Source organism: Eumetopias jubatus, unplaced genomic scaffold (assembly GCF_037043125.1).
Source record: "Eumetopias jubatus isolate StellerSeaLion01/CBP00866 unplaced genomic scaffold, mEumJub1_p1.0 scaffold_10, whole genome shotgun sequence".
In the NCBI taxonomy this organism is placed as follows: Eukaryota; Metazoa; Chordata; class Mammalia; order Carnivora; family Otariidae; genus Eumetopias; species Eumetopias jubatus.
The window spans coordinates 43152802-43296980 of record NW_028274816.1 but is presented as its reverse complement, the minus strand read 5'-3'; the positions used below and the strand labels follow the sequence as shown (position 1 = coordinate 43296980).

The 144179-nt window shown below is 39.4% G+C and overlaps 1 protein-coding gene across 1 annotated transcript; it reads right to left on the bottom strand.

Annotated features, from left to right (window-relative positions):
• Positions 1–37701: 37701 nt before the first annotated feature.
• Positions 37702–126936, bottom strand: URI1 (URI1 prefoldin like chaperone). The gene is made up of 11 exons (XM_028123691.2): positions 126510–126936; positions 91459–91493; positions 79161–79239; positions 77692–77827; positions 49625–49716; positions 49373–49430; positions 47386–47554; positions 45663–46002; positions 43421–43563; positions 42384–42633; positions 37702–39694 (listed from the first exon to the last, which is right to left on the bottom strand). The coding sequence occupies exons 1-11, from the start codon at positions 126624–126626 to the stop codon at positions 39512–39514; spliced, it is 1602 nt and encodes a 533-aa protein (XP_027979492.2). The 5' UTR covers positions 126627–126936; the 3' UTR covers positions 37702–39511.
• Between the last annotated feature and the right edge of the window lie 17243 nt (positions 126937–144179).

Sequence of the window (144179 nt, the reverse complement as noted above, 5' to 3'; positions counted from 1 at the left end):
ACTGCTGAGGCCTGCTCACCCCCAGGAGGGACCCCAAGCTTCCAGCTGTCCCTGGGTCCTCCAAAGCCACCTCCTCTGCCCGAGCTGAGCGCTGCCCTCAGGGCTCCTGCCCCCAGCTGGAGTGCAGAGCCCTCACCTGACCAGACCGCCGGCACATGTAGGCCCCACAAGAAATACCAGACAACGTTGCCCCAGGACAGGTTGGGGGTCGGGGGTTAGGATATGTCCTGTGTACACAGCCCGGCCCTTGGCACCATTCTGGGCAAACAGAAGGAGTCTAATGAATGCTTACTGCTGTATTTCTGGCAGAGGCAACCACAGTACTCAGCCACTTACCCACCATCTCCTCTTAGGGTACCACCAATGTGCCCGGCAGCGTGCCCGGCGCCGGGAACACGCAGGTGCGTGCTCAGAGTACAGGACTGTCCCCCCGGGGGGAGCTCACGGGGCATAATCTGCACTCCTGGTGACCCAGCTGCGCTGGGAGTGTGAGCACAGCACAGCTGCCATGGCAAAGGACACTGAGCAAGGGGCTCCGCGACAGTGAAGTGCGTGGGGTGCGGGCTGGTATGCCTCTGAGCGCCTCTGCCTTAGCCTCTGGGGCTTTGCCGGCAAACTTCGGTGCGCCTTGGCTCACCACACGTCACCCAGTGTCTGTCTTCGTCTTTACGGGGAGTTCTCCGGGGCCCACACGTCCCCTTTGTATGAGGACACCAGTCATACTGGATCAGAGGCTCCCCGGCTCCCACGTGACCTCAGCCAAACTAGCTCCCTCTGTCCCAAGCCTGTTTCCAAACGTTTCCACATTCTGGGGTGCTGGGGGGTAGGGCTCCAACATAGGAATTTGGACACAAGTCAGCCCTTAACCCTATAGGAGTCTATAGAAGGGGGCTTGACTCGGTGAGGTGCCGGGGTGGCCTCTCGCAGGAAGGGGTTCAGAACTTGGCCCTGCAGGGCAGAAGCCAGAAGCAGTAGGGGCAGGGAGAGGAGGCAGGCCAGAAAAGTGAAAGAAGCTGGTAACAAACACGAGGGGCCCTGGGGGTGCAATGAGGGGTCGGCAGAAAAGGCAGGGCCCCGAGGGCAAAGGGCACGTTGCAGGTGGTTTCTACTGTAGGAGCTCTCCCCCCCACCCCACTCTGGGTTCTCCTCCCTTCTGTTGCCCGCTTGCCTGGTCTGCCGGGGGGACCCAGCTTGCATGCACCCCCAGGAGCTCTGAGCCTGCAGGTTCCCCCCCCTCCCGGGACAACCCCGAGGCTGGCTCTCTGCCTCTGGGGCGGTGGGGGGATACAGCACTAGAGCGCTCAGGGGGCCCTGGGGCAGGCAGGGCGCCGCCAGACCTCTGCCCTGTCCTCTGGGAGCCCTGCCCGGGCCCTCCCGTGCTGCCTACCTCACAGCGGGCCAACATTTTTATCCATTCCCTGAAATTAAACTTCCCCATTTTTCATTATCAAATTCCGAGCTAGTGTCATCTCCCCCATGCCGGCACTCGTTTACAGCGCCGAGATTAATATTAGGTGTTTGTAAAAGGCGAATATTAGCTTCTCCCTTATATCTGTCAGAATTAATAACTTCCCCATCACAGATAACTCCGGGTCAATATTAGATTCGCAGATGAGGCTGGAAATAAAATGTATGGAAATATAACGTCTCATTTGTACGTATTCAAAAGAGGCCCTTTCATTACTGAAATCCGGCGACAACTGTTCAAAGGTCAGAGGACTTTGTGGCCTGGAAACACCCACCATCTGGCCTGAGCAGTCGCAAGTGAGGACAAATTGGTGCCCCACCACGGGGAGCCCGGGAGGGTGCAGGGGAGGCTCTGCCAGGGACTTTATAGGGCAGAGAGGGATGGAGAGCTTACCCGCCACCGTCCCAAGCTCACACTGGGACCGAAGCCAGGGCCTGGCGTGGGCACGTCGCCAGTGGCCGCCGTCCATATGCCCTCCCCTCCTCTGTGCCAAACCGGGGGCACGAGTTCCCCTCCCTTCCCTCCAGCAGCCGGGTACTGGGTATGCAGGCAACAAGGGGTTAACAGGCAGCGCTGTGGAAGGACCCACCTTCTCCCAGAAAAGCCCTGCCACCCCCAGCCTCGCCCACCGCCCACCAAGTTGGGGGGAGGCAGAAGCAGGCCTCCGAGACAGGCAGGCCAGCTCCCCATTTGGCAATCGCTCATAAATCATAATTGACAAGCAGAATTTTTCCCTTGAGCAGCAAGGGTGCTTTATTTAGTTGTTTCTATTTTATCTGGTTGCAGAAGATGATGGGCCCCCCTCCCCACCACTTTGGCTGTTTCCCATAATAATAAAACCCTCCAGAGGCCAGGGTGAGATCTGACTGCAAGAAGCCCTCCCGCCCTGACAAAGGGCTGTCTTGGGACTCGGCCCAGAAGTGGGAGGTTGGAGGAAACAGTAAGAGTGACAAAGTCGGGGGATGTACCAGCTCCTGGGGAGGAGGTGGGGGCGAGAGGGCCGTGGAGCCCTGCCCCTGCCCCCTCTGCAGCGGGGAGCCCAAAGGCACCTCTCCCCCTCAGCAAGGGGGTCTACATTCCAGGACCCCAAGCACAGACAGAGGAGGCCCGCCCTCAGCCAGAAGGGAGGAGGATGGGGTGCCCGGAACAGCGTACCCCAGGCCAGGCCCAGAGCTCCTACCCCTCTCCTTCACAGCACTGTGCTCAGAGCAAAGACCCAGGAGGGTCTCCACAGTCAACTAGGGGCCAGGCTGGGACTCTACTCTCCTCCAAGGCCTGCCTGGCTCAGGTCCCAGTGGTTAGGGGGGGTCAAGGGGCATGGGTCTCCAGTGCACCCCAGGCCCATGAGACCAGCGCTGGCTTTGGGTTCCAGAGGGCAGAGGCACAACCCTCCCCTCGAGGGGCCCATGAAGAAAGCCCGGGAAATCGGGAAATCCCCCCCCCACCCCCTCGGCCCTCCCGGCTCCCGGCGTGGGGAGGCCTTTCTTTTCGGCGCTAAGAAATCCCTCTCCAGTTCCCATAAATGACTTAAGCTCTTCCCCATTAACAGGCTCCCTCCAGCTGGGCTGGCATTGAGGTCCCAGCTCAGGGGCCTGCGTCTTTGTGAGCAAGGGGCCCCAGCTCTGGGGAGGATGAAGGGGAAAGCCCTTTCTTTCTTTCTTCCTAAGCCCCTCAAACTCACAGTGACCCACAGTTAAATCCCCTTTAACAAGGCTCACTTCCTCACCCAGCCAGTTAAAACTCCAAAAATAAACAAAGCCCAGAGCTGGCTTTTCCTGCAGCTTTGGGGGCTGGACTGGGGAGGAGCGGATGGGCGGCAGCCCTTACCTGATGGGGGGCAGTGTGCTGCCTTCTGAGCTGATGTGCAGGGCCTGTCCCAACTGCCTGAAGCCCTCCGGGGAGGGGTGCCTCTGGGCTGGGTGGTGGCAGCTCCATGCCAGAGCCTGGGGCCACCTGAGCCACACCCCCACCCCCCACCCCCACCCACTCCTGGCCACCGGGCTGTCTGCCTGGGGCTGCCCCTGGGGGACACCCACTCTCGGAACCCAAGTGGGCAGCGAGCCCAGGCCCTCCCTGCCTGACCCGTGGCATGAGCGCGGGCCACCAGCAGACTTGTCCCGCCCCCTGCCGCAGTGGCCTGGCGGGCCTGTGCCCCTCAAGATTGGGGGAGTGGAGCGTTTGGTGGCAGTGGAGCCCAGGAGGGCCCGGCTGAGGTGCTGGGGCTCCAGTGGGGACTGGAAGAACCATACGCCTCAGCAGGACAGACCCCGGGAACCCCTCACTCTCCCCAGAGCCAAACACAGCCCCAGAGCCGCCTCTGTGCCCACTGAGCTGCAGTCATGGCCACCTGGGGCCTTGGGCACCGCTGAGGGAGGAGAGTCCCAGAGGCTCCCCGGGGGCAGGCCTAGGGCCCCGGGCTGGGAGGAGGCATGCCCAGGGCTGTGCTCCCTCTGAAGCCTCTAGGGGACCATCCTCCCTAGCCTCCCCCAGAGCAGCCAACCCTCAGAGGAGCCAAAAAGCCAGAAGACCGCAGGAATGGAGTGGGGCTCCACTCAGGTGCCGTGGCCACTGGGCGAGATCGGCAGGCCTCGGCTGGAGCCGCGTTGGGACACTGGGCCCCGTGTGTCCGCTCCCCTTCCCACAGCCCTCTTGCTCTGCCCTGGGCCTCACAGAGAACAGCCCTGCTAAAAACAAACAAACAAAAAAACCCGACAGCCACATGAGCTCTCTGCTCCACCCTGGGATCTAAGCCCATCCCTCCACCCATCCATCCATCCAACCGTCTGTCCATCCATCCTCCCCAAATATCTACTGAATATTGGCTACATTTAAGACACCACTCTGAACACAGAGGACACAGTAGCCGCCACGACAACCAAAATGCTTGACCCCAGCACACCCGCCACGGGATGAACCCTCTGCACACGCTCCTGGAGAAAACCGGAGGACCGGCCCTGTTTGCTTGGTGGTCAGGGGTGCCTTCTAGGAGGAGGTTATGTTTAGGCCGAGCTGGTGATGCAATGGCCCTAGGAAAGAACCTCAGGCCAGGGGACAAAGCCCAGAGTTGCAAAGTAGGTGGTGTGTTTTAGAAAACACAGGACAGCAAGTAGGACAGTTTATTAAGGGAGAGGCCAGTGTCACTTCCCAAGACTGCTCCCATCCAGCCATACCTACCTCCCACCAGAGACACCCAGGTGGGCTGCCGTGAGCTCTGGCCTGCCCCTGGGCAGCCCCCAAAGGAAAAGTAGCTAGAGTCCTTGGGGGCCATTGAGTGGGGAGGGGAGATCCTGTGTGACTTGGGGTGCAGCCAGCCTCTGGACAGCTCCCAACCCACAAGGACCTGGCTATGGACACCCCTGAGGGTCCCCAACTGGCATGCTGCACCAATTTCCTGAGGATGCAGGAGCAAAATGCCACAGGCTACGTGGCTTGAACAACGGACATGTATCGTCTCATGGACCTGGAGGTCCAAGATCAAGGCGTTGGCCCAGCTTGTCCTTCGGATGGCTTGTTCCCGGCTTCGTCTTCCCCCCTTCCATATCTGTGTCCAGATTTCCCCCTTCTATATGGCCACCAGTCACATTGGATTAAGGCCTCACCCTCTACCAGTGGGGCCTCATCTTAACTAATCACACCTGCAATAACCCCTCTTCCAAATAAGGTCACCGTCTGGGGTACTGGGCGTTAGGACTTTGATTTGGGGTGGAGACATATTCCAACCCACAACACACAGGGGGCGGGGAAGTTTGCCTTATCTGGCTTATCCTTCGGGGAGCCTGGCTTCATTCACTCCTGCCTGAGTATCTGCCAGTGGGTGAGGCCTGGGGCTGGGCAGACCTAGACGCAGGTGGGTGATGGTTATCTCTGTTTCTCCCCTCACTGAACCACAGGTTCCCAGGGGCCAGGGCTGGGTCTCACTGGCCTGCCACTGTGTCTCTGGGGTCTGGCACTGAGGAGGGCCTACTACATGTCTATCAAATGGAGGAAGGTGGAGAACTCAAGTTGTCCACTCTCAGGGCACTCACCCTCCTGCACAGTCACAAGGACATGTCGAGTGGGACATGATTGGGAACCCAGGCCCCCTGCCCTACCCATTCAGCTTGGTCGGGCTTGGGGTCCTTTTTTCCAGCTGGACACATCTCACCAGCCGGCTGACATGTGACAGCCTCTCTTTCCTGGCAGCTGGTGAGATGGAGGGGTTTGCTTGCCACGTAACACAACTCGTATGTGTCCATTCTCCTGGCCAGAGAGTGGTAACAAAACTGCACAACACTTTGGCGGTCCCTCAGCCTCTGGCACCCATTCACCAAGACCCTCAGAAGGTCATATCCTGGTGTGTGAACTCTTGGGAGCGGTGGGTGGAGGGATGGATGGATGGGCGGGTGGATGGATGGATAGTGGCTGGAGGCGGGGAGGCATGGATGGGTAGGGGGAGGGAGGAAGTCAATAAACTCAGCCAGACTCCTCTTCTTGCTTTATCTTTTCACTCCTTTGCTCTGTGAGCAACAGAATGCAGCCTGTGGCTTCACCCAGCATTCCCAGTCTGGCCGTTCCGCGGCCTGTCCCCCCCTCTTGTCCTCCAGGATCCCTCTGCTCCCCACGTTGGACCCACTCTCTTTGCCCCCTACACACTTCCATATCTTATTCACCGCCATCCTGCCATCCTGGGGGACACTAGCACCCCTTGCTCCTCCCCTCTTGGAAATCTCTCTTCTCCCAAGGCCTGATGGAAAGTGAATGGCCTGCAGCACACTCAGGGTGGTGGCTCCAGCCCATGAGTCCTGCTTCTGAGGTCCCTGAGCTGCTGTTTGCTACCCATCTAAAACAGACACAATGCTATCTCCTGGCTCATCCTGCAGAGTGGGAGGGTGCGGTGCACAGTGGCTCTGTTGGTAGCCATCCTTGTGAAAACCCACCGTTGCCCTTGGTGGGAGAGCTGTCATCTAACTCCAAGCTCCACAGTGCTTCTCTGAGTCTTACTATCAGCCACGTGGCTGCACCTGGGCTCCAGGTGAAGGTCTCAGCCAGGAGCCCAGGTTGTGCAAGAGCAAATGTTTGGAAAGATTGAAAATGGGACTCTCCACCCAACTCTGTCCACCTACCAGGACCTAGCTGGTACTCCCACCCCTTAGCTCCTCCTGGAAGCCTGTCCTGACCGCTGCAGATGTCAGCCAACGTGGCCCCATCACCTCCTACCTACCTCCCTGTCCTAGCGCCACTAAGTCATGTCCCTGGGTGAAAGCCCAGTGGCTGGCTCCACCTGCTTCTTCATTTCTATCTCCCAGGCCCAGCCTGGCTCAGGAGGATGTGCAATAATTACGGCTTCAGTAGGACTGATTGCACAAGACTGTAGGGCCTCGGGAAGAGTAAGATTTCCGGGACAAGTGTAAAAACTCAGGCATGACAAATGTGTGACCTGCTTTGGGGAAGCCCCCTCCCCACCCCCAACGCCCAACCGTCTGTCATTCCTCTTCTTCAGGTAGCAGTTCATGCTCTGTGGGTGGGAGGTTCCATGACCCAGGATTAACCAATCAGAGCACCACATCACCCTGGCTGGTGACTGGCTCCGGGAAGGACCCATGTGACTTTTACCAGAGCAATTGTCCTTGGGTTGCTAAGGTGATAGAAGCTGCTGCTGGTGAGAATGAAACCATTCTCACAGAGGAAAGCAGAGTTAAGAATGTTCAGGAAAAACAGAACCGTAGTTTCACTGTTCAGGAGCCTTGATCCAGCCACGCCTGAAGGCAGAACAAACCAATATAGTCCCCTTTTTGGTGAAGGCCCAAAGTTGGATTTGTGTCACTTGCAGCCAGACTCCTGGAACCATAACAGATCCCAGGGCCAGCATCACTCCTGTCCTCTGGGATCTGGGCCCTCCCAAATGGCCATTGGTTTCTTCAATCCCTAGTGCAATAGCCAGTCCCACAGGAAGTCTGGTTGGCCACCTCAACCCCGACACTGCCCTCTCCCCTCCCCCTCCTCCTACTACCCCCATGCTTATCTGGGGTAGGCACGCACTTCCGTGCGGGAGTGTGATTTGTCCCCCACACCTCATGGCCCTCGGCTTCAGAGCCGAGCAGTGGCCATCTCCCTGGCTTAACAGTGTGCTCCTTGCCTCTCGTCCCAGGGCTTCCCTGCCTTCTTGGGATGGCTGCATTTTCAGATCACACATGCTGTGGTCTCTGCGACCTTTTGGGCACATTTACTCCTGGCGTGCTGGCCAAATGACAGGCCCTCCCTCAGAGACACCCGGGTCAATGCCCAATATCGACAGCGCCTGCCCGCCTCCTCCTCGGCGCCAGGCCGCCCCGTCACCCATCTCCCGCGTCCCGCCCCCGCACCCTCTCGGCCCCCAAGGCCCTGGCACGGGCCTGGGGGGTGGGGGCTCCCTGCAGGCCCGCCCGCTGCAGCAGAAGGCCCTCGTCATTTCTGCAGGAACTTTCCTGTCCTCGGAAACCCCTCGTGGAATGCGGCCCACGGAGGACATGACCCCGAGGCCCAGGGGCCCCCCCACCGTCTCTCGGGCACACCCGCCGCCCCCCTGCGAGCGGCCCGGCCCGCGCCCCTGCCAAGGCCCTGCACAGCCGGCCGCCCACCTCCTGGGGGGAGCTCAGCACAATGGGCTTGGCGGCCCTGCAGCTTCCCAGGCGGATGTGATGGCAAATAGCAGGCGCTTGGCATATCTTCGGGATTTCTGAGCATAACAGAAATGTCAGGCGGATTTTAATGAAAGGCTGTGTGCTTCTGGGGACTGACAGGCCAACGCAGAATCCTAATTTTCAGATGGCCTGTTCTCAGGGCTTTCAGTACCAGGGGCCAGAGCTGAGGGGAGCCCCCAAAGCCCCCTGGGGGCGGGGGCCTAGGCCATCCCCCCCATTTGCAGGAGCAGCCGCTCCATAGCCCTTCAGGGATCCGTCCCTGGGTGCTGAGTCCTGATTTAGAAACCAAATTATTTCTCTTCCTCACCCGCAGCAACTGGACACCTGCCTTTTGCCTACACTTTGTGAGCAACGTGTGGTGGAGGGGGTGGCGTCTGTCCCCTCGGCTGACGTCAGGAGGATGGCGGGAGCACAGCCAGCGCCCTGGGCAGGTGCCACGTGGCAGGTGCCATGCTGGCGGGGGTGGGGTAGGGCAGCCTGTAGAGGCTGCACTGTCACCCTTAAAGGGAAACCCCGCTTGCCTGGCCAGCTCCAGGGTGTCAGGGGACCCCAGCCAAGGTGCCGGGGACCAGGAAAGGGCCGGCTACCCTCGGCATGTGCGGTGATTGGCAGGTTCTGGAAAGAGTGCCTCCCCCTTCGATGAGGCCTGCTGGCACCTGGGCCAGGGCAGCCCTCCGTGCCAGTGCGACACTGCTGAGCCAGACAGACAGGACAGGCTGGAGGCACCGGAGCCCACCCGCCATCCAACACCACCCCTCCCTGCCCGTGCACAACCGACTCTCTCAATTTGCCATGCACGTGCCACTTTGTCCTCTGTCTTCTGACGAGCTAGAAGACTGCCCCCCTCACACTCCCCCTGCCAGGAAGGTCCCTGGACCCCGCTCCCCAGAGCTCTAAGTGGGCTTGGAGGAACACGGCCCTTAAACAAGTAAACCACTGAGCTGGACAGTGATCCCCGCCAGAGAGGAAGGACGGGATGGTGTGGGAGGGAGCCGGGGAGGGCCAGGGGCTGGATGACACAGGGGCTCGGCAGGGCTTCTCGGGGGGGGGGGGGTGCCCTCGGTCAGCTGGCACTTGGAGGGGGCCCCAGAGTAGGGGGACCCTGGGCTCTCCCTGCCTTGCAACTGGCTCCTTGTTCAGACCTCCAGGCCTAGGTGGCTCTGTGTCCCTTTTGACACGGAGACATTAATAGGCAGCCCCCGGATGCCTTTGCTTTGGCAAGCACAGTCACTCAAAGAGACACAAGAAGAGATGGGGAGGGCGTCTGGCGGCCCTAGGCAGGCAGGGATCCACGCTGCTGGCCACAGGCCTCCCCACACCCACCTGGGCCGAACTTTTCACAGGCCTGGCTCCGAAGCCCGCAATTCTGTGACTTCTCAATCCCACCCTTTCTCTCCGAGAGGCAGAGCCAAGCTTGGAACCCACAACCAGGAACCCCAGATCTTACCAAGAAACCTGGGCTGGGCGAGGCCCCCACTCCCCTGAGCCAGGGGGCAAGACAGAGCATGGGGTCCAGAGACACCAGCAAGACCCAAGAGGGCTTGGGGTGCCAGCACCCCCATCACCTTCTCCCTTGTGTTCCTGGGTTCGAACACTGCCCCGGCTCTCACTGACCTCACAGAGGAGGTCAGCTCTGTTGGGCCTCCACAGAGGATGGCAGGACTTAGGTAGGGGTGGCGGGAATGAGGTAAGGCCAGTGCAGGGCCTGTGTGGTGGGGTCCCTGCTGTCTGGGTGGGCGAGTGCTGGGCAGGCCTGCGACTTAGGAGACACAGGTAAGGAGCGTGGAGGCCTGAGTGGGCAGAGCCAGTCCTGCTGAGGAGTGGAGGGCACTTGAGAGCTGAGGGAACAGGTGGGGAAAGCGGAAGGGTGAGATCTGAGGGATTCTAGAGGTGACACGGCCGTGACCACTGCAGGGGCAGTTGGGGGGGCGTGGCACAGTTACCGAGTATCACATCATGATCGCTCCCAGCACCCCCCAGCCCCCCTGGTGTCTTTTCTGGGAAGCTTCCAGGTCCTACTCTGCCACCCCTCACCCCAGCCTCCTCCCGGCCACTTGGGCTTCCTCTCAGCTCCTCGAATGCGCTGGGCTCCCTCCCAGGCTGCTCTGCCTGCCAGGATGCCTTTCAGCTCCTGGCTTGGCCAACTCCCTGCCCTTTGCCCCTGGCTCGGATGCTTCTGCAGGAAGCCTTTGCTCAGAGTGAGGTCAGACCCCCTGCTGGCCATTCCAAGGAGTTGGGGGGGGTGGGTCCCTCAGACTCCTTACTATTTATGTGTGCAACCTCTGCCATCTACCCTGCAAGACCATGAATACTTGGAAAGGAGGGGCCGAGGTGGGTCCCTGGACAGAGCCCAGGACTGGCCTGTTGAGGCATTCAGTTAGGGAGCGTGAGGAACAAGTGAGACAGGTGTGTCCCCTCCACGAGGAGGGGAGCACTCGGTGAGCTGGCTGGAGTCTGGCCCTCCTCTGTGTCCCAGGACACAGCACCTGGTTCATCACCTGGCAGACTCTTTGCTTGGCTGACTGATGGAAGGAGGGAGGGAGGGAGGAAGGAAGGATTGGATTAAGTGAGCTCTCTACCAGTGCCCCCTCCACTCTGCAACCTCTGCCCCCAGGGCGGGTCATCAGGGAAGGACCAGGGAGCTGGGCAGGGAGTGGGACCTGGGTGCTCCTCCTGAGCAGCACAGTTCTGAAACCCGCTTTGCTCACGGAGCCCCAAAGAGGAGCAGAGATCAATGCACTGCCCTATTGATAAAACCCCAGCCGTAATGCAGATATTTCTCACATTTTTATTGTGTTCATGTATGTTGATTCACAGTGGTTTTGTCAATAAAAAAACACCGGACAAAGTCTTACAGTAAAACTATCACCAAAAATTATTTATTGCTACGATAACAGCAAATTATATATTGAAGGAGATCTGTGATGGTGGGTTTGGACAGAACACCAGAGAGAGAGATTGGTGGCTTCTGGGGCCAAAGTGAGGGTCCCTCTGAAACCAGCCTTGGTAGGCCTTGTCCCACAGTCACCTGACCACATCCTTCTCAGCACGGGCTCAGCGCCTCACCTCCCAGGAGCACAAGCTGGTGGCCAGTGAGAGCCGGGACAGTGTTCGAACCCAGGAACACAAGGGAGAAGGTGATGGGGGTGCTGGCACCCCAAAGCAGGAGACGTCCGTTTTAACCAGGTGGGCCAGGAAGGTGTCCTCAGAGAGTGACAACTGGGCCACCCCTTGATGATCAGGTGGGTTCCTATGTTCACCTCCATCAGCAGGAGCAAAAGCTTGAAGGCAAAAAAATGAGTACCACGTTCAGAAAACAAGGTGACAGCAGGCGCCTGGCACATTTCAGCATGTGACTGGGAGACCCCGGGGCGACCCTGGGCCCACAGCACCCGACGTGAGCCTCAATTTCCCGGCCGGTGGCGGCCGTCTGCTGATCTAGTCAATCAATGAAAGCGGTTTTGTACATTTCTCCCTTGGAAAATTTACTCCCCGGTTCTGGGTATTTCACGGGCAAAGTATAAATTGTGGAGGTGGCACAAAGTATAAAAGCAAGCTTTTCTTTTAAAATATAAATGTGCCAGAGGTGCAGAGTGCGGAGGGCTGGGGGGACCTTAGATCATTAGTGGCTCCCGCCTGTCTTGCTGACAATAATTGGTGGGCGGGGAGCCGGCCTCGGGCTGGGCGGCGGAGCGGTGGGCGGGCCTGTGCGGCGGGGGTAAATGGCACCCGGGCCAGCCGGAGGCAGGGAGCTAGGCGGGGAGTGGAGGGGAGGGGGCGCCTCCTCTAACAGCCTGGCTTGCTAGTTGGGGCAATTAACAAGGGGGCAGGGATAAAATTTTTTTTTTTTCCTGGAATGTCTGCTTGGGGCCAGGAATTTATACTTACACAGATTGGTTGGGGTGAGTGGGAAAGAATACATTTAAAAAAAAAAAAAATCAGTGGAAGATTTCTGCTCCACACTGGTAGCCCTTTTCCTGCACATCTTTCTCTTTATGCGGTTTTGTCTCAGTGATTTGAGCATGTTCTAATTTTGTCATTCAAGCCATCTGACTTTCACTGCTCTATACAAACAAAACCTAATTTAGTCTGAGATGTTTTAAGTCATAACAATGACGGATGGCCAGGGTTCAGGTGTGGTGGAATATTTAAATACCTAGTCTATATTTTTCTGATATAAAGACAGGCAGCTTTTTGTACTCTGATTAATTATGATTTTGCATTTCAGGAAAAAAAAATAGCTTTTTCTATTCTACATTATTAATTGGTTATTTAATTAGGAATTCTCCAAGCTTCAGATGTTGGGAAGCTAAATCTGTGAGTGGGTTTAAAAAAAGCCGAGCTCCATCCTGTTGCCTTTTTGTATCTTATGAAGGTCACAATAAGACGTGATTGTTTGGCATAACGGCAGTGAATTATGCCACCCAGACAAGCTTTTAACCTATGTGCCTTCACTCTGAGTGAGACACACGGGCATGTGCTCTCTTTAAACCGTTCTCTATTGAAGAGGATTCAATCACCATAATGAATCTGAGGCCAGGCAGCAATCTTCCGCACTGAAAGAATTTCTAAAAGATTGTAGAATTTGTAAAACGAACAGCTCGCAGACTAAATGGCTGTGTGGGTGAATCAATTATTGCAAAGCCCCGAGTAGTCATAATATTTAGTACATATCATAGAGTGTTTCAGGTACAATAAGATATGCTCGTTTTTCCCCGTTCCTGCTGGAAGTGGTCCCGGATGCCTGCAAACAACCCCAGCAGACCGCGGCATCCCGCGAGAGCCGGGTCAGGCCGACCGCGTCCACACACACCCCCAGGTGCGGACACCCGGGGGCGTGGGCTCGGGCGCAGCCGGGCAGAGGCTGGGGTCTGGAGAGCAAGGGGGTGGCCCAAGTGCCCCCCGCATCCCCTCGAGTCCGCCGCACCAGCCCACGGAGATGCTAAGTTGCCAGTTCTCTTTTTTAGAGCCTGTTTTTGAACCGTTTCCTTATTAATACAATAATTATTTTTCCCTGACAGCACCATTTATAACCATCTACTCTGTGTCCAACTAGCCCTGTTTTCATTAATCAATGGACAGGGAGACGACTGTCATCACCTCTCTGGATTATGACTTATCGGTCTCGTGCAGGCTCCTTTCGGGTGGACACGAATCAGGCGAGGACGGAGCCGTTTTTGGCTCCTGGCGGGGAAGCTTCTGCCACAGAGTCCTGGGTCCTGCCTGAAACCCTCTGCTTCAGAGAAGGGCATCCAGGGAATCCACAAGGAAGTCCAGGAAAGCTGGCCCATGGTGCCCTAAGGCATTGCAAGCCACTGTAAGAGGCAGCGCCCACCCGAGCACTATGGGGCAGGCTGCCGGGGTCCAAGGGGAGCTCAGAACACTGCCCGGCATCATCAGGCAAGAGTCCCCAGTTGTTGGAATATGTGAGAAAACCGATGACAAGGCTAAGAATGTGTTAAAGGGGGATAGCCCAGGGATGTGGGCTAGGGCAGGACCCCCTGGGGGCCGCCCTAGAATGAAGCTGGGGGATGGATCCCCCACGTGTGGTCCCCCACGGGCTTCCATTAGCTCAGCAGGGACCACTCTCCTCTCATGGGCCTTGTGTCCTAGAGGGAACATGCAGCACGCATTCCATTGTCACTCGAAGCCCCTCGAAGCCCCAGACGTGGCATTGCTGCCCATCCCCTTGACACGTGCTCCCTGGATGATGCTTGCCACTTCGAAGCCCACAAAGCCACAACTGCAGGGGGTGGAAACCCCTGCTCCACGATGATCTATAGCCCAGCTTTGCCACCAGCTGCACGCTGGTCACAGACACTCTGACGATGTAGGGCTCCCCCTTCTCAGCTGGTAAGCAGACAAGAAGAAAATCTCTCAGATAGTTCTAAACTCCACGCGGGTCTTTCCTCGTGAGTGTCGCCTTTAAGCCCCTTTGCTGATAAAGAACAAAGAAGTTAGCCTTTTTTTTTTTTTTTTTTAACTTATAAAGAAGGCTGCCAGTAGGCTGCAGAGCCAGAACCCAAGCCTGGATCTCAGGAACCCTTTCTTCCTCCCACGGGGCACCTCCTGGCTGGGTACTCCTCCCCTAACAGATCCTCCTTGGATCAGCAGGGCACCCACAGCTCCCCTTCCAAGAAGAGTAGATGCTGTCTTCCCAAATGGACCCAGAGCAGAGCTCCCTCACTAGCTCACTCAAGCATCAGCAAATGGGCCAGACTTTCCATTCTGAAACAGCCTCTCAGGCAAGCTCTCAACGCCTCTTTCTGCTGAGGGACAAGGGGAATAAACAGAACCAGCTTGGAGAGTTACATGGCAAAAAGATCCATGGATAAAGAAGATCAAGTGCCTGGGAAGAAATTGCACAAAATATGTTTATAACCTCTGCAGGAAAAATTACAGGACTTGACTGTGAGCTCTTAGATGTCTCAATTAAATAGAGAAATGTACCATACTCATGGATAAGAAAGTATAACATTGCATAGATGTCACTTCTTCCCATCAGTTGACTCACTATTATTCCATTCCAAGTCCTAACAGGGACTTTAAAGGAAACTTGTTAAGTGATATGGAAGAATAAGAAGCCAGATATAGCCGAGATACCTCTGTAGAGGAAGAGTAGAGAGGAAGGACCGTCCCACTTTACGTCGGCACTCAGTGTGAAGCTATAGTATTCAAAGAGTGTGATAATAGTGTATGGAGAAACAAACCCACCAGAGAAACAGGAAGCCCAGAAACAGAACCTCACACTTAGGGACATGGTATTGGGTGCATGACAAAAATCATGTCAGAACAGCAGAGAGCGAAAGGAACTGTCAAATAGATGAAGTTGTGGGAAAAAGTGATTAGCTGTCTGGAAACAGCAGAAATGGTATATTCTCATGCCATGTTGGAAAAGCAAGTCCAGATGGATTAAAGACCTAAATGTTAAAAACAGAACTTTAAACATCTTAGTAGAAAATATGTCTAAATGTCACTTAGAGCTCACTGTAGGAACAGATTTCCTTTAACAAACATCAGTGACTAGAGAGAAAAAGATTAATACATTTGACCATATTAAAATTAAGAATTTAAAAAAATTAAGAGTTTTATATTTATCAAAAGATAACTTTGAAAGTCAAAAGACATAACTGACAAAAACTTAGTATCACCAATGTATTGAACTATATTATCAACAAGAAGAGCATAAGCAACCCAATGGAAAATAGGCAAGAGACATAAATAGGCATTTCACAAAAGAGTAAATAAATATGGCCAATATGTTTATATTAAGAGAGGATGCCATAGACCAAATGTTTGCGCCCCTCCAAATTGCACACATTGTAACCTAATGCCCCACGTGATGGTATTTGGAAGTGGGGCCCTTGGGAGTTGATGAGGTCAGGAGGGTGGGGCCCATGTGAAGGGGATGGTGCCCTTATGAGAAGACACAGGGGAGAGATGACCTCTGTCTCTCCACCACGGTGAGGATTCACACAGCAAGAAGGCAGCCTTCTGCAGACTAGGAAGAAGGCCCTCGCCAGGAGCCAGATCCACCAGGGGCCAGATCCACCAGCACTGTGGTCTCAGACTTCCCAGCCTCCAGCACTGTGATAAATAAACGTCTGTTGTTTAAGCCCCCCTGCCCAAGCAAAGACAGATTGGCATCATTGGTGATCAGGGACATACAATCCAGATGATAATGAGACACAATTTTATACCTATTTGACTGACAAAGAATAACAGTTTAATAACACCGAGTGTTGGAGAGGATGTGGATCCATAGAAGCTCTTATACACTGGGGCGCCTGGGTGGCTCAGTCGTTAAGCGTCTGCCTTCGGCTCAGGTCATGATCTGAGCGTCCTGGGATCGAGCCCCGCATCAGGCTCAGAGCCTGCTTCTCCTTCTCCCACTCCCCCTGCTTGTGTTCCCTCTCTCGCTGTGTCTTTCTCCGTCAAATAAATAAAACCTTCAAAAAAAAAAAAAAGAAGAAGAAGAAGAAGAAGAAGCTCTTATACATTGTTGGAGAGGCAACCCCTTTAGGAAAACAGCTTGTGATCATCCCCTAACGTTGAATATTCACGGTAATTCTACTCCTAGGTGTGTATCCCAAAGAGAAAGTCCTGCACATGTACAAAAGGAGACACATGAAGAATGTTAGTAGCAGCACTGTTCACCATGTCGAGACCCTGGAAACAACCCAAATGCTCATCAGCAGGAGAGTAGATGCCTGGTGTGTATTTTCACTCGGTGGAACACTAGACATGAGTGAACCATGTTGAGATGCAACAATGTGGGAGAATCTCAGCAATTGAATATTAATTGCAAAAACTAAGTCACCACGCGTGACGTCTAGGATGGCACCCTCTGAAAGTTCAAAACAACAAAATAAAAATATTTGATTTTACAAGTGCAATATAGGAAAGCAAAGGAATGAACAAAGTATTGAGAAGATTGTTATCTTGGGTGAGGGAGGTGGGGATATAGGGGGAATCTTAGATTGTTGTCAAGGTTTTAGTTTGTGTTTTGGATGGGGGGGCTCACGTTATTTAAAATATCACTTAAACAATGACACCATGTATGGGTCCAAGGACGAGTGTGTAGGAACCTAGGATTGTGACAGATCCATTCTAGGTATGCAGGGCCAGTTTTGCAGAAATGTCTATGCTTTGGTGTAGCAATTCCTCATGCAGGCATTGACCCAACAGAAAAGAATCGGTATGTGTGCACAGAGCTTGTGTCCAAAGCTGTTCAGGACCAGATTGTTTCTAATAGCAGAAAACTACAAAGAACATTAATGTCCAACAATAGAGGATTGACTGAATAATCATAAAGTGCCATCATATGATGGGATGCTAAAGAAATTTTGAGAAGTGAGGTGAGACATTGTGCACACATTCACTGTAGGGGAAGAAAACTCAAATGTCCTACGGCAGCACCACTGATACAGCGTGGTGAGATTACAGGTGACTTTTGAGGTGATTCTAAAATGTAAGAGATAATAAAAGAAACAGTAGCGCAGCTGGTGCATGTAGAGGCCTCTTGTGCAGATATCAAAAGCGTTATTGCCTCATACTGGCCAAGGGGACACGTTTATTTATCATTTTAATGTTTATATTTTATATTTTAAAATTTAAAAACTATGTTTGTTGTGGATATTTGGGGAAGAGAGAGAAAAGTATAAATAAATGTCCCAGAATCCCTCTAACATGGACGTTCTTCCTTTTAGTCTTTTTTGTCATCACTCTAAGTTAATTTTATGTAACAGCTTGCTAGGCCATGGTGCCCAGTTATTGGTCAGATGCCAGTCTAGGTGTTGTTTTGAAGGTATTTTTTAGATTAACATTTAAATGAGTAGATTTTGAGTAAAGCAGATTACTCTCCATAGTGTGGGTGAGCCTCGTCCAATCAGTTGAAGGCCTTAAGAGAAAAATCCCGAGATTCCCCCAGGAGGAGGGAATTCTGCCTCCCGACAACCCTCATATTCAAGATGCAATGTCAACTTTTCCCTGGGTCTCCAGATTTGGGGCTGGAGCCAGTTCCTTAAAATAACCCCCCCCTCATTCTCCACACACACACACACACACACACACACACACACACACACACACACACACGTGTGTGTGTGTGTACATACATCCTATTGGTTCTGTTTCTCTAGAGAACCTTGACTAATATATTTGCATTTAGGTCCCTTTTACAAAATAGGGCTTTCATATAACATGGAATACATCACGAGCATTAGCCAACACTGTTTAAAGTCTCTAAAAGCCATTTTAATAGCCACACATATTTTTATAATTCATTCTTATATCAGATTATCAGACACTTGAATTTTGCCAATATTTCACTATTGTATGTAATGTTGCAACTACCGGGCTGGGGTTATAATCTTCACATCTCTGATCAACCTAGTTTTGAAGAGACACTGGATGGGTAGGCAGGGCCCAGGGTTTGAGTTCTAGACCTGGTTTGACCCCCGTGGGCAGGAGCTTCACCTCTCCAGTGGCAGCAGGGTGACCTGTCATTTGGGGGCCTCACCTCACCTCACCTCACCCTGTGTCCCAGCCAGCCGCTGAGGACTAAGCTACTCTGGCTCCCCCCATAGGTGTCTGTTGGCGAGCCCCCCCAATTCCGACCACAATATATATATTAAATTTGTTCCCTCTGTCTCCACTGTTGTAGCGTCTACACAGTCTGCCTGTGACAACAGTCTCCTGGTCTCCCCGCTTCCACGCCCAGCCTCCCACAATCTGAAGGGAGCAGACCCAGTGATTTTCTTTAAACGGGAGTCAGATCCAGTCACTGTCCTGCTCAGAACCCTCAGAACCTTCCCACTGCCCTGAGCATAAGCCGTGTCCTCAGCAATCAACAGGCTGGTGACCCTCCAGACACACCCGTGGCCTCTCTCCACCCCACGCCCTAGCCCCCCAGCCAGGCGTGCCTGCCTCAGGGCCTTGGCACTGGCTGTTCCCTCCTTCCGGCTACTTCCCAAGGCTCCCTCCTACTCATCCTTCAGATCTTGGGGCTGCCGCCCCATCCCGTGGCCTTTCCTGACTCCCGGCCCCACCCAGTTCCTCTCCCGGCCCATTTTACATTGACGTGCTTGGCTTTCTCACTAGACTCAAAGTTCCATGAAGGCAGTGCCCAGACCCATCTTGCTTACTGTTCTGTCCCTGGCACCCACGGCATATAGGGGCTCAAGAAAGACTTTTGACTAAACAAACGTCAGGGACCCAAGCCCGGAGAAGCAGCCTCCTCCTCAGGGCAGGACAGCCACACAGGCGGCCGCCTGCGTCACCGGCACCCCTCTCCATACAGGCTCAGACTGCTGCCCGCGGGAGACTTGACGGGGGAAGGGGAGAACATCAGGGCCTGCGGGGCACTGCCCAGTGACCAGAAGGAGAGGGCTGAGGCTAAACGCATGCTCTGGTTGAATGAGACCCACAGCCCCCGCCAAACTAGATCTGGTTTCCTTCCCCCAGGTGTGTCCCTCTCTCCGTGCCTCCCAGGAGCTGATGCGCTGCAGAGGGCAGGTGTTTATCAGCTGGAGCGGCTCCAGGCCGGGGCAGCCAGAGGTGGGCACGGGCAGAGGCTGCAGGGCCTAGTCTCACCCCGGCAGTCAGTGGGCAGCACTGGGCTAGATTTCTGTTTAGACAGACCAGGAGAAAGGGGGGTGCATGAGTGCTGCGGGTGAGCAGGGTGCACAGCTAGATGCTCTGAGCCTCTCCTTCCCCGGAATCCTCCCTTCTAACCAGGCAACCTGCAGCTCCTCTCCCTGTCCGACGTCGAGCGCTACAAGAAGGTCTACAGACTGAACACTGGGGCCTTGCGGAAAGCTTTTCCCGCTCCAAGTCTCCGGGCCTCCGTTCACTTGAAGGCCTTGTGAATCCCCGGCGCCAGTCCACAGGACGTGGCGATGGGACAGAGAAGGCAAGCTCACTGGATCAAGGAACTAGGACCAAAGCAAGTCTTCAAAGGGCAATGGAAGCCAGAGCAGGTTGACCCTCCCCATCGTCCCCGTGAGCACCACACACAAACCCCTGCCTCCCCAGCCACACAGCCTTCCACGTGTGCTACCTTGCCATCTGCAAGGACATGGCTCGGAAGTCCGGCAACCTGCCCAAGGGTCCACCCGCTAGATAGGCACAGCCAGGGTGGGCGGTGAGACTGGGCTCCCCGGCCCCCCAGGCCCGCCCTCCACCCCACAGGTGCACACTGTCGAGGACCTTCGCGTTCAGCAATCCAAAAAAGTGAAACTCCCCTGAATAGTTCTCAAGCATTCTGACACCACCAAAGGCACAGAGAGATAAACCCGTTCCCCAAAGGCATGGAAATGAAGTTCCCCCCAAAGAACATAAGCCAGATAACCTTTTCTAAGGCGGCTGTCAGTCACCACCTCGGCCCCTTCTCCCTGGGACTTTCTCTGAGTAATATATACACAGTACTGATTTCCTTAAAATTTAGAAGTGGTAGAGGGAACCTGTTTTCTGGAGGAATTCTCAACATGTTCGCACCGCAAGCTTGTGCCATCGGTCCCCTTGGCGCTGGGACCCCGGGCTCCTCACCCCCACACATGCCCGGTACATACGCTTGTTTATACGGAGCTATAGCTCACCCTTGATTGCACAGCAGTGCAGCCTGCTGATGAGGTCTGCTGTTGACATTTCAGCATTAGCTGGCTTTTGTCAATTGTGGCAGCCTAAGAAATTCTATCTTAAGGGCTGCTCTTTATTAAATTTGCAAGATACAAAACTGACTGACAAATAGTCTCTTTTCCCTTTGCAAATGCATAAATATTGGTCAGCAACTCTAGAGTAATTAAAATGTTCTAAATTTAAACAAAAATGTAATTGCCGAAGAGTTTTACAACGACTGGGGGTATCCTCTATTTGGCTTAACACAACATTTTCTTAATATTTTTAACATTTATCAGTGCGCAGATCTTCAGGGGATTAGAATGGGGGGAGAAGGCGGTGGGAAGAACAGTTACGTGAGCCTCCTTGTTCTGTTTTACCAAACTTTGTCACAGAATTTTCTATGCAACTCTTTTATGTGCTGTTGGTGACATAATCCTGTTTTTTTTTACCAGCCATTATATATGATAAATAAAACAATGCTCTGAAAACACTGAGATCTCTCATCAATGTCATTGTGAAAGGGCCCAGATAAATGAGTCCTGGAATCAAAGGCAGATGACATGGCTGACCATGTATCATCTTCTATGTATTGAACGTAGTCTTTGTAAAGATAGAGCGGTAATAAAAAGTGGTATTGTGTGCTCTGAAAGGCTGTGTGGGTCTGTGCATGACTAATCTGTCTTTCTGCATTATTTTATTCAATCTTCTCTGACTTTATGCCTTTGACATTTTTGCTACACTCAGTAAATTTGAGTGAATAGGCAATTTTAAAGAATTTTTATAGGGCTTCAGAGAAGTCATATGCAGACTGTATCTTTGTTCAAATTTAACAGTTTAAATATTTCCTTTGTCTGGGGTGCAGAGTGATCTTTAGACAAAAAAAAAAAAGAATGTTTTAACCTTAAGATTTTAACAATGTTTCCTGAAACAGTTCAATTATTAAAAAAACACAAAACAGTATAACAAGCTTATAATCAAGGAGGTGTCAACTTTTTCTATTTTATTATTTTATAAACATGAGACTGGCCTCTTTCTAAAGATTAAGGCATTCCTTCTTTCTCCAGAAACCAGAGATGCAGAAGATGTAATTTTTAAAAAGGGATTATTTTAAATCTAGAGTTCAGAATGGACTCACTTGAGATCACCCCCTTTTTCTGACTCCCTATTGCAAGGATAGTTGTCTCTCAGTAAATAATGACTTTCGCTGTATGTCTTTAACTCACCATGTAACATGTTATTAGTTCATTATCTAATCTATAACATTAGCTATGCACTTGAGTTTAGTTTACACTACAGAATATGCAATATGAAATAATGATTTCCTTTGCTAAGTTGGGCAGAGGTCCTCGCCTGAAGTATATCAGATCACTACATTTCAGGAAATTCACCCCCTTCCATTGAGGCTGTTAAACCATTCAGAGGAAAACAGATTTCTTCATAAAACTGTTTGGGCGAGCAGGTGCTAGCCTCATAGTTTGGGCTTATAAATACTTTTTAAAAGATTAAACCTTTTAAAGTACACCTAAACTTCAGATGAACCCATCCTGATAGATTTGTATAGCCAATTACATTTTATAGTATCTATACTATCAAAAACATAGTCCACATATATTTTTACGAATCCCTCCATAAGGCCACCTCCAACAGAACGACTAAACATTTATGTTTAGTACAGTTGAAGTGCTTTCAGGAAACTGGACCTCAGGATTCCCTCCTGTGGGAAGTGGGAAATTCTTGCTCTCACGGTCCAGTGCAGGTGAGCCTTAGGGCCCATATCCTGGAGCTGCGGGACAGAGCTGGGTCAGTGGAAGGCAGTCTTCCCCAGACACACGGAAGGCTAAGTGAGGCATAGGGCTGTTCGCTCCGGCCTCTTGCAGGACCCAGCCAGCCCAGGTCCACACTCACTGCTTCTGGACCTGACTGGAGGCTCATACCCTACACAGGAGTGTAGGGCAGGGCAGGCAGTGCTTAGACTCCTCTAAGGGGAAGTGGGACACTGGTGTGCCAGTTGCCAGAGGCAGAGTCATGGCTGAGAGCAGGGGAGGGCTGTAATGGGGACAGAGAATGTTCCTTCACGTTCTCTCTCTCAGAAAGGAGGAGACTGCATGGAGTCTAAGAAGCCCCACAAACACAGGAGCCTGGCCGTGGTCCACATACAATGAAATAATGTCACCAGCAGCTCTGGTGTCCCCCCGCCCCCACAAACCGCATGCCCTCCGCCATGCACACTGAGTAGAAGACAGCTTACATCTCACCAAGGACGCATGGTAATAAATACACAGGTCCGATGTGGGGTCCTGAACACCTCTGTAATCATCTAGCAGAGAATGAGATCTGGATGCATCATGTCTGGGTTTGTGACTTCTGCCTTGTAAATGGATAAATGTTTCACATCTCCATGTAAGACTGAAACATGAATCCCCTATCTTTTTCATGACAGACACAAACAAATACTTTTTATCACTGTAAAGCACTTGATGTAAGTTCATTAAAATGAAAGATTTTAGAGAGCCCCAAAATGTAGGATATGATTTATGTATAGATCCCTGATAACAGATGTGGTTTCTATTATTTTCCTACCACATAAAGAACTAATCCTGCTCCTGCAGGAAGAACGTGTTACCTTCCTCTTTATGAACCATTTTCATAAAACTGAAGAAACAACGAACACATCCATGATTAGGTATGACAGGTTCCCATTGATTTATTTGACTCGAGTCCTAAGCAGAGATCTGGTTCCAGGTCTGTCTCTGCACATTTTTATTAAATAATAAAACTTAAAACTGAAATGACCCACTATTTCCAAAATAGAGAATAAAATGTTCTACAACTCTAGAGATCTTAGCAATGTTATCAAGAAGAATGTGGAATTTGCCTTTTCAGAGCCCTGCTCTTTAAAAGTGAAACGGTGGAGGCAACCCCCTCGCCAGCATGCTTTCCAGCCCAGCCTGAGCTCTCTATGCTTGAGAGCACCTTATGATGCTGTAACTAACCTCAAACCTGGAGCAGCAGGGGGCCAACAAACCTCAGAATACAGCAATGTCATGCTTTACGGGCACTCTCTCAGCAACAGCATGAATGAGGGGGGAAATTGGTTGCCTAGGAAACCCTCTAGTCCTGGTAATTATTACTGTAACTGACTGCACACCCCACCTATAACAGAAATGAATAATAATTTATAACCGCTGACTGGCAGCTTTCTGTCGGTGCCTCTGCTCACCACTGCTACCTACTGGCGTGCAAAATTACTTACATGCAAACACTGGGGTTTGCCACAGAGTGAACCACCACTAGAGAGAACCTTTAGAGAAATCTCCCATCTTCCTCCACCAGTTTCTGAATACAGTTCAAGCAAATTGCTGCTCGATCAATAGAGCAAAAATGAAAAGTGCTTTGTGTTCGTGTATACAATGGGGGTTGAACAATCTAATGGAAGCTGGTCATCTCAATTAAAAGCAATTTCATATTGTGACATAAGCGAGACCAAAAAAAGGTACTTAATAAGGTTAAAGGAAGCTAAATAAAAGCATATATCTTAATGACCCCAGATGTACGACTCACAAGCTATTTAATAGTATAGAATTTGATACTAAGCAAAACTGCTATAAATAAAATCCTATCTGATAGTTTTGATCAATTAAACTACATAATTAACAAAGATGGTCCATTTATCTTAGGTTGTCTAATTTGCAGTACAGTGTTAAAGCACCTCCACTGGAAGACTAGTTTGTTTAGAAATTAGAACGTTCATAGTGATTTACTGGATTTGGTTTAAAAGACACAGCAGGAGTTGGCAAAATTCACATATCATGGGGTTAATGTGGGTTAGAATGTAGCTATTTGTAATACAAAAATATTGCATACCAAATACACACATCTGATTTCTTTTAACCCTGGTTCATCTTTTCACAGAAGTCGTTACTTTCCTAAAATGAACAACAAAAACAGCTTCATGCACCACTCTTAGAACACTGAAATCTGCCATTTTCAATTTCCAAAGCAAGAGAATGCTGGCATGGTGATGAACCAAGCACTGGTGACTGAGAAGGCGTCAAGTGACCAACGGTGTCCTCCGCCCCAATCGGACCCCCGAGGGTGGGTATTTCCGCTGACGCCAACTGGTCCCAGCCCGCAGCTGCCACGCTTTCCACCCCAGGACTCACTCCTTCTGTCTGGTCAATGCATTTCAAAGTCGAGAGTTCTTTCAGTTCAAGAGTTCAGAAGAAGAAAGACAAATCACTGCAGAGGCTGCTGAAGCTAGATTAAATATCACCAAGGTGGAGGGTGTGTGAAAGCGAGAACGGTGAGGCACACAGCTCGACCATGGTGCAGTCAGTCCAGGCTCAACCGTCAGAACCCTCAGATGCTGCAGTGTTCCTGACAGATTCACTGTCACCAGGGAATGTTCCCTAGTGCATCAGATACCACACATCATGGAACTTCCCACCCCGGGCCCTAATTAGCTGACTGCAATGCAACATAAAAAGTAATTTTCCACAAATATTGTACAGTTTTAAAATCAACAGATACATTTTTTTTATGTTTTCTTCCCGATAATCAATTTTAGGTATGGTCACTGATGACTTATCTCCTTGCTTTTCAGGAATCAACGAATTTCCAAAAGTTCCCTAATTCAGACACGTTGCAGTTCCAACACTGACATGGCCTTGGAGAGTTGCTCTCAGTCAAGGCCCCACTAGAGATGCAACAGCCGCACATAAGATACACACGGGTCGTTTAGGATAGAAACACCATAGTGCAGAACACAGAGCTGGGCCCTGCAGAAAGCCCACAGAGATCATACTAGGCCCTCCATTTTTAAATACAGTTACATTTCAACAAGTATTTACAAACTTCACTTTTCTGAAGGTCTGCCTGCTATTCCTTATAGAAAAAATTAAACTTACTGTTTTAGCTTTTGTGGCCACAAATGGATCTAGCCTATATGCTGCTTTCTATCTTAGAATTTCAAAGCCTGCTCTAAAGCAGAAATATTTTGTTTTCATTTTAATTTCCACCAAATTGAACCATTCCCTCCTTGCAAACAGGATTCACCAAATCATCACTGGCATTCCACTTATTTTCAGTTTAGCTTCCAAACCCCAAATGTACAATGGTTAAAACAAAACAAAACAAAACAAAAAAATGCTGGATCCCAAGAGAACAATCTCCAAAAATATATGTTTACTGATTAAAAGGCTCAGGTTCTTATATCTTGAACATAGTGTAAATAAAACCCCTGGGTAGGTTCTAATTTTACTAGCTCTGTCCCCAGTAAGAATATCAGGATTATTTCCATCCTGTAAATCCCATTGAGCACTATCCCACCTAGAGAGTACCTCCTCTGACATGAAGCAGTTGCCAATTTCCTATCTCAAAGAGGACACAGGACTCTCAAGTTTGAATCCTCACTGTGGATCTCTTAGAGCCGTCTTGGTATTGTTCTTTGACCCAGACGCTGACCTGCCTTCCCATGTAAGATAGACCACTTGAAAGCAATGGATCACTTCTTTAAGGGCTTAAAATGGTACTTTACACAGAGAAAATGCTCAAGGATACTATAAACAAATATTCTGTCAGCTTTCCTGCTACAAAATCTCTAGAAATGCTGGATAAAATAAGACAAACATCTTCTCAAATGTAGAACCTGGTTTGCAAGAAAGTAAGAGAAATCACCAGTGGCTTTAAAAAAAGTAAAGATTTAAAAAAAAAAAAAGCTAAAACCATTATCATCAGGTTAGAGCTGTTCTGGAAGCCAACCAAAAGGTTTAGGTTTTAAAATCTCAGGAAACCGGAGGCAAGTCCTTGAGGTAAATGAGGGAAGTCAGTCAGAACCAAGACAGGACCCATGAAGAGCTGGAGCCAAGTAAAAGGACAGATGGGGAGAAATTTTCCCACTAGCGAAAGGACATACCAAAGAAACTTGTTCCTATCCACCTGAGCTCTAGGTGGGGTGGCTTGCGCTGGAGCCCCCCTGGGAATGTGTAACCATAAGTTAGCCCTCCTCCTGATGGGGTTCTGAGGAGCCACAGGCAATGAAACGAACTGAGACACCTGATCAATGGACATCACAGAAAGAGGTCCTACCAAGGACTTTTGATTCTAGTCTTGAAATAAACTGGTACGAATCTGTCCTTCTGCCATAAACAGCTGGGAAACTGCCCAAAATCCATGACACAAGTGTTTTCAGACATGAGAGCAATGTGTAGTACAAGACTGAGACCCCCAAACAAAAGAAACAAAGAGGTGAGTCCTATAATCCCCGTTTTTCTCAAGAGACATTTTTCTGGACCACAGCATGAGGAGGAATCCAAACAAGTAAGACTGAGCTTATAAGAAAGAAGCCAACAACTTCATGAAGCGATCCAGATCAACATCCTGATGTGATGCGAAGAACAAGGCACCTCATCTCTATGATACTCTTCCCCAGATTCTTAACTCCTGGCTAAGCATAAGAAGACAATGGACAAACCCAAACCAAGGAACATCCTATAAAATTACCTGGCCAATATCCTTCAAAACTATTGGTCGTGAAAAACAAGAGACTGAGAAATTGTCACAAATAGGATGAGAACGAAGACATGACAACTAAGCACAATGTGGCATCCTGCCATGGATTCTGGAAAGAAAAATGGCATTGGTGGAAGAAGTGGTAAAATATAAATGAAGTCTGAGTTTAGTTAATACTGTGTTGTGCTAACTTCTTAGTTTTGACAAGTGTACCTTGGTAATGTAATATGGTACCATTAAGGGGAAACAAATTGGGCGAGGGATGTATGACAGCCCTCTCAGTTATCTTTGAAACTTTCCTGTAAATCTAGACTTATCCAAAATAAAAAAAGAATTCTGGCATCAAATAAAAAATTACTAAACATGAGAATAAGCAGCAAACTGGGACCCATGATCAGGGGAAAAACCAGTCAGCAGAGCTGTAGACATGATGTGAAAATGCTAGAAATGACACAATTAGCAGACAAGAACTTTAAAACAGCTATTCAAATATGCTCGATTTAAAGGAAATCATTAAGATAATAAAGAGGGAAATGAAAGATTTATATTTGTTTTTCAAAGATTTTACTTGAGAGAGAGGGAGATAGAGCACGAGCAGAGGGGGAGAAGCAGCAGACTCCCGGCTGAGCAGGGAGCCCGATGTGGGGCTCGATCCCAGGACCCTAGGATCATGACCTGAGCAGAAGGCAGATGTCTGACAGCCACCCAGGTACCCCAAAAGATTTTTATATTAAAAAAAAAGAGCCAAATGGAAATTCTGGAGGTAAAAAAAATATACGGTATCTGAAACAAAAAAATGTACTGGATGTAATCAAGAGCAAATAAGAAGATACTGCAGGAAAAAAAAAATCAGTGAACTTAAAAACCTATCAGTAAAACCTACCCAGAATGAAAACAGAGAGAAGAGGGCTGAACAAAACTGAACAAGCCTAAATGACCTCACGGGGACAATAAATGCTGTATAACATAAATGTGATTGGTATTACAAAATGAGTGTGTGTGTGGGGGGGTAAACAATATTTAAAGAAATGATGGCCAAAATATTTCCAAATTTGAGAAAACAAAACTCTAAATCCACAGATCCAAGATGCTCAACAAACCCCAACAAGACTAAGCACAAAGGAAATCATTCCTATGCACATCATTATTAAATTGCCACAGAAAAAAGATAAACATCACATACAGGGCAACAAAGATATAGAAAACAACAAAATTCAAGACTATAGAAAAATATCTTCAAAGTGCTAAAGGAAAATAACCTATCAAAAGGATTCTCTACCCAGCAAAAATATCTTTCAAAAATGAAGACCAAATAACACTTGGTCAGATAAAAATTGACAGAATGGTCAATTGATCTGTCACACTAAAAGAACTATTAAGGGAGGTTCTGTAGGCTGGAGGAAAAAAAAAAATCAGGTGGAAACAATGTACAGAAAATAATGAAAAGACGAGAAATGGTAAATTCAGAAACAGACATTAAAGATTTTCATACATTAAAAATGGGGGGGAGGGTACGCCTGGGTGGCTCAGTCGGTTAAGCAACTGCCTTCTCCTCAGGACCCTGGGATTGAGCCCTGCGTCAGGCTCCCTGCTCAGCGGGAGTCTGCTTCTCCCTCTCTCTGCCCCTCCCTGCCCCACTGGTGCTCTCTCTCTCAAATAAATAAATAAATAAATCTTTAAAAAAAATTTTTTTAACAGATAATTGAAAGGAAGGGCAAAGTGAGGACCTTTGTTAATACTTTCCCCAAAGAGCAAAGGTAAAATTGGACAAAACTGTCAAAAACAACTATTTCAGAACTCTGAAAACTGACCAAAGGCATAAAACAAGAAACTGAGCCTTGGGTAAGAATGACGTAGTCTATGACATGTTAGCCACCTTCCTTCGCCCAGCTCCTTCTGAACACTGGTTCTAGCAGGGCAGGACAGCTCGTGAAAACCAGAAGCATTTACTTGGTCTGGGAATGACTAGATCTGGAACAATGTGGGAAGTCCTAATGCCCAGAAACTTTGTCAAAACAAATGGGAAAGGCTCACATCACAGCTGACCTGAGGTTGCAACACTGGCTGATGCAACCAAGAGACCAGCAGTCTGGCTGGAAATTTCATAGGAAGATCTAGGGAGTGAGACATCCGTAGGCCTTGACAAGCTCACATTTTGAAAGACTGTGGGCATGTTAGAGTATGTATATACATGCTCATGAGGTACCTGAGAAGGTTCTAGCTGTTTATAGAACCTCTGAGGCCTTGCACATATCACGCACACAAACACATGCACAGATACACACAGAAGAGACACAGGAAAGCTGGAATGAAGTAAGAATAAAAACTGGGGAAGTCTTGTAAACTGCATGAATTTTGAATGCATGCTCCAAACCACACACAGGTGCACTGACAAATGATGGGAGCCTTAATGGCTCAAGATATTTAACTATAACCTCTGACCAATCACTGGCTGGCCACTAAGACATACTGATCCAAGAATGCCAAAAGAAGCTGGGCTTAAAATTAAAGAAAAAAAAATGAAGAGACATCAGGGGCCACATTGTGGAAGAAACAAATTCCACACAATTATTCCAGGCAAAAGGAGATCAGAATCCAGAGGTGTTAAAATGCATTATTTGAAATGTCCAGTTTTAAAAAGGAAAATATGGCCATACACTTGGGGTGGGGGAAGCAGTAAATACTAAGAAATAGTTTAGAACACAAAGAAATTAAAAGGTTATACTAAAAGAAATATTTATTTAACACCAAGAAGAAAATCAAGGAGAAACAGAAGAAAAAAAAAGAGATAAGACATATAAAAAACAAACAGCAAAATGGCAGATGTAAATGATCTATAATTATTAATTCATGTAATCAAAAGGGAGACTATCAGAATAGATTTTTAAAAAGCAAGATTCAACTATATGCTATCTACACAACATGAATGCTAAATTCAAAGACACAAATGGGTTGGACCTAAAAGGAGCACTATGTAAATGTAATCATAATAGAGCCAAAGTGGTCATGAACATAGACTTTAAGATAAAAATATTACTAAGGAAAAAGAGGGGCATTTTGTAATAACAACAGTATTAATTCATCAAGAAGCTATAACAATGACAAACATATATGCACCTAACAACAGAGTCAAAAAATAAATGGAGCTAAAATTACCAAAAATGAAAAGCTATGACAACTCAACAATAGTAGTTTAAGACCTCAATAACCCACTCGCAATAATGGACAGAGCAAGTAGACAGAAAACTAGCAAGAACACAGAAGACAGTGATATTGATGAACATGCCATGATAGAGAATACAGATTCTTCCAAACACACAGGAGAGAGTATCCATTACTCATAAAAAAAAGTCTTCATAGATTTTAAAAGACTAAGGACATAGTAAGTATGTTCTCCAGACAACAGAATTAAAATAGGAATCAATAACAGACAGAAACTTGGGAAAGTCTCAAATATTTGGAAATTAAACAATACATATTTAAATAATCCATGGATCAAACAAGACATCTCAAGAGATAATAGAATATTTTGAACTAAAGGAAAATGAAAACACAACAGATCAAAATTCACTGGATGTGGTTTAAGCAGTGCTTAGAGGTTAATTTATATCTTTAAGTGCCTATATGAGAAAGGAATAATCTCAGATCAATACCTTAAGTTAGCACATTAAAAAAACTAAAAAGGAAGACCAAACTAAGCCCAAGCATGGAGAAAGAAGGAAGTAATAAAGACTGGAGTGGAAATCAATAAAATAGAAAACAAGAGGGAAAAAAAAAAATCAATGAAATACAAAAATGTTTCTTTGAAAAGCTCAAGAAAATTGACAGAGCTCTGGCTAGACTGACCAAAAAATGAGAGAAGACAAAAATCAGCAAAATCAGAAATGAAATCATTACTAATCTTACAGAAACTAAATGGATTGTAAGGAACTACTATGAAGAACTATAGGCCAACAAATCGGACAACTTACATGAAATGGACAAATTCTTAGAAAGCCAAAATTACCATAATGGGCTCAAGAAGAAATACAAAATTCAAATATAACAAGTAAAGAAACTGAGTAGTAATTACAAATATCCCCAAAAAGAAAAGCCCACGCCCAGATGTTTTCACTGGCAAATTCTATCAAACATTTACAGAAAAACATAATACCAATCCCTCATAAACGTATTCAAAGGAGTAAGAATAACTCCCCATCTTGTTCTATGAGACTAGTGTTATCCTGATACAAAAGCCAGACAAAGACATCACAAGAACAGAGCACTACAGACCGGTATTTCTCATGAATATCCCCTACAACATATCTGCAAACCAAATTCAAGAACACATAAAAAGGACTATACACAACATAGAATCATACAATATACAACAAAAGGATTATACAAAGTGGGATTTATCCCAGGAATGCAGGGTTGGCTTAACATCAGAAAAATCAATTGATATAATGTACCATATTAATAAAGAGAAAAATCACAATTATCTCAATAGATACAGGGAAAAAATTGACAAAATCCAGCCCTATTCATGATAGAAAACTCCAACAAACCAGGAATAAAAGGAAATTTCCTTAACCTAATAAAAGGTATCTATGAAAGACTTACAGCAAACATCACACTTAATGGTGAAAGATTGAACACCTTCTTGCTAATATCAGAAATAAGGAAAAGATGTCCATTCTTACCACTTCTATTCAACATTGTACTAGAGGTTCTAGCCAGTGCAATCAGTTAAGAAAAACAAAAGGAATTCAGATGGGAAAAAAAGGAAGTACACTTCTCCTTATTCACAGATAAAATCATCTTTTACATAGCAAATCCTAAGGAATATACACACACACACACACACACACACACACACATCCTTGTGACAGAAACTAATAACTGAGTTCAGGAAAGTTGCAGGATACAAAACAATATACAAAAGTCAACGGCATTTCTACACACTAGAAATGAACAATTTAAAAATGTCATTAAGGAAACAATTCCACTCATAATAGCATCACAAATAATGAAATACTTAGGAATAAGTTTAGAAAGAGTATAAGAGTTGTACACTGAAAACTACTTAACATTACTGAGAGAATTAATGAGGATCCAAATAAATGAAGAAAAGAGTCCATTTCCTGGATTAAGAAGACTCAATAATAACATGGTAATTCTCCCCAAATTCATCTGTAGATTTAATATAATCCCAGTAAAAATCTCAGCAGGCTTTTCTGCGGTAGTGGATAAGATGATCCTAAAATTTACATCGAAATGCAAAGGACTCAGAATAGCCAAAAACATTTTGAAAACAGTAACATTGGAGAACTTAACATTTCCCTATGAGAAAAATTACGAGAAAGCCACAGTAAATAAAGATCATTTGGTACTGACATAAGGATAGACAAATAGATGAAACATAATTGGGAGTACACAAAGAAACAGCTTCATACTTACAATCAACTGATTTTCAAAAAGGAAGCCAAAATAATTCCCTGTAAAAAGAACAATCTTTTCAATAAGTCGTTCTGGGACAACTGGATGGGTATCCAATTGAATTTAAACCCTTGTCTCATATCATAGACAAAAATTAACTCAAAATGATCATAGCCCTTACTTTAAGAGCTAAACCTGTATTAGAAGAAAACACTGGAAAGAAATCATTGTGACTCTGGGTTAGGTAGAGCTCTTCGATAAGACACCAAAAAAAAAAAGAAAAGAAAAGAAAAAAGAAAGGGAGGGAGGAAGGGAGGAAAGAAAGAAAAAGAAGAAAAAAAGGAATAAAAATCCATAAAAGAAAATATTTATCAACTGGATTCTTCAAAACTGAAGACTTTTGTGCTTCAAAAACACGATTAAAAAAAAAAAAATCAAAGACAAGCCAGACTTGAGAAATATTTGCAAATCATATCTGATATTAGACTTGTATTTAGAACACGTAAAGAACTCTTACAACTCAATAATAAGAACCCAATTTAAAAGTGAGCAACAAATTTGAATAGACACTTCAGAGTCTAACAGTACCTGAAAGTACTATGTGAAAGTACTAAACATGAAAGTACTAAACAATGGCTAACAGTACATGAAAGTTTTCAACATCATCGGTCACTACAGAAATGCAAATTTAAATAAATAAATAAATAAAGCTTTATAGCCATTAGAATGGCTAAAGTGAAAAAGACCATACGGTGTTACCAAGGATATGTAGAAACCAGAAACATACACTGATGGTATGTAAAATTATACAGCCACTTTGAAAAACCGCACTCTCTTAAAAAGCTAAACTTAAATTCATCATCCAATCTAGCAACACCACTCCTAGGTATCTATTCAAGAGAAATAACATACGTCTACACAAAAACTTGCAACGTGAATGTTGATAGTAACATTATTCACAATAACCAGAAAAGTGAACAATTCAAGTGTTCGTCCACTAGTGAATGAATCAACAAAATGTGGTATATCCATACAATGGACTACTAGGCAGCAATAAGAAGGAACTACTGATGCATTAATACAACATGGAGGAACCTCAAAAACCTGATGCCAACTGGAAGACAGATGCAAAAGACTAAATACTGTGTGATTCCATTTATATTAACTGTCCAGAAAATGGAAATCCATACAGAGAAAGCAAATTAGTGGTTGCCCAAGACTGCGGATCTAAATAGGGACTGACTGTAAATGGGTACAAAGGATCTTTTTAGTATGATGGAAATGTTCTAAAACTGGGTTGTAGCAATAGTAGCACAACTTGAAATTTAAAACCACCAAACTGCACACTTAAAAAATGGATGTTATGGTATATAAATTATACCTCAATAAAGCTGTTGGGAAAAAAATAGAACCAAAGTACTACAAATGCTAAAGTGATCTTACTGTCTGGGAAGAACAGAGCTATAATAAAAGTGCACATTTTTATAGGAAAGTGTCAAAAAATTAAAATACAGCAAGAATATAATTTCCAAATCAGTAGAGAGAACGGGAAAAAAAAAAGCACTTCATCTGAATAGTAGTAAAGGGCATTGTAGGGAGGTGATAAATAATCAGAGTAAATTGAATGCCCAAAATAGTAGAGTAAGTCCCAATAAGAGTAATTACAGTAACCCTAAACTAAACCTGACAGTTATAAAACATTGTCAGAGTAGGCTAAGAACTGTTTACACTAACACTATAACATCACTACTATGGGCATCTATGTATACACAAAAAGACAAAACACAAAAATATCACACACACAAAATGGAAATGATTATACTAGAAAAATATTTAGCTATATCAATGTTATATGAAATAATTTAAGGCAAAAAAAATTATCATTAAGGACAAGGAGAGTCACTATGAAGCCACTGGATTATGAATATACTAATTCTGTACTTCCATGCACATAATGCCTAAATTCGTATTTAAAAAATGAAGCTTCTCAATGAAACACTGTTACACCGATTAGTTCTCTTCACACTTTTCCTATTCTCTATCTACACATTCCTTTCTTTTACGCATATGGCCAAATAATATCGTTGAAACCACCTCCATTCCAGCAAGTCAAAATGAACTCTCTTAATGTGTGAAGTTTAAGAAACAGAGCAGGTTTCCAATTTGGGTTTTTAAAAAGGTGACCTCACAATTAGTAAGCGAGTATTCGGATATTCTACAGATCACATATTTCCTTATGAGCTACGTGCCCTTGTTTAGAGGGCAAACAATTCACATGTCGGAGAAGGGTGTTAAGAGTGCTGATTATGGAGCAAATCTGCCTGGCTTTAAACCCCAATTCCACCACTTTAACAGCTGTGTGACTTCAAATGTTGCTTAGTCTCTGAGTTAGTCTCCTCATCTCTAAAACAGAGGTGATTAAAAAAAAAAAACAAAAAACACAGTACCTACCTCACTAGGCTGCTATGAGCATTACATGAAATAGTCCATATAAAGTATATGGAAAATGCTTGATACATAGTAAGTGCTCAAAAATATTATTTAATTTTTTACGATTCATCAGGTAAGGGAACTACAAAAACTTTTTATCCTAATGATGTTCCTATAAAATGAAATTAAACTGAGAAAACACTGTAAAATGTAAAAACTCGACAATACTGACCAACAGATTAAGCATATAAACCGTAAGTATCTAGTGTAGTTGAAGATTTCATTTAACAAGCATTCAACTGAAAGCCTATATGCTATCACCGAAAGAACACACAGATAAAGATTAGTATCCTTGAAAAGCTGTTCCTCAGAAGAGAAAAGCAAATCAAATATAATAAGGTATCTGTACTTCTGAAATTTGGAAATACTCCAATGAACAGAAACTTATTATAAATTATATGCAAGACCAATTTCCTCAAAAAAGTAAAAGAAATAAAAAATATAGAAAATGAACATGATCATTATATATACTTAATATTCCTTAATGATTCTGAAACTCCTTTAGGACACTACAGTGTCCCAAAGATATTATCAAAGAATCATCAATGAAATGTAGATACGCAAACGTGTTAAAACTATGTCTTCAACAAGAGAACAAATAACATTCAAAAGAGACCTTATCCTATGTTTAAAAGAAATCACTGAGTAATTGTGCCAATGGCCCAATCAATCCTTCTAGGACTCTTGCCTTGAAGATATAGATACACTGAAGTTACTCATTGCATCATCACTTGTAACTGCAAAATACCAGAAACAGTGCCCATACATAGGGAAGTGCCAAATAAACCATGTTACAGCTACACAAGAGAATACAAGATCTCTTAAAAAAACAAACAAAAGAACAAAAGAAGATCTCTATAAACTGACATACGGTGATTACCAGGGCATACTATTAACTGGGGGGGAAAAAAAGTGCAGTGGAGAAGTTATACCTGTCATCCTCATGCCAGAAAGAAAGGAGTAAGAAAATACATATGGATGTATTTGTGCTAAAGAAATAAAAAAAAAAAAATGAGATGAGAAAATAGGGATTGGTTATACACAGCAGGTAGGTGGGGAAGTGACAGAAAGAAGATGGGACAGGAAACGGGGAGCCAGGAAACAACGGGCTGTGCCACTTCTCCGTTTTTACCTTTTTGCAGAGTTTTAACTGTTAGAAGCACACTGATGTTCAAACACCCTTCACACACCACCAAATTACACCGTTAACACCAACAAGGATGTGGACAACCCAAAATGGAACACAAATAGTAACAAATGAACCTAACTGTATTACAAATACACAATCACAATGAAAGAAATAGGAAAAGAAAAAACACTAACCTAAGCAACTTTGGAAAAGTTTCTTGACCCATACTTAGCTAAAAAAAAAAAAAAGAACATAAAATAGTGCACTATAGTTAATAAATGTGTTTCTCCTGGGGGTAAGGATTAGCACTCTGAAACTACTTTTATGTGTCTAGAAGATTTAAAAAAAAAAGTAGGCAAATACATTGTAGATAATAAGAGCCAGGTTTCTCACTGTTAAAGAAGTCACAAATAAGGAAAAACTGGAACAAACCCTGTGGCGTTTGATTAAAATCAGAAGTGTCAGTATAAACTTGTATGTTTTTTAATATATATAAACAAATATGTAAATGTAAACACATGCATTGGTTAGTATACATAATTTCCACAAGGAAAGGCTTCTAGCAATTGGCACCACAATGGCAATACACACACCCATATGAGAAATGTTGGTTTTTAAACACCTTTCTCCAATAAAAGGAGTAAGGGTTCCTTGGAGAAGTGGCTGATGATTTGAAGACCGGAGCAGGAAAAATACAAGATAAGCCTGTAACATTTTGTGGAGTCAAAATGTTCAAACAAAAATATGGAGATTTGGGAAAGAATTCAGGAACCAACTCAAAGAAGTTCCTAATGGTCAAATATAGAACAATTTGAGCAAACAAAACAATGGTAACTGGATCTTAACCCACAGAATATCCAAGTTTATACTGATATAAATAATAAATTAATAAACAGCAGGAAGGGGAATGGCACAGCTTTTCATTACAAAAGAATTCTAAGAGATAAATGTAAAAAAAATAAAGTACCCAGACATCTTGATGCTAATAAAGCATTAATGCTAATTAATTCTTTTTTTTTTTTTTGCTAATTAATTCTTGACAGGAGCATTGAAATAGCTTCACAGGAGCCCCTCTATCCCATTAGATTACATTAGGGGGGAAGAAGGAGGAAGGATGGGGGACAGGGGAGGGGAGGGAAAAAGGGGGAAGGGAAGGCAGAGCAGTGTTAGGTAGGTAGGTAGAAAGAGCCAAAACAAGAAAATCACCATTAGGCAAATACCACAGTAATAACTGTTGCCAACAAGATCTGCCAATGAATGCAAATATTAGTGGGCTTAAGTTTGAGGAGGAAAAGAAGCATAACTACAAAGGAAAAGATAGTAACTTTATAGTGGAAAAACCTAGCAGACACCACTTTAACAAGGTTAACACTGAAATTTTGGACCTCTTGAAATGACACACTAGAATGCATCTCTGATATGAACCTCTTGATATGATGCATTTCTGTGGTATTCTTGCCAAAAATGCAAAACCTCATTCTAATTATGAGTACATCAAACAAACTCAAATTGAGGAGCATCCTACAAAATATCTGACCAGTACTCTTCAATATGTCAAAATCATAAAAGAAAACAAACTATCAGACTGGAGGAAACTAAGGAGTTACAAAAAATGCAAAATAGGATCCTAGAACAGAAAAACAACACTTAGTGAAAAAGTTGGTGAAATTCAAATAAGATCTGTAGATCAGTTAATAGTACTGTACCAACATAAATTTTCCAGTTTTAATCATTGCATTAGGGTTATACAAGATATTATAATATTAGGGGAAGCTGAATGAAGAGGTATATGCAAACTATACTATTTTTGCAATTTTTCTGTAAGTCTAAAATTTGTTCAACATACAAAAAAAACTTCTGCTATTGTTTTACAATGGTTTAAAAGAGAACACTTATGACCAGCTTCATTTTATCCCATCGAAACATGAATTTAATATGAAAAATAAGGCTATAATGTAAAATTACAATCGAACCTTTGTTGTAAGACTGAAGAAGCCATGAAATGGGGCCACACCACTTCATTTAGTTTTCAGCAGAACATAAGAAAATGTTACCGAACACTTATTCTTTGCTTCTACCACCATCTTATTCTATGAGGGAACATCGTATTTGCAAGTGACATAAACTACATAAACAACAGGCTCAAATTATGAAAAATTATTTAATGACACTACTCTTGAAATTACATGCCTGTAAAGGATATCACAATAGTCCCACAATAAAGTTTGTTTCTGGGGGAATATCTAACAGGGCTCACTTGAATGGCAATTGGGGTCAGGACTCTTCTGTGTGTATGTGATGGTACTCTTGGTTTGGTTTGATTTTTATGGGGGAATGGGCTGAGAGAAAACAGTTTTAACTAAAAATATACGCACAGTTGGTTAAAATTTACTAAAGAACAAATCTACATTTTTAGGCTATCTTTCAAAATCAGTCCTCTGTTCTGACTTATCCATTAACTTGTGGAGATTCAGGCTCATCCCCGTATTATTAAAATACATATTCATAAAATTTTTACAGTTGTGCTGTTCTAGTTACAAATAGCTTCTACTTTTCTAGGACATAATTTCACTTTGTTTAAGCAAGAATTCATTAAAGAAGCTATAAATAACTTTTAAATATTTAGCCATGAATAGAGGGTGGACTGGCATTGATGGCTTATTTTAGTACTAATGCAGAATGCTTTTTAAAAGCTACATTTCAGCATGCATCAAGCTAATGATTAACACTTGAAGTGTAATTTTCAATGTTAGAATAAATTTCTCTTTATTTTAAGGATTTTTGCTAACAGTCAATATGTTATTTCAATTATTTACTAGTAGGAAAGTAGCCTTAGAGAATGAAAATGTTGGAAAATTAAAACATAAAATTTCTTATATAAAAAATCTTGGATTTTTTTTTTTAAGCATCTACACAACCTTTCCTTCTCTCCCAAAATATAATTCCAGTTAAAAGTGAACACACCAAGGAAAAAGAATTGCCTATGGAATTACACGAATTCAAGGAACCACTGTGTGGTGCAGGTAGCATAGATATGAATCAAAGACATTTCTGTATTCAATTCTGAATCATAAACTTCACAACATTTTAGAGACCAAGTTTCATAAAATTTTTACTTGAAAAAAAAAAGGTTTTACAAAATACCATTCTTCTAATCAAAGAAACTTTCCCAGAGGGTACATGTAGCTTTCGGCCTCAGAGATGACAGAATGACCGTCAAAGGGGAGAGTTTTTTTAAATAGCCACCTAGCTGCAAAACCTACAAGAAGTAGATTTTTTTAAAGTGCCTTTAAAATGCTAAAGCAAGTAACATAATTGTTGAATCTATTTGAAATTTTTTAAGTTTCCTTAAAATGGTCCATATGGTATGCACAACTTCACAGCTGGTACAAAACTGCCTGTATTTAGTTCAAAACACAAAAACAATGCATATGAACAGTATTCTTTGAAAAATAATTCTAAATACTGCCAGTGCATCGTAAGAACACTTAGACAACAGTATTGACAGTATTCAGAAAATTAACAAAACAAGCTGAATATTAAAGTATTCAAACATTTACTTTGATTTTGAATACCACTGATAACAGTAAGAGATCTTGCTGCCAAATGAATTCTGGATGCCTATTTCAAACTACACGTAACATATTTTGCGATATAGATTCTAAAGAAATGCAAAACTAGGTTCCAGGATGTAAACTCCCATTGCCTAGGCAGGCCCTAGTTTTTCTGCTGCAATCTGGCAGCTTTGAACTTTGAAACCCTCTTTGTAGTTTCTTCTGATACTTCTGACAGAACTTCTTTTCGTTCTGGAATGGTGGGTAGCACAGGATGAACCAGGGTTGGGTGTGGTGTTAAGGAGGGTGACAGAAATTCTTTTTCTATTACAGTTCCAGAAAAAGCCTAGAAGACAAAAGTCAGATTATGGTAACAAAACGTAAGTAAGATGCCCACAAAATCTTTATCCTGTATTTGCCAATTAGACATTTCTTTTTGTTAAAAGTAAATTCTTAAGATTTTTGGATAAATACACAAAATACAAATTGTTCAAAGAAATCAAGTACTATTAAAATATATCTTAATTACACCACCAAATATAAGTAGATTTTTATAAGAAAGCAAAATGTAAAATGAACGTTTTATCTGGTATCAAACAAAAATGGGTACATAAAATATCCTCAACTTTCACACATTCCATTTATGTCCAGACCATGCTGTGGAAAATAATGTATTGAACTAAAACATGCTATTAGGGTGTCAAACATGAGCTGATGAATGAGCTATCCTATGGAGGCCATGCTGCCCGCTAGCCAATAGCTTACTTTCAGCAGTAGTGACATTTCTTAGGTGGTGTTCATTTATGGCAGTTACTTGAGAATTTTATTGAATCTTGCCTCAATTTTATTTAAGAGATCAGTGTGAACTGAAAAATTAAGTGCTGATACTAGTGGAGACAAGCACCTGCCTCAAAATTTATCATAATTCAATAATGAAAATCAGATGTTCCACCAAAAAAAAATGATTCTTTTAATTTCAACTGGATGTCTGCTGGACTTAATCTGGCCAACTCTGTGTTCAACTGAAAAAAAAGTAATGTGTACAAAATGCTGGAAATATAACCAATGATGTATCTTTACATATCTTTTTATATAAAGATCTTTTTATATAAAGGGGCACCTGGGTGGCTCAGTCAGTTAAGGGTCTGCCTTCAGCTCAGGTCATGATCGAGCCCCGCATCCATCGGGCTCCCTGCTCAGCGGGGAGTCTGCTTCTCCCTCTCCCTCTGCCCCTCCCCCTGCCTTGTGCTCTCTCGCATGCTCTCTCTCAAATAATATTTTAAAATAAATAAATATAAATGAATGACTGACTGAATGAATAAGATCTATAAAACCCAAGGAGTTGATATGGATTTTATTCTCAAAGTTTCTGGTATTTGATTGCCCCTTTCATCTTTTAAAACTCATTACATACAAAGTAAAATCTGACATGTAAACTTTCATGTATATTTTGCTTCCCTTTGTCTACCAAGAGTACAAATTTAGTTAAGACAATGTATCACCTGAATACTTTAGAAAGCCACGCCCCTCCACCTTGCCCCACCAAAGAAACAAAACAAGAATGCCCCTTCCTTCCCACAGTATTTCAAGAACTTGGGTGGAATCCAAGCTCTTAAAAGAAACCCAAAGTCTACTTTCTCAAAACTCCTATTTTATCCTGATGAGCATTGAGCCTTATATAAAAAATGCTTCTGCAAAAAGAAGATATTATTTCAGCATTTAAAGACACTGAAAAGGATATCTTTCAAGTACTTACCATATGCATGAACTATTTGTTTTGGTGTTCAAAAAAAAATGTACAGCTTCTAGAATGCTAATGATAACAGTTCAATACAAAATGCAAAGCTAATAAGAATGAAATAAAACTAAGTTCCAGTCCTGAGCTCTAGCTATACCATGATACATTAAGTCCTTATAAAAACCTAATTTTCAAAAACTTAAAAATAGCAGAAATCTACACCCATTACCTGTTTTTCTAATAGTATGGAAGACTATTAAATGAGATACTTTCCAGGGCAACTGAGATCATTGTACTGGGTGGAGGGGAGGAAAAAAATTTAGGAAAAAAAACAAAAAAATTTAGAAATCATGCCTGGGAATAATGGCAACCATAACATATGACTATTTCAAAGATAGGAATTATTTGGGGATCTCCCAATACCCCTCCCCTCCACACACAATAGTGTGTGCTATGTGGTAGATAAGAATATATCTGTGTGCACTCATTTTTCTGAGGGGAGGATCTCCAGCTTTCATTAAATTGTAAAACGGTTCCATAACCCCCAAGAGTAAATATGTCCCTGGCACAGGCCAAAACACAGGACCTCAGATAATTATCTGCCATATATATTTCTTCTTTAACTCAACTAACGCATATAAAGGAAGTGTATAGTCATCTACTTGAACTATTCTAAAATGACTATGGTTTGGTCTAGTGGTAATTTATTTAAAGTAAGCTGCTAAATGATCTTCTAGCCAAAAATGTAACACATATGCAAACTGAGATACTTTAAAATTCCTACTTCACAAAAATAAAACTTTAAGATTGGTAATATTTTCCCCCTGCAAAAGTTTTCTTGAATTATGTTAACTTTACAAGACCCTCATTTATGTTGCTAGTGACTATTAATGTTTTACAAATTATTAATTATTGAAAAAGAACAAACCTAGAATGAATTAGGTCCCATAATTTTTGAGATTAAATATATGTACAAACTAAAGAAGCTGTAAGATAAACAATTCCATTAACCAGTTGATTAACTTCAATAAATAACAATATAAGATAAAATCATTTAAAGAGTAGAAGACTAATAATTTATAAACCATACCTAGGAGATAGAGCACCTCTAATTTTTAAAAAGGCAGAGGAGAGCCTCTTTTAAAGAAATGTCTTTTCAAATCCAAAAATTATCTCTGTGAAATCAGGAAAGTGAATCATAGGCGCTTCTGAAATGGAGCTACCACCACCTTTTTGATCTCACAAAAACTGAGGAAAGATACTACATGACATAAGAGAGGCAGAGACACACACACACCTCAGGCGTTCCTGATAAGGACAAAAGTTTCTTGGGATGATTTTCCTCTCGTTCCTCTTCCAAAATACTCTCACTAGTGTCACTGCAAGTGGCCTCCTCGCAGCTGACACTCCTCAGGCCTCCCCGCCGGTCGTCCAAGTCCGCAGCACTGCTTTCACTGGTGTCACTGCAAACACTGTTCTCTCTGCTGCGAGACTTCAGGATCGACTTGCGAGGCACGTACTCTCCGTTCACAACATCAACGAAGACTCTACAATATCCGAAAACATACACAGCCACTTGGGTAACTCAAAAACAGAGGATACATTTATAATGATTTAAAAAAAATCTTTTCTAGAAATTAATCTACAACGTTTTTCAAAGTTACATCTAAAATTTTCACAATCAAAATAATTTTTAGCTTCAAATGATGTATTTTATATTCTTAAAAACATGATTTTTTTGGCCTGAGTACTTTTTTTATACCCATGTTCTGGGTGACACCTGATTTGTCAAAATTCCACATAAATTTAGGCCTACTTAGAAGACAATTTAGCAATTTTAACTCTTTTACAAATATGGGTCATGAAAACAGTAGGTATTTTTAAATGGTAACTTTTTCAACAAACAACACAACAAAAAACTGGAACAGCAATGCTTGACTCCTGCTTTGTGAAAAGGTAAACCACATGCCAAGCATCTTCACAGCTATGGCAGAAAGTACTGCTCCAGCCCATTAGAAACACAAACTTATATTTCTAAAGTTAACATACAACATATTTTGACTGCATCGATTGGGAATGTTTTAAAAGCACTGGCAAAGAGGGGGAAAAGGGAAAGACCATGCACTTTTCCAAGTGCTTTGACCTGGGAACCTATGGTAGCTCAGTAGCCCCTGTGAGAGTATTTGAAATACTAAGCAACTCTATCAGAATACCTCACTTTTCAGTGATAGATAGAGCCTTCTGTATTACAGACAACCTCTTCCTATAAATGTTCAGTTACAAAAAGAGGGAAGGGAACAGCACATTGTTCTGCTGCCTGTGAATACCACTCACCTATAAATGTCAGCAGGAGTCCTGATAGTAGGCAGCTCTTGGGCAGAATGACCACCACCAGAGCTGTTCTTTCGTTTACGTTTAGCTTCTTCTTTCTTTTCACTGAATTTTAAAGTGGTATTTTTTCCAGTATTTATTCGGACCTAAAAATTTCACAGCATAAAATAACAACCCTTTTGAGAAATTAAATCAAAGTCAAAACTAAAACAAACTCTGTAAGTAAAGAAGAGTGACAGTTTAAATTTTTTTGACACTCATGAAATGATGTGCATTATCAGGATTAAAAAGTCCTTACCTTAACATACTTTACTACATTAAATTGTATCTTCTTTAATGACCAATTCTAGTCTTCAGTGACTTTATTATTGTATTGAAAGCAAATTACATTTAAACTAAATGATTCATTTATTATAAGCTTTCACATCACCCCATTACTTTGATGTAAATTTTTGCCTTAAATCATGCATTTCAAAACAAAGAGTACAATTAACCAAAAGAAATATTTGGTAAGAATATAAAATTTAGGTCATAAAAGCAATATTAGATAATATTTAACTACTTAGAATATTTTAAATACCTCTAGTTTTTAGAAACTAACTAAGAAAAAGAAACAAACAAAAAAAAATCCTGCAGGATTATCATGTTATTCTTCTATTCCTACTAGGCATTTATACTGCGCTTTCCACATGAATGACTGCTCTTCCTCATAACATTCCTAAAAATACTACTTTTTCTTCCTTTTTTATTGACATGCAAATAAGAAAAAGTTTAAAGCCTGAAATAAGAATCATAAAACAAACTTCTTTTTCTGGTTATTAGGTCAATTTTTTCCAAAGAATTCACAAGATGCTCCCTTTAGCCTGAAGTATTAAAAAATAAATAAATAAATAATTTCACTTCCTATTAGAGCAGGGATAACTTAAGGGACCTAAGAAATATCAAATATGTTTTAAACATGTTTCATTAAATAATAATCACGGATACTTAAGACTGATACCATGGACCCTTAACTCTGCTCTAGGCAATCCCTGAAGAGATACCTTGTGGTACAAAGAGCACTACACTGACACAAAGGACTTTCTGTTTTATTACTAGCCAGCTCTATGGACTTCCAGGCCTTAAGTTTCCTTGAGAAAGATGAATTAGAAAGATAAATTCCCAGCTGCTCCTCAGAGCAGCATTGCAGAGCAAGGGAATGGGTTTAAGGTAGTCTATCCTTCCTCCAATCAGAACCAACCTGTTTTGATCTATTTTAAATACTGGGATTTTACAATAAGTACGAAGGCAATAAAAAGTCTTTTGATACTAAAGAAACGCTTACAAACCCTGTATTAGAAGATCTCTACAAGAGGGCACATTCTGCGTGGAGCACTGGGTGTTATGCACAAACAATGAATCATGGAACACTACATCAAAAACTAATGATGTAATGTATGGTGATTAACATAACAATAAAAATTATTAAAAAGAAGATCTCTACAGTAACCCCCAGGTCTAAAATGCCAAAATTCTAAAGTCATGATTATCCACAGATGTTTATATTTATCAGAAAAGGAGCTACTTTTTACTTCCTCCTAAATTTTTCCACTTTGCTCATGGTGCTCCTATTCATGTTGTGCCCATACAGAAAATAAAAACCAGGCATAATTAAAAATGTAACAAAAGCAGTCACTTTAACATCCTAAGTACACCAAAACACCCACAATATAACTAACTCTCGAATTCATAAGAAAACTCTCTGAATGAAGGACAGGTGGAGTTACAGTGGTTGCTGCTCAAATCTGATCCCTTTCCAGACCCCAAACAATTCAAATTCTATTGTGGCTTCAGAGAACAATGGACCAAAAACAAACTATCTAGATTTTAGACTCCCCCCCTACCCTTTTTCTTTTTAGAAAAATTGGCCAGAATAAGAGGCAAAAGATGGTTTTCTTGTTTGGCACTATCAACAATATTAATCACTGCTGACACTGTTCTTTTTTAAAGAGTATTATCAGGCGCCTGGGTGGCTCAGATGGTTAAGCATCTGCCTTCGGCTCAGGTCATGATCCCAGGGTCCTGGGATCGAGTCCTGCATCGGGCTCCCTGCTCCTTGGGAGCCTGCTTCTCCCTCTGCCTCTCTCCCTCTCTCTCTCTCTCATGAATAAATAAATAAAATATTTTTTAAAAAATAAAGAGTATTATCGATGATACTGAATATTTAAATTATATGCAAAATTAATAAAGTTAAAAGTATACAAACCCTCTTAGGTTCGACAGTATGAGAAAAATATATTGTTGGTATAGAATGATCTCCAACCCCTAAAGCATCATGGTCATTTTCATTTTCATTATCACCACCATCAACATCATCATCATCATCATCATCTTCATTACTGTGGTAAGAATTTGAACCATTCATTGAATGAATGCCATTCATCTGACCACCGAACAGTTCTGAATGTGTAACATCCTTATAACAGCTGCTGGAAGTAACAGAGTCTGTTATTTGATGCATCACATGCACATTTATATTCTGATCTTCCTTTTCTTCTTCAGAAGACGTCGTATCCTCTCCATTTGCAATCATAGTATCAGGCTTACTAGTAAAGAAAAAGAAAATTAACAAGATCAAACAAACACATCAAAATTCTCCACATTCTAATTCTCAGTTCATTTCAATGGGCAGAAATTAAGATTGAATAAGATATATTTTTAACTAGAATTCTAAGTCTATAAAAATGTTTTGAAATAAATTAACAAAAAACCCCTACGCTAATTCTGTATGTTGTAGTTACTCAAACACTAAGTAAAATATAGATGATTTTTTTATCTTTGCAAGAGGACATGGCCACCCACAACACAATATAAATAATACAATCAAGAGATTTGTAAGAAATTCACAGAGAATATGTTTCTCTATTTAAAGACCAGAAATTAAAGTCCCAGAACATGTAACACATTCTTATTTCTACTTCTATATTTGGAATATTTTACAAGCATGTATTATTGTAATTTTAAAAAAAGAATTCATACGTACACACATGAATGTAATTATATGTATACACACATGTACATTTTTCATGCTTCATTTCTGAAGGATTTGAAGACCTTACAAAAATAACAAAACCAAAAAAGCAATAGAACTGAAATAACATCATGCAAAAATAGAAAGAGAATCATGACCAAGAAAATAACAAGATTCAAGATTCAAGACTGATCTAAAAAAATGAAAGAGTTTCAGTTAATCAAAAAGACCTAAGAATTCATAGGTGAAATGGTAGAAAAAAATATATATCCTTTGTGCCTCATGTCCTATTTTTCACAGAAACTAATTACTGCATATGGTACATCATTAAGCAAAATAATATATGAACTTCTGTAGTAACAGATTTCATTGAGCATTCTGACAATTCCAAGTGAGTGCTAATGTGTATTTCAAACAGCAGTTTGGAAAAGTTTTTCATATATATAACTACCTGACCAGATTACAAACTGCCTGCTCAATAAACAGAAAAGTTTGCAAAGGAAAGCAAGAATAAACATTTTACAGTAACAAATCCAGAGCAAGTTTTTCTTTTAACAAGTCATTCAAATATACAGCATTATCCTGACTAGAGTATAAAAATATTTCATTTAAAATGTAATATATAAAACATCCATAATTATTTTAAGTCGACTATATATCTTAGGACTTCATTATATAAAATATGGCTGAAATCTTAAAAAAACAGGAATATTGATTTTAAGTATTTCTGTACACACACATATATGCATGGGCATGTACATGAATGTACAGCCCTAAAAGAAAATATTCTAAAGAAGTTAATATTTATTTTAGAGTGGGAGGATTACTGATATTTTAATATATTATACTTTTCTATATTTTCTTCAATTAACGTATTGTTTTATTAATGAGGAAAGAGATTAACAAGGAAATGTTGTTTAGAAACAAATTCTCTTGGAAAGATAATGTCATTAGGTACCTATCAAGTTCACCCAGCAATTCTTCTTGTCTCTCTAGTTCTTCAAGTCGAGCCCACAGTTCCTTATCAGCAAGCAAATCCTTGGATTTTACATCATTTGCAAAATCTGCTTCAAAAATATCTGAAGTTTTTGGTTTGGAGTGAGGTTTATGAGCAATTCGGTGTTTTGCTATTTAAAAAAAAAGGAAAGACACGGCTATTAATGGCCAACTTTAAAAAGGCATAAATGTAAACTTATGAGACTTTCTTTAGAGGAGAGGGGATGTTGAGACAGAGAGGGATGGTTTTAAAGGTAAGCAAAGGCAACTCTAAGATGTATCTATCTCATAATCTTGCTACTCAAAGTGTGGTCCAAAGACCAGCACCACTGATATCCTTGCAGAACATTTCAGAAGTATTGACACTCAGGGCCACCCCAGATCTGCCAAATCACAACCCTGTGTTTTAACAAGAGCCCAAGAGGATTCATATGCACATTAAAGACCGTGAAGAGCTACCTGAGAGCTTCAAAAATGCAGAAGTAGAAATGGTCACAAGGTACCCTACTTATAACAAAAAAATTCAACACAAATAATACATATCTTCCATTCTTACTCAAAAGAATTTAGTTACTAAAGTAATACATCAAAGCCTTGTCACAGGATACTTTCAACTCTAAGACACTGCCAGGCATGAATACCCTAGGAGGAATCTATAGAGGCTAATCCCTGGGAAGTTGGACTATAATTTTATATATGAACATTTCTACTTTTTAAATTGCTTTATCTTATTTGTAATTCTCATGTGAGGGCAGGAGATAAAGAAAATCTGAACTCAAATCCATTTGCTTTTCATTTGAAAAAAATGGACTTTTTTATAAAGCATATTATAGCTTTGAAGAAGGCAATGGGGAAGAAGTCTAAAATGCTGTTATGAGATATGGTTAACAGATGACCTCCACCGTATATTCAAAAGTAGAACAGCCTCCTAAATCTGAAAATAACAAAATTGTGTTTCATGGCCTATTATTCTCTGTAACTATCACTGATAAAGCAGTATTAGCAAGTTTCATATTTCAGGCCTGTAAAACACAAAAATCTTTCACTGGTCACCACAAACAAAAATTGTAACTTGTCTTTCTGTTCTTTAACTAATGTATGTCTCCTTTATTTCACCTCCTAAAGCCACTTGATACTAATTTTGATGCCCTATTAGTAGAGATAGTATGGCTAGAATATGGCTTCTAAAATTATCCTGTTTCAACCAGTTAAGTTCTCTTCAGAGTTAATTACTTAAAAAAAATGGATTTTAAAAAATCAAAATAATGTTAAAAGTAACAGTTTTCTACAGCAGCAAATTATAAACCATTTATATAATATTTTTAAAAATTTCACTACTGTAACACATTACAACTGACTGGGAAATCACTCACTGCCTTTACTGAAGTAAACCCAAACACATAACCCATCCTTGGCAAGAGAAGGCTATTAGGTGAGCCTGGGAAACCACCTGTGTCCCGAATGCCACTGCAAGCAACATAAAATGAATGGCCGAAAAATGCTTAGATTATCTTTTTCCTTCCAAAAACAACACCTAAAGCTAAACTTTTAAAAGAAGAACTAGCAAAAGATATATTATGACTCAAAGTCAATGATCAAATTAGGGGCAGACCAGTGTATAGAATATACATCTTCTGAACTTGAGATATTTGGATCATTACAACTTTGAAGAAAGCCATGTCATCTCACCACTTAAAATAGATCAACCAGTTATCAAGTTTTTCATCAAAAAGTTATTTCCCTTCTAATGTTTATATTTTAAAATATATTAAAACATATAATGATTTATATCAAAGTTATAAAAACATAATAATCAATGAAACAAATGTTTGTATCTTATGAATTTAAAAGTATCATATAATCCTAAATATCTCACATAAGAGCCCCTGAAAATCAACACAAATGGCAAATATTTAAATAACTAGACATAAAACAATCTTACTGCTTACCTTTAAATTCAAAGTCACTTTTAATTTCTTCTCTTATGTCAACAATGTCGCCTGCAGCCTAATTTTTTAAACAAAAAAAGCCCATTAACAATTTGAATCTTCAATACATTAAAATTCTTATAAGTGCAATCATACAAACTAGAAAAATGCCTGAAAGCAACTGAAACAAGGGATTTGTTCCAGGGCTGTAAGATTTTTTTTCAACATAAAGACTGTTCTAAAAAAACTAGAAGACTGAAAACAAATACTCACATCACTCATTTTCTGCAAATCTTCTGTGAATTCAACTCTGGATTCAAAATTTTTCATCACTTTTTTTAAATCATCTATTGTTTTTCTTACATCTGAAATAAACAACACAACCATTATGTAAAATGTGGCATATGTAAGACCTACAGTATCATTTTAACTATAGTCCTATCATACTGCAAATATAATGACTAAATAATAATGTTTTAGAAAACATCTTACCTTACCTTTATTTTCATTTTAAATGGACTTAACAGTATAGTCACACTGTGGGTTTTTTGTGATATACACAGTATGTGACTCTGTTACTAAAGTGTCTGTCTACTAACATTTTTCTCTACATTACAGAATGCAAAATACGATTACAGATGTTGCACGGTACAACCAAATTCCTCCAGAACCACCACCTATTTGGACTATCACACATAACACAGTATTTCACAACAGTTTGTACAATTTTTATCCAGCTTTACAACAAAAGGATAGAACAGATTGAAATCTGTTATTTTGCTTCTGTACAGAAATATCCCTGAATTAAACAACTGAAAATATAAAATTTTTATGGCATATTATCATCCATTTTCCAACTTTAAATTTTAATAACTGCACAGTAATACAATCTATACACTTTCAATTTCTCCTAAATATCACCCTCCATTAATTTATTTGAAGAAAAAACTTAATTTGGGAATGGACAAAAACATTTCTCTATCTAATACTGGACAAATGCAACAAGTAATTCATGTTTCTTGGATTGAAGTAGAAATCTCTGTTATGCAGCCAATAGCACCATCCAAAATACAGGGGATTTCTAATCATAATTATAAGCTGAATGATCTCCAAATATAGAATTTTTTTAAGGACAGGCACTGATAAAGAATAATAGAGAATGATCTGATACGTCCTCCCCCGGATGCTGGGTGATTTCCTACTGTTTGACAACAGGCACTCAATCAGTAAGCAGCTCAGGAGGGGATGGAGGAGAAAAGTATACAGTCCCTTCTCTACCAATGATGAATGTAGGTCTGGCAAAGGTCTAAGCAGTTAAAATATCTTTTAAAAGCATGAAAATAAGGCAGGGTGTTCAAAGTGAAATATCAGCCCATGTGAAGGGCTTTTCAAACAGCGGCACATTTTCTGACACAGCTCTCATGATACGCAATGCTAGTTTAAATGAAACACCAGCACTTGTGCTCTAGCCATGAATGGGTTACAAAGAAAAGACTGCATTAACCAAATGAAAATGACGGTGTAAACAGTTCATAAAGCCTCGCAGCCCCGATGCCGCTGTAGATCATTAAATTCCTGCAACAATTAGACCTTTTCTCACGGCAGCAAATTGGAGCGGTTGCCATGGCAAATCTGAGCCCTTAAGTCATATATCTTTGATTGCAGAAAGGTCAGACTCAGACAGCCTAATAACTCAAGGAGCTGTTTGACAGGTTTCATCCGAGCATGGTCACAGAACAGCATAAAACTGTGTCGGCAGTTGTTAAAAGCAGGGGGTCAGGGAAAAGGTTAAGGTTATGGAATGTTTTTGCTTCAGTAAACTCAGTCAGATAATGTGTCTAACCAGCTTTAGATCCAAAGAACATGATTTTAGGTAGGAGGTCAAATCAATAACTTTTTTCAAGAAGACTGGAAAATATTAAAAATGGCAGGTAGGTAAGCTAAGTACATTTTTAAAAGTCTATCCACATCTAAATACTGTGCAACCAAGCTAAAGGTATCCCGGGAAGCCTTGGCTTGTCAATGTGGAGAGAACAGATTGTTCACTGAGGTCCTTATATGTTACAGGACTTAGTTTCAATCAACTGTTGTTGATTTTAAAGGAAACTCGTCCTAAGTCATACATGTTAGAAAAAGTTGTGACTATTCCATTTAAGAAGCTAAAGAATGTTTTATAGAAAGAGTAATTAGGAAAACAAAAGATATATCACACACTTACAGTTCCCTCTTTAAATTGAGAAAAGCTCTTTCAACCATATATTAATAATGAACCACTATCACAAAGTTAGGGAATCAGATCTGAACATCACGTATTTTATAACAGAATCCCAGAAATAACTCCAGTTACCACCACCACCATCATCATCATCACGAATATATTTAATACACAGATGTACATTCTATCTGTGATGTACATTAAACATGCGCAGATACTATTCAGTATAATACTATGAAAATATCATGTAAGTTCTATGTTCAGAAACAAAAAATTAGGTAACTATATAGAAATTTTAAGACAAGAAAAAAGAAAGCTGGACCGTGCTAAAAAAAAAATAGCAACAAAAAGCTGGTTGCTCAGAATAAGGGGATAGTGCAGATACTGATTTTGCACAAAATAAATAACAAGTCAAAATAAAATTCATTATCTACAGGTTAGTTCAAAAGAATGATATTAAAAAAAATCAGAATAACTTAATTATGTTTCTTTCTCTAACTCTGAGACTTAACATTATTAACCATGATTTTACATTTTTCACTAAAGCTTTCTATACCCTATTCTCCAAACGTTTTGTTAAGAGATGAAATAGACGTAGGTCACTAAAAACAAATCATGTAAATACACTCAACCATTTTTAACATCCTAAACATAACCCAGTTAAAATCTATTAAGCGAGATTTCAAACCACACTGAAATCACAGTGAATAACAACCTGTTCAGAGAACAGAAAATATACTTTTTAATATGGACAATATCTGTACTAGTTTTAATCTCATACAAACATTCTAACAATCAATTGTTCTGGGCAAAAGAAAACTGAAGTTCAGTTGGATCAAACACACATCTGTGAAAAGTACAGAAGAAAGTACAGGATTCCCCCACTATCGGAAACCATAGCATTCCTATGAAAACTTTTGTAAGCCAAAATGGTATAAAGAGAAGAAGCGATTACCATTAACATATAAGGAAAAGTTTTTGAGTATTCACAGACCTAAAAAATAATCTATTAGGCTTTTCTCATACCTTAGGACACACCTTGCTAACAAGATAAAGTACGCTTGCCCACAGAGTTCAAAGCTATGGTGGCTTGACGATGAGTATCATTCCAGGGAAGGTGCTTGAAGGTGTTTATGGTACATGCTGGCCCTGTAAGGCTTGCTGTAAAATAAGCACTTTTAAATGCTATTTTTGCTTTTCACCTTTCTTCATAAAAGTGAAAATCTCCTTTAGATTTCTTTCAGTTAGGAAAAACAAGGTACTAACATCAGTCTCTCATACAAGTGAAGTGATTAACACAAACTTTCAAAAAATGGGATACCTGTAACTCCACATATACCAAAAAAAGGTAAAAATAAAAACAACTAAAATTTGAGAAAGAAAATAATAATTTGGAGGAAAGGAGAACAAAAGACTGTTTTCAAACTGATAATTTTAACTAAAAATTAGAAATCAGATTTTATAGGATTTCAAAAGTAAAGAATTCAATACAGTCATTACTTGTTCTGCTGACAAAACCAGGCTGCATGTTATTTCTGCACCAAGTATAACCTAATATTTTAAAATCTTCACTAATTCAGAATCTATAGTATAATTTGTCCAGAACTAGCTGAGATTCTTTGCACCAACTATGAAAAGGGAGACTGAAAGCAAACTAATAGTGCAAATTCTAAAGACCATCTTTAAACTAGAAAAGAAAATGTACAAGCTCTTAAAAACTTGAGCAGAATCATTTTCATCTAAGATAAATGATATACAATATTCACTAAGGACCAAATATTTAGAAATATTTAGTTTACAGCTTGTGGAGTTATACATATTTGAAAGGAACAAAGTTATGGATGTAATAAAATTTACAAAGCCTCAATAAAAGTTACAAACATCATTCATGAAAGCGGTTTTCTTACCTAGCCATATACTCATATGTACTAAATAGGATCCAGTCTATAAAGACAACTCTCTTCTGAATCCTTTGTGACCACTCCATTCTCAACCTTCTGTGTGCTGAAATTTTTCAGTGTTCTTTCAATGGTTTCAATAGGACATGCCCCCCAGTGGAAATGCTCACAAATGGAATCAAATGGATTGCTCTGTACAGGATCTCTCCTTAAACCAGTTCCAAGGTTTATACTTCTGCTTTAACACAGAGATTGAATTCATGCACTTCATATTTACTTTTTCCCCATACCTCATTAAAACAACACTAAGTATTTTTATTAAAGGCATAAAAGATAAAGCTAATGGGAAAAGAGAAAAGAAATGACAAGTGATGTCAACCAAGTTTTGGAAACTGGACAAGTGATAACTGACTTTGTTCAAGAGAAAAAGCTGAACCCTAACTGCAGCAAGGGAAAGCGGCAGCAAGTCAGTTTGGGCTGTCAGACCTGGAAAGAATTCTCTTGGAAATACTTCTGAATGAAAGCATGAGCTAAAACAAAGATGTGAATCAAAGTTTGAAGAGAATGGTTAGGTTCCAAATCCCACCCCACAAAGCACAGCCACATAATTTCCCCTTTTCTTGACCAAACAAAGGATTTACAGCCTAGAGTGGTTTGCAAGGACTCTGGGAGGGGTGATGAACACAGGTGAGAATAAGAAAAGTCTTACTAAAAACAGTCCTGAAACATCTAGCCTGATTCCCAAAACGCTAAGATAAAGACTAGAAAATTCTTTTGTAGAATGCTGATTAAGCCCCAAACGGCAGATTTTTGTAGATTCCTTAATGAAACAAAATCAGTTTGCCATCTGAACTCTCTACATAAAAGCCTAATAATCAAACTCAATCCATGCACACAGCTTCTTAAGAGTACTTGCCTCTTAAGTATAAATGGTTAGCCAAGGATCACCAAAAATTTTAAGAGTCTTCACTATTAATGTCAAAGAGGAAGGAAGGGAGGGAGGAAAGGAGGGAAGAAAAAATATAAAAAGCGCCATAGAGGAAACAAAGGCAATGCATAAAGAAAACTTTAAAAGAAAAACTCTAATTCCTAAAAGAACAGTATTGTACTCATGAAACAAGAACAGTATGCTACACCAGAGGAACATTCAAAAAATAACAACAAAACAAAAACACAGAGCTCCTGGGAATTAAAATATACAGAAATTTTTAAAAAAATCCACAATTCCAAATATAAAAAGAAATCACTTCAAAACTTGTAAGACAAAGAAATGAATAACAGGAGAAGGAAATTATTAAAGAAATAACATTAAAAATTTTCCAGAACTGCAAGACATGCATCTCCACACTGGAAGAACCCAACAAACAATTTTAAAAAGATACACAACAAGGTATATCAATGTGGCATTTCAGATCATGGGGAACTAAAAACAAAAACAAAACAAGTTACATACACAGAAACAAGAATGGCATCAGTTTTTGCAAAAGCAATACACAAGACAGAAAGTAACAAGATAATAACTTCAAATTTCTGAAGGAAAAATTGCTTAAAACAGAATTATCACAGTCTGGTTACAGAAAGAGTATAAAAAATATTTTCAGACATGCAGAATTTTAAAAAATATATCTCCTACGCACCTTCCCAGGAAGTTACTAAAGGCTATATACCCCAACAAAATGAGTAAGACCTAAAAGAAGATGCCATGGGAACCAAAGAACAGAGAATAAATAGGAGATAAAGACGTGGTATAATGGTAAAGGAAGATACCAGGAAGATAGCTGTCCTTTTTTCAAGATGGAAGCTAGTCCAAATCAAAGCAAGACTATGAAGAACTCCAGTACAGAGGTCTCTTAAGAATAAAATCAAAGTGTTTCAGTGAACAGACACATGTCATTACACAACAAACAAATAAAAAGCAGTTAACTTCAAACGAAAAGCTATATGAGAATGGAAATGGAATTACACATAAGCGTGAACACTGATTTAACAAAAATTATAATAAAACAATATTAAAAAGTTTGGGGAGCAGAGACAGAAAGAACGGTATGTAAATGATCTAAATGCTAGTCTTTATAGGCAGGGAGCTAACAAATACTACATAAAACTGAAAAAAGGTCAAGAAAATAGAATATGCAAATAACCTGGAAAATATAGATAAAAAGAAAAGAACAATTAAAAAAAAAAGAAAGAAAAAAAGAAAAGAACAGCCAAAAGACTGAAAGTGATTACCTCTGGGGAATGGGAAATGGGAGCTGAGTAGACCCCGATACTTTTTCATTATTTTTTTTTTTTTAAAGATTTTATTTATTTATTTCACAGAGAGATAGCGAGAGCAGGAACACAAGCACGGGGAGTGGGAGCGGGAGAAACAGGCCTCCTGCTGAGCAGGGAGCCCGATGTGGGGCTCAATCCCAGGACTCTGAGATCATGACCTGAGCCGAAGGCAGACGCTTAATGACTGAGCCACCCAGGCGCTCCTCATTATGTTTTAAGAAGATGTACGATGTTTTAAAGCAACATACATTTTTTTTTAAAGATTTATTTAGAGAGAAAGAGAGAGAGAGAGAGAGACTGCAGGTAGGGGAAGGGGCAGAGAGAGAATCTTCAAGCAGACTCCCCGATGAGTGCAGAGCCTTGACAGAGCATGAGATCATGAGCTAAGCCAACACCAAGAGTTGAGCACTTAACCAACTGAGCCACCCAGGGTCCCAAGCTATATACATTTCTTATATAGATAAAAACCAAATCATAAATATATATATTTAAATATAAATATTACATAGTATTATACAGATAAAACCAAATCATAAATTGTAAAATCAAAATCATAGATCGTAACATCAATGCACTTAAAATATGTATGCCCCACTGAAGATACTCAAAAACACACATATTGCCTCATAAAATAAATCATAAAACTGCTGACGGCCATATCACATTTTCCAAAACACATATTCCACAAATACTACCAAACCCTCAAATCTCTCCCACTTCTGAATAAACTTGATTTTATTTCTGTGAAAATTTAAGTCTTTTTAACTTCTCAAACTCAAATATTCTTCATCCATCCTGGCCTCTTTCTCTTTTTCATTGACACTTTCCAAAGCTACATTTTCTGTGTTTTTAATGTCATCGCATCCAGGATCTTTTATCATTTCTCTTGAACCATTAATCACTCAGTACACTTACTACAAACATGCTCAAAAATTTCCCATGCTCAGATGAACGGAAAAAGAAGATGTGGTATATATACACAATGGAATATTATGCAGCCATCAAAAGGAATGAGATCTTGCCATTTGCAACAACGTGGATGGAACTGGAGGGTGTTATGCTGAGTGAAGTAAGTCAATCAGAGAAAGACATGTATCATATGACCTCACTGATAGGAGGAATTCTTAATCTCAGGAAATGAACTGAGTGTTGCTGAGTGGTGGGAGGTGGGAGGGATGGGGTGGCTGGGGGATAGACATTGGGTAGGGTATGTGCTATGGTGAGCGCTGTGAATTGTGCAAGACTGTTGAATCACAGATCTGCACCTGTGAAACAAATAATGCAACATATGTTAAGGAAAAAAAAAAAGAAGATAGCAGGAGGGGAAGAATGAAGGGGAGTAAGTCGGAGGGGGAGAGGAACCATGAGAGACGATGGACTCTGAAAAACAAACTGAGGGTTCTAGAGGGGAGGGGGGTAGGGGATGGGTTAGCCTGGTGATGTGTATTAAGGAGGGCACATTCTGCATGGAGCACTGGGTGTTATGCACAAACAATGAATCATGGAACACTACATCAAGAACTAATGATGTAATGTATGGTGATTAACATAACAATAAAAATTTAAAAAAAGAAGATGTGGTATATACACACAATGGAATATTATGCAGCCATCAAAAGGAATGAGATCTTGCCATTTGCAACGACATGGATGGAACTGGAGGGTGTTATGCTGAGTGAAGTAAGTCAATCAGAGAAAGACATGTATCATATGACCTCACTGATATGAGGAATTCTTAATCTCAGGAAACAAACTGAGGGTTGCTGGACTAGTGGGGGTGTGGGAGGGATGGGGTGGCTGGGTGATAGACATTGGAGAGGGTATGTGCTATGGTGAGCGTTGTGAACTGTGCAAGACTGTTGAATCACAGATCTGTACTTCTGAAACAAATAATGCAACATATGTTAAGAAAAAAAAAGAAGAAGATAGCAGGAGGGGAAGAATGAAGGGGAGTAAGTCGGAGGGGGAGACGAACCATGAGAGACAATGGACTCTGAAAAACAAACTGAGGGTTCTAGAGGGGAGGGGGGTAGGGGATGGGTTAGCCTGGTGATGGGTATTAAAGAGGGCACGTTCTGCGTGGAGCACTGGGTGTTATGCACAAACAATGAATCATGCAACACTACATCAAAAACTAATGATGTAATGTATGGTGATTAACATAACAATAAAAAATTAAAAAAATAAAAATAAAAAATGCTCATAGCAGTGTTATTCACAATCACTCAAAATTGGAAACGACCCAAATGCTTATTAACAACAAAATGAACAACCAGCATGTGATATATTCTGTGAATTCTATTCAACAATAAAAAGAAATGAACTCTTGAAAAAAAAAATTTCCCATGCTCAAAGGAAAATAAAATCTTCCCTTGAAATAATGATAAGAAGCAAAATTATAGCCTAAAGAGCTCTAAGCCCTTATCCCCCCACCCTCCCAACCATAAAACATCCAAGAACAACCAGAAGCTAACTAAAATACCTACAAGAGCTCTGGGAAACAGTCAAAGGTTTACATCAACCAAGCAAACACCCAACCAAGAAAAAGCCACAATCAAAACAGCAGGAAATTTCGAGGCATTTTTACTTGCCTTTTCCTCCCCCTTCCCCAGTGGGAAGCAGTTTTGGTCTGGGGAATGTGGCACCCCAGATCCCAATTCCCCCTTCCTTGAACCACAGAGAATAGACTAGACCTTATCTGCAACATTCTAATTTGTCTAGGGGCTGACTAAAGAACTGGTATGTGTCTCACCTAAAGCAGACTTCAGTGGGAGGAAATTAACTGGCACTGATCATGAAAGCTGCAGCGAGACTGCAGGGAGACTAGAGACCCGCAGACACCGGGCACAGGAAATCAGGGGCAGAGCCACACAACATACAACCTGAGATTGCAAAGAGAAGCAGAGGGAGAATCTTTGTAAATTAAAATATTCAAAAGCAGCTATGTATACAGGATATGAAAATCCCACAGACCCAAGAAACATTACATGCTTAGAAAACACAGAAAAGACCATAACCTTTCAGTTTGGGTTGATAAGAAAGCTCAGAGCATACCTACCTTATTCTGAAATCCTCATCAACTGCAAAGACTGGGAAAAATAGCTGTTTTCACAAATGCCCATCAAAAATTAAAAATTTCACCAAAAATCAAAAGGCATACAATAAATAAGAAAACACAGCCCATTTCAAAAGAACAAAATACATCTCCAGAAACTGTCCCTAAAGAAACATCAGGTGTACTAAACAAAGACTTGAACACAACTGCCTTCAATATGCTCAAAGAGCTAAAGGGAAACACAAAAAGAACTAAAGGAAATAAAGAAAATAATGCATGAACAAAATGAGAATATCAAGAAAGAGACAGAAATTATAAAAAGGAAGCAAACAAATTCTAGAGTGGGAAAATTTAAAAACTAAATTGAAAAATTCACCACAGGGACTCAACAGCATCAACAGCATATTTGAGCAAGCAGATGAAACAATCAGTGAACCTGAAGACTGGGCATTTGAAATTACCAAAGTCTAAGGAACAGAAAGAGAAGAGAATGAAGAAAAGGGAACTAAGCCGGGGGGGGGGGGGGGGGCGGAGCAAGATGGCGAAGGAGTAGGAGACCTAGATTTCGTCTGGTCTCAGGAATTCAGCTGAATAGGGATCAAACCATTCTGAACACCTACGAACTCAACAGGAGATCGAACAGGAGAGTAGCAACAACTCTCTGAACAGAGAAGCAACCACTTATTGGAAGGTAGGGCGTGCGGAGAAGTGAATCCGAGGCGATATTCGGGAGGATAGACGGCGGGGGAGGGGCCGCCGCCGGCCGCTTCTGGCAAGTGATAGAGCCGTGGAGCACAAAATCGGACCTTTTAGAAGTTGGCTCGGCGGAGGGACGTCGCTGCAGTGGCTAAGCGGGGGGTGGAATCCTCCCGGGACAGTGTGGTCTCAGGACCCTTGGGGTCACAGAGAGACCGGGGGTGCCTGAGTGCGCCAGAGCTCCCAGGTATCAGAGCGGGGAAGCCAGCTGCAGAGACGGAGCAGAGTCGCGGGCTCTCAGCTCGGGGTTGCCATAAACTGTGATCTGCGGCCCAGTCGGGGCACGGCTCCCCCAGCAGGGACCCAACAAGCAGCAGATCCGGGGAGACTCCCCTTCCTTCCCGGGGAGGAGCGGTGCGGGAACGCACTGCAGGGATCGGCTGGGTTTGGAGACTCCGTGCGGGGTCGGGTGCCAGAGATAGCAACGCCCGATCACAGGCCGGGTAGGCACGGAGTGCGGCCGGAGACCGGGGACACGGGAGTGACTGCTTTTCTCTGGGGGCACACTGAGGAGCGTGGCCCCGAGTTGTCAGCTCCTCCGGGCGGAGATTGGGAGGCCACCATTTCTGGCCTGGTCCTCCAAAGCTGTACCGAGAGCTTGCAGGGAACAAAAGCTCCTGAGAGCAAACCGGAGCAGCTTCCTTAGCCCGGACCGACAAGGGCGGGGCAATTCCGCCTCTGGCAAAGACATTTGGAAACCACAGCAACAGGCCCCTCCCCCAGAAGATCAGCACGAACAGCCAGCAAGCCAAGACCAAGTTGATCGATCAAGGAGAATGGGAGAACTCCAGCGCTAGGGGAATACTGCACATGGATTCATGGCTTTTTTTTTTTTTTTTTACCATGATTCATTATTTCATCAAAGTTAATTTTTGTTGACTGTTTTTTTTCTTTTTCCCTTTTTCAACCAACATCTTATCAATCTCTTTTTAAAAAAAAAACAAAAACATTTTTTATTTTTCATTTTTAGAGTCATATTTTATCCCTTCATAGTAGTTACCCTTATTTTTGGCATATATATATATGTTGTTCTCTCTTTAAAATTTTGAGATACAGTTTCTTCTAACAGATAAAAATATACCCTAAATCACTAGTGTATGGCTCTGTTCTAGTCTCCTGCCTGATCACATTCTCTCCCTTTTTTCTTTTTTATTTTTTAAATCGTCTTTCTTTTTTCAAACAACTTCTTATCTTATCAAGTCCTTCTATACAATCTTTTATAATTTTCATCTTTACAGTCATCTTCTATCCCTTCATTGTATCAACCCTTATTTTGTACATATATGTCTTTCTTCCTTTAAAATTTTAGGAGGCACTTTTCTCTAACAGACCAAAATACGCCCAAAATCTAGTGTGTGGCACTGATCTATGCACTAGCCTGATCATATTTGATCACATTTTGCTTTTTTTGTATTGTTCTGTTTTTGTTTTTATCTTTTTTTTTCTTTTCTCTTTCTTTTTTCTTTCTTTCCCTTTCTTTTCCCCTGGTTTCAGGTCTTTTCTGATTTGTATACAGTATATTTGCTGGGGACGTTGTAAACCTGTTAGCATTTTGTTCTCTCATTCATCTACTCTCCTCTGGACAAAATGACAAGACGAAAAAAATCACCTCAGCAAAAAGAACAAGAGGTAGTACCGTCAGCCAGGGACCTACTCATACGGAGATTAGTACGATGTTGGACCTAGAGTTCAGAATCATGACTTTAAAGATACTAGCTGGGCTTGAAAAAAGCGTGGAAGTTATTAGAGAAACCCTTTCTGGAGAAATAAAAGAACTAAAATCTAACCAAGTCGAAATCAAAAAGGCTATTGATGAGGTGCAATCAAAAATGGGGGCACTAACTGCTAGGATAAATGAGGCAGAAGAGAGAATCAGCGATATAGAAGACCAAATGATGGAAAGTAAAGAGGCTGAGAAAAAGAGGGAGAAACAACTACAGGATCACGAGGGCAGAATTCGAGAGATAAGTGATTCGATAAGACGAAACAACATTAGAATAATTGGGATCCCAGAAGAAGAAGAAAGAGAGAGAGAGGGGCAGAAGGTATATTGGAGCAAATAATAGCAGAGAACTTCCCTAATGTGAGGAAGGAAACAGGCATCAAAATCCAGGAGGCACAGGGAACCCCTCTCAAAATCAATAAAAATAGGTCAACACCCTATTACATCTAATAGTAAAACTTACGAGTCTCAGAGACAAAGAGAAAATCCTGAAAGCAGCTCGGGAGAAGAGATATGTAACCTACAATGGTAAAAATATTAGATTGGCAACAGACCTATCCACAGAGACCTGGCAGGCCAGAAAGGACTGGCAAGATATCTTCAGAGCACTAAACGAGAAAAATATGCAGCCAAGAATACTATATCCAGCTAGGCTGTCATTGAAAATAGAAGGAGAGATAAAAAGCTTCCAGAACAAACAAAAACTAAAGGAATTTGCAAACACGAAACCAGCCCTCCAAGAAATATTGAGAGGGGTCCTCTAAGGAAAGAGAGAGCCTAAAAGCAGCACAGATCAGAAAGGAACACAGACAACATACAGTAACAGTCACCTTACAGGCAATACAATGGCACTAAATTCATACCTTTCAATAGTTACCCTGAATGTAAATGGGATAAATGCCCCAATCAAAAGACACAGGCTATCAGATTGGATTAAAAAACAAGACCCATCCATATGCTGTCTGCAAGAGACTCATTTGAGACCCAAACACACCCCCAGATTGAAAGTGATGGGGTGGAAAACCATTTACCATGTTAATGGACACCAAAAGAAAGCTGGGGTGGCAATCCTTCTATCAGACAAACTAGATTTTAAAACAAAGACTGTAATAAGAGATGAGGAAGGACACTATATCCTACTTAAAGGGTCTATCCAAAAGAAGATATAACAATTGAAAATATATATGCCCCGAACATGGGAGCAGCCAATTATATAAGGCAATTAATAACAAAAGCAAAGAAACACATTGACAACAATACAGTAATAGTCGGGGACTTTAACACGCCCCTGACTGAAATGGAGAGATCATCTAAGCAAAAGATCAACAAGGAAATAAAGACTTTAAATGACACATTGGACCAAATGGACTTCACAGACATATTCAGAACATTCCATCCCAAAGCAACGGAATACACATTCTTCTCTAGTGCCCATGGAACATTCTCCAGAATTGATCACATCCTAGGTCACAAATCAGGTCTCAACCGGTACCAAAAGATTGGGATCATTCCCTGCATATTTTCAGACCACAATGCTTTGAAACTAGAACTCAATCACAAGAGGAAAGTCGGAAAGAACTCAAATACATGGATGCTAAAGAGCATCCTACTAAAGAATGAATGGGTCAACCAGGAAATTAAAGAAGAATTAAAAAAAATTCATGGAAACCAATGAAAATGAAAACAAAACTGTCCAAAATCTTTGGGACACAGCAAAGGCAGTCCTGAGAGGAAAGTATATAGCAATACAAGCCTTTCTCAAGAAACAAGAAAGGTCTCAAATACACAATCCAACCCTACACCTAAAGGAGCTGGAGAAAGAACAGCAAACAAAGCCTAAACCCAGCAGGAGAAGAGAAATCATAAAGATCAGAGCAGAAAACAATGAACTAGCCATGGGGTCTGGCCACACACTCCCTCCTATGAGCAAACAAGCAGGCATGTGAGCAGAACAATCGGTTAGTGAACTGAATGGAAATAAACACTTTAGTTATAAAAAAAAAAAAAAAGAAAACAATGAACTAGAAACGAAAAGAACAGTAGAACAGATCAACGAAACTAGGAGCTGGTTCTTTGAAAGAATTAACAAGATTGATAAACCCCTGGCCAGACTGATCAAAAAGAAAAGAGAAATGACCCAAATCAACAAAATCATGAATGAAAGAGGAGAGATCACAACCAACACCAAAGAAATACAAACAATTATAAGAACATATTATGAGCAACTCTATGCCAGCAAATTAGATAACCTGGAAGAAATGGGTGCATTCCTAGAGATGTATCAACTACCAAAACTGAACCAGGAAGAAATAGAAAACCTGAACAGACCTATAACCACTAAGGAAATTGAAGCAGTCATCAAAAATCTCCCAACAAACAAAAGCCCAGGGCCAGATGGCTTCCCAGGGGAATTCTATCAGACATTTAAAGAAGAATTAATACCTATTCTCCTGAAAGTGTTCTAAAAAATAGAAATGGAAGGAAAACTTCCAAATTCATTTTATGAGGCCACCATTACCTTGATCCCAAAACCAGACAGAGATCCCATCAAAAAGGAGAATTACAGACCAACATCCTTGATGAACATGGATGCAAAAATTCTCACCAAAATACTAGCCAATAGGATCCAACAGTACATTAAAAGGATTATTCACCACCACCAAGTGGGATTTATCCCTGGGCTGCAAGGCTGGTTCAACATCCACAAATCAATCAACGTGATACAATACATTAACAAAAGAAAGAACAAGAATCATAGGATCCTCTCAATAGATGCAGAAAAAGCATTTGACAAAGTACAGCATGCTTTCTTGATCAAAACTCTTCAGAGTATAGGGATAGAGGGTACATACCTCAATATCATAAAAGCCATCTATGAAAAACCTACAGCCAATATCATTCTCAATGGGGAAAAGCTGAGAGCTTTTCCCCTAAGGTCAGGAACACGGCAGGGATGTCCACTCTCACCACTGCTATTCAACATAGTATTAGAAGTCCTAGCCACAGCAATCAGACAACAAAAAGAAATCAAAGGCATCCAAATCGGCAAAGAGGAAGTCAATCTCTCACTCTTTGCAGATGATATGATACTTTATGTGGAAAACCCAAAAGACTCCACCCCAAAACTGCTAGAACTCATACAGGAATTCAGTCAAGTAGCAGGCTATAAAATCAATGCACAGAAATCAGTGGCATTCCTATACACCAACAACAAGACAGAAGAGAGACAAATCAAGGAGTCGATCCCATTCACAATTGCACCCAAAACCATAAGATACCTAGGAATAAATTTAACCAAAGAGGCAAAGGATCTGTACTCAGAAAACTATAAAATACTCAGGAAAGAAATTGAAGAAGACACAAAGAAATGGAAAAACTTTCAATGCTCATGGATTGGAAGAACCAACATTGTGAAGATGTCAATGCTACCTAGAGCAATCTACACATTCAATGCAATCCCCATCAAAATACCATCCACTTTTTTCAAAGAAATGGAACAAATCATCCTAAAATTTGTATGGAACCAGAAGAGACCCCGAATAGCCAGAGGAATATTGAAAAAGAAAAGCAAAGCTGGCGGCATCACAATTCCGGACTTCCAGCTCTATTACAAAGCTGTCATCATCAAGACAGTATGGTACTGGCACAAAAACAGACACAGAGATCAATGGAACAGAATCGAGAGCCCAGAAATGGACCCTAAACTCTATGGTCAACTCATCTTTGACAAAGCAGGAAAGAATGTCCAGTGGAAAAAAGACAGTCTCTTCAACAAATGGTGTTGGGAAAATTGGACAGCCACATGCAGAAGAATGAAGCTGGACCTCCTTACACCACACACAAAAATAGACTCCAAATGGTTGAAAGACCTAAACGTGAGACAGGAGTCCATCCAAATCCTAAAGGAGAACACAGGTAGCAACCTCTTCGACCTCAGCCGCAGCAACTTCTTCTTAGAAACATCACCAAAGGCACAGGAAGCCAGGGCAAAAATGAACTATTGGGATTTCATCAAGATAAAAAGCTTTTGCACAGCAAAAGAAACAGTCCACAAAACCAAAAGACAACCGACAGAATGGGAGAAAATATTTGCAAATGACATATCAGATAAAGGGCTAGTATCCAAAATCTATAAAGAACTTATCAAACTCAACACCCAAAGAACAAATAATCCAATCAAGAAATGGGCAGAAAACATGAACAGATATTTTTCCAAAGAAGACATCCAAATGGCCAACAGGCACATGAAAAAGTGCTCAACATCGCTTGGCATCAGGGAAATCCAAATCAAAACCTCAATGAGATACCACCTCACACCCGTCAGAATGGCTAAAATTAACAAGTCAGGGAACGACAGATGTTGGCGGGGATGTGGAGAAAGGGGAACCCTCCTACACTGTTGGTGGGAATGCAAGCTGGTGCAACTACTCTGGAAAACAGTAGAGAGGTTCCTCAAAAAGTTGAAATTAGAGCTACCATTCGATCCAGCAATTGCACTACTGGGTATTTACCCCAAAGATACAAATGTAGGGACCCGAAGGGGTACGTGTACCCCAATGTTTATAGCAGCAATGTCCACAATAGCCAAGCTGTGGAAAGAGCCAAGATGTCTATCGACAGATGAATGGATAAAGAAGATGTGGTATATATACACAATGGAATATTATGCAGCCTTCAAAAGGAATGAGATCTTGCCATTTGCAACGATGTGGATGGAACTGGAGGGTGTTATGCTGAGTGAAATAAGTCAATCAGAGAAAGACATGTATCATATGAACTCACTGATATGAGGAATTCTTAATCTCAGGAACAAACTGAGGGTTGCTGGAGTGATCGGGGGTGGGAGGGATGGGGTGGCTGGGTGATAGACATTGGGGAAGATATGTGCTACGGTGAGCGCTGTGAATTGTGTAAGACTGTTGAATCACAGATCTGTACTTCTGAAACAAATAACGCAACATATTTAAAGAAAGAAAAAAAGAAAAAGAAGATAGCAGGAGAGGAAGAATGAAGGGGAGTAAGTCAGAGGGGGAGACGAACCAGGAGAGATGATGGACTCTGAAAAACAAACTGAGGTTTCTAGAGGGGAGGAGGGTAGGGGGACGGGTTAGCCTGGTGATGGGTATTAAAGAGGGCACATTCTGCATGGAGCACTGGGTGTTATGAACAAACAATGAATCATGGAACACTACACCAAAACAAATTATGTAATATATGGTGATTAACATAACAATAAAAAATTAAGAAAAAAAAAACAACAACAAACCCAGGATCCAACTATACGTGGTCAACAAGACTCACTTTAGATCTTAGGACACAGAAACAGATTGCAAGTGAAAAGATGGAAAAGATATTACATGCAAATAGTAACCAAAAGAGAACTGGAGGGGCTATATAATGAGACAAAATATGATAGAAAGTCAAAAAAGTTATATGAAACAAACGATATTTTATATTGATAAAAATTTCAATCTATCAATATAACAGTTATAAACATATACACACCTAACAACATAGCACCAAATATATGAAGATAAAATTGACAGAATCCAAAGGAAAAATAGTCCTCCAATAAAAACTGGAGATGTCAATACTCTACTTACAACAAAGGATTGAACAACCAGAAATAAGAGCAATAATAGAAGATTTGAACAAAATTATAGACCAACTGACGCTAATATATATGTGAACACTCTATCCAAAAGAATACATATTCTCCTAAGAAAAGGAAAAATGAAAAATTCACAAATGCATGGAAATGTAACAGAACACTGACTTAAGGGGTCAAAGAAGAAATCACAAAAGAAATTAGAAAATTCCTTGAGGGGCACCTGGGTGGCTCAGTCGTTAAGCACCTGCCTTAGGCTCAGGTCGTGGTCCCAGGGTCCTGGGATTGAGCCCCATATCAGGCTCCCTGCTCGGCAGGAAGTCTGCTTCTCCCTTTCCCACTCCCCCTGCTCGTGTTCCCTCTCTTGCTGTACCTCTCTCTGTCAAATAATAAAAAATCTTTAAAAAAAAAAAAAAGAAAATTCCTTGAGACCAATGAAAATGGAAAATACAATATAACAAAATTTACAGGACGCAGTGAAAGCACTGCTAAGAAAGCAATTTATACCAGTAAACACCTACATTAAAAAAGGAGAAAGATCTCAAATAACTTAACTGTATGCTTTAAAAGGAACTTGAAAAAGAGTAAACTAAACTCAAAGCTAGCAGGTGGAAGAAGAACTAGGATTAGAGTGAAAATAAACAGAAATAGAAAAACAATAGAAAAAAAAATCAACAAAACTGAAAGTTGATTTTTTTTTAAAAGACCCACAAAATTGACAAAGTTTTTACCTGGACTGAGAAAAAGAAAGAGAGAGAGGACTCAAATTACTAAAATCAGAAACAAAAGTGGAGACGATTCTATTTATTTTATAGAAATAAACAGGATTATAAGAGAATACTATGAAAAACTGAATGCCAACAAATTGGATGACGTAGATGGACAAATTCTTAGAAACAAATGCACGATTAAAAATGATGCAAGAAGAAATAGGAAATCTGAATAGACCTGTAAAAAGTAAGGAGACTGAATCAGTAATCAAAAACCTTCCAACAATGAAAAGCCCAGGAACAGATGGCTTCATGGATGAACTCTACCAATTATTCAAGAAAAAACTGACATCAATTCTCAAACTCTTTCAATATATTAAAGAGGAAGGAACACATTCTGCGAGACCAACCAGACAAAGACACTAAAAGAAAACTACAGGCTAATATCCCTTATGAGTATACATGCAAAAATCCTCAACAAAATGCTAGCAAATGGGGGACTGGGGAAATTCGACCAAGTTGGACCAAATGTACAAACTTCCAGTTATAAGATAAATAAACTAGGAAGGTAATGTACAATGGATGACTACAGTTACTGCTGCTCTATGATATATAAGAAAGTTGAAAGATAGTAAATTCTAAGCGTTGCCATTACAAATAATGAGAAAATATTTTTTCTTTTTTTTGTCCATTTCTTTTTATTCTATGTATATGAAGTGACAGATGTTACTAAAACTTAGTAAGTAAAATCTTTACGTCATACACACGAAACTCAACTGATGAAGAGAAAGCCTTTGACAAAAACCAACACGACTGCACAATACAAAACAATAAACTAGGAATAGAAGCTAACTTCCTAAATATGATAAAGGCCACATATGAAAAACCTAAACTGCCATCATACTCAATAGTGAAAGACTGAAAGTTGTTCCCCTAAGATGAGGAACAAGATGAGGATGCCTACTATTCTATCTATTCAACACAGTAATAGAAGTTATAGCGATGGGTCACAAATAAGGTCTCAACCAGTACCAAAAGACTGGGATCATTCCCTGCATATTTTTGGACCACAATGCTTTGAAACTCGAACTCAGTCACAAGAGGAAAGTTGGAAAACTGAAATACATGGAGGCTAAAGAGCACCCTACTAAGAATGAATGGGTCAACCAGGAAATTAAAGAAGAATTTAAAAAATTCATGGAAACAAATGAACATGAAAACAACTGTTCAAAATCTTCGGGGTGCAGCAAAGATCCTAAAAAGGAAGTATACAGCAATACAAGCCTTTCTCAAGAAACAAAAAGGTCTCAAATACACAACCCAACCCTGCACCTAAAGGAGCTGGAGAAAGAACAGCAGATAAAGCCTAAACCCAGCAGAAGAGAAATAATAAAGATTAGAGCAGAGGGGCGCCTGGGTGGCTCAGTCATTAAGCATCTGCCTTCGGCTCGGGTCATGATCCCAGGGTCCTGAGATCAAGCCCCACATCAGGCTCCCTACTCAGCGGGGAGCCTGCTTCTCCCTCTCCCTCTGCTGTTCCCCTTGCTTGTGTTCCCTCTCATTATGTCTCTCTCTCTCAAACAAATAAATAAAATCTTGAAAAAAATTTAAAAAAAAAGATTAGAGCAGAAATCAATGAAATAGAAACCAAAAGAACAGTGGAATAAGTCAATGAAACTAAGAGCTGGTTCTTTGAAAGAATTAATAAGATTGATAAACCCCTGGGCCAGACTTACCAAAAAGAAAAGGAGCCAAATAAATAAAATCATGAATGAAAGAGGAGAGATCATAACCAACACTGAAGAAATACAATTATAAGAACATATTATGAGGAACTATATGCCAATAAATTAGACAATCTGGAAGAAATGGATGCATTCCTAGAGCTGTGTAGACTACCAAAACTGAACCAGGAAGAAACAGAAAACCTGAACAGACCCATAACCAGCAAGGAAATTGAAGGTGTAATCAAAAATCTCCCAAAAAACAAGAGCCCAGGGCCAGAGGCTTCCCAGGGGAATTCTACCAAACAGTTAAAGAAGAATTAATACTTATTCTTCTGAAACTGTTCCAAAAAATAGAAAAGGAAGGAAAACTTCCAAACTCTTTTTATGAGGCCAGAATTACCTTGATCCCAAACCAGACAAAGACCCCACCAAAGAGGAGAATTACAGACCAATATCCCTGATGAACATGGATGCAAAAATTCTCACCAAAATACTAGCCAATAGGATCCAACGGTACATTAAAAGGATTATTCACCACGACCAAGTGGGATTTATTCCTGGGCTGCAAGGCTGGTTCAACATCCGCAAATCAATCAATGTGATACACTACGTTAATAAAAGAAAGGACAAGAACCATATGATCCTCTCAATAGATGCAGAAAAAGCATTTGACAAAGCATCCTTTCTTCATTAGGATTTTGTAGGCATAAAGGGTATATACCTCAGTATGTACAGTGTAGGGATAGAGGGTACATACCTCAGTATCATAAAAGTCATCTATGAAAAACCCACAGCAAATATCATTCTCAATGGGGAAAAACTAAGAGCTTTTCCGCTAAGGTCAGGAACACAGCAGGGATGTCCACTATCACCACTGCTGTTCAACACAGTACTAGAAGTCCTAGCCTCAGCAATCAGACGACAAAAAGAATAAAAGGCATCCAAATCGGCAAAGAGGAAGTCAAACTCTCACTCTTTGCAGATGATATGATACTTTATGTGGAAAACCCAAAAGACTCCACCCCAAAACTGCTAGAACTCATACAGGAATTCAGTAAAGTAGCAGGATATAAAATCAATGCACAGAAATCAGTTGCATTTCTGTACGAGACAAAAGGAGGAGAAATTAAGGAGTTGATCCCATTTACAATTGCACCCAAAACCGTAAGATACCTGGGAATAAATCTAACCAAAGAGGCAAAGGATCTGTACTCAGAAAACTTCTACTCATGAAAGAAATTGAGGAAGACACAAAGAAATGGAAAAACGTTCCATGCCCACGTACTGGAAGAACAAATGTTAAAATGTCTATGCTACCTAGAGCAATCTACACATTTAATGCAATCCCTATCAAAATACCATCAACTTTTTTCACAGAAATGGAACAAATAACCCTAAAATTTGTATGGAACCAGAAAAGACCCTGAATAGCCAGAGGAATGTTGAAAAAGAAAACCATCACAATTCCAGACTTCAAGCTCTACTATAAAGCTGTAATCATCAAGACAGTATGGTACTGCCACAAAAACAGACACATAGATCAATACAACAGAATACAGAACTCAGAAATGGACCCTCAACTCTATGGTCAACTAATCTTCGACAAAGCAGAAAGAATGTCCAATGGAAATAAGACGGTCTCTTCAACAAATGGTGTTGGACAGCCACATGCAGAAGAATGAAACTGGACCATTTTCTTACACCATACCAAAAAACAGACTCAAAATGGATTAAAGACCTAAATGTGAGACAGGAATCCATCAAAATCCTTGACAACACAGGCAGCAACCTCTTCCTAGAAACATCACCAAAGAAAAGGGAAGCAAGGGCAAAAATGAACTACTGGGACTTCATCAAGATAAAAAGCTTTTGCACAGCAAAGGAAGCAGTCGATAAAACCAGAAGACAACCGACAGAATGGGAGAAGATATTTGCAAATGATGTATCAGATAAAGGACTAGTATCCAAAATCTATAAAGAACTTATCAAACTCAACACCAAAGAACAAATAATCCCATCAAGAAATGGGCAGAAGACATGAATAGACATTTCTGTAAAGAAGACATCCAAATGGCCAACAGACAACATGAAAAAGTGCTCAACATCACTGGGCATCAGGGAAATACAAATCAAAACTTCAATGAGATACCACCTCACACCAGTCAGAATGGCTAAAATTAACAAGTCAGGAAACGACAGATGTTGGCAAGGATGAGGAGAAAAGGGAAACCTCCTACACTGTTGGTGGGAATGCAAGCTGGTGCAGCCACTGTGGAACACAGTATGGAGGTTCCTCAAAAAGTTGAAAATAGAGCTACCCTACAACCCAGTGATTGCACTATTGAGTATTTACCCCAAAGATACAAATGTAGTGATCTGAATGGGCACCTGCACCCCAATGTCTATAGCAGCAATGTCCACAAAGCCAAACGATGGAAAGAACCAAGATGTCCATCGACAGATGAACAGATAAAGAAGATGTACTGTGTGTGTGTATACACACACACACAATGGAATGTTACACAGCCAACAGAAAAATGAAATGTTGACATTTGCAACAACTTGGATGGAACTAGAGAGTATTATGCTAAGTGAAATAAGTCAATCAGAGAAAAACAATTATCATATGATCTCACTGATATGTGGAATTTAAGAAACAAGGCAAAGAATCATAGGGGAAGAGATGAAAAAATGAAACAAGATAAAACCAGAGAGGGAGACAAACCATAAGAGACTCTTAATCATAGGAAACAAACTGAGGGTTGCTGGAGGGGAGGGGCAGGCGTTGTAACGAGCAATGGGTGTAAGACTGATGAATCACAGACCTGTACCCCTGAAACAAATAATACATTATATGTTAATAATATAAATAAATAAATAACTAGGAGTCCATAAGAAAAAAAAAAGTTATAGCGAAAGCAATTAGGCAAGGAAAAAAAATAAAAAGCATCCAAATTGGAAAGGAAGAAGTAAAATTATCTCTATTGGCAGATGATACGATCTTATATGTAGAAAACCTGAAATATTACACACACAGCTAAAAAGCTAATAAATTAAATACTCAAAAACAAGTTGCATTTCTATACACCAGCAATGAACAATCTGAAAATTAAGAAAATAATTTCAATTTACAATACCATTAAAAAAAATTTAGTAGTAAGTTTAGCCTAGAAGACACAAGACTTACTGTGTTGCTGAAAGAATTTAAAGAAGACAAAGTAAATGGAAAGACATCCTGTGTTCATGGATTAGAGGGTTTAATATTGTTAAGATACCATTTTACCCAAAGCAATCTACAAATTCAAATCAATCCCTATCAAAATCCCAACAATTTTGCTGTAATAGAAGAAACCCACCCGAAAATTCATATGCAATCTTGAGAGACCCTGAATAGCCAAACAATCTTGCAAAAGATGAAAGTTGCAGATCTCATACTACTTGATTTTAAAACTTTCTAAAGGTACAGTAATCAGAATACTATAGTACTGGCATTCAGACAGACATATAGATCATAAAATAGGGTAAAGAACCCAGAAATAAATCCTCCCATATATATCCAAACAATTTTCAATAACGGTGTCAAACCATTCAATGGGGGTAAAGACAGTCTTTTCAACAAACACTACTGGGAAAACTGGATAGCCATATGCAAAAGAACGAAGTTGGACCCGTACTTTACACAATATACAAAAAATTAACTCAAAATGGATGAAAAATCTAAATGAAAACTGAAACTATGAAATTCTTAGAAGAAAACACAGGAGAAAAGCTTCACGCCATTGGATTTGGCAATGATTCTTGGACATGACACTAAAAAGTACAAGCAACAAAAGAAAAAAAAAAAAGACAAACTGGACTTCATCAAAATTTAAAACTTTAGTGCATCAAAGGACATTACCAATACAGTGAAAAGGCAGTCCACAGAATGGGAGAAAATATTTGCAAATCATCTATCTGATAAGGGACTAATATCCAGAATATATAAAGAACTCATACAACTCAACAACAAAAAGACAACCCAATTCAAAAATGGGCAAAGGACTTGAACTGACATCTCTCCAAAGATTTTTCTACAAATAGCCAATAAGCATATGAAAAATGCTCAACAAACATCCTGAAGTCCTTAAAGAAATGGAAATCAAAACCTTTAGGATGGTTATTATGAAAGAAAACAATAAATTATGCAATATCCATATAATGCTCTGCAGCCATGAAGAAAAGACAGAAAGATGCAAAAAAACATGTGCTACCATTTGAGTGGTTGTGTATATAATGGGTTGGGAATGCATAAGTCTACAAGATGTGAACACGCAAAATGGTAAGATACTGATAATGACTCCAAGTTATCCAAGTGGATGATAAGGGAGGAAAAGGGACACTTATTTTTCAACGAAAGCCCTTTAAAATTTGTATCATGTCCAAATATAACCTTTTCAAAAAAATTAAGTCACCTTCCATTCTCCCCCATACCTTCCCTAGCCCTGAGCAACCATTAATACACTTTTTGTTTCATAAATTTGCCTATTCTAAATATTTCATACAAGTGGAATCATATAATATATAGTCTATATAGTCTTTTGTAGCTGGCTTTTTTCATTTGTCATAGTAAATGGTACATTTCTTTTTCTTGCCAAGCAACATTCACATTTATCCATTCACTGAATGATAGATATTTGGGTTGTTTACATTTTTGGGTTATTATGAATTATGCTAATATTCATGTACAAGCTTCTGTGCAAATGTATGTTTTTACTTTCCCTTGGGTATAATACTATCTAGGTGTGGAATAGGGCTAGATGGTAACTCAGTGTTTAAGTTTATGAAAAATTCCAAGCGGTTTTCCAAAGTGGCTACGCCAATTTATATTCCCACCAGCAACATATTAGGGTTGCAATTTTCCACATCCTCCCTAATACAAGTTACTGTCTGCCTTTTTTATTATAGATATTGTAGGAAGGATAAAATGGTATCTCATTGTGATTCTGATTACCAATTCATTTTTGACAAAAGTACAAAGGCAACTGAATGGAGAAAGGACTTCCAACAAATGATTTGAGAAAAACGGGACACCTATACGTAAAAAGACTGAACACCTTGAACTAAACCTCACACCTTATACAAAAATTAACTTAAAATGGAACACAGATCTAAGAGCAAAAACATTTTGCTCTTAGATCTGTGTTCAGATGAATGCTCAATGAACATTTTACAGAAGAAAACATAGGAGGAAAATCTTCATGATCTGAGGGTAGGGCAAAGCATTCTAGATATGACACCAAACAAATGATCCATAAAACAAAAAAGTAATAAACTGGACTTCAAAATTAAAAATTTTTGCTCTGGAAATACAATGTTGAGAGAATAAAAAGACAAGATATATACTGGGAGAAAATATTTGCAAATCACACACTTAACAAAGACATATCCAGAATATATGAAGAACTCTCAAAACTTAAGAGAAAGAAAAAATACAACCAAATTTTTAAAAATGGGCAAAAGACTTCAACAGATCAAAGAGGACAGATACACACACAGATGTGAATCAATGCTGAACATCATTAGCCATCAGGGAAATGCAAATTGAAACTCCTACACATCTACTGAAATGGCTTAAATTTTTAAAACTAACAATACCAAGTGCTGGTAAGGATGCAAAGCTACTAGGACTCTCACACCCTGCTGGGACTGGGGGAATGTAAAACAATATAGTGTCTTTGGAAAATAGATTGAAAGTTTCTTAAAAACTGAATACACGTACCCACCATATGACGTAGCAATCCCACTTGTAGGTATTTATCAACAGCAATGAAAATTTATAGTAACAACAAAACATAAAGGTTTATAACAGCTCTGTTCATAATTCCAGAAAATGAAAGCAAACCAAATGTTCTCCAATGGACGAAGAGAAAAATGTGGTATGTGCATATAATGGAACAATACTCAGCAGTAAATACGACTGACCTTTTGATATACAAAACAACTTAGATGAGGCATTATGGTGAATGAAAGAAGTCAGTCTCAAAAGGTTACATAGTATATGACTCCATTTATATGACATTCTGGAAAAGGTAAAATTGATAGTGATAGAGACAGATCAGTGATTGTCAGGCCTTACAGGTAGAGGTAGGGTGTGACCACAAAGAGAAAGCATGAGGGAGTTTCTGTTGTGATCTGAGTCCTGACTAGTGTATCCTATATCCTATTCTATATTCTGACAGTGGCAATGGTTAAACAAATCTTTGTGTTGAAAACTCATGGAACAGTATACCAAATAAAAAGTCAATTTCACTCTGATAATCTTAAAAAATTTTTTTTTAAACTTTAAAAAGCTGGTCATATTCATGTTAAATGGCAAAAATGCAGGATGTGAGCACAAAGAATAGAGCACTTTTAAAAATCAGCTTCCTTAGAGAAACCTCCCCTGAATCCTTTTGTACTTGTGTTAAATCCATTTTGTCCTTCATTTTGAATACTTTTTAAACATGCAATGACCTCCGTTCCACCTTTCCCAATTACCCTGTCAACAGTGAGGTAGGACTGTGTGTTTAACTTGCTATATTTCTTCTTCCATAAGAAAAATAAAGTATCTTTTCTTAAATAAATGTTAAATACAACAAATTACCTAAACATTTCTTTAGTTATTAAAATTAGTATAAAACTGTGTGAATAAAACAACTTTTTAGAATTCATAATAGGTTCTCAAACATAATTCATAGGTACATATTCTGAAAATTATTTTAGATAAACACTGATCCCAAAAGTCATCATTTTTGGTCAATTCCAAAAACCATTTTCAACAATGGAAAGTGATTTACCAAAAAATACCTCTTCATTCTAGAGCTCTAATTCTATTCTATTAAAAGTATTCTCCTGGGGCGCCTGGGTGGCTCAGTTGGTTGAGTGGCCGACTCTTGATTTCAGCTCAGGTCATGATCTCAGGGTCATGTGATCAAGCCTCATTTTGGAGTCCATGCTCAGTGGGCTTGAGATTCTCTCTCTCTCCCTCTATCTTTGTCCCTCCCCTGCTCACAACTGAGCACGCGTGTACATGTTCTCAAAAATAAATATCTTAAAAAAAAAGTATTCTCCCATTAATATATTAAGTCATAACTGATTCTAAAGATTGCTTTGCTGAAATACACATATGAAAATCAGAGTGAAGAAACTTTAACAGACGATGAACTGATTTCATATCAGCAGAGCTACCCCAGTAAAAAGAAAGCTTTCCCCATTAAGAAAGGCCTTTAAGAATTATGCTCATTCTTTTTCCTCTAACGTACATGACTTATTTTAGTATAGTAATGCCAAAAGAATTATCATTGCTGGAAATTATATACAGGCCTAACAATAAGATTCTGATTAGTGTCACAAATGATCAAATATGTTATCAATTATAAACTTATAGGAGTTGATTTGCAATTAGAGTGTCCAAATATAGATCCCACAATTTCACTGAGTAAATGAGTTCTCTAACTAGTACCCACTCACATGTATAAGTGAAATAATTTCAGCTGTAGAAAATTCAGCTGTTTTTTTATCTTTATGACCTCTTTTATACAGAAGAATCCTCAAAAATTTTCAAACACACATTTAACTAGAAAGTTAAAAAAACAGGTAGGGGTGATGACCTACTATCAATTTTAAGTATTTTATTATGGAAATAAGAACATAGATATTAAATGAACCTAATTTTAAAATGCAACTAAGCTAGAACTGAAGCCAAACCCATCCATAAAAATGTGTATGTGGATATGTATCTACACCAACAAATAATATCACAAATAAACAAAACTTAAAGAAATACCTCAATCAAATGAGACAGAGGCCTCACATCACTGAATAAGTATAGGCACTGTTTTGGGTAGCACCTCTCCACACCTGGCCTTCTCTGTAAGATGAAAATATGACTTCTTCTAAACCAAAAAGCATGTTTAAAAATTGTTTCTACTTTTACAAATAGGTATTTTTCTTAGTTCAACAAATAAAAAGTAAATTCCCTCTGTGTACTACAAGTATTAAAAGCAAATGTACTACAAGTATTAAAAGCAAAAGTAAGTCTATAAAAGCAGCTAAAACAAACCAGTTATAAAATATAAAATGAGCCCAAGTCTGATGTCTTCCCAACTTCTATCTATAAAACCACATGTTAAGGACTTTTACACTCTGTCATTTCTGAAAACATGCTAATGTGGGTGATATTTCCAACCCAGATGTTCCATTCTCAAATGTTGGTTCTACTCAAACTACCTACAATTCAACCAAATCACAAATAGTCTGGACTAATAAATCATGGATGATACTTTTAGTAATAGCTTGGCACTTTGTGAACTGATACACATCCGGCAAAGATACATCATTTATAACTGGTACATACGTTCTTTCCGATGCTCAACTAAGCCCACAGCCTGCTTTGCTGAGCACTTTGCAAACCAATTGTCCCCGAGTAAAACAGTGACTTCATTAGTATGGACAAGCTTTCCTGGCATGAAGGCAAAGGGGCCAAATGGTACCTATTGTTGAAAGGAAGGAAGGGAGGGAGGGAGGGGAGGAATAAGGAGAAAGAAGACAAAAAATTAAAAACACTAAAAAAATACATTTTAAGAAACAGCTCTGCGTTGGGGTCTTTTTATCCACTAAGAAAATACATTTTATGAAACAGCATTAAAAGCTCTATGTTGAGGTCTTTTTATCGACTAAGAAAAAATGTCAACTTCATAGAAATTTAACATTAAAGTTTCACTAAGAAAACCTATAGAAAACTGCTTTAGGTTAATAAGTCAGTGTTAAAACAGGAAAAGGAATAAGCACATTTACACACAGCTTTCAGAGAAATTAGCACTGTCTCTGAATGTTTATACTTCGTGTTCATTCATAAATCTAAATGAAAGCAAACTAGCAATGAAATATTAAGTTAATAAAGAATACCTTTGATTAAAAAACCTGAAAATTATTTCTAATAAAATAGCCATTTTTTGACAAACTTGGAATTAACAAATAAATAGCTTTAATGAGTCTACAAATTTTACAAAATATTTGGGCTAGTAAAATAAAGAACAATACATTTATAAAACATTTGAGCTACTGTAATTAAGAACAAAGTCTTTATGAAAAAGAATATTCAAGCAATGAAAGAATCTAGTCCAGGGCTCATGAATAGATCACTATGTCGATACGAAGATCATTCAGACAAAAATTAGCAGTACCTTTTTATATAAAATCAATGTTCTAGGGTGTAATTCTGTGAATTATACAACATTATGATCTATTCCTGCTCTGGCTAACAGGAAACGACTAAGTGCCATATTTCTGTCTTAATTACAGTTTTCTAACACAGTAAATTTGCATACCAAATTTGTCAAATTTTGTGCTAACATTTATGCCATTTGTGTCTCCATAATGTGATAACTTAATATAAATCTGAAAAAAAAGAAAAGAAGCAAATACCAACTATTACAACAATTAGTGGATTATTTTAAAGTAAAACAGGGGCGCCTGGGTGGCTCAGTCGTTAAGCGTCTGCCTTCGGCTCAGGTCATGATCCCAGGGTTCTGGGATCGAGCCCCGCATCAGGTTCCCTGCTCGGCGGGAGGCCTGCTTCTCCCTCTCCCACCCCCGCTTGTGTTCCCTCTCTCGCTGTAGCTCTGTCTAAATAAATAAAATCTTAAAAAAAATAATAATAAAGTAAAACAAAAACTTTCCCTGCTATGGTAGTTACTTCAGATACTGTCTATTAGAGCTTGGCAATTTGTGAATCAATACATATAAAGCAAAGAAACATCTTCTTACTTTCCATAGTTAATACGTAAACAACATACTACTTTAAAAGCAACACACTAAACATACCATGATATTATAAGACAACTTATCAGGCAAGGTACTGAGTCTTTCTTGCAGGGCATTATAGTCATTATCTACCTTCTTCCTGTTGACAAAAAAATAGCAAATACTAAATGAATACACAAATTAACAATTCCTTGAGTAGACTATGTATCAAAAGACAAACTAATCAAAAATCCAATTTTAGCAGTTTAAATATTTAACTATTTTTAAAATTTAAAAATCCTATGTTTACCAAATTTAGCAGTGGCATTATTCAACCATACATATACCAAAAAATTAAGACTTTCAAGGATTTTGGTTTTAGAATTAGAACACACATCTTGAGAACTAGTGTTTCATAATGTAGATCATCTGAACTAAATAAAATTTAGAAATTAAAGGAGACATTGAGGGAAGGCCTGATGTTGAGAGGCAAAGAGGGACTTAAGATGAAGGAAGAAGAGATTTAATAAACCTTGTGGGTGAATAAACACTGGCTGCACAGCAGAAATCATGTACACAAAATTTGACCAGACATTTCAGACCCTAGAAAACTTAAAGCTGAAAAATGTGGAATAACCCTTCAGTTATTCATATTAACGTGATTAAGGTGAGAGAGAACCAACGAGGAGACAGAAGAAATTAGGTAGAGGTAATACAAAAGAGCATTTCGATTTGGCTTTGGAGCCTGTTTCATGTTATATCAAGACAGAGCTACCTAATAAATTAATTTCAAATAACCAAAAGATATCATTCTGTAGGAGTAGAGATGGTCATATGTTTCCACACTATGCACTCAGTTCTTAACACCTGTTGGAAATGAATAGTCCTTCATGCAGATGCCTGTTTTCAAATCCTCTCTGAAAATTCAGTTTCGTAAGGGTTCCTTGCTAGGCTGTAAGCTGCAGGCTAAACCAGTGCACTGAAATTTTTTAAAGCAAAAGGGTGTTGTCAGTTTGAAAAAATTAACAAAAACAAAACCCACCAATTCAGCAAGTAATTTAAAAAAAAACATGTAGATATTGCCAAACTGAAATTAGAATAAATTGCAACATAGATAATCGCTCTCCAGATAATAAAAATGACTGCTCTATAAACATCATGGAATTGATTTAGTTTACTCCTTAGCACCCCTAAAGCAAGAGGAGCATAATTAATAAAAATTATCTCATTTACTCTTAAGAATATCAAGTAATTTCACATATATACTATTATTCATCCTAAAAATATTCCTGTAGTAAATGTCATTTTTCAACATTTTCCTCATTCAAAAAAGAAAGTAGAAGGAAGATGGAAAAAGCACACATTTAAGAGAAATCAGACCTCCTCCATCAAAAAAGATGCAAGTAGTGAATTTAACCTAGGTCTTCTGGCCTGTGTTCTTCCAAGCAAGCCTTTTTATTTCCTGGTGTTCAGTGCTTTTGTAAAACGTTCCCTCAAAATCCTTTTTTATAAACATAAAATGTCTTTATTCTATTTACTTAAGAGAAAAATATCATCCTTCTGGATAAATTTTTGTAAGAATAAAATGGTTTTAAAAAACTTCATGTACAGAGCTACATACCAGAAAGAGCACGGCATTACAATCAGAATAGAAGGTGAATCCCAGCTCCACCACTTCACATACACAAATTAACCCTGGTCTTAGTATCTTCAGTGGTTAAAACTGGAATAATGCCTATCTCACAGGTTCAGGAGAAAGAAATCTAAAGGGTTCAGCACTTAACATCTACACTGAGTATCCAATACCCCTTTTTCCATAAACTATCAAAAAACACCAATTCTAAAATTTTCAAGAAAGACTACTACCCACTAAGTTGAGATTCCATTGTTAAATTCATTCAGTTTGATAAAAAGAGCACAACTTACTGAAAGACAGTATAGCTAAATGTTACCATTTAGGAGGCTTTTGGAGATAGGGTTGGTGTGAGCAATAAATTGGATACTGTCTTTAAAGAACTGATTTGGCACAATGCCTGCACATAGTAAACACTCATTATTAAATCTATGGAACACTAACAGTTTGTATGTTTTTAGATAAGTAATTCAGCAAATGCTCAAGGCCTATACATCAGCTTAGATGTCTAAATGTTCCTGTGATTGTTAAAAAGCTAGTATTAAAGTTAGCATTCAGTATGTCTTATTTTGGTAACTACACCTGGAAAAAGATTTCCTAACCTCTTTTGTATATTAAAAGAATAGTAGATTCAACCACAGGTAATACAAGAGATCAATGTCAGTATTCCAAATCAAGTATGTTCACTTTTAAACTTATCACTAATTCTCTCTAGAACAAAAGTGGACATACTGGAGGATGGTTTAAGATCAGAGTTCCTATTTCTAAATTCTGAGTTGTTTTCTAAAAATACAGAAACAAAAAAATAAAGAAAGAAAAGAAAGAAAAAGATAATTTAAAATGCAGCCCACACAGAAGTCCTTTTTGAAAGGAGGCAAGTAGAGGACAAGCAGTGTCTCTAGGAGAAATTACAGCCTAAGAAACTCTCTCCCCTAAAGGTTCCACTAGTGGAAATATGCAGGATCAAACACCTTGGTCAGAGTTTATCTATTTGTCTTGAAATAGTCCCTCTAATATTCAGGGATTAAATAATCCTGTTAAAGATCACAAAGCCTATAGAGCAGAAAATACAAAAAAAATGATTCTAAGAACTACTGTGTTACAGACGGTAAGTAGGGGATCTTTATTTGCACAAAAATTTAAAGTTTGTTTCTTCTGTTTTATTACTAAGAAACATAATTTTTAGATACTGTAGTCATATTAAAATATGTAGTCAAAAGAGGCAACTGCTTAATTTTTTTTCAAATGGAAAATAAAACCCAGACATAGTAAGGTAAACCACTCAAGCCTACTTTACTTATAACATACAGACCTCCTTGTCTGGAGGTCTTCATCGTATTTGATCCTTATAGATTAAGTTCAGGCTTCAATTCTTAATTTTAAAAAGTTACACAATAAATAAGATTTAATTTGCAACAAATACCTTCGTGCAATGTTCCTTACAGAAAATAAGAACTAAAGCACTGCTCTAAGTCATATATAAGAAACTTCTACAATTTTCTTTTGAATCTTGCTAATCATGCACTATATGTCTTCTGAGAAGCACCTTTTGTATTAAAAAGCAACAGCAAAGGACACACAAGAAGCACACTACAAATTAGCCTTAACCTTAAGGATGAAGATCAGGATAGATCCCATGGGAAACACCTTATTTTCATAAAGCTGTGAGAAGTATGAGAACAAGTTAAATGATGTGTTTGCTCAAGTATTTACAGGTGTAACTGATGTCCACGACTTACTTTGAAATACATTAGGGAAAAATGGATTAATGGATTGAGATAAAGATAGATATATGATCAAGGTTCACCTACACAATTCTTTCAACTTATGTTTAAAGATTTTCGTAACGGAATATTAAAAAGGAGATGGGGGAATATGAAAGCAAGACTACATTTTTAATCCTTTTCTTAAATGCAACTGACAAATCTTTGTAAAGGAAAAAAGTTCTACATCTCTTGTTTGGGGCAAGAAGAAAGTCTCCAATTTTCATCTTTAAATAACGAAAAAGGGAAATAAAATTTAAATCAATGATGCACTAGTTTTGCTAATTTTCAACTTAAAGTAGTAAACTGGAATAGGCAGAAATGTTGACATTAAGCCTGTGGGTTTGTTTGTTTTTAATTTCTTATCATTCTCTCTCTCTTTGCCTAATGTCCTAAACAAAAAATGCAGGAAACAGCAAGTGGTGATCAAAAAGGGAAAAAGAAATGGGCTTTACATTCATATCACTATCTGGGTTAATCTGGGGCAGAGTTAAGTTTTTAAGAAACTACAAAATCCAAAGATTTTGGAATGTAAGTAACTATACAATCTTATTTACAAATGATTTTTAGTCCATCATACCCACTCTAGAACTTCCTGTTAAGAATTCAAGAAAACCTTTGTTTCAATTCAATTCACCATTTATTGAGCTTCTCCTCTGCAACCAAGCCTTATGCCATATGCTGCAGGGATCATTACTCAAATATAGCACGTCCTTATTATTTCTTTGCATTGCTTCTTTGTTAAAGATCCACTAGCTTGATGGATGCCTGGATTTTTACCTCTGAAATTAAGAAAACAGAGGAATATTAAATTCAGGCATAGATTATATATAGGTAAAGAGAAAAGTCTTCTCATTACTAAAGAAAGGAATGATAATGATTGTTTTCAAAGTATCCTCTTAAAAAGTCTAAATAAATTATTAAAGTTATATTAAACAATAAAAACATTCTTGAAAGAAGGATCACATTGTTGAAAGATCTAAAATTTGGCAGGAAAGGGAACATACTAAAAATTAAAATATATCTGTATTAAATTAGTATTATTCTTTTTTTAAATGGTCATGGCAAAAATCTATGATAACATTTAGGCAATATGGTGGCATATTCCTTTTTCTCAACTCTATACCCAGGAAACTTGTGTCATCAGAAGATGCTGATGAAATAATCCATGTTCTTTATTTTTATGAGTCCATCAAAAAACTGTACTGGAAATAGATACAAAGACAAACCTAAATATAAACACTTGTAATTATTCTAAAGTTAATGAAAGAATACTGTCAAAGAGAAATTGATGTAGCTAACATTCTACTAGATTTCCTCAATTTAACTTCTCAACAATGAGAAAACAGAGTACAATGGGTTATATACAGTAAAGCCGGGACAGATGAATTGCTTCCAGTACTCTCTGCCAACAAACATGTACATGTGACTTCAGATTTGTCAGTGATCATGGGTACCTGTTTCTAAACTCATTAGCGTTTCTTTGTTCTAAGAATAAAATGAGATACAAATCTGAAGAAAGTTTAAAAATTATACAAAAACACATTACTCTGAGTTTGAAAAAAATGCCCCAAGGTGCAATGCCCCTAGTTCAGTTAGCTTCAGGTGAAGAGTTTATGGGTCATTTGAATTTTCTTTATTCTCTAAGTTCTCTACAACTGACACTAATTTTTGTGACAAATCAGAAAGAAGGGGCCTTTCAGAAAAGAGTTTAGCTATGATAAGTTTATAACCGACTTAAGCTTTGAATGTTTGTGCCAGTTTCTATTTAATTTTAATTTATAGGTGTAGTTTCAACTTTCTACACTTTATTTCTTTTAGAAAAAAGAAAACATTTTTGTATTGTTTTCTTAGAGCAGTGATTCATAACCTTTTATGGCCACTGATACCTATGAGAAACTGATAAAAACACTAGATTCTTTCCTGAGAAAAAGTCCCTGCATTTGGCACATAATTTCAATAGAAGCCACTCAGATCCCTCAAGGTCAGTTTTTTTAAGAGGTCTTATAACAGTTAAAAAAAAAAAGCAAACCTGGTTTTAAACCCATCAAATGTAAAATTCTCAAAATTATCAACTCCATTGATTGAAATAAAAGTAGGAAAACCATCCCCAGTTCAGTCATGAGTTGAATATAAATTAGTAAAAATGTTAAATTGAATGCATGCCTCAATTTTTTTTTACTGACTACATTTTCCTTAGTCACACAATGATACCCACTGCCTTTAGTGTATTAGAATTTAGACTTTTGTATCTCCAAACAAGAACAAGCACCCTGAATTATCACTAAGTGATCTGCCTCTCAGTCAAGCACTGTTGCTGCAATATTGACACCTTCATCTTCACATGGTACTCTTCCGAGCTTGAAAGCTTTATTGTAGATTGTTCTTATTTTTATAAAAAAAAAAAAATTAAAATGAATAGAAAATTTTAAAAAACTCAAAGTGCAAGGAGGTGTAGTTTTCAAAGCTAATACAGTTAAAATAGAGATAAAAAGTCATTAGGTATGCCAAGTCAAATTGAAGTATAGCACTGGATTTAAGCTGATTGTGGGAAATTGGGAACCAAATATTGTATATGGACACTGCAAATACACAAAGACTATGTTCTAAATGAGATGTACTTACAAATTTTTTATAAAATCCCTAATTTTATTTAAAAAAATTCCCCTATAATGCATTTATTTGCATTTCATTTTCAAAAAAGCATCAAGTATTAAACTAGTGTGGTTCTTAGAAAAACATGATACAAAGGCTAGGGGACTACTAGAAGTAACAAATTATAATAATTTAAGAATCATTAACCTTTTTAAAAAGAAAAGAGAAAAGGCATTTACTATTTGACCTTGGTGACGTAAATACACATACAGAAGTAAAAAACTGAAGGGAATAAAACAAAATGTTTTAAAAAGAGGGAGAATTACCTTCTCTTTAGAATTATGAATAAACTTATTCTTTTCTTATTTCAACCTTTCTATAAATAAGTATGTATTCACTTTATACTCAGGATAAAAAATTAAAAACCTAATTCAGATTTTGTTTTTAAAAATATCATCCTTAAAACATTCAACTTGAATCCTTTTCTTCTGCAACTTAATTTGCTTAGAAATATCACATGCAAAAATTGCAAAACTTACTTAATTTCCCAAACCCATGTACTAATACCATACCATTAAAAAAGGAAAAAAAAGGAAAAAAGAAAATTATGTAGGAACTTAAAAATGAAAGAGAAGGGGATTTGTATATATGATTCCTCCCTCTTGCCCTTGTCCCTAAGGGCAATAAATAACTACATAATTCATAAATAACTACAGAGATTCCAACAACAAAATCATGTAAAATCTCCAGAAGGTTTGGAAGTTGCTCTCTGCTCTACTGGGGGTGGGGGTGAGAGTGGGGGAGGCATCTAAAATGAAAAAGCCCAAACAGAAGGCCCTATACAAAACAGTGACTAAAAACTTTGTGGTCAGTAAAATGGCGAGTCTGAAAAACATGGTTTCCATATTTACCTAACACTGAAAAATGAAGTCATCACCATGAATATTTTTTTTTAGTTTTAAAGGTATGGAAATCAATATTTCACAGATTATGCATAATAAAATAAAACAAATTTTATCTAAGTATATGAAGGCAAGTCAGGAAAGCACTGTTTCAGGTAATTCATAAGAAATATGTTACAGGATTGTTATAATGAAATAGTTTGGTGCTTTTGTGGGGCAAAGAATCCCTCAAAACATCAGATAGAGACAGATACACATATCCACCCATCCACACTGATTCATCTGAAAGAATTCCAAACAAACATATCTTCACTTGTATTTTTTAACTATTTAGGTATGCTCTCTTGGTTATTTCCCTCTATATACTTTGATTATAACCTATACTAGAAACTAGTTACTCTTTTCCTCTAAACAGTCTATTTTCCTTTGAAAAATAAAAATGCCAAGTATTTGCTTTAGAATCCCTCTCTCAGGGCGCCTGGGTGGCTCAGTCGGTTGAGAGTCTGCCTTGGGCTCAGGTTATGATCCCGGAGTCCTGGGATCTAGCCCCAAGTTGGGCTCCCTGCTCAGTGGAGAGCCTGCTGCCTCCCCTGCTTGTGCTCTCTCTCACTCTCATTCTATCTCAAATAAATAAAATCTTAAAAAAAAAAAAAAAAGAATCCTTCTCCCAAAATTCTTGTTGTGATGAGCAGAGAGTTGTATGTTAAATGCTGAATCACAAAATTGTACACCTGAAACTAGTATTACACTATATGTTAACCGGAATGTAAATAAAATTTTAAAAAAATAAATTCACACGCTCAAGTGTTTCAGCATTTATTTATATGCCCAAATTTAAAGCTATTCTTTCCAAAATTAAATATTTGAATAATATGTCTTTTTATTTTCACTTAAGTCTGCTTCATGTAATTTCATAGATATCTTTAATACTTAAAACTTTTTTAAGATGATGTGAAGGAAGAAGACAGTCAAGTTTTTGTAATTCATACGCATACAGTTTATGATTACAAATAATGCCTAACAGACATATGACATGTGTCAGGCATTACATGCTATTTTCATTAAATTCTCACAAATCAACACAAGTAGTAGAACTTTTTTCTTGTGGGACATATTCAATAGAAGTATCTATGATGCATTAAAATGACCATAAGTTCTTCATTACTCCTCCCACCAACTGGAGTCTATTTCCCACTTTGACCAACATAATGTGGCCTTGGCAGCTACCATTCTTGCTGCCCTGAGATCATCAAGTAAAATTAGCCAGGGAGAAGAGCACATGGAGAGAGGCCCAGCTAACAACCAGCACTAGCCACCAGACTTGTGGCTAAGGCCATTTTGGACAACCCAGCTGACCCAGCCACCAAAAAGCTGCAACCACACGAGTGAGCCCAAACAGAATAGCAGAACAAGAAGAGAGGTAAGTCAAGCCCAATATGCACATCCACAGAATCATACACAAACACACAAAAAATGGTAGTACTTGTAAGCCACTAAGTTTTGGAGTAATTTTATTAAGGAACAATAAATAACGGATATTAACAGCTTAGGAAGGATATATTTCGAGTTGTAAAACCATATAGTCTTAGTAAGGTCACCATTATTTATTAAAAAAAAAATCAGTACCAAATCTTATTTGGTAACTCTAAAAATTAGACATTCGACACACAATGAAATTTATGGAAATGAAATGAAGAATAAGAGTTAACTAATAATTGAGAACAATCTCCAAGGACGAATTAAATGAACAGTGTACAGTCTGATTTCATTTTTGTCAAAAAGGGTAGGAGCACAATCTATAAAGACATGTGGATGAATACACATGCACACACATATACACAAACACACTCCCTTTAGGCAAACGATTTTTGAAAAGATTGATAAGAAACTGCCAAAAAACCCATTGTTTACAAAGATAAATGAGAACTGGGGGATAAGGGTAAGAGAAAAACTATACCCCATTTATACCCTTTAGAACTTCCTACATTTTGAACTATATATTCTGCCAGATTTATAATTTTTTAGTGTAAATTTTTAAGTTTGACTTAAAGATACACACTGAAATATTTGCAGATGGAATAGTTTTCAGATTCATTCATTTCAAAAGCATTGTAGGTAGGGGAAAAGGGTAGGACAGGCTATTTAAATGCAACAGCTCAGATGACACCACGAGTTGATAATTACTGAGGCTGAGGGACCGGTACATGTGGATTCACAATACAGTCACCTTTTGTTTGAAATTCTTCATAATAAAAAGTTATCTAAAAACATTAAAGCTTTAACAATACTGCTTAAAAAGCCTTCTTTCCATCATGATAAAATAAGATGACATGAATACAAAATATTCAGAAATATTTACAAAGCTTTGGTAGGTTTTTCTTGTTTTCTTTATTCATCTGACAATTAAAATTTTCAAAAAAAATTTCAGAGCTACTATTAATATTTATTGAGTGGATGGTCTATAGACATTATCTCACTCGATCTTCAAGTTAAGTAGTATGATCTTCACTTTACAAGGAGAAAACTGAGAATCTCAGTAATTCACCCAAGGTTACAGTTAGTAAATGACAGGATTCAAATGCAGATCTGTGACTCTGAATCCCATGCTCTTTAGGGAAGAATTAAAAAGATAAAAAATTACAGATAATCTACAAATAGAATAATCAGGCCCTGGTGGATTAAACAGTAGGAAGTATATCCATATTTTAGTAAGAAAATAGTGTGTGGATTTTATAATACCTTATTTCCTGAGTTAAGTAAAAAGGATTTTAAGGGAGGAAAAACCCGCTGTATTTAAATTTTTTTTTAATCTTCACTAAATTGAAAATGACTATTAGCTCTAAAAGTGTTGCACAAATTCTCAACTATTAGGTTTAAACCTTTCCTTATTATCTGTTATTAGCTAAACAAATATTATAAATGTTTCTAGTCACCGAAGTTCTAGAATTTGAATTAATTTTCTGGAAGAGTTTTTTTGGGCAGATCCTGTTTGCCCCAGCCCATTATTACTCCTACTTTTCTACAAATATTTTTACTTCTGCCCTACATTAAAAAAAGAAAAAAATTTAAGATCATTTTGGAAGCCTACAATATTCATTACTTGTCCCTTAAATAAAAGAATTCCTTAAAATTGCAGAAACAAGTATAAACATCACTAGCATAAGAAAACATTTTTTTAAAAAATCATCTATTTTGCTTTTCCTTATATTGGTATGAATCCCAGGCAGAAGGGAGCTTAGCTATATGAACTGTATTTTAAACTAGGCTAAAACCAAGGGCTAAAGAAAACTGAAAAGCAACATGCTTTTAAAAGCAGTGTGTGAGACACCCTTAAGAAGCGTTCCAGCTTCTGTTCTTGCTTCCTAACTCTCTGTAAATAGCACAAAATTATTGTGATTTCCCTGTTTAGTGTCCGACTATGAATTCCTCCATGGCAGGGTCGTTCAATTCCAAACAGCAACATAATACTGGCATATGGTAGGAACTCAATCACTGTTTGTGGAATTAACAGAATAAAAATACCACGAGAATTCCACAATGCTCCCAAATAGCTATTTCCTGGCTTTCAGAGGAATGGAGATACTGTGGTTTCAGTTTTTTAATATAATAAATTGGTGAGTTCACTGGCCATTTAGATTCTAGCAGTATCAGATCCTCATTAAACAGAAAAGTCTGTTTCCTCAGCCCTATTAGAAATGATTCAGAGGAAAAAGCAAATTTTAACTGGAAAAATTAGTTTAATTTTTTAAAGTATAAATAAGGTACTATATTATTTTAAGATACACGTAGGTAAATACCTAAGCTTCTATAGTTTGGAAAGCTTTGGAAAATTGGAAACTGAGATTGAGAGTCACATGAAACATGAACCTGCTCACATTTCATTTGTTACCAGACTTGCGCACTGCTACAGTATATGCTAACTAAAATGTTATATATAATTATATATATTTGGTCTTCATTTACTCAAACATTTATTAAGTGCCTATAATATGCCAAACACAGTAGGAGGTGCTGTGGATTAAAAAAAAAAAAAAAATGAAAACATGCCCCTTGGCCTTAAAGAATTTTCAGTCTAACAGGGAAAGAATCTTGCAAAACAAACCAGAAGCAAGTTATTCACACATCTGCTTCAATTAGTATCTGTCCTTAGTGAATCCAACCTTTTACTGATCTCCTGAATTCCTTACCAAACCAACAGAGAGAAGTCCACATGAATAAAACTTCCCCTGAAATTATTTGTAAAATGGATCACTTTGGCCAAATTAGCAGAAGGTGGAGGGTTGAGGGGGAATGGTTAATTCTTTGGCCAAGTACTTGCATTTCAAGTTTTAACCTGGACTGAATGTATAATGAAAAGTGAATGTCCATCATGGAAATGTTGACAGACTTACACTACCAGTAGATGCAACTACAACACTGCATTTATTGAAAATTAATGAAGTCCCTGAATTTTTATTTATAAAGTGGATATTATTAGTTTTAGATTATTTTCTGCAAGCCAATAGTCAGAATTTAATAAGATCATGTGTACAGATTGTACCGATTTTCACTCTTATCCACTGCTTGCAGCCTATGTGCATTTAAACCAAAAAACATTTGATATACACTAACTATAAATTATTTCCTTGGAGATCTCTCAGGCATGAAGAAAAAGCCTCTTAAAATAAATTTAAAATATTATATGCTTGATGGTGTATAACCAAAGGTTTAATCTCACCACTAAAGGGGCAGTTACCATGATTTTGCAATAACCCTGCAGACAATAATCAAGACAGCTCCTGTTGTTCTCTGAGTAAAATCTTCGTAAACACAGCATGGATATATTGTAATTTGATATCTGTAAGATCAACAGCTATACCTCATGACAACTCATAGGATTTTATTCACCATTAAATTGAGTGTTTTCCTCAGAAGACTTAGGAAAGTATATTATTTACCAAGCATTGTCCTATTAACTAAAGATTAGCACATTAAAATAGATATGCTTTATTTCTCTCTACACTCTAAAAGAAGTTCAGTCCATAAAGAAAGCTCTGGGATGTAGGCAATTAATTAGATTTTTCAAACTTCAGGGAAATGTGGATATTTCCATTATTATTTTAAAACAACTGATTCCAATTATTATTCTACTACAAATATAAGAATATTCCCCAAATAGAGCTCTCTGCGATTAGCCAGGTTCAAAAACGTCTCAGTCTCCACCTCATAATGATATTAATATTATTCTAATTTGAAAAAAAGAAAAGAAAGGAAAAAAGAAGGCAATTAGAATAAACACAAATGGTGATACAATTTCAGGGAATCAGGGAACACGTAATTCAGTAAACAGTGAAGGACAATATAAATTAGTATCAAAACCATTCAAAACGGAGATTACTAGAAGAATTCAATTATGGGTTACAAAAAAACAATACACACTTTATTTAAATACAAAGAGATGACCCCATCAGTATTTCAGAAATAATATAAAACCATCTTTCACTCACCAATGCTGGATTTTCTCTTGGCAGTTAGTGACCACCTGTCATGAAAACAGATAACTACTCATGAAAAAACAGGGCTATACATAAAGCTACAAAATCAGTGTATCAGAAAACGAGAACAGTGGCTTTACAGATTTAATAGCATCTCAGTATACATTTTTATTTGTCAAATGCACAGAGATGTGACTGTTAGTTTTTAAGCAGCACACTTTATCATAACCCTCTAATGCAGGCTGATAACTGCAGAACAAATTACAGCCTTCCGATTCATACTTTGCTACAAAACCCGCTTCATAACTATTAGGTGACATATGATATAAGATAACTAGTATTCTGTACAATCTACAGACCTGCTTTCAATGTTACATATTTTGTAGAATACGCAAATGTTATAAATAACAAAAAACCGATGCAACACCCACGTTTCACCACTAAAAAAAAAAAAAAATGACAGTAGTAAAAATATTTTATTTTGTCAGTATATCTCCAAATGTTTTCACCTGTAATTTTTATTCTGACGCATTAAAAATGAGTTCAGTGATATTTTTCTACTAACATTTTCAAGAAGAAATACTTGGGATAAAGAGATGCTCTGAACAGCCCATTTGTTCCCTCAGTGAATTATGATAAAATTTTAAGCACTTGATAGCCAGTTTAAACTATGTTTATAATACTAAAACAATAAAATTAAGTACAAAAGTTATTTGCTTTCCTTAAAGGTATTTCAGCAGATTCCCAAAATGCTGGGCGAAAAAAACACTAACCAATGAGGAAAAGAAACACCTGATTGGCAATTTAAAAAATAACACTGTTTTCAAAGATTACTAATTGTTTTTAAATTGTCCATTAATAAAAATTTTAAACAATAATCTCAAATATTGTAGCACCACTTCAGAGACAGAGAAATTAAGGGATACAAGCCAAAATGCTCAACACAAGGCCATGGGAAAAAAAGAGCAGCATTATCTGGATGGAAACATACTGCTTTAGTTCACCACTCTAAACATCAATATTGTCTCTTGTCTCTCTTGCTCAATGTTTCACCCAAAAATCACAAGACTTTTTTCGGGGGGGGGGGCACTGTCACTAAATTCCTATTATAACATTTAATTCCTGGAATAAATGTCCTCCTTTGGTACATTTGAAATACTAAGGCAGCAATCCTGTACCAAAATACATGCTGTAATCAGATACCCAACCATACTACACATTAACTCAGCATAAAAAGTCCGTTTTAGAATGAAGATCTCTCAGTAAGTATCAATCACATAGCGACACTTAATAACAGTGGTAATATATAATAGAGTACTGACTTTACATCTGGAAGAACCAGGCAAAAACTACATCAATCCACTTTACTGTTTCTGATTTGGCAGTAATTATAAAATAGACAAACAGAATTAAATGTAAAGTGAAAAAGAAAAAAATCTTCATGAAATTCTTTTCATAAAGTTCCTCTTTAACAACCCCATTAAAAGATGAGACCCAAAAAACAGTCAGGATGCTTTCCAATCCCAATGCATGTGTTTCCAAGCATGAAGTGAGCCAAAAGCACAAAAAGAAAAGCCCTGCAAACCATAAGAGCAGAATGTTCATTAACCTCTACATGATAATCCTTTCGTAGCTGCATATTAACTAGTTACATATTCATAATCATTTACATTATTTAAAGGACCTTCGATGAAATTTTCTAAGCAATATCCATTAGTGACAGTGTTAAAGGTTATAGAAGATAGTCTACTTAATGTTTCCAGGAAGCCTTTTTAATTAGTAAATATGTAAATTTGGCACATATGCTTTTTATGTTTAAAAAACAAGTCCCTAGTAGAATGGCACATGTTCTTGCCATCACCCCCCCAGTCTAGTCTCCACATTGTTTTAGCTATCTTTCCCCCTCGCACCATCCCCCTCACCCCCTTTCTTTCTTAAAATAGTCTCCCCAAGAAGACACCCAAGGATAAAACAACAAAAATCCATTTCATAATTTATAACAGAAATTTTAATCACTAAAATACTGTCTTACACTAAAGTCTTATAATGGTTTAGAACAACAAAGACGTCCAGTTAGGCAAAATCAAAGGTATAGGCTCCATATTTCAAGAGTCAGAGAAATAAAGGAAAAGGTGAGAGAGGCAGGTATGATAATACCTAGAACAGCCTCTAATAGGACTACAGTTATCTTTGTTTACGTGTTATATAACCCACTTACTTTCAAAAACCATTTAAACCCAAACAGTTGTGCTGATATTTTGAGAGATCATTCCAGTTTTCTTCTCTTTTAAAACAAGTTATTCAAAAGAAAATACTGGTAAATTTCCAGAACTTTAGCTGCCAAGGAAAATTTTAGAAGAAAAATCTGATGATTCTAAGTTGAATCTGAATGGGTTAAAAAAAATCTAATTTTTTCTGTTAAGTTAAATAAACCCAAATAATCTTACTTCTTCTGAAAATGGACTCAGATTCCTTTAAGTATTAAATAAATAAAATGAACCTGGTTCTATAAGAAACTCTTGAAAAACAAAGCAAAACAAAGCAAAACAACGGAAAAACATTTCATTATTTTGTTGTCCTTCACAGAAGCTTTTTTAATAAAATGGCTATGGAACAACAATAATAGTTTTTTAAGTTAAACCTGCGAAAGCATGCAACTGTTACTCCTGAAAAAAAAATCTTATTGAATCATTTTTATAAAAAAAAATAAAATTTGTTAGTAGGCTTCAAGAATTAAAATAATTGACCTAGTAAATTCTTTAATGTGATATCATCACATTTAGAGCCAGGAATTTATAAATAAAATATGTGCTTATGCAGTAGTACAGCATTAAGTCCACAGTAAAGAAGTGGGTGAGTTGATTTACCACTTTTTAAGATACACTCTATCATTAAGAGTCTTTACCAACAACCCAGTAGTTAGAAAGTCCACGGTGCGCTTTGTAATTCAAAACTGCCCTTACCACCCTAAGAGTAGTAACAATGGTATATGCCAAGACTTCATTGGATGAAAATCAGTAAAGGTAGAGGTTTTTAACCTCTCTTTAAAGAGAGGAAACCTGTGCTCAAAACTGAAGTATCTTACCCAATATTATGCAACTGCCCAGGAACTGGTAAGAAAAAAATCAGTTTTAGAACTACATCTATTTAACCAGGCTTATCTAATCTCAAAGCCCATACTCACTGGAGAAGACTACTTCCAACCATCATGCATCTTATTGGGTGACAGAAGAAAAGCAGCTATTTGTATCTTTGGTCTTTCTTTTTTTAAAACACTGACTGCAGCTGCCACTTCTCCACTTCATCCACAAACCCACACTCACACACAAAGAAGACCATACCAATGTTAGTAAAAGCAAATAAGCTTAAATTCACCAACTGGCTAATAAAAACCTTCATTTCTTCCAATAGCTCCTGGCCCTTTTTGGGTCAAGTGACTAAGTATAAACAGATTTCCCAAGCCCCATTTCTTGTGTGCATTGAGGGGCGGGGGAGGAGAACGCTAGGCCTCTAATTACTATCATATCTCATCATATTTTTGAGGCACTTATGACTGAGTTAGATGCCCAGGATGACAGTGGTAGACAACAAACCCAACAACCTCTTTTTCTTTCTATCAGTGTCCAGCTATCATACAAGCAAATTTTGTTGCAAAAGGGTAAATATTTGATAAATTTTAAAGCCAACAAACTATATGGAATATGGGATTATAATTCCTTTGCTGTTTTTCCTCAGAAGAAACTTTCTAAAACTTATTTTATAAAGGAAGGAAGGAATGATTTAACATGTATTAAGATCTCCATTACTTATTTCCATTAGTGCTATTTATTTTGGTAAGAGACCACAAGGGGGCATCAACCCATGAGTTTTCTCGGTTAAGTACAGTGCCACATTAAAATTAGACTGGAACAGAAAGCCTAAAAGGGTAAGCTTAAGTCTCAATGACACTTCTCTCAAAAATGTTCTATTTCACTTCTAAACCCCCCCTAACTGTATTTCGATTTCAAATTCTCCCTCTATGGATTCATATACAGAATAATAATCTGAGGACTGTATTAATCAAAGCTGTCTAAATTTATAGTTTGCTTCTCGTTAGACTGTCTTCTGACAGATTGTACAATTTTGGGTTTTAAAGCTGCTGAATCAAAAAGAGTAAAGTATCAGTGGTGGCTAAAACCAATGGATAGTACACACACACTGTTATCTGACAATTACTTAAAAGGTTGAAAATAATTTCTTCAAAGACATATTTGTCAGTTACCTACACAGATGTATAAAAGTCATTAGCAAAGTATACAAAACGCATACTTCAACAAAATTAGTAAGATATTAGGGGCACCTGGGTGGCTCAGAAGCCTCTGCCTTCAGCTCAGTTCAGATCTCTGAGTCCTGAGATGGAGCCAGCATCAGACTCCCTCCTCAGCGGGGAGTCTGCTTCTCTCCCCCCACAACCCCCCGTCCCTCCCCACAGCTCGTTCTCTCTCTCAAATGAATAAATAAAATCTTTAAAAAAAATTAGTAAAATACTACAAGTCTTCTTAATAAGCCTCTTTGCAAAGAAGGAAGGAATTGACTACAGGTTCTTAAAAAGAAAACTGCAATAAACAGTAATAAACTGCAATGAACTGAGTATTTCTACATAAAAATTTTAAATAAATTTGCATTCTAAATATGCTGAAAATCAAAAATACCAAAACTACCAAAAGTTTAACTCCAATTATATAGAGCTACTTGTTAAAACACTCAAAATGTCCTTATTCAAAAATGTAGTTAGGATGGAATCAAAATGATCATCTTTAATCCTTATTTTTACATTAATCCAGTTTTTCTCCTACACAGGCTTCTAGTGCACTTCTCACATTCGAACCCAGTCTCTTTATACACAAACATTAGATTACATCTAACATGCTTTGGTATTGTACATTCCATTCCCTTCATGATTCTACCTACAAATTAGGGCTCTTATTTTTTCTTTCAGTTATTACTCATAACACCAAATATAAAGACACAGTTTTCTCATAATGGAAATATTAGAGATTGGTAACATATACATCCAGCAATATGTCTAAAAATGAAGACCCTGATGTTAGGAGGGTTCTGTTTTTAGGATTATTTGAATTAGGAATCCAGGAAACTCTACTGGCTGAAAGCCCAGTGAGTTATGGGTCATGTCTACTTTAATTACCAATGTATTCATCTGCCATACAGTAAGCATGCAACAAGTCCTTTTAAAGAAGTACAGATCTACCATCACGTAGCCAAAAACCTCAAGAGCAAATATGTTTCTCAATTTAGAAATTTGCATAACTTGGGGGCGGAGCAAGATGGCGGAGGAGTAGGAGACCTGTGTTTCATCTGGTCTCAGGAATTCAGCTGAATAGGGATCAAACCATTCTGAACACCTACGAACTCAACAGACCAAAGAAGAGAGTAGCAACAACTCTCTGAACAAAGAAGCGACCACTTACTGGAAGGTAGGAGGTGCGGAGAAGTGAATCCAAGGCGATATTCGGGAGGATAGACGGTGGGGGAGGGGGCCTCTGTCCGCTGCTTCTGGCAAGTGATAGAGCCGCGGAGCACAAAATCGGAACTTTTAGAAGTCGGTTCCACTGAGGGACGTCACTCCAGTGGCTAAGCGGGAGGTGGAAACCTCTCGGTACAGTGTGGACTCAGGACCCTCAGGGTCACAGAAAGACCGGGGGTGCCTGAGTGCGGCAGAGCTCCCAGGTATCGGAGCGGGGAAGGCGGCTGCAGAGACGGAGCCGAGGCGCGGGCTCGCAACTCGGGGTGGCCATAAGCTGTGATCCGCAGCCCAGTCGGGCCACTGCTCCTGCAGCAGGGACCCAACAAGCAGCAGAGCCGGGGAGACTCCCCTCCCTCCCCCAGGAGGAGCAGCGCGGGAGCACACCCCAGGGATCTGCTGGGTTTGGAGACTCCACACGGGGTCGGGTGCGAGAGATGGAAACGCTGGGTCACAGGCCAGGAGAGCACAGAGTGCGACCGGAGACCGGGGAGACGGGAGTGACTGACTGCTTTTCTCTGGGGGCGCACTGAGGAGCGGGGCCGCGAGTTCTCAGCTCCTCCGGGCAGAGAGTAGGAGGCCACCATTTTCACCCTGGTCCTCCAAAGCTGTGCTGAGAGCTTGCAGGGAACAAAGGCTCCTGAGAGCAAACCCAAGCAGCTTACTCAGCCCAGACCGACAACGGGGGGAGGCAATTCCGCCTCCGGCAAAGATATTTGGGAACCACGGCAACAGGCCTCTCCCCCAGAAGATCAGCATGAACAACCAACAACCCAAGACCAAGTTTACCGATAAAGGAGAACGGGAGAACTCCAGCGCTAGGGGAATACTGCACATAGAATTCATGGCTTTTTTTACCATGATTCATTAGTTTTTCAAAGTTAATTTATTTAACTGTTTTTTTTTTATTTTTCTTTTTCCCTTTTTCAACAACATCTTATCAATCCTTTAAAAAAACATTTTTTATTTTTCATTTTTAGAGTCATACTTTATCCCTTCATAGTAGTTACCCTTATTTTTGGCATATGTGTGTATATATATATATAAGTTCTTCTCTCTTTAAAATTTTGATATACAGTTTCTTCAAACAGATCAAAATATACCCTAAATCACTAGTGTATGGCTTTGTTCTAGTCTCCTGCCTGATCACAGTCTCTCCCATTTTTTCTTTTCTTTTTAAATCTTCTTCTTTCTTCTTTCAAACAACTTCTTATCAATTCTGTTTATAAAACCTTTTATAAGTTTCATCTTTACAATCATCTTCCATGCCTTCATTTATCAACCCTTATTTTGTACATATATAAGTCTTTCTTCCTTTAAAATTTTAGGAGGCACTTTCTTCTAACAGACCAAAATACACCCAAAATCTACTGTGTGGCACTGATCTATGCACTAGCCTGATCATATCTGATCATATTCTGTTTTTTTTGTTTTGTTCTGTTTTTGCTTGTTTTTATCTTTTTCTTTTTCTTTGTTCTTTTTCTCTTTCTTTCCCTTTCTTTTCCCCTGGTTTCAGGTCTTTTCTGATTTGTATAGACTATATTTGCTGGGGACATTGTTAACCTGTTAGCATTTTGTTCTCTCATTTATCTGTTCTCCTCTGGACAAAATGACAAGATGAAAAAAATCACCTCAGCAAAAAGAACAAGAGGTAGTACTGTCTGCCAGGGACCTAATCAATACTGACATTAGTACGATGTCGGACCTACAGTTCAGAATGATGACTTTAAAGATACTAGCTGGGCTTGAAAAAAGCGTGGAAGTTCTTAGAGAAACCCTTTCTGGAGAAATAAAAGAACTAGAATCTAACCAAGTCGAAATCAAAAAGGCTATTAATAAAGTGCAATCAAAAATGGCACTAAATGCTAGGATAAATGAGGCAGAAGAGAGAATCAGCGATACAGAAGACCAAATGATGGAAAATAAAGAGCTTGAGAAAAAGAGAGAGAAACAACTACAGGATCACGGGGGCAGAATTCGAGAGATAAGCAATACAATAAGATGAACAACATTAGCATAATTGGGATCCCAGAAGAAGAAGAAAGAGAGGGGCAGAAGGAATATTGGAGCAAATTATACCAGAGAACTTCCCTAATGTGAGGAAGGAAACAGGCATCAAAATCCAGGAGGCACAGAGAACCCCTCTCAAAATCAATAAAAATAAGTCAACACCCTATTACATCTAATAGTAAAATTTACGAGTCTCAGAGACAAAGAGAAAATCCTGAAAGCAGCTCGGGAGAAGAGATATGTAACCTAGACTGGTAGAAACATTAGATTGGCAACAGACCTATCCACAGAGACCTGGCAGGCCAGAAAGGACTGGCATGATATCTTTAGAGCACTAAACGAGAAAAATATGCAGCCAAGAATACTATATCCAGCAAGGCTGCCATTGAAAACAGAAGGAGAGGTAAAAAGCTTCCAGAACAAACAAAAACTAAAGGAATTTGCAAACACAAAACCAGCCCTCCAAGAAATATTGAAAGGGGTCCTCTAAGCAAGGAGAGAGCCTAAAAGCAGCATAGATCAGAAAGGAACACAGACAATATACAGTCACAGTCACCTTACAGGCAATAAAATGGCACTAAATTCATATCTTTCAATAGTTACTCTGAATGTAAATGGGCTAAATGCCCCAATCAAAAGACACAGGCTATCAGATTGGATTAAAAAACAAGACCCATCCATATGCTGTCTGCAAGAGACTCATTTGAGACCCAAAGACACCCCCAGATTGAAAGTGAGGGGGTGGAAAACCATTTACCATGCTAATGGACACCAAAAGAAAGCTGGGGTGGCAATCCTTCTATCAGACAAATTAGATTTTAAAACAAAGACTGTAATAAGAGATGAAGAAGAACACTATATCTTACTTAAAGGGTCTATCCAACAAGAAGATCTAACAATTGTAAATATCTATGCCCCTAACATGGGAGCTGCCAATTTTATAAGGAAATTAATAACACAATCAAAGAAACACATTGACAACAATTCAATAATAGTGGGGGACTTCACACCCCCCTGACTGAAATGGACAGATCATCAAAGCAAAAGATCAACAAGGAAATAAAGACTTTAAATGACACACTGGACCAAATGGACTTCACAGATATATTCAGAACATTCCATGCCAAAGCAATGGAATACACACTCTTCTCTAGTGCCCATGGAACATTCTCCAGAACTGATCACATCCTAGGTCACAAATCAGGTCTCAATCAATACCAAAAGATTGGGATTATTCCTTGCATATTTTCAGACCACAGTGCTTTGAAACTAGAACTCAATCACAAGAGGAAAGTCGGAAAGAACTCAAATACATGGAGGCTAAAGAGCATCCTACTGAAGAATGAATGGGTCAACCAGGAAATTAAAGAAGAATTAAAAAAATTCATGGAAACCAATGAAAATGAAAACACAACTGTTCAAAATCTTTGGGATACAGCAAAGGCAGTCCTGAGAGGAAAGTATATAGCAATACAAGCCTTTCTCAAGAAACAAGAAAGGTCTCAAATACACAACCTAACCCTACACCTAAAGGAGTTGGAGAAAGAACAGCAAATAAAGCCTAAACCCAGCAGGAGAAGAGAAATCATAAAGATCAGAGCAGAAATCAATGAACTAGAAACCAAAAGAACAGCAGAACAGATCAACGAAACTAGGAGCTGGTTCTTTGAAAGAATTAACAAGATTGATAAACCCCTGGCCAGACTTATCAAAAAGAAAAGAGAAAGGACCCAAATCAACAAAATCATGAATGAAAGAGGAGAGATCACAACCAACACCAAAGAAATACAAACAATTGTAAGAACATATTATGAGCAACTCTATGCCAGCAAATTAGATAAACTGCAAGAAATGGATGCATTCCTAGAGATGTATCAACTACCAAACCTGAACCAGGAAGAAATAGAAAACCTGAACAGACCTATAACCACTAAGGAAATTGAAGCAATCATCAAAAATCTCCCAACAAACAAAAGCCCGGGGCCAGATGGCTTCCCAGGGGAATTCTATCAAACAATTAAAGAAGAATTAATACCTATTCTCCTGAAACTGTTCCAAAAAATAGAAATGGAAGGAAAACTTCCAAACTCATTTTAGGAGGCCACCATTACCTTGATCCCAAAACCAGACAAAGACCCCATCAAAAAGGAGAATTACAGACCAATACCCTTGATGAACGTGGATGCAAAATTCTCAGCAAAATACTAGCCAATAGGATCCAACAGTACATTAAAAGGATTATTCACCATGACCAAGTGGGATTTATCCCCGGGCTGCAAGGTTGGTTCAACATCCGCAAATCAATCAACGTGATACGATACATTAACAAAAAAGGAACAAGAGTCATATAATCCTCTCAACAGATGCAGAAAAAGCATTTGACAAAGTACAGCATGCTTTCTTGATCAAAACTCTTCAGAGTATAGGGATAGAGAGTACATACCTCAATATCATAAAAGCGATCTATGAAAAACCTACAGCAAATATCATTCTCAATGGGGCAAAGCTCTCAGCTTTTCCCCTAAGGACAGGAACGCGGCAGGGATGTCCACTCTCACCACTTCTATTCAACGTAGTATTAGAAGTCCTAGCCACAGCAATCAGACAACAAAAAGAAATCAAAGGCATCCAAATCGGCAAAGAGGAAGTCAAACTCTCACTCTTTGCAGATGATATGATACTGTATGTAGAAAACCCAAAAGATTCCACTCCAAAACTGCTAGAACTCATACAGGAATTCAGTAAAGTAGCAGGCTATAAAATCAATGCACAGAAATCAGTGGCATTCCTATACACCAACAACAAGACAGAAGAGAGACAAATCAAGGAGTCGATCCCATTTACAATTGCACCCAAAACCTTAAGATACCTAGGAATAAATTTAACCAAAGAGACAAAAGATCTGTACTCAGAAAACTATAAAATACTCATGAAAGAAATTGAAGAAGACACAAAGAAATGGAAAAACGTTCCATGCTCATGGATTGGAAGAACCAACATTGTGAAGATGTCAATACTACCTAGAGCAATCTACACATTCAATGCAATCTCCATCAAAATACCATCCACTTTTTTCAAAGAAATGGAACAAATAATCCTAAAATTTGTATGGAACCAGAAGAGACCCCGAATAGCCAGAGAAATCTTGAAAAAGAAACGCAAAGCCGGCGGTATCACAATTCCAGACTTCCAGCTATATTACAAAGCTGTCATCATCAAGACAGTATGGTACTGGCACAAAAACAGACACAGAGATCAATGGAACAGAATCGAGAGCCCAGAACTGGACCCTCAACTCTATGGTCAACTCATCTTTGACAAAGCAGGAAAGAATGTCCAATGGAATAAAGACAGTCTCTTCAACAAATGGTGTTGGGAAAATTGGACAGCCACATGCAGAAGAATGAAACTGGACCATTTCCTTACACCACACACAAAAATAGACTCCATATGGTTGAAAGACCTAAACATGAGACAGGAGTCCATCAAAATCCTAAAGGAGAACACAGGCAGCAACCTCTTCGACCTCAGCCGCAGCAACTTCTTCCTAGAAACTTCGCCAAAGGCAAGGGAAGCAAGGGCAAAAATGAACTATTGGGATTTCATCAAGATAAAAAGCTTTTGCACAGCAAAAGAAATAGTCCACAAAACCAAAAGACAACCGACAGAATAGGAGAAAATATTTGCAAATGACACAGCAGATAAAGGGCTAGTATCCAAAATCTATAAAGAACTTATCAAACTCAACACCCAAAGAACAAATAATCCAATCAAGAAATGGGCAGAAGACATGAACAGACATTTTTCCAAAGAAGACATCCAAATGGCCAACAGACACATGAAAAAGTGCTCAATGTCGCTCGGCATCAGGGAAATCCAAATCAAAACCTCAATGAGATACCACCTCACACCATTCAGAATGGCTAGAATTAACAAGTCAGGAAACGACAGATGTTGGCAGGGATGTGGAGAAAGGGGAACCATCCTACACTGTTGGTGGGAATGCAAGCTGGTGCAACTACTCTGGAAAACAGTATGGAGGTTCCTCAAACAGTTGAAAATAGAGCTACCATACAATCCAGCAATTGCACTACTAGGTATTTACCACAAAGATACAAATGTAGGGATCCGAAGGGGTACGTGCACCCCAATGTTTATAGCAGCAATGTCCACAATAGCCAAACTGTGGAAAGAGCCAAAATGTCCATCCACAGATGAATGGATAAAGAAGATGTGGTATATATACACAATGGAATATTATGCAGCCATCAAAAGAAATGAGATCTTGCCATTTGCAACGACATGGATGGAACTGGAGGGTGTTATGCTGAGTGAAATAAGTCAATCAGAGAAAGACATGTATCATATGACCTCGCTGATATGAGGAATTTTTAACCTCGGGAAACAAACTGAGTGTTGCTGGAGTGGTAGGGGGTGGAAGGGATGGGGTGGCTGGGTGACAGACATTGGGGAGTGTATGTGCTATGGTGAGCGCTGTGAATTGTGCAAGACCGTTGAATCACAGATCAGTACTTCTGAAACAAATAATGCAATATATGTTAAGAAAAAAAGAAGATAGCAGGAGAAGCAGAATGAAGGGGAGTAAGTCGGAGGGGGAGACGAACCATGAGAGACGATGGACTCTGAAAAACAAACTGAGGTTTCTAGAGGGGAGGGGTTTGGGGGGATGGGTTAGCCTGGTAATGGGTATTAAAAAGCCACGTTCTGCGTGCAGCACTGGGTGTTATGCACAAATAATGAATCATGGAACACTACATCAAAAACTAATGATGTATGGTGATTAACATAACAATAAAAAAATTTAAAAAAAGAAATTTTCATAACTTAACAAAGTAATACAGTACACATAACATCCATTATGAAACACCAACCCCCACTGAAACACCACTCTATCAAATACAGTAACACTGGCAATAAAACATATGAATATTCAAAAAGTAAGTGGAATAAGTGCCTCACTCAAATCAGTTCCAATCAGTTTGTCAACAAATGAATATGCCAAACACTTAGGAATAACTTTGTTTTCAGTGCTTTTTTAGACTTCTGAATTGCAGATTGGGGATTGTAACCCGTATTTATTTCTGAATGTGAAATAATGCTTGAATCGCAGTTTGCATACCCACTGTTTTACCAGAGATACCAATCATTTTGTCTCCTTCTCTTACATTTATATCATTGATCCATTCTGAATTAATTTTGTATATTGCCCATTGCCAAATTTAGGATGTTATCATCTGAATATTCATAATCTGAGATTTAATTTATATTATCATTTTTACCATCTTTTACCACCATGAGCTTCATTATAGGTCAACAAAAAACCTCCAAATTAAAGCCCAGAGATTTAAAAGCAAAAAATTGAAAATACAGAAAAGACTAGTAAGAGACATGTGAGAAACACTGTATAACTGAAAACCCAGGAAGAGAAGGAAGAGCAAATATGACAGAAGCAATATTTGAACCTACCATGACAGGATTTTCTAAAATAAAGAGGAAGGTATCAGCCAACAGATTCAAAAAGCTCTAAGAACCTCAAGCAAGAGAAAAAAATTACATCAAGGAACAACATACTTACACAAATGAAACCCCCCAAAAAAGAGAAAATTTTATAAGCAGCAAGAAGGAGCAAGGAGGAAATACACTGCCTTCAAAGTAGCAACTAGAAGAGCCAGAGGAAACTTCCACACACAAAAAAACGATAGAAATCAGAAAATAAGATAAAAAAGTGCTAAAAAAATAACTGAAACTCGGTAATTATGTACAGCAAATAGATCCTTCAACATGAAGAAAAAATAAAAAGTTTCACACACACACAAAATTCTTCACCAGCAAATTTTCACTAAAAGAATACTACAGGTAATTATATGATGTGATGGAGGTGCTAGTTAATGCCAAGGTGATAATCATTTTGCAATATATAAGCATATCAAAGCAACATACTGTACACCTTAAATTTATATACTGGTATATGTCATGTCAATTACATCTCAATAAAGCTGAGAAAAAATGCTACAGTGACTATTCAGAGTAATGTAAATGCAAAAAGAACTAAAGAACAACTGCACAGGTAATTTTTAAAAGTAAAGGTAAATCAATATTGATCACATCAAAGAATTATATAAAGTATTGTGATGTTTAAAACATGGAATTAAAACGCATGAAACCAATAATGCAAAAGGTAGGATGAATAAATGAATTCATACTGTGATCTCTAGAAAAAATTACCCTAGTAAAAAAGATGGCATAAGGATACAGTATAAGTGTACGGTATATTTAATGTAAAAAAAAAAAAATGTATACAAGCTCATACAGGGTAGAAAATGCAACATGACATATTTGAATAAATCAAAGGAAGACCGAAAAAGAACATAAAAGTAGGTCAAACAGACCCACAATGAATTACCACTTCACACCCATTAGGATGGCTCAGAAGGAAGGAGTGGGGAGGGAGAGATGGAGGGAAGGAAGGGAAGGGAAAGGGAAAGGGGAAGGGAGGGAGGAAGGAAGAAAGGAAGAAAGAAAATAACAAGTGTTGGAAGGATATAGAAAAACAAGCTCTTGTGCACTACTGATGGGAATGTAAGATGGTGCAGCCACTGTAGAAAACAGTAAGGTGGTTCCTCAAAAACTAAACAGGATTACCATATGATCCAGCAATTCCACTTCTGGTTATATACCCAAAAGGGTTGAAAGCAAGGTCTCAAACATGTTTGTACACTCAGTCCATAGCACCATTATTCATGACAGATGAAAAGGTGAAAGCAATTCATGTTCGTCAATGAATGAATCAAAAACAAAATGCAGTGTATACCTACAAAGGAATATTATTCAGCCTTTAAAAGTTAAATTCAGAAATATGCTAGAATATGGGTAAACCTTGAACACATTACGCTGACTAAAATAAGAGAGTCACAAAAGGACAAATACTGTAAGATTCCACTTATGTGAGATACCTAGAGTAGACAAATTTAGAACAGAATATAAAATAGTAGTTGCCAGCATATGGGAAAGGCATAATGGGAATTTCTTAATGCCTAATTTCAGTTTTACAAGATAAAAAAAAGTTCCGGAGATGGATGGTGGGGATGGTTTTGCACAACAATCTGAATGTACTTAATGTCACTGAAATGTATGCTTAAAATTGATTTAAATGATTATATGTTATAGTTTACTACAAATTTAAGAAGAAAAAATAGGTCAAGTAGAAAGGCAATAGATACCTAAGGTAATGATTAGAGAAAAAGTTAAAACAAAATGCACATATTACAAAAAAAGCAAAAATCAATGACTTTTTCATCTCTAGTAGCTTTCATCTCAAAAAACTAGAAAGAAATCATAGCCAAAAGGAAATTTTTATTTTTATTTTTATTTAAAGATTTTATTTATTTGACAGAGAGACACAGCGAGAGAGGGAACACAAGCAGGGGGAGTGGGAGAGGGAAGCCTGATGCGAGGCTCGATCCCAGGACCCTGGTATCATGACCTGAGCCGAAGGCAGATACTTAACGACTGAGCCACCCAGGCACCCCCAAAGGCAAATTTTTAAAAGGAAGAATAAGATAAAAATAGAAATCAATGATGTAGGGAGACAACTTACTAGAGAAAAAAATAAAAAATTGTTCCTTTAAAAAGATTGGTAAAACTGATAAGCCTACAGAAAGACAAATCAAGGGGAAAAACACAAATAAAAAGAATTAAAAATAGGACATTACTAACAAATCTGTAGATACTAAAAAGGGAATATTACAAATAACTCAAGGACAGTAAATTTGAAAACTCAGATAAAAAGAAAAATTCCCTGAAAATCAAATTTCCAAAACTGACAAAATTAGAAATAGAAAATATGAAATCCTCTTACAAAGAAATTGAGACCTATTTTAAAATATCAACAGAAGGAAAACAGTAGGTCCAGACAACTTGACTGATGAATTATTTCCATTAAAAACAATACCAACAGCATACAAGCTTTTTAATAAAATACACAAAAATGAGTTATTTTATGAGGCCAGCATAACCATGAAACCAAAACCAAACATGAACATTACAACAAACAAAACCACTACACACCAATATCCCTCATGAAACACAGACACAAAATACCTTAACAAATTAATATGAAATTTAATCTGATATTATATGAAAAGATAAATACATCAAAACAAGGAGGATTTTTTCAGGAATGCAATTGTGTTTCAATATTAAAAAAATTCAAATTAACTCACCACATTAACATCTCAACACAGAAAAGCATGTGGTAAAATTCAACATCTACTCATGATAAAGGTAGCAAACTAGGAACAGGAGAGCATTTCCTTATTTTCATAAAGACTATCAACAAAAAGCCTACAGCAAACATCATTTCTAATGATAAAATATTTAAAGCTGTTCCCATGATATGCAGAACTAGATAAGAAAGCCTATTATCACTACTTTTACTCAACACTATATTAAAGGTCCTACATCATTCAATAAGGAAAAAATTAAATAAAAGCCTTAAGAACTGGAGAAAAAACTTCTATTATGCAAACAACATGCCTGTATATATCTATAGACATACTATCAGAATATACATTTAACAGTCAATATACAAAAATCAAGTGTATGACCTTATACCAGCAAAAGACAAACAGCAGATAAATTACAAGATGCAATTATAAGTACAAAATATCAAGGGATAAATGTAAAACACATGCAAGATTTATATACTAAAAGCCAATGCTGAAAGAAGTTAGAAAAGAACTAAAACTGAAAGATATACCATGTTCGTGGATTAGAAAACTTCCTGTAAAAATGTCAACAGCCCCCCAATTAATCTTTAGACTCACTGCACTCCAAGCAAAACCCCAGCAGGTTACTTTTTAAGTACTGAAAAGCTGATTCTAAAATATTCATGAAAAAGCAAAGGCTCAAGAAAAGTAAAGGAAATCATGAAGGTGAACAAAGTTAGAGGAATTTACTACTAGATACCAAGACCTAGCAAGAAAATGTGGTATTCATGCCAGTGGAGGCAAATAATACAACGAAATAGAAGAAAAACAAAATTATATATTCATGATTCACATAATTTATGAAAAAGACACACTCTGTAAGGACTTAGAGCTATGCCTTAGGAGTAAGGGTTACATGCTAGGAATAAGAGCAATATTCAAAGAGACCAAACAAAATTTCAACTGGCTGCTAAAAGAAAACTTACTCGTGTTTGAAAAGTAACATCACCTGGTATATATACACAATGGAATATTATGCAGCCATCAAAAGGAATGAGATCTTGCCATTTGCAACGACGTGGATGGAACTGGAGGGTGTTATGCTGAGTGAAATAAGTCAATCAGAGAAAGACATGTATCACATGACCTCACTGATATGAGGAATTCTTAATCTCAGGAAAGAAACTGAGTGTTACTGGAGTGGTTGGGGGTGGGAGGGATGGGGTGGCTGGGGGATAGACATTGGGGAGGGTATGTGCTACGGTGAGCGCTGTGAATTGTGCAAGACTGTTGAATCACAGTTCTGTACTTCTGAAACAAATAACGCAACATATTTTAAGAAAAAAGAAAAAGAAGAAGATAACAGGAGAGGAAGAAAAGGGGAGTATGTCAGAGGGGGAGACGAACCATGAGAGATGATGGACTCTGAAAAACAAACTGAGGGTTCTAGAGGGGAGGGGGGTAGGGGGATGGGTTAGCCTGGTGATGGGTATTGAGGAGGGCACGTTCTGCATGGAGCACTGGTTGTTATGAACAAACAATGAATCATGGAACACTGCACCAAAAACTAATGATGTAATATATGGTGATTAACATAACAATAAAAAAATTTAAAAAAAAAAGAAAAAGAAAAGTAACATCACCTAGAGTCTCTACCATTTTTCACTACAATGTCTGGCATCCAATCAAAAATTACAAGGCAGCCTATGAAAATAGCAGTTGAGGAAAAACCAAGAGTAAAAATAAACAGAAACAGACCCTCATTTGTCTTACATATTGCAGTTAAAAGACATTTTATGATAAACATATTGACAAAAATAGAGGCCTAGAATCCACTTAAATAACGTGAAAACATAAATTCTGTAAATAAAAAAGACAACTGAGACTATGCATTTAGTAGGTGGGTTTACTAGATTAAATACATACAATTCAATAGAAGGTATCTAAATTTGCATACAAAGAAGGACAGAACCAAAGATTAAGAGAAAATCCTAAAGCAGATAAAGGGAAAAATATATACAAATTCTTTAGAGAAGAGGGGCGCCTGGGTGGTTCAGTCGTTAAACGTCTGCCTTCGGCTCAGGTCATGATCCCAGGGTCCTGGGATCATGCCCCGCATCAGGCTCCCTGCTCTGCGGGAAGCCTGCTTCTCCCTCTCCCACTCCCCCTGCTTGTGTTCCCTCTCTCACTGTCTCCCTCTCTGACAAAAAAAAAAAAAAAAAAATCTTCAGAGAAGAAAACACGATCACTGATAGAAGACTAACAGAAATGAAGAAAGTCAAAAGATAATGGAATGGCATCTTAAAAGTGTTGGGGGACGGGGTGAACCTACCAGCTTAATATTAAATAAACATCAAAACAATGTTTAAAACCATAATAATCCTAATGTTTCAGGGGTTAAAAACATATGTAGAGGTAAAATACATGATAATAACACAAATGAGACAGGGTTGGTCAATAAAATTAAACTATCAAAAATTATTTGAATTATTTCTTAAGTGGCAAAATTTCAAAAAGATCAATGAACAATTTCCTACCAATTTAAAGTAGCCTGTAATAAGTAATGTTACATATTGTAATATCTAAGGTAGTAACTGAAAGGAAAATAAAACCCATACAACTATAAAGCTAACAGAGTTTAACAGCATAAATAATAACACAAAAGAAAAAGAAATGAAGGAATAAGAACAAATATGACAAGTGGAAAATACATGGTAAGATAGGTAGAATTAAATTTGAACTAAGTGATGGATGAGAAAATTTAAAGACCTAAGTAAATAGAGAAATAACACGTTCACAGATTAGAACTTCAAAAATAAAAGCACAATGAGATAACATAAGGCTAACAAAAAGACTGAAAATATCTAGCATAGTAACATTTAACTGAAAAATGTGACATTATTTTTCAAATAAGAGCCTAATTAAGATAAGCTAGTGGTCCCTTAAGATAGAAGTTATATATCACTCAGAAAGAATCGACAAGATTTAGTAAATTGGTAGAATTAAAGAGATGGATCAGGGCAAGCTAAAAAGACTCTGGTTTAAATGGTGTTGCCCAGAACTGGGATAAGGATGTACACGATTAGGGACAAAGGTGACTGATTCAATTTTAGTAAATGAGACTGAACTGTTTATGGGACATCCAACAGAAGCTACCCAAAAAGCAACAGGTGTGGGCAACAGCAGAGGGCATACAGGAGGAATACATGAGAGAGCACAGGCAGAATAACAAGTGAGGACAGCCAAAAATGGAAAGTACAGGGATTACTAAAATTTAAGGATCAAATGAAAAAACTAGAGACTAAATAGCAATAGAGATAGAAGACCCCCAAAAAAAGTGAAATCACAAAAGTTCCTAAGGTACACAGTTTCAATAGTTTACAAGGAGCAATTAAAGTTTCAAATGAAGCACAGAAGTCAAGGAAGGCAAAGGTCCACTGAGTTTGGCAAGTGAAATATAATAACTTTAGCTAGAGTAATTTCAATGAAAAGACAGAGGCTAGCTTACAGTAGCTTGAGAAGCAAATGAAAAGCAAAGAATTAAAAAAAGAAAATTATCACACTGTATTATGTTTTGTTAACATACTTCCCTATAAATTTGTAAGTTCCTTGACAGCAGAAAAAAATACCCTATGTATCACGGTATCCAACACAGTGTCGGGAACAAAACTCAGTCTTGTCTTTTTGTTCCTTGGAAAAAGCACTCATTTGCAATTACTTTAGTATTACTTGATTCATTAAAAAAAAAAAAAAATCAGGGGCACCTGGGTGGCTCAGTCAGTTAAGCATCCAATTCTTGATTTCAGCTCAGGTCATGATCTCAGGGTCGTGGGATGCAGCCCCACATCAGGCTCCACACTAGGTGGAGCCTGCTTAAGATTCTCGCTCTCTCTCTCTGCCCCTCCCCCCTGCCCTGCTTGTGCGTGTACGTGCTCTCTCTCTAAAATAAAAAAAAATTAAAAAATCGAAGAAATCAAAGGTTTAGGAATAACGATCAAATCCACAGATTAAATAGGATGTTTTTTTTTTTTGCTATACCGTTATTAGGTTTCCTTTAGAATAAAGTATTTTTAAAGAAACGCACTTAGAGTATTATACCCCCCAAAAAACATGTCATTACCTTAAGGTACAGTAAATAAGTGAGCTGTAGCCAGAAGTGAACCTAAAAAAATGAGTCAGACAATACAAGGGTCTCAAATCACATTTTATTGACCCTGGATTTTATACTAAGTACAATGGGACTTAGAATGATAAAAGTGACATTAATTCTACTTACGTTGTTTAAAAACAAACAAACAAAAGACAGCTCTCAAAAATAGGCAGAAGGGAATTAAGAGTGGAACCACCAAGACCAGGCAGGAATTACTGCCTCCAAGTAAGAAATGATACCTTGAGCTAGCATCTAAAATCTATAAAGAACTTATTAAACTCAACACCCAAAGAACAAATGATCCAATCAAGAACTGGGCAGAAAACACGAACAGACATTTCTGCAAAGAAGACGTCCAAATGGCCAACAGACACATGAAAAAGTGCTCAACGTCGCTCGGCAACAGGGAAATCCAAATCAAAACCTCAATGAGATTACCACCTCACACCAGTCAGAATGGCTAGAATTAACAAGTCAGGAAACGACAGATGTTTGTGGGGATGTGGAGAAATCCCTCCTACACTGTTGGTGGGAATGTAAGCTGGTGCAGTTACTCTGGAAAACAGTATGGAGGTTCCTCAAAAAGTTGAAAATAGAGCTACACTATGACCCAGCAATTGCACTACTGGGTATTTACCCCAAAGATACAAATGTAGGGATCCGAAGGGGTACGTGCACCCCGATATTTATAGCAGCAAGTCCACAAGAGCCAAACTATGGAAAGAGCCAAGATGTCCATCGACAGATGAATGGATAAAGAAGAGGTGGTATATATATATATATGATGGAATATTATGCAGCCATCAAAAGGAATGAAATCTTGCCATTTGCAACGACATGGATGGAACTGGAGGGTATTATGCTGAACGAAATAAGTAATCAGAGAAAGACATGTATCACATGACCTCACTGATATGAAGAATTCTTAACCTCAGGAAACAAACTGAGGGTTGTTGGAGTGGTGGGGGGGGTAGAAGGGATGGGGTGGCTTGGTGATAGACACTGGGGAGGGTATGTGCTATGGTGAGCACTGTGAATTGTGTAAGACTGTGGAATCACAGACTTGTACCTCTGAAACAAATAATACATTATATGTTAAAAAAAAGAAAAAGAAGATGATAGCGGGAAGGGAAAAATGAAGGGGGGGAATCAGAGGGGGAGACAAACCATGAGAGACGATGGACTCTGAGAAACAAACTGAGGGTTCTAGAGGGGAGGGGGGTGGGGGGATGGGTTAGCCTGGTGATGGGTATTAAGGAGGGCACGTACTGCATGGAGCACTGGGTGTTATACAAAACAATGAATCATGGAACACTACATCAAAAACTAATGATGTACAGATGTTGGCAGGGATGTGGAGAAAGGGGAACCCTCCTACACTCTTGGTGGGAATGCAAGCTGGTGCAACCCCTCTGGAAAACAGTATGGAGGTTCCTCAAACAGTTGAAATTAGAGCTACCATTCGATCCAGCAATTGCACTACTGGGTATTTACCCCAAAGATACAAATGTAGGGACCCGAAGGGGTACGTGCACCCCAATGTTTATAGCAGCAATGTCCACAAGAGCCAAACTGTGGAAAGAGCCAAGATGTCCATCGACAGATGAATGGATAAAGAAGATGTGGTATATGTACACAATGGAATATTATGCAGCCATCAAAAGGAATGAGATCTTGCCATTTGCAACGACGTAGATGGAACTGGAGGGTGTTATGCTTAGTGAAATAAGTCAATCAGAGAAAGACATGTATCATATGAACTCACTGATATGAGGAATTCTTAATCTCAGGAACAAACTGAGGGTTGCTGGAGTGATCGGGGGTGGGAGGGATGGGGTGGCTAGGTGATAGACATTGGGGAAGATATGTGCTACGGTGAGCGCTGTGAATTGTGTAAGACTGTTGAATCACAGATCTGTACTTCTGAAACAAATAACGCAACATATTTAAAAAAAAAGAAAAAGAAAAAGAAGATAGCAGGAGAGGAAGAATGAAGGGGAGTAAGTCAGAGGGGGAGACGAACCAGGAGAGATGATGGACTCTGAAAAACAAACTGAGGTTTCTAGAGGGGAGGAGGGTAGGGGGATGGGTTAGCCTGGTGATGGGTATTAAAGAGGGCACATTCTGCATGGAGCACTGGGTGTTATGAACAAACAATGAATCATGGAACACTACACCAAAACAAATGATGTAATATATGGTGATTAACATAACAATAAAAAATTTTAAAAAACTAATGATGTAATGTATGGTGATTAACATAACATTATAAAAAAATTAAATTAAATTAAAAAAGGAAGAAATGATATGTTGAAAATGGCAGTGGAGATCACAGGGAATAGCCAATTCAAGGACCAAACACACTGTTCTCTAGGTTTTGACCATCTTATTCTTCCAATCCTCTTACCTCTTTTTAGTTAATATTTTAAGTTATACTCAGTAATATTCTTTGAGAAGATAACTATAGTTCATAAAGCAAAACCAGTTTACCCTTCAAATCAATAATCACACCTCTAGGACTTCACATGAAATCACTTCACAGATGAGAAACAACATACACAGAGTTATCTACTGAAACATTTGCATTATCCAGAGACTGAAAACCACCAAATGCCCATCAAAAAGATACCAGTTGAAAAAAAGATACCACACAATAGAGTACTATGCAACCATAAAATACACAGAAAAAGATCTCTATGAACGAGAGTAATTCCTAGGTATAAATTTAATGAGAAAAACAAGGGGCAAAATATAACATGCTATCTTGTGTGTAAGAAGGTGAGAGGGAAGATAGGTGTATTTTTAAATTTATTTTTAGAGAAGAAACACAGGGAGGATAAACTAGAAATTACTGAAAATATTAATTGGGATAGGTAGAAGGATGGAATTAATTATCTCAGTATATCTTTTGACACAGTTGTGATTTTACACCATGTAGATGTTTTATGTGTTCATAAAACAAAATTAAGTCAAACTGATAAAAAAGTAAACACTACAATTCAATACAAATAGAAACTGTACATCAAATCCAAGAGATAACTGAACAGAAAAAGTAATAACAACTCAAGCATTTTTGAGATCAGTATCCTAACTCTACAACCTAAGGGAGTTAATTCTATAAGAACAAATGAAACTGCAAGGAGATCCTGAGCTTCACTTCACAGGTTTGCTGTTGGCAATGGTATTAATGTAGTAATTCTAAAACTATTTTGTGTATATTGTGGGATAGAACAAACGAATAAATACAGATGTTGTTGAGAACCAAGGTTTTTACTATGAAGATGGGAGATTCAAATACAGATGGCAGAAAGTTTAAGAAGAACCCTATGGTAATGGATCTGAATGAAAAGTTTCAGGATCCAATGAACAATTTTAGTTTTCAACTTCCTTTTTTGAGTAGTTCTAATTATTTGCAAAGACTGGCATTTCATGACTTTTTTTTTTTTAAAGATTTTATTCATTTATTTGAGAGAGAGAGCATGAGAGGGAGCATGAGAGGGAGCATGAGAGGGAAGATGAGAGGGAAGAGGGTCAGAGGGAGAAGCAGACTCCCTGCTGAGCAGGGAGCCCGATGCAGGACTCGATCTCGGGACTCCAGGACCATGACCTGAGCCGAAGGCAGTTGCTTAACCAACTGAGCCACCCAGGCGCCCCATTTCATGACTTCTTAAAGGTCTTCCAAAAAAATGGAGAAAATTTACTTATTAGTTAAAGAATAAAACTCATTTTATCTTACAATTATTATATGAGTACAGTGAACCTTTTTGTAAGTCTAAGTTACATTACAGGATCCTAGTGATTGTATTTTTCCTATGTCTTGTTATTTCATCACCCTAGTAATTTATACTTTATGATTACTTATTATTCCTAACTATACTTTTAAAAAAAGAACTATATAGTAAAAACTGGGGGGGGGGGGAAATCATGAAATCACCTAGAAGGATACTGCAATCAATGGTGAAAAATCATCCTTCAGTTTTCTTATTGTATTGTCCAAAGTACTACACAATCTTCCAAAAAAGGTATAAAGCCAAGAGACACTATCTTTGTAGTCTGTTTTCAGCTTTAAATACAGTTGACAATTCAGAAATTTTTTTTTCTTTTGTTTGTTTTAAAGATTTTATTTATTTGACAGAGAAAGAGACAGCCAGAGAGGGAACACAAGCAGGGGGAGTGAGAGAGGGAGAAGCAGGCTTCCCGCGGAGCAGAGAACCCAATGTGGGGCTCGATCCCAGGACCCTGGGACCATGACCTGAGCTGAAGGCAGATGCTTAACGACTGAGTCACCCAGGCGCCCTGACAATTCAGAAATTTTCATTTTCTGTCCATGATGGCAAGGAGAAAAAAAGGGACAGAAGAAGACATTTCACAATTATTAAACAAATTAGAATATGAATTTTAAAAATAGCAGCTTTCTTGACCAGTGCTGTCCAATAAAATTTTCTTTGATGATGGAAAGCTTCTAAATCAGCACTGTCAAATGCAACAATGTATGGCTACTGAGCACCTGAAATGTAGTCAATTCAACTGAGAAATTTTTAAATTTTATTTAATTTTAATAATTCTGAATTTTAAACTTAATACCCACATGTGATTAGTGGCCACCATATTGGCACTACACAAAGGTAAAAAATGATAATATAAATTAAATCTCAGATTATGAATCTTCAGATGACAAAATCCTAAATTTCCTCAAACTCAACAATCAATGGGCAATATACAAAATTAACCCAAAATGGATCAATGATATAAATATAAGAGTTAAAACCACAGAGCTCTTTGAAGAAAACAGGTATAAATCTTCATGACCCTGGATTTGGCAATGTGTTCTTAGATACGACACTAAAGCATGAGCAACAAAACAAAAAAATTGATAAACTGGACTTCATCAAAATTAAAAACTTTTGTACAAAGGACATTATCAAGAAAGTGAAATGATAACCTGTAGAATGGGAGAAAATATTTGCAAATCATACAGCTGATAAGGGTTTAGTACCTAGAATAAAGAACTACAACACAACAAAAAGACAACCCAACTTGAAAATGGGCAAAGGATTTGAAGAGACAGTTCTCCAAAGACGATATCTGAATGGCTAATAAACACATGGGAAGATACTCAACATCCTCAGTTATTAGAGAAATCAAAATCATAATGATATAGCTCCACACCTATTAGGATAGCTAAAAACAATGAACAATAAGTGTTGACAAAGATGTGGAAAAATAGGAAACCTCATGCATTGCTGATGTAAAACTGTGCAAATGCTGTGGAAAATAGTTGGCGATTCCTCAAAAAGTTAAACACAGAATTACCATATGACTCAGCAATTCCACTCCTAGGTACATACCACAAAGAACTGAAAACAAGGACCCAGATACTTATACACCAATGTTCATAGCAACGTTACTCACAAGAGCAAAAAAGTGGAAACAATCCATGTGTTCATCAAAAGATGAACAAATAAAATGTGGTATATACCTACAATGGAATATTATTCAGTCATAAACAGAAATGAGGTTGTAATACACAACCTGGATGAACCCTAAAAATGTTACACTACATGAAATAAGCCAGTCACAAAAGGACAAAGATCATATGATTCCACTTATATGAAGTATCTAGAATTGGTAAATTCATATAGACAGAAAGTAGGTTAGAGGTAACCAGGGGCTCAAGAGAGAGGAGAATGAGAGTTATTGCTTGATGGTTACGGACTTTCTATTTGGTGTGTTGAAAAAGTTTTGGAAACAGTGGTGATGGCTGCAAAACAGTTAATGTATTTAATGCCATGGAAATATACACTTAAAATGGTTAAATGGCAAATTTTATTTTGTATATATTTTATCACAACAAACAAGATTGCTGAAATAAAAAAATCTCTAAATTCTATTTCTTTTTTCACTCCTACAAGTTTTTAAGTAAGTTTCTTGAAGTCAGAGACTAGAGAAAGGGGAGGGTAGATAACAGCATTGGAGATGAATTTTGAAAGCAAAGATTATGTAATGGTTTATCTCTGTTAACTCCCTAAATCCTAGAAAAGACCATGCAAACTGGGAAGAGAACTACACGCACATATTTGAATATAGTGGATATTAAATAAAAGATGACTGATTTGAATTGAAAAGGAAAAAAATGAATGAGTGAACAATGATATAAGAACACAAAAGAAGTAAGAGTATTCCCATCCAAGTAGTCATTCAACAAGAACTTCATCGTGTAATAGCATGCAGCAAGAACCTGGATTATCCCATTTTTCTAAAAGGACATGTGGCAGTGTTCTTAAATCTTACATGATCTTTGCATACCAAAATTTACTTAATACAAAGAGGATAGCAATGTTTAAATTCTTATTTACTTAATACAAAGAGGATAGCAATGTTTAAATTCTTATTAAAATATCTAATAAGATTGTTTATTATTATCCCTTATTCTTATGTAAATTATTTCTATAATTACCTCAAAAAATAAAAAGTAAAAAGGATCCCTTGGACCTAGGACCTGAAAAACGTGATGACTATTTTTCCTGGTATACTGAAAGCTAATATATTTCCACTATCTACTGAAAGGCTTTGATGAAATTAACACCCCAGTAGTAGTGAGCAATACTGGAGCCCAGATCTTGATTTCTAACCATTTCTCATTAAAAAGAAACAGAGCTCTTCCAAGAAATAGTCAATTTCAGGACTCAGGCAAGAAAACTACAAGGTAAGCCTGGGATACCTTGTGCCCAAAACCAGAGTAATCATCAAGGAATTATGGAACATGCCAAAAGGATGCAAGAGCTAGCTTCAAGGGGCTCCCATTGGCCAAACTGAAACAATTTAAGCATTAGAACGAATAATGACAAATTAACACACACTAAATGTTAAAAAAAAAAAAGTTTATAGTAATACTAAAAGAGGGGAAGGGGCTTTTCTTTACAGAAAACTGCCAGCTAACAACATAGATGGTTAGAAAATCACTAATTTGCAAATATTAACAAAATAACTAATTCAGACAAGGAATACCCATGGTAAAGGGTGTGTGGAACAGGGTATGTACAGTCTTCAAGCATTATTATTATTTAAAGCATTTAATCCTGTTTATACAGGGGAAAGGGTACTTTTATGGTGGAAAGATCTGGCAGATGCCACCTTAAACAAGTAATTAGCAACACCAATCATAGGATAATGTAACATATATCTCCTGCTGTGAGGCAGTGAGAAGCTATCATCATCTATGTAGGATTGTTGCCATAAATGTTTAACTTTATTTTTTCATGATTTTATTCAACACACATCTCCAAATTGTGGGCCATTCCAAAAGAAAACTTCCATCAACTCTTCAAAAATACCAAATTTATAGACAAAAAGATGGCAAGGGGGTTGCTGTAGGTCAGGAGCCTAAGGGAAAAGATAACCAAATGCAATCTTTCATCGAATCTTGGATGGAAAAACAGCTATAAAAGACATTTTTAGAAAAACTGAGGACATCTGAGTATATTAAATAATAACATTGTGTGCCAATGTTCATATCTTGGGTATGAAAAAAAGATATTATGTTTATGTAGGAATATGACCCTGTTCTAAAAGAATATGATAAGCTTAAGTATTAGAGACATGATGATGTCTGCAATTTACTTTCAAATGGTTCAACAAAAAAAAAAAAGAAATACAAACATAAAAAGAAAAATCAAATGGTACAAAATATTATTGATGACTCTAAACTATTCTTTAAACTTTTCTGTTGTTTTACAATTTTTCAAAATAAACAGTTGTAGCTTAAACAAGAAAAAATTGCCCCCCAAAAAAACACTGCCCTAGGGCAGACTAAAAAGATTGGAACTCACACCAATCTGGAGATGAAGGAAAGAATGATGCAAGCTAAAAGATTTTTAAACCCATACTAAAAATATTAGATGAGAAGACAACATCAAGCACTTATGGTTGAAGCATGCACTCTGCACCTCCTCTTCCCTTTCCCTAACAGTTTTGGAACTATTCTTGTCTTGTACTGTAATCTGGAGAGACCTAATATAATGAAAGTGGGGATCCCCCCCTTGAAATATTGTATCTTAATGTTTATTAAGAAATTCCAGGGGCGCCTGGGTGGTTCAGTTGGTTAAGCGTCTGTCTTCGGCTCAGGTCAGGATCCCAGGGTCCTGGGATCGAGCCCTACATCGGGCTCCTTCTCAGCGGGGAGCCTGCTTCTCCCTCTGCCTGCCTCTCCCCCTGCTTGCGCGCTCTCTCCCTCTGACAAATAAATAAATAAAATCTTAAAAAAAAAAAAAAGAAATTCTGAAAGACTAAACTCAAAGTTGTTTTTTTCTCACGGCACATGACTGGTATGATATTAAGTGCAAACAAGAGTAACAAAAACAAGTTGTTCTAAAGTAAAATATAATTTACAAGTAATTAGGTCTAAAAACTCATTTACATAAAAAATATACCTTCAGCCATAAACAAACTTATATATAACTTACAACTCTGCCTCCCTTAGAAGTGAAAAAAAAAAGGAGAACCTCAACATTAGAAAGATCAAACATACTCCTCAATATATTACTTATAATACTCAATTTAGAAATAGCATTTTCTAGAGGCAGCTGCATGGCTCAGTAGGTTAAGCGTCCAACTCTTGATTTCCACTAAGGTCATGATTTCAGGGTCATGGGATCAAGCCCTGCCAGCTCCGTGCTCAGCATGAAGTCTGCTTGAGTCTCCCCTCTCCCTCTCTTTAAAAAAAAAAAAAAAAAAAAAAGATGGGGCGCCTGGGTGGCTCAGATGGTTAAGCGTCTGCCTTCGGCTCAGGTCATGATCCCAGGGTCCTGGGATCAAGTCCCGCATCGGACTCCCTGCTCAGTGGGGAGCCTGCTTCTCCCTCTGCCTCTCTCTCTCTCTCTGTCTCTCATGAATAAATAAATAAAATCTTTAAAAAAAAATTAAAATTAAAATTAAAAAAAAAAAAGAGAGAAGAAGAAGAAAGAAAAAGCATTTTCTAATTCAACACCTGGGGCACCTGGGTGGCTCAGTTGTTAAGTGTCTGCCTCCGGCTCAGGTCATGATCCCGGGGTCCTGGGATTGAGCTCCGCATCAGGCTCCCTGCTCTGCAGGAAGCCCGCTTCTCCCTCTCCCTCTCCCCGTTTGTGATCCCTCTCTCGTTTTCTCTCTCTGTCAAATAAACAAATAAAATCTTTAAAAAAATAAATATTGCATTATTTGTTTCAGAGGTACAGATCTGTGATTCAACAATTAATAAAATTTCAATACCCATTCAGAAAAACTCTTAGCTAACTAGGAATATAGGGAAGTTTCCTTAATCTGATAAAAAGTAAATACTAAAAATATCCACAGTAAACATCACATTGATGGTGAAATTTGGAAAGTTTACCCCTAACACCCACCATCACCATTTTTATTCAACCTTGCACTAGAAATTCTAGCCAGGGGGCACCTGGGTGGCTCAGTCGTTAAGTGCCTGCCTTCAGATCAGGTCATGATCCCAGGGTCCTGGGATGGAGCCCCGCATCGGGCTCCTGCTTGGAGCCTGCTTCTCCCTCTCTCACTACCCCCCTTGTGTTCCCTCTCTTGCTGTCTCTCTCTCTCTGTCAAATAAATAAAATCTTTAAAAAAAAAAAAAGAAAAGAAATTCTAGCCAGTGCAAAAGGCAAGAAAAAGAAATAAAAAGCATGAGAATTGGAAGGATAAAATAAGGCAATTTGAGGAATCACAACAAAACTTACACTACCAGGTATCAAGAGGACTTATAAAGCTATAATAATTAGTGTAGGTCTGCAAGAAAAGACAAACAGGCCCCTGGAACAGAGTCAAGAAATGGACCCACACATACAGTTACCTTATTTATGACAAAGCTAATGATGCAATGGAAAGAGGACAATCTTTCCAATAAATAGTGATGGGGTAACTAGGAATGGTAAAAATGAAACCTGACCTCAATCCCCCATTATACACAAAATCAACTTCAGGTAGACTGTAGATCTAAACATGAAAGGCAAAACAATAAAGCCAGAAGATAAGAGAATATCTTCAGAACATTAGGGTAGGAAAGACTTCCTAAAAACAAGACAAAAAACAAAAAACAAAAACCACCAATCATAAAGGATTGTTAAAATTCAGAATTTCTTCTCTTCATCAAAGGACACCATTACAGAGTGTTAGTCAAGCCACAGACTAGAGAAGAAATTTACAAAGCATTCCTAAAAAAGCACTCATATCGGGGCACCCGGGTGGCTCAGATGGTTAAGCATCTGCCTTCGGCTCAGGTCATGATCCCAGAGTCCTGGGATCGAGCCCCACGTCGGGATCCCTGCTCAGTGGGGAGCCTGTTTGTCCCTCTCCCTCTGCCATTTCCTCCACTTGTGCTCTCTGGCTCTATCTCTCTGTCAAATAAATAAAATCTTAAAAAAAAAGAAAAGCACTTGTATCAAAAGTACATAAAGAACTGCTATAAACCAATTAGAATATGGTGAACATCCCAATGGAAAATGGACAAGAGATGAGCAGGTATTTTACCAAAAACAAACAAAACAAAAAAGCAAGTGGCCAATAAAATATTTGAAAAGGTGATCAACCCCAGTAGTCAATATTAAAATGGCTAGCCAATATGAAACAGATAAACAGTACCACGTGGAGATGAGAATGTGCAATAGCTGGAACTTTCACCCACTGCTGACAAGGAGTGTAAACTGGTATAACCACTTTGGAAAACAAGGTTTATAGATAGAACTGAAGACAAATACCCCATTAGAAGTTCACAGCAAAAAGTACAAACAACCCAAATTGTTCACCTGAAAAATCAAGAGAGTCAATGAAGATTCTAATATCAGCCTAGCACACACAGAATTTTCGTTATATTATATATAATACAACCCCCCAATCCCGCTATCCCTTTCTTCACACACGAGAAATGGATGCTTATAATTGAAGATCAGTATGATTCTCAAAACACATTCCAATGGCTTCTCGTATCATAAAAATAAAAACCAAAATCCTTACAATAGCCTGGCACAGCTCTCACCTTGACTCATTCTGAGCTGGTTGCCAGGACTAGAAAACTCTTTTCCAAAATATCCTCCTTAACCAAAGCTTTCTTTCCTACCTAGCTTTACCTATCACAAACCATTGGACATTTTAAACGTGCCTATTCCATGCCTTTACCACTAGAATGTAATCTCCACAAAAGCAAGGACTTTGTTTTGTTCATTACTGTATCCTCAGCAGAGGACGGCATGTAATAGGTATGTGCTTGTCATGTGGCAGATACATGCCTGGCATGCAGTAGTGCTCAATATTTGTTGAAAAGTTACATGTTTGGATTCTGGGCTTGGAGAGAACAGCTGTTGTATGAGGTACATGGCTGACAGTTTCTTAAACTATGTGCAGTTCAGTTTATGTGAAATGTGAAATGTGAAAACCCTCCATTAAGTTAAATTAATTGTTCTGCCTTATAAAGAATTTGAAAGATTTACTGTTAATCCAGGTTCTATATCAGGAAAGTATAAATTATTCCAAACTCCAACTGATAATTATAAGAGCCACTCAGCAGTAATCATAACAAAATAATACTATACTCATGAATTCTCCAAAGTTACTATTATCTATAAACCTATGAAAACAATATTATACACCACTTTTTTCACATTACAATAAAATCTCAGTAATTCTGCTAATAAAAAATAGTAGTACCTGGAAATATAAAATGCAGATATTGTAGAAATATTACCCTTGCCAAGAAACCAAAATTTCAACATAATGCAACTCTAAGAACTAGATTTAACAAGATCTAAGCATCAGGAAACTTCCCTAGAACAGCCCACTACAGTCCCAGATCATAACTCTTATGGCATAGGTCAGTCTAGAAAGGCTCCAAAGTAGCTCACATTTTCCACCAAATATTTTACTGCCATTGGTAAAAACATATTTAGTTAAAAGGAAAAAAAAAAAAAGATGAGCCAAGTTCTTTCTTGTCCCACTGTAATCTGACAGAGAATTAAGAGCAAATAAAACCTCCAAGGAAAAAAGAAAAAAGGAAATCAACTGGGGAACGGATGTTTGAATAAATTATATCTATCAATTCTGGAATAACCAAGAAAATAAACCACATTAACTGGTGTTCAAACTAGCCAAGGGCCATTTTTCAGGCCCAGAATGTATTTAGCAATTAAAGATAAAACATCCCAGTTTTCATTACAATTAATTAAAGTAAGTTTTATCAACAGCCTTTATTGAAAGAGCTAAAATCCCATCCAATTTCACTCACTTTTAGCTAAAATAAGAAATGAAATTGTGTGCTTTAAAAACATTTAATGGTGTTTTCCTATATAAACTGTGAATACTTATTTACATACATACATATAAATATAACTGTAACCACACTACACATACTGCTCTACAATTTTTAATGCCTGAATAAAAGCTCCTCATACTATCATGATTTAATCAATATCCTAACGTTGGATTTTTAGCTTTCCATTATTATAAACAAAGCTGCAGGGAACCTTTCTGTATGTCTTTTTGCTAAATCAAAAAGGAATAAACAGATGCTTTAAAAAAGTTTTTGAAAATGTTTCAGCTTTGATGCTATAAATGAAAGCAATGTTAAAATATTTGATCCTGTCCATTTATTACAGATGTTGCCATTTGTTGAGGCTGGGGCTCATTTATGCCCCTCCTTTGTCTTTTTTCCTTAGTCACTAATTTTTTGTACTTGTTGTTCATTGCTCCAAAATATAAACAAGGAAAAAAGAGAGAGGAACCAACTTGTCATACTTCTTAGTTGAATTTGAAACAAAAAATCCAAAAAACAAAAAACAATGCGAGCAACATTTAAACCACATTACCTGGCAGCCGTTCTCAAACAAGGCTCCCAGTGAAAATAATGCCCTATATCTAAGGTATCCACTGTATGTGATGAATTAATTTCTCTCCTCTACATCTAAAGCCTACTAGCTAGGTACACACACACACACACACACACACACACACACACACACACACTCTCTCTCTCTCACTCTCTCTCTCTCTCTCTCTCTCTCTCTCTCTCTCTCTCTCATATCATTTTCGTCAGGTGTTAGTTCTTTCTCACATTGGGAAAACCACTGGAAAAACCCAAGTCCTAAAGCACATTTAAATGGATTTATATTTAAAAAAATACTAAGTGCCACACAAATATAAAGCTACAATGACATTTTTCCTTTTTTCATTCTAAGAATGTCCCAATACTTCTATTTTACTGTACTATACCTGGGTTGGTTTTAAAGCCTAAATAAAGTCCCTCACAAAAAAATTTTAATTGAATATTTACTAGGTAAATTTTCCTATACTAAACTATACTTAAAGTATAGCTATCTAACCAGTATATTTTGTGGCATTATGGGTCTCCTGTTCACTGCAGCAGATCCCTTAAAATACAGTGTAGTCTACTTATGGAAGGCTTTATCATCAACTGGGAATGATCTTACATACCCATCACACACACACACACACACACACACACACACACACACACACACACGCTTATTTTATGTGCCAAAACATTAACACAACACAGAAATTTGGTAACATAATGTTTACTGAAAATAGTTATTTAGGTTCCCACAGGACTGTAACTGAAAAAGCAGTCTTCAAATGTAACTGACTATACTACACCAGAAAGCTGTTCAGAGCACCCCAAAATGTATCCTTTGTATTTCAGCCACACTAACATCAGAATAAAACTAAGGATATCTCTTTTTACCATGACAAATAGAAGAAAACATATCAAAGTCAGCATTATGCGCATGTTATACTATGAAAGAGACAAGAGTAATTTCTCCACAGAACAGACTAAAGGCAATGGGAACACCATCTTCTGAGGGTCTGTTTCACATTTCCTAAAAGAACAAAAAATGTAAATACTTTTGCCAAAAATGAACAAATTGTTCTCATAAAGAGCTGTCTTTTCTTTTTCTCTTAAAAAATATTAAGATCCATTAACGTCTTATAATTTAAATACTCAATACTTGTTGGATTAAAAAAAAAGCCAAGTTTAAAACCCAGCAGTCGTATAAGGCACTAGAAAAAAAATGGCTCTCAGAAAAGGAAATACAATGCATAAAATAATTTAGAACTAGAAAGAGTAGGAAAGATTCCCACAGTCATCCTAACAGGTGGTTTCCAATCAAACCAGAATTTTTTAGGTTCTATAAAAAGTCCCTCATCTAGCTGAACTGAGTATATTTATATACCTATGTAAATAGTTATTTTTATACAGGAATGTTCAATAGAAAGTTAGGAATTCCCACTGTTAAAAGTTTTGCAACAACTTCCTAACCCTTTTAACCAAGATACTCCCAGTATGGCCTAGGACATTTTAAGTAAAGTAATGCTGCTTGTCAAAGTAAGAATTTCAAACTCAGGAAGTAACTTGAACCTGAAATGCTACAGAATCCAAAGGGAAAAAATCTCAGATTAAACAATAACACCGTATTTCTTAAACTGGGCATACTTCTTCGTACACAATCCCATTAGGAAATGCAAAATTTTCTTCTCTCTACACTGGCAGATTAAAACTCACGTATGATACGACTGGAGTTAAAATGGAATAAAATAGCGTCCTATCCTGACAAAAACTAAACCACCAAAGCTGGAATTGCACATGAAGACTATCATTACAAACCTAATAAAACTTCTAAATGCAATCAGATAAAGAGCATACATTTTAGCAACAATTTTTTTAAAAGCTAGTAAGGTGAGCACCTCCATTTACCGCGTACCCCAAACCAAAAATACTTCCCACGCACTGTTGCATTCATTAAGTCTAAAAACTCACTTTGATATGCAAGTTAAACAGATTGTCACCTCCCTCTTTCCCATCCCTTCCCTCCCCTCGAAGGTCAAAGGGCTCCAGACAAAAGACAACAAAAGCACGTGACAAAAGTTTCTCCCAACACTTTCTCTCTCCAGGCCTAGAGGCTGTGCTCCTCCCCAGTACCGGGTCAGGATCGAGCTGGGCCCCACACCAGACGACTGCGGCCCACAGAGGGCAGGAGGGGGCTGCCGGGGCGGGCGAGGGGGAGAGGGATCGGACCCCGAGGAGGGTCCCAGCCCCGGGAAAGGGGGCGCGGGCGCTTCCCGAGACCACCGGCGGAAGCGCCGGGCCCGGAGCGCGGCCTGTTACCTTTTCCTGCTCCTCGCGGAGCCGCGCCACCTCCGGGGCGCGCAGCGGCGCCGCGGCCGAGGCTGAGGCCGAGGCCGAGGCCGAGGCGTGGGGCCCGGGGTCGGGCGGGGCCTCCATGGCGGGGGCGCCGGGACCTCAGCGGGGCGAACGAGTCCTAAACAAATGTTTATGGAGTCGGCGTGGCCGGCGGCTGCCCAGCGCCCGCGTGCTCGCCCTCATGCACTGCGCGCCCCGCGCTGAGGAGGCCGCGCCTGCCTTCTCCGCTGCCGCGGCGGCCGCTGCTCGCGTCCGGGCTGCCCGCGGCCGCATCTCACACACGCATGCCGCCCGCCGCCGCCGCCGCCGCGGGCTCGAAGCAGCAGGCGGGCCACTGAAAGCCGGAGGCGCCTGTCCGGTGGCCGGGCCGAGACAGGCGTCCTGTGGCGGCCGCGCCTCCTCCGCACCTCCCTCGTAAGCTCCACCCCTCGCCCCGCCCCGCGCGGCACGCCGGGAAGCGCGCGCGCAGCCTCCGCCCTTGGCCCCGCCCCGGTGAGTCACGTGGTGCTGGAGCGGCGCGACTTGGGTAGGCTTAGCAGAGGCTGCGGTGGGTTGTAGCCCTCTGGAAGCTTTCCTTCTAGCGGGATTGACGCTCAGTGAGCGCTCGTGGAAGTGGGCGCTATTATCCTTGTGCCTTCTTCATCCTCCATGAGCCAGTTGTTTAGCGCTGCATGTGGCGATAGGAGCTTAGTTCATGCACCAAAGCTGTTTCCTAAGAACATTTAATTTTAGCAAAGTCAACTCCTTCCTGTGCCTGTTTAATGAATTAAAATATGCAATTATACTTTGCCGTGTATTAATTACTGTGCTTATATTAATACAGTGCTATGTTTGGACTATTTAAGAGATTTTTCAAGGATAACTTTGCCCATTCTTTTTCTCTTATTTTAGAACTATGCCCTTTTTCTCATACTGTACACAGTCTCTGTACACAGTAGGCACCCATTTAATGCTTACTGGCTGGAACTGGCCTTGGCCTTACAACCACCTCTGCTCCAACCCCTAACAGAAATAGATGGATCCTGTTCCTTCAGCATTGTACAGATGGGAATAGGCTTGGAGTTACCTGCAGTTTACACCTTTGTGTGCCTGCTTGCTCTATCTCTCTTCCCTCTCTCCTGCCTGCTTCCCAGTCCAGATGCACCCTTTTTCCATTTGCTTCAAAGGAAGACAGAAGGAAAACTTGGGCAAATGATAATGTTAATTCCTCTCTTTTCCTCACTGCATATCCAACATCAACATCTTCGAAAGAGGCTGAATCTGACTGCTCATACCACCTCCTCTAGCTCCATCATCATCTCTCTGACCTCAGCCACCTCAGTAGCTTCTTCTCTGGCCTCCTTGTTTCCACTCTTTCACCCTGAAATGGACATGGTCAGCTGCCCACCCGACCTCCCCTTCTTCAGATGGTCAGCCTAGCCCACACAACTCCTGTGCCTTTAGGAAGCTGACCGACCCCCAGCTCCAGTCTAAAGGCAATGCATTTACCCCATAAGTGGCTGATTCAGGAATGGGTATGTGACACTTCACAGACAGAGGTTTCCAGAAGGCTTCTGAAAAAGTTCTCCCTCATGCTTTGGAAGCATTTCCATAAAAAATAAAAAAAAATCTATCCCTTGGTGGGGAAGTACAAAACATATTTCAGGTCTAGTAAGACTGCCTAGACATTTCCTAGACTCAGAATGTAGTTGAGTCTGTGGTCAGCAGAGCCAAGAGACAGAACTTGAGTTCTTGACTATTTCATAGAACTTGATTCAGGGCTGAATCAGCCAATTCTGAAATCTGCATTACCTCTGGACTTCTGGTTAACGAAGCCAGTAAATTTCCCAACTGATTAAAGCAGTTTGCATCAGGTTTTCTATCACTAGCAGCCAAAGACTGATTCATGCCCCCCCCAATCTATTCTCAGCTCAGCAGCCTGAAGAAGCTTTTAAAAATAACCAGATCATGTCATTCTCCGTGTTTGAGCCCTCCATGACTTCCCCCTGCAACTAGAATAAAACCCAGATGTCCTACTAGAATTCCATATTATCTGACCCACCTTTCCCACTTCCTTGCATGCCCCCTGCCACTCGTATCAGTCACAATTGATTTCTCCCTTCTCCTGCCTCCAGGTCTTGGCACTGGCTGATCTTTCTGCCTGCCGTACTTCTGCCAGATCTTTGCATGGTCTACTCCTTTGCATTACTCAGGCCTCAATCCAAATGAAGAGGCTTTCCTGACATCCTTCCCATAGAAGGCCCTCCCCTCTCCTCCAAGCATCCTCCAGCACCTCACTTTTTAAATGTTCATAACACTTACTACTTTTTAGGATTCTCACTTTTATTTGCTTCCATGCTAGTTACCATCTCTTCACACTAGAACACCAGCTCCATGAGAGCAGGGACGTGTTAGACATTCCATGAACATTTTCTGCTTGCTAGAGCTCAGAAGTGACAGCAGAAGAACTTGAACTATAAACCCAGACAGACCCAAGTTGTGATCCCAACTCTGCCACTTGCCTGTTGACAAGCCTTAGGCAAGATACTTAACCTCCTTCCAAACTTCATTAACTTGTACAACAGGTCTTAAGTGATACCTGCCTCAGGGTTGGCTTGAAGAATAAGAGTGATCACAATTGTAAAACTTCCTCCATCCATCTAAAATCCTTCAAATTATAATCACTCATTCAGGTGAACATCAGCCACCCCAAAACACCTTCAACAAAAGAAAGTGAAATTTCGGCAAATATTGTTGACCCCCTTCCATGTACCAGGCCCTCCACCAGACACGGGGGACATGAGGGGAGCAAGGCAGGCACCAGAACTGTCCACGGATCTTGGAGTCAACGGAGGGTTGCAGACCTTAGATGAGGTTTTAACAATTCTATGGGAAGGTTGTCCTTAACCCCCAGATCAAAAGATCATCCCCTGCAGGAAGTTCCCCTAGTACTTCATCTGCTTATTCGTAGGGTTGACACTGATCACTTTAATCCTTGTAGTGTGTGGTTTTTCTGTACATTTCAGCCTCCCCTCCAAGGAAAGGATGAAATCTTCCTTAAATCTGAAAAATACATAGCAACAAGCATGGCAGTTGCTGCAGTTTGTTGCCATCTCTCAGATGCCAGTGACAGAAACCGAACTTAGAGTGACTTATGCAAAAAAAAAAAAAAAAAAAAAAAAAAAAAAATTAAAGGCAGGGTTCAGGGGGACATCAGGCAAATAGTGGAGTAGGAGGCCCTACGGATCAGTTCCTTCATCAAAACAACATCTAGTTTCTATCAACTAGAAACAGGAAACACTTCAGAGTTAATTATTTTGCGAACTCTGGAACCTGAACAGATACAAAAACCAGGAGAGTGCTTGAATGAAGGAAGAGGTCGCTAACTGTTGGTCAGAGGATAGTGGTGGGGAGGGGTTTGTGAGAACCAGAGGCCAAGCCCCATTCCTCAGCCCCCACCCCACCATGCAGCTGTGGGATTAGCAGCCAGCATTCCTGGAGTGGTTGGCTGATGCCAGGGTGAGCAGTAAGATCCTTGTTCTCCAAAACTTTGGGGTTATGCATTTTGGTCAGTCTACCAGCTCCCTGAGAGACTGGTGGAGACAGCACCAACTCTTGTCTGGGTTTTAGCTTTCTGGAATCCTGGCAGTTTCCCCTGATAGCATCTATTGGAAGATTTAAAGGGACAGACACTTTTTTTTTTTTTTAAGGAAATCTTTGTCAAATCACTGAATGGCTGCAGAGCTAACAGAACAGAAACTTCAGTGACCATACATACCAAGGAATACACTTTGAAAAAAAAGGTTGGAAAATCACTAAGCAAATGGTGGCAACCTCCAACAAGAAAAACTCAGCAATCCCTGAGGAGCAGGAAAACTGGATTTCCAGAGTTACCGCATGATAATACTCAAAATGCTCAGTCCTCAGCAAACGTTATAAAACATTCCAAAAAACAAGGATGTAAAGCCAATTCACAGAAGAAACAATAATTACGAACCATCCCTAAGGAAGCCCAGACATTGGCAATATTAGTCAAAGACATTAAATCAACTGTCTTAAATATACTTAATAAGCTGAAGGAAATCATAGACAAAGAACTAAAGGAAACCACAAGAACAATGTATGAACAAATAGGGAACGGCAATAAAGATATCAAAATTATAAAAAGGAACAAAATGAAAACACTAGAGCTGAAAAATACAATAAATAAAAAATAAAATAATAAATTCACTAGAGGAGCCAGAAGGCAGATTTGAGCAGGCAGAAGAAATAATCAGCAAACTTGAATATAAGACACTCAAAATTATCCAGTCAGCTACAGAAAGAAAAAAAAAGTGAAGAGATAGGAACAGAGCCTATGAGCCCAAGGGACACCACCAAGCATACCAACATTTGCACAACAGGAGTTCCAGGAGAAGAAAGAGAGAAAGTGACCAAAAATTTTGAAAAAATAATGGCAGAAAACTTCCAAAATTTAATGACAGATTTGAATACACACATCCAAGAGGACTAAGCAACTCCAAGCGGTATAAACTCAGAGATGTATATAACTGAGATACATTATAGTCAGATTGACAAAACACAAAAACAAAAAGACAGTCTTGAAAGCAACAAGTAACAAGTGACTTGTCATATACAAGGAATCCTCAATAAGATTAACAGACAATTTCTAATCAGCAATCATGGAGGCCAAAGGGCATATTCAGTTCTGAAAGGGAAAAACTACCTCTCAACAAAGAATTCTATATTAGACAAACTGTCTTTCAAGAATGAAGGAGAAATTAAAACATTTACAGATAAATAAGAGCTGAAGGAGTAGACCTGCTTACTAGTAGACCTGCTTTGCAAGAATTGCTAAAGTGAGTCTGTTGGGCTGAAATAAAAGAACACTAGACAATAACTCAGTCATATGAGAAATAGAGAACTGATAAAAGTAGTAACTACATAGGTAAACATAAAAACCAGTATTGTTGTAGGTCTGGTTTGTAATTCTTCTTTTTTCACCTAAATCTAAAAGACAAATGTATAAAACAATCATAATAAATCTATGTTAATTGGGCACACCATGTATAGAAATGTGATCTGGGACAATAACAATATAAAGGAGAAGGGCAAAACTGTAGAGGAGCCCAGTGTATACTATTGAAACTAAGTTGGTTTTATTCAAACTGGGGTGTTATAAGTTTAAGATGTTAATTATAGTTCACAAGGCAACTACTATAACAATAACTAAAATATATACAGACAAGGAAAGAAGGGAATCAAAATGATACACTACAAAATAATCTAATAAATACAAAAATGTAGGAAGTGAAGAACAGAAAACATAAAAGATACACAAAAACAAATAGCTATTTGGCAGAATTAAGTCATTCTTTATCAATTATTTATCTAAGTGTAAACAGAGGGGCACCTGGGTAATGCAGTTAGTTAAGCATCCAACTCTTGGTTTCAGCTCAGGTCAAGATCTCAGGGTCATGAGAATTGTCATGGACTGAATGTTTCCCCAAAATTATTATGTTGAAGACCTAATCCTCAAGGTACTGAATTTGGAGAGAGATCCTTTGTGAAAGTAATTAAGGTTAAGTGAGGTCATAAGAATGGGGCCCCACCCAATAGAATTAGTGTCCTTACAAGAAGAGGCACCAGAAAGCTCATTCTCTCCACATACACACTGAGGAAAGGCCATGTGAGGACACAGTGAAAAAGCAGTCGTCTATAAGTTAGGAAAAGATCTGTCACTAGAAACTGAACTTGCTTCATCAGGAACTTCTAGCCTTCCAAACTCTGAGAAAATAAATTCCTGTTGCTTAAACCACCCAATCGGTGGTATTTTGGGCTCGTAGCCCAAGAAGATTAATAAAACAATGCTCCTCAAAGCAGTCTGTAGATTCAAAGCAATCCCTATCAAATCCCAATGACATGTTTTGCAGAAATAGAAAAACGCATCCTAAATTTCACATGGAATTGCAAGGTACCCTCAATAGCCAAAAACAATCTTGAGAAAGATCAAAGTTGGAAAAGATCTCACACTTCCTGATTTCAAAACTTACTGCAAATCTACAGTAATCAAAACACTGTTACTAGCATAAGGATAAACACATAGACCAATGGAACTGAATAAAGAGCCCAGAAATGAACCCTCCCCTATATGGTAAATTAATTTTTGACAGGAGTTCCCAGATCATTCAATGGCGAAAGAATAGTCACTTCAACAAACGGCACTAGAGAAACTGGATGTGGATGTCCACATGCAAAAGAATGACATTGGACCCTGACCTTACACCATATACAAAAATTAACTCAAAATGAATAAGACCTAACTCTTAGAAGAAGTCATAGGGGAAAATCTTCATGATTTTGGAATTGGCAATTTCTTAACTATGACACCAAAAGCACAGGCAACAAAAAAAATACAGGTATATTTGATTTCATCAAAATTAAAAACTTTTATGCATCAAATGACACTATCAAGAGAATGAAAAGACAATATAGGGAGGAAATATTTGCAAATCATATCTTATAAGGGTTTAATATCAAGAATATCTACCTATACCTATATTTATCTCTCTATATGGATAAAGATATATCTCCTACAACTCAACAACAACAGAAAACAATTCAAAAATTGGCAAAGGACTTGAATAGACATTTCTCCGAAAAAGATGGTACAAATGGCCAATAAACACATGAAAAGATGCTCAGTGACCCTAACCTTTAGGGAAATGCAAGTCCAAACCACAATGAGATACCACTTCAAGGTCGCTGGGATGAATACTGTGAAGGAGGAGGAAGGGAAAGAAGAAAGGAAGGAAAGAGGAAATAACAAGTTTTGGCAAGGATGTAGAGAAATTGGAACATTCTGTCATTGCTGTTGGGAATATAAAATGATATGGCTACCATGGGAAAGTTTGGCAGTTTCTCAAAAAGTTAAATGTAGGGGCGCCTGGGTGGCTCAGTCGGTTAGGCGTCTGCCTTCAGCTCAGGTCATGATCCCAGGGTCCTGGGATGGAGCCCCGCGTCGGGCTCCCTGCTCAATGGAGAGTCTGCTTCTCCCTCTCCCTCTGCCTGCCTCTCTGCCTATTTGTGCTATCTCTCTGTCAAATAAATAAATAAAATTAAAAAAAAAAAGTGAAATGTAGAGTTACCATATGAACCAATAATTTCACTCCTAGACACAGACCCCAAAGAAGTGAGAACAGATACTCAAACAAATACATCTATGTTCGTAGCAGCATTACTCAAGCAGACAAAAGGTGAAAAAAAAATCAAGTTTCCATCAACAGATAAATAGATAAACAAAATGTGGTATGTATATTTATACTGTGTGTGTATATATATATGCATATGAACATTATTTAATCATCATAATGAAGAATTAAGTTCTGATACATGCTGCAACATTGATGAATCTTGAAAACATGAAATAATGTAAAATAAATATGAAATTATGAGAACATAAGTGAACTAAGCCAGATGAAAAGTACAAATATAGTATTATTCCACTTATATGAAATATCTAAAGCAGGTAAATTCATGGAGACAGAAAGTAGATGAGAGGTTACCAAGGCCTGGGGGTGGGGGGAAGGGAGATGGGGCTCATTGCTCAATGGTTACAGAGTTTCTGTTTGGAGTAATAAAAGAGTTCTGGAACTAGTGGTGACACAACATTGGTTAAATGTTATACAACATTGTGAATGCACTCAATGCCACTCAATTGTACACTTAAAGATAGCTAAAATCATAGATTTTATGTTATATTTTCCAAAAGAAAGAAAGAAAGAAAGAAAGAAAGAAAGAAAGAAAGAAAGAAAGAAAGAAAGAAAGAAAGAAAGAAAGAAAAGAATGAGGGGCGCCTGGGTGGCTCAGTCAGTTAAGTGTCTGCCTTCGGCTCAGGTCATGATCCCAGGGTTTTGGGATCGAGCCCCACATCGGGCTCCTTGCTCAGCGGGAAGCCTGCTTCTCCCTCTGCCCCTCTTCCACTTATTCTTTTTCTCTCTCTCTCTCCAATAAATAAATAAAGTCTTTAAAAAAAAAAGGAACAAAGAAACAAACAATGAGCTTTGTTGCCTCCTGTAACTGAAAAGTTCAGTGATAGTTTCAGATAAGGCCAGACCCAGGAGCTCAATATGGACAGGTCTTTCTGCTCCTCTTTGTGCTTTCTTCTGCATTGGCTTTATTCTGAAGCAGTTTCCTTAAACATGGAGGCTCCCAACATTCCAAGTCATCAAAGTACATATTTAGCAATCTCTGGGAAGAAGGTACCTCTTTCTTCCTAGATCGGTGGGCTTCATTATCCACAGCTAGAGCCCAAGAGGAGGGGATGGGTCAACTCCATTCCAAACATAATGATTACGGGTATGAGGTGTCTTCCCAAAGAAAATCTGAAGACATAGGAGAGGATGCTATGCAGGCAAACCCTCAAATGCCCACTATAAGCTTCAGGGCTTCAACAAGAGCTGCTGGCCCCCAGGAGCCTGGATATTCCTTGCCTTTTCAAAATTTTTATTTTTTTAACCTACTCTTTTCCCTGGTGTAGAAGTTAGACAACCATAAAATGATAAATAATACCAGAAGAAGAAAGATGAGAGTCCTAAATGATCCACTTAGTGGATGATCAAATGCCTGTGTCAATTAGGATTTATTAAGTTGCAAATGTGTTACAAACTGCCTTAATTTAAAAGACAATTTATTGGCTCTTAATACAGAAAAGTTCAGGAGTGGGTCAGCTTTCAGGTGTGGCCTGATTAAGTGGCTTCAACAACAACAGTTGGGCTTGCTTTCTCTTCTCTGAGCCCTGCCTTCTGCTGCATCTACATCATTCTCAGCTGTCTGGGAGCTCCAGGCTCCCAGCCTCTAGGGTCAAGTGGGTAACTCTGCCTGCTCTGAGTGAGAAAGAGAAGCATCAGTCTCTGGGTTTTCCCAGCCAAAGGCTCAGAGCATCCCATAGTCTCTGAACTGGGTCACATGCCCTGTCCTGAGCCAATAACGTGGCTCGAGGACAGTGAAATTTGGACTAGCACCCAACACCATGCACCCCGGAAGCTCAGGCCCTGTACCAAAGGAGAGGGAGGGATGCTGGGTGACCGAAAAATCAAGCAAATGTTTGTGATACCTCATGTACTCACAGGAGTTTGGTAAAGATGGTTTGTTGGGGCATTTGGTTGGCAAATTGGGACTTTAGGCTTGATGGCTGTGCTTCCCCCCTCCCCACTTCAGGCCCTGCGGTTTTGCTGAGCCTTTCCAACTCAGAATGGTATCAACACAGGGGAAGAGAGAAGCCAGGATGGGACTGGGGAGATTTGTGGTCCAATCCACTTCTATCCTTTACCAGCAAATGACAGGGTGGAGTGAGCCTGTTGGTCAAGGTCTCTGCTTTACCCACACCCACAGCCCCTTCTCCAAGAATCTGCTTCTGTCACACCTGCCGAGTGAACCCCCCCCCCGTGTTAAAACCTGGTTCTCTGAGAAGCAGATGCCAAAACAAGATCAACATGTACGAAATTTATACCCAGAAAAGAAATCTGGGTAGAAACACCTAACACTGCAATGCAGTTCTAAAGAAAGTTCAACAAGGCTGTTTTGAGGAGTCCTCAAGCCAAAGATGGCTATCCAAGGAGTCTAACACCTCCCAGGAACAGGCCTGACAGGATCCCCACCATGCCCAGTGATAAGATGGGAGGCATGGCCTTCACAATGGCTTTCAAGCATATCAGCACCCCCGGCATTACAATTTCTGCAGAGACCTGGCTGCCACACTCCACTGCTCAGTCACTGTGGGGAGGGTATTTCAACAGGCTGCTCTGCTTGGATCTCTCTGTCAGGCTGGAACCTGAAGCCTGAGGTCAGAGATTGAACACTCAGGTCTGCAGGGGACAGACCATTCCCTAAATGAGCAAGGGGGTGGGGGTAGGGCTGGGGTAGTTGGCCAACTAGAGATCCAGTTCATCTCAGGGACCTACTGCTACTTAGCTCCAGCCTACTCATGGGATTCAGGCCTAGCATGATTCCATTCTCCAGGAGAAGCCAGATTTCTGAACTTTGTGAAATCACCCAATTTTAAAATATCAGCCACTTAAGAATAAAACAAAACTTTGTACTAGACAAAAACACAGGTCTGCGGGGTTTATGAGAGGTCGGTCCATTTTGAGGGTAGGCTGAGGTATTGGGGCCAGAGGTGCTGAGACAGGCCCCCAGAGAGTGGAGTGTGATACAAAGGCAGAGGAGGCTGCAGGGATTTTGGGCCATGAGGGCCCAAAAGCAGCGCCCCCAAGAGGACCAGTTGGTCTTGACTCAGCCCAGTACCACTCTTGGGAGAGCAGGTGACCCGCTAGCCTGCAGCAATCTGAGAAGTCCCTGGTTCCTTTCAATCAAATCTCCTTTTCTTCTTGAGTGCATTTAAGTGGGTCCCTCATCCTGAAAAATATTCACACTACCTGAAGTCAAAGATATGTGTTATACGCAAACAATGAATCATGGAACACTACATCAAATAAATAAATAAATAAATAAATAAATAAATAAATAAATAAATAAATAAAAATTAAAAAAAAAAAAAAGATATACTACAGGAGTATGTTGAAGCTGTAAAGCCAAAGTAATCCCAGCAGTGAGGAAATGGCAAGGGCATTGGCCCACAGATTGGGGGGCAAGTAGAGAGCCCAGAAATAGTCTCATACAAATACAGCCAACTGAGTTTTTACAAAGGTGCAAAGGCGATTCAATGGAGAAAGAATCATTTTTTCCAATAAATGATCCTAGAACAGCTGGATGTCTATTTGCAAAAAAAAAAAAAAAAAAAAAAAGACACTCTACCTCCCTCATATTTTACACAAAATTAACTCAAAAAATTAAATCACAAACCTAAATGCAAAATACAAAAGAATAAAACTTCTAGAAAGAAAACATACAAAAAAATCCATGTGACCATGATTTGGGCAATGAAAAAATTGATGAATTGTACTTTATCAAAATTAAAAACATTTGCTCTTCAAAATACACTGTTGAAAGCATGAGAGAAAAAAACAAGCCACAGACCAGGAGAAAAATATTTTTAAACCATGTATCTCATAAAGGACTTGTATCTAGAAGGCATCAGGAATTCTTAAAGCTCAGCAATAGGAAAACACACAATCCAATTTAAAAATGGGCTGAAGATCTGAACAGACATTTCACCAAAGATATACAGATAACAAAAGCATATAAAAAGATGCTCAACACCATTTGTCCTTGGGGAAATGCAAGTTAAGATAACAAAGAGACACTACTACACACCTATGAGAATGGCTACAATCCAAGCAAGAGACAATACCAATTGCTGGTTAGGATATGGAGCAAGAGGAACTCTCTCTTACTGCTGATGGGGATGCAAAATGGTGCAGCCACTTTGGAAGACAGTTTGACCCTTTTGTACAAAGTTAAACACAGACTTAACATACAACTCAGCAATCATACTGCCAGGCATCACCCAGCAGATCTGAACATTTATGTCGACATAAAAACGTGCATGCAAATGTTTATTGCAGCAAAGCAAGGATACAGTGCCAATATGTGTGGGTTTAGTTAACACAATATTGTGCAAATCAAGACCAGCCTGTTTTGGATTTATTACTTCCTGTCTTGGAGCTTCATTTTCCCCCAACAAGGGGAGTGACCTGAGGATTTCTAAGTATATCCTACCCTGCTGTTGAGGGACTCAGGTATCTATAGATGTCCCCAGGTGAAGCCCGAATATCACCTTGACCTGGCTTCACACTTAGGGTTGCCAGATTTCACAAATAAAAATATAGAACACTCGGTAAAATTTGAATTTCAGGTAACAATACATAATTTTCTATTATGTCCTTGTACTATCTGGAACCTACGTGTCCTAAAAACAAATTTGTCGTTTATCTGAAATTCAGCTTCAACTGGGCCTCCTGTATTCGATCTGGCAATCTTCTTCACACTCCTACCCCTGGGAGCCTCCCTGCTCTCCCTCCACATCCATTTACCTACATTGCTTTCAAAATAAACACCTCGGGCAGCGGGGACTAAAGCACTGATTTCAAATCCCTGCCGCATAACAGCATCACATTCACTTTCGTGGGCCAGGAACCCAAGTTGGAAACCAGGGCCCAAGGACCAAAGGAAGCTGGAGGCGAGGAAGTGGGAGAAATGGGAGGGCATCTTAGGTTTTGGTCTTAGGTTAGATTCTCAACTTCAGCTGAACACTGGGAGCTTGAAAGAATATCAGTGCTTGGATCTGGCCTGGGTGTTGGGAATTTTTTAAGCTCCCCTTCGGTCACTTCCAGTTCATCACAAGTCCCTGAGGCCAGCGCACATGCAAGAGGTGGGCTATTAGACTCACTCTCTTGATGGGACAAATGTCAAAGAACTTGTCATTGTATGTTAAAACCCCCAAACGTACCATTTGAAAAAAAAGGTCTCTGGGATTCGTTCCCTATTCTACACTCCACCAGCCCCAGCTACCATCACTGCTCACCCAGAAGAGTCTGGTGGCCTTTTCGGCAGCGTCTCCCTGCCTTCCGTTGCCCACCCCATCTATCCCACCCCTGAACTGGAGTCTCAAGCTCAGAACTATTCATGGTAACCTGACCATCCTAGGGCTCCAGAAGGCCTGGGAGGCCCACACAGGCTGGCCTTTGTGCCTCTTGCCCTGTCCAGCTCCCCAAGCTCAGAGGCAAAGCCAATCTCACCTACAAACCCCTGCTCCCCTGCGCTGCGCATTGCTTAGCTCTCAAATTACAGGCATATCTCCCCTTGACAAGGAACTCTTGCTCCCTCCTTCAGGACTTTCTTCAGACCCTCCTCTGGGAAACCTTCTCTGAGCACACAAAGGTGGGTCAAACACAGCACCCCATATGTCCCTTGACTACACACAGGCCCTTTCACAAATTCTCTCTTCACTTGGTATTGAAGTGTAACGTTCATGCAGAAAAATGCACACATCCTGTGCATAGTCTGATGAATGTTCATGAAGTCAGCATACCTATATAACCAGCTTTCAGATCAAGAAAATAGAACATTTGGGGGGGGGGGTGGAGCAAGATGGCGGAGGAGTAGGAGACCTGGATTTCGTCTGGTCTCAGGAATTCAACTGAATAGGGATCAAACCATTCTCAACACCCATGAACTCAACAGGAGACCGAAGAAGAGAGTAGCAACAACTCTCTGAACAGAGAAGCGACCACTTACTGGAAGGTAGGACGTGCGGAGAAGTGAATCCAAGGCGATATTCGGGAGGAGAGAAGGCGGGGGAGGGGGCCTCCGTCGGCCGCTTCTGGCAAGTGATAGAGCCGCGGAGCCCAAAATCGGACCTTCTAGAAGTCGGCTCCACTGAGGGACGTCGCTCCAGTGGCTCAGCGGGGGGTGGAATCCTCGCAGGACAGTGTGGTCGCAGGACCCTCGGGGTCACAGAAAGACTGGGGGTGCCTGAGTGCGGCAGAGCTCCCAGGTATTGGACTGCAAAAGCCAGCTGCAGAGACGGAGCCGAGGCGCGGGCTCTCAGCTCGGGGTTGCCATACACTGTGATCCGCAGCACAGTTGGGCCACTACTCCTCCAGCAGGGACCCAACAAGCAGCAGATCTGGGGAGATTCCCCTTCCACCCCTGGGAGGAGCGGCGCGGGAGTGCACCGCAGGGATCTGCTGGATTTGGAGACTCCACACGGGGTCGGGTGCCAGAGATAGAAACGCTCGGTCACAGGCCGGGTGAGCACGGAGTGCGGCCGGAGACCGGGGAGACGGGAGTGACTGCTTTTCTCTGGGGGCGCACTGAGGAGCGGGGCCCCGAATTCTCGGCTCCTCCCGGCGGAGATTGGGAGGCCACCATTTTCACTCTGTTCCTCCAAAGCTGTACTGAGTGCTTGCAGGGAACAAAAGCTCCCGAGAGCAAACCCGAGCAGCTTGCTTAGCCCCTACCGACAATGGCGGGGCAATTCCGCCTCCGACAAAGACATTTGGGAACCACAGCAACAGGCCCCTACCCCAGAAGATCAGCACGAACAGCCAGCAAGCGAAGACCAAGTTTACTGATCAAGGAGAACGGGAGAACTCCAGCGCTAGGGGAATACTGCACATAGAATTCATGACTTTTTTACCATGATTCATTAGTTTTTCAAAGTTAATTTTTTTAACTTTTTTTTTGAATTTTTCTTTTTCCCTTTTTCAACCAACATCTTGTCAATCCCTTTTTTTTAAAAAAAAACATTTTTTATTTTTCTTTTTTAGAGTCATATTTTATCCCTTCATAGTAGTTACCCTTATTTTTGGCATATATATATAAGTTGTTCTCTCTTTAAAATTTTGAGATACAGTTTCTTCTAACAGATCAAAATATACCCTAAATCACTGGTGTATGGCTTTGTTCTAGTCTCCTGCCTGATCACATTCTCTCCCATTTTTTTTAAATCTTCTTTCTTTTTTCAAACAACTTCTTCTCTTATCAATTCCTTTTATAAAATCTTTTATAATTTTCATCTTTACAGTTATCTTCCATCCCTTCATTGTATCAACCCTTAATTTGTACATATATAAGTCTTTCTTCCTTTAAAATTTTAGGAGGCACTTTCTTCTAACAGACCAAAATACACCCAAAATCCAGTGTGTGGCACTGATCTATGCACTGGCCTGGTCATATGTGATCATATTCTGTTTTTTTTTGTTTTGTTCTGTTTTTGTTTGTTTTTATCTTTTTCTTTTTCTTTTTTTTTCCTCCTCTTTCTTTTTTCTATCTTTCCCTTCCTTTTCCCCTGGTTTCAGGTCTTTTCTGATTTGTATACAGTATATTTGCTGGGGACATTGTAAACCTGTTAGCATTTTGTTCTCTCATTCATCTATTCTCCTCTGGACAAAATGACAAGACGAAAAAAATCACCTCAGCAAAAAGAACAAGAGGTAGTACTGTCTGCCAGGGACCTACTCATTAGGGATATTAGTACAATGTCAGATCTAGAGTTCAGAATCGTGACTTTAAAGGTACTAGCTGGGCTTGAAAAAAGCGTGGAAGTTATTAGAGAAACCCTTTCTGGAGAAATAAAAGAACTAAAATCTAACCAAGTTGAAATCAAAAAAGCTATTAATGAGGTGCAATCAAAAATGGGGGCACTAACTGCTAGGATAAATGAGGCAGAAGAGAGAATCAGCGATATAGAAGACCAAATGATGGAAAATAAAGAGGCTGAGAAAAAGAGAGAGAAACAACTACAGGATCATGAGGCCAGAATTCGAGGGATAAGCGGTATGATAAGATGAAACAATATTAGAATAATTGGGAACCCAGAAGAAGAAGAAAGAGAGAGAAGGGCAGAAGGTATATTGGAGCAAATAATAGTAGAGAACTTCCCTAATGTGGGGAAGGAAACAGGCATCAAAATCCAGGAGGCACAGAGAACCCCTCTCAAAATCAATAATAATAGGTCAACACCCCGACATCTAATAGTAAAACTTACGAGTCTCAGAGACAGAGAGAAAATCCTGAAAGCAGCTCGGGAGAAGAGATATGTAACCTACACTGGTAGAAACATTAGATTGGCAACAGACCTATCCACAGAGACCTGGCAGGCCAGAAAGGACTGCCATCATAACTTCAGAGCACTAAACGAGAAAAATATGCAGCCAAGAATACTATATCCAGCTAGGCTGTCATTGAAAATAGAAGGAGAGATAAAAAGCTTCCAGAACAAACAAAAACTAAAGGAATTTGCAAACACAAAACCAGCCCTACAAGAAATATTGAAAGGGGTCCTCTAAGCAAAGAGAGAGCCTAAAAGCAGCATAGATCAGAAAGGAACACAGACAATATACAGTCACAGTCACCTTACAGGCAATAAAATGGCACTAAATTCATCTCTTTCAATAGTTACCCTGAATGTAAATGGGCTAAATGCCCCAATCAAAAGACACAGGCTATCAGATTGGATTAAAAAACAAGACCCATCCATATGCTGTCTGCATGAGTATCTTGCAGACTCATTTTAGACCCAAAGACACCCCCAGATTGAAAGTGAGGGGGTGGAAAACCATTTACCATGCTAATGGACACCAAAAGAAAGCTGGGGTGGCAATCCTTCTATCAGACAAACTAGATTTTAAAACAAAGACTGTAATAAGAGATGAAGAAGGACACTATATCTTACTTAAAGGGTCTATCCAACAAGAAGATCTAACAATTGTAAATATCTATGCCCCTAACATGGGAGCTGCCAATTTTATAAGGAAATTAATAACACAATCAAAGAAACACATTGACAACAATAAAATAATAGTGGGGGACTTTAACAGCTCCCTGGCTGAAATGGACAGATCATCAAAGCAAAAGATCAACAAGGAAATAAAGACTTTAAATGACACACTGGACCAAATGGACTTCACAGACATATTCAGAACATTGCATCCCAAAGCAACGGAATATACATTCTTCTCTAGTGCCCATGGAACATTCTCCAGAATTGATCACATCCTAGGTCACAAATCAGGTCTCAATCGGTACCAAAAGATTGGGATTATTCCCTGCATCTTTTCAGACCACAGTGCTTTGAAACTAGAACTCAATCACAAGAGGAAAGTCGGAAAGAACTCAAATACATGGAGGCTAAAGAGCATCCTACTAAAGAATGAATGGGTCAACCAGGAAATTAAAGAAGAATTAAAAAAATTCATGGAAACCAATGAAAATGAAAACACAACTGTTCAAAATCTTTGGGATACAGCAAAGGCAGTCCTAAGAGGAAAGTATATAGCAATACAAGCCTTTCTCAAGAAACAAGAAAGGTCTCAAATACACAACCTAACCCTACACCTAAAGGAGCTGGAGAAAAAAACAGCAAATAAAGCCTAAACCCAGCAGGAGAAGAGAAATCATAAAGATCAGAGCAGAAATCAATGAACTAGAAACGAAAAGAACAGTAGAACAGATCAACGAAAGTAGGAGCTGGTTCTTTGAAAGAATTAACAAGATTGATAAACCCCTGGCCAGACTTATCAAAAAGAAAAGAGAAAGGACCCAAATCAACAAAATCATGAATGAAAGAGGAGAGATCACAACCAACACCAAAGAAATACAAACAATTATAAGAACATATTATGAGCAACTCTATGCCAGCAAATTAGATAACCTGCAAGAAATGGGTGCATTCCTAGAAATGTATCAACTACCAAACCTGAACCAGGAAGAAATAGAAAACCTGAACAGACCTATAACCACTAAGGAAATTGAAGCAATCATCAAAAATCTCCCAACAAACAAAAGCCCGGGGCCAGATGGCTTCCCAGGGGAATTCTACCAAACATTTAAGAAGAATTAATACCTATTCTCCTGAAACTGTTCCAAAACATAGAAATGGAAGGAAAACTTCCAAACTCATTTTAGGAGGCCACCATTACCTTGATCCCAAAACCAGACAAAGACCCCGTCGAAAAGGAGAATTACAGACCAATATCCTTGATGAACATGGATGCAAAAATTCTCACCAAAATACTAGCCAATGGGATCCAACAGTACATTAAAAGGATTATTCACCATGACCAAGTGGGATTTATCCCTGGGCTGCAAGGTTGGTTCAACATCCGCAAATCAATCAACGTGATACAATACATTAACAAAAGAAAGAACAAGAATCATAGGATCCTCTCAATAGATGCAGAAAAAGCATTT

Bases quoted from the DNA above. Each gene is read 5' to 3' on its own strand.
- URI1 (XM_028123691.2), bottom strand. From the start codon at position 126,626: ATGGAGGCCCCGCCCGACCCCGGGCCCCACGCCTCGGCCTCGGCCTCG. The intron at 49,717-77,691 runs GTATGTACCAGT...TGTTTATTTCAG, and splicing joins AGTTGAGCATCGGAAAGAAC to ATGTAAGAAAAACAATAGAT. The intron at 39,695-42,383 runs GTGTGTGTGTGT...TTTGTCTTCTAG, and splicing joins CCTTATCAGGAACGCCTGAG to GCTTTTTCTGGAACTGTAAT.